This window comes from Aquarana catesbeiana, linkage group LG01, assembly GCF_042186555.1.
Source record: "Aquarana catesbeiana isolate 2022-GZ linkage group LG01, ASM4218655v1, whole genome shotgun sequence".
Taxonomy (NCBI): domain Eukaryota; kingdom Metazoa; phylum Chordata; class Amphibia; order Anura; family Ranidae; genus Aquarana; species Aquarana catesbeiana.
In genome coordinates this window covers 351,411,327-351,555,505 of record NC_133324.1, presented here as the reverse complement: position 1 = coordinate 351,555,505, position 144,179 = coordinate 351,411,327, and the positions used below count along the sequence as shown (strand labels likewise).

Here is a 144,179-nt window from a genome sequence, read left to right as displayed (position 1 = left end):
AAAAAAAGTCCTGCTAGCAGCATCTTCAGAGCGGTGCTTTGCGGTAGTTTTTAACCCTTTCTCGGCTGCTAGCGGGGGGTAAAACCTCCCAGCTAGCGGCCGAATACCGACAGTAAAGCGCCGCTTACAATAGCGACGCTTTACCGCCGACGCCGCCCCCGCCCCAGTGTGAAAGGGGCCTTAGAAATCCTGAAGGTGGTGCTTGGTTTTCGGCAGGGGCGGGGCCAGGTGGGTGATTGGGTGTGCTTAAGCCTCCCCAAAAATTATTTAAGCACCCCCATAGCACCCCCAAAATCCACATGGTAGTATTTGCAGATGTTATTGTTTTTTGTTTGTTTTTTCCTTGCCTGCGTGTTCTCTATTGCTGCCTGGAAGCTGGGGACTCTTTTTTTGTTGTGGAAGGATACAATAGCTGCGGCCGCAGGCAAGACCCGGTGTTCTGCCGAGAAAGTTCCGCTCGCGGATAAGGACCCCCCTCTTCTGCGCAGGCGCTGCGCCTGTGCAGTAGGATCCGGCAGAAACAGCCGAAGGTGAATAGCTGAAAATCAGCTGTACACGGCGCCTGTAAGAGGGCCCCTCGCGGGCTCGCTTCGCTCACCACGCTTCGCTCGCCACGCTTCGGGCACGGCCTCGCTTCGCTCGGTTCTTTTTGATTCCCCCTCTAGGTCCACTTGGATGGTGGGGAAGGAACCTGGACCTAGGGCGCAGGCGCCGTGTACAGCTGATTGAAGAGTTTGAGCTTCGGCTATCTTCAGCAACTGACAGTAGTTCGTACTGCGCAGGCACTGCGCCTGCGCAGTACAGGGGGGTCCTTATCCGCCGAGGGAACTTTCTCGGCAAGACACCGGCACAGACTAATTTTAGAGGCGGATGGATATCCACCTCTCTGCTGCCTCCTCAGCCAATGGTAAAGACTGTACCCGCCCCCTTCCCCCAGCCCGCCTTTTATGGTTTCTGAGAAGAGGAGATTCGGCAGCTGGAGAGAAAGAGGGGAGAGGACACAGCCTGCTATGGGGGACACATTCTTCAGCCCAGCACTGAGAAACAGTGAGTTGTGTTTGTCTGCACTGCTGCCAGCATGGAGAGAACAGTGTGGGAAGGTTAGCAGAGGAGAGCAAGATGGTTTATCTACCTATCCTGTATTCTGGCACCTGCATTCCTCTCTGCAAGCACAAGTCACATGGATCTTACAAAAACTGACAAGTAGAAAATGCAGGATTTCCTAGTTATACATCTATCCATCCATTCACTCATCCATTCACTCATCCATTCACTCATCTATCCATTCATCTATCCATCCATTCATCTATCCTTTCATTTACTTATCCATCCATGCATCTGTCCATTCATTCACTCATCCATCCATCTATTTATTCATCCATCCATTCATCTATCCATTCATTCACTCACTCATCCATCTATTTATTCATCCATTCATTCATCTATCAGACCACCCATTCCTCATTGCTGGTGTCACAATACAAGAAGAATAGATTGACAAATTAAAGATATTCTGATGGCATTATACTAACCCTATATTTCCCACATTTTAGTAACAGACCGGAGCTCTTGTACATAGCGCACTCCTGATCTCCGCATTGTGTGCTTAGCACATGCTTGATCCCCGCATTGTTTCCGTATCACACTCCTGATCCCCGCATTGTGTACATAGCGCACTCCTGATCCCCGCATTGTGTACATAGCGCACTCCTGATCCCCGCATTGTGTACATAGCACACTCCTGATCCCCGCATTGTGTACATAGCGCACTCCTGATCCCCGCATTGTGTACATAGCGCACTCCTGATCTCCGCATTGTGTACATAGCGCACTCCTGATTCCTGCATCGTGTGCGTAGTGCACTCCTGATCCCTGCATTGTGTATGTAATGCACTCCTGATCTCTGCATTGTGTATGTAAGGCACTCCTGATCCCCGCATTGTGTATATAAGGCACTCCTGATCCCTGCATTGTGTATATAAGGCACTCCTGATCTCTACATTGTGTATGTAGGGCACTCCTGATCTCTGCATTGTGTATGTAGTGCACTCCTGATCTCTGCATTGTGTATGTAAGGCACTCCTGATCCCCGCATTGTGTATATAAGGCACTCCTGATCTCTGCATTGTGTATGTAAGGCAATCCTGATCCCCGCATTGTGTATATAAGGCACTCCTGATCTCTGCATTGTGTATGTAAGGCACTCCTGATCTCTGCATTGTGTATGTAAAGCACTCCTGATCCCCGCATTGTGTATATAAGGCACTCCTGATCTCTGCATTGTGTATGTAGTGCACTCCTGATCTCTGCATTGTGCATGTAAGGCACTCCTGATCCCCGCATTGTGTATATAAGGCACTCCTGATCTCTGCATTGTGTATGTAAGGCACTCCTGATCTCTGCATTGTGTATGTAAGGCACTCCTGATCCCCGCATTGTGTATGTAAGGCACTCCTGATCCCCGCATTGTGTATGTAAGACACTCCTGATCCCCGCATTGTGTATGTAAGGCACTCCTGATCCCCGCATTGTGTATGTAGTGCACTCCTGATCCCCGCATTGTGTATGTAGTGCACTCATGATCCCCGCATTGTGTATATAAGGCACTCCTGATCCCCGCATTGTGTATGTAAGGCACTCCTGATCCCCGCATTCTGTATGTAAGGCACTCCTGATCCCCGCATTGTGTATGTAAGGCACTCCTGATCCCTGCATTGTGTATGTAAGGCACTCCTGATCCCCGCATTGTGTATGTAAGGCACTCCTGATCCCCGCATTGTGTATGTAAGGCACTCCTGATCCCCGTATTGTATATGTAAGGCACTCCTGATCTCTGCATTGTGTATATAGTGCACTCCTGATCACTGCATTGTGTACATAAGGCACTCCTGATCTCTGCATTGTGTATGTAGTGCACTCCTGATCTCTGCATTGTGTATGTAAGGCACTCCTGTAAGGCACACCTGATCTCTGCATTGTGTATGTAGTGCACTCCTGATCCCCGCATTGTGTATGTAGTGCACTCCTGATCCCCGCATTGTGTATGTAAGGCACTCCTGATCTCTGCATTGTGTATGTAAGGCACTCTTGATCTCTGCATTGTGTATGTAAGGCACTCCTGATCTCTGCATTGTGTATGTAAGACACTCCTGATCTCTGCATTGTGTATGTAAGGCACTCCTGATCCCCGCATTGTGTATGGAAGGCACTCCTGATCTCTGCATTGTGTATGTAAGGCACTCCTGTTTCCCGCATTGTGTATGTAAGGCACTCCTGATCCCCGCATTGTGTATGTAAGGCACTCCTGATCCCCGCATTTTGTATGTAAGGCACTCCTAATCTCTGCATTGTGTGCATAGCGCACTCCTGAACTCTACATTGCATAGGTGGCACACTGCTGATCTCTGCATTGCATACGCAGTGCACTCCTGATCTCTGCGCTATGTACGCATCTCTTTCCTGAACCCTGCATTGTGTGCGTAGCGCACTCCTGAACCCTGCATTGTGTGTAGCGCACTCCTGAACCCTGCACTTTGTGAGTAGCACAAGCCTGAATCTTGCACTTTGTAAATGTATGTAAATAACGCACCCCTCCGCTGTGCACTCTTAACGTGGCACACTCCATGCATCCCCATACACCCCCTATGATCGCTGCACACTCCATGCATTTCCCACACACTCCCTATGCTTGCTGCACAGTCCATGCATTCCCCACACACCTCCTATGCTCGCTGCACATTCCATGCATTTCCCATACACCTCCTATGCTCGCTGCACACTCCATGCATCTCCCATACACCTCCTATGCTCGCTGCACACTCCATGCATTTCCCATACACCTCCTATGCCCGCTGCACACTCCATGCATTTCCCATACACCTCCTATGCCCGCTGCACACTCCATGCGTTTTCCATACACCTATACTCGCAGCATACTCCAAAAATGATTTTCAATGCCAGAGCAAGAAGAAGCCAAAATGACCCCTTAGCTCTTAAACACCCACGTGAGCCTTTTTTTTTTCTGTACATTGCTTCAGGGAGGGGAGAACCAAATTCTGCAATAGCCTGGACGGTCACAGCTCCTTGGTTTAGTGTAGGCAGTGAAGGAAACAGAGGAAAGCATTCCCTATATGCTGTATGTTATGTATATTTACACACCGGGAGGCTGTTGTTACAAAATGCTCAGGGGCGTTGTCAGAGGGAACACAGACACCTAGTATTCCTTTCTCCCAGAAGAAATCATGTTTACTATAGAGCCCAGGTCGGCAACCCATGGACCACGATTTACCAGTCGATCGCATCCAGGTCCTGGGCTTACCGACCTTCTGGCACAGATTGTTGATGAAGGCCGCGGCCAGCCACAGAACAAGAAAAGTAGGGCAGGAGGGAGCAGGCGGCCGCGGGGGCATCAAGCCTGCCTCATGAGCCAATGCCTTGTCCATAGTTCCAGCTGCAATGTGGAGTGGAGTGATACCAATAGCAGTCCACCTCTCATTCTTGGTAACGGGATCCACAGCAGCTGGAAGTTCTGCAAGAAGTTAAGGTCAGTGGGCATGATAGGGCACAGTAAAAGCTATGTGGGTACAATAGCAGCTATATAGGCGCAATAGCATAAAGATGCTATTGAGCCCATAAAGATACTATTGACCCCATACAGATGCACAATATCAGCTATATTGGCACAACATGGCATGTGTACACCTTTGGCTGCTACCTCTGAAGCTAAAGGGAGTAGGGATTGGGGAAGGTAAAAGTGTGACTCAACCACAGGGTTTTACCAACCCCAGTCTCACGTACCACCGTCAAATGCAGCTAAGGGCTGTGTTACAGCTGGAACAGGCACCACTGTTCCTCTAAAAAGTGATCTAAGCATGTTTGACAGGTTGTGAAAAGGCTGATTCAATTGCCTAACCGCTAGTGCAAATGAGCCCCAACATTGCTGGTGTGGTGTCACAGTATATCTCATTATAACAAAAGTGAACTTTCCCTCTGAACACTCTCCCTCATGTCACCATTAAAAAAAAAAAATCTAACCTGATAAATATATATTCCACCAATCAATGTAACTTACATTTGAGGAGGAGGTGGTAGATTTTCTTCAACTGTAGTGGAGATCAGTAAGGTCACAACCCGATTTTGCTCTCTGGCAGGGGTACCTGGATCATAAGGCTGGCTGAACAGTATTAGAAATTGTTTGGCAGCTCTTGTATTTTTATATGTACAATTGCCGGCCTGGCTGCTGTGAGTTATTGTGGGAACAAACCCTGATGCAGGTAATGCTGGAGGAAGATTAACTATCTGAGGTCCGGTTGGTGGTATGCTGATTGCCCGTGGGACATGACCATGCATTGTTGGGCCTGCTATCTATGGCCTTAAAGCGGGGGTTCACCCACACCGCCAAAAAAAAAAAATATTAAAAGCCAGCAGCTACAAATACTGCAGCTGCTGACTTTTAATACATGGCCACTTACCTGTCCCGGGGTCCAGCGATGTCGGCAGGGGACGCCGAGAACCCGCTCGGTTCTCGGCAGCTGCCGCCGCCATCCTAGGTGTGGGAATCAGGAAGTGAAGCGTTGCGGCTTCACTTCCTGGTTCCCTACTGCGCATGCGCGAGTCGCGGTGCGCGTCCCAAGTGGTCCCCGCTCTCTGCTGGGAGCTGTGTGTTCCCAGCAGACAGCACGGTGGGGACGGGAAGAGGCATAAACTCCCATGGGAGTCTATGCCGGAAGTGGGTGCAAATACCTGTCTTAGACAGGTATCTGCACCCCCCTCCCCCCTGAAAGGTGCCAAATGTGACACCGGGGGGGGGAGGATTCCGAAAAGCGGAAGTTCCATTTCTGTGTGGAACTCCGCTTTAACCTCTAGTAAGCAGGCTGAACTCTCACCCAGTGGGTTATGGTGGTAGCTGCTAATAGGTTGCAAAGGATTCACTCTGCTTGCAGACAATTCTACTGAACTTTGCTGATGTGAAATTCTAATAGGGGTCACTTGTGTTGCACGTCGCACTTTAGATGTATGCACAGATTCAATTTTTATTGTTTTTATCACATATTTAATTTATATATTATTGATATTTTTTATGCTTTTACTGCTTTCTTTGAATTACTGTGGTATACATTGTGGTGATAATTACCTTTAGCACATTTTGTTTTTTTTTGGAGTATGGGGCAATGTGCCTGTTTTTAGATGGTTCCCTGGCTTCTTTGTGGCTGTAGACTTTTTATACTTAACTACCCCACTGACTTGAGGTTATTGCTGGCCCTGACATATGCTGGGGGCTATAATTGTTGGCCTCAATGGAACTTATTTTACTTCACAATCTCTTCAGTGTACCTCCAGGCTCTTTTTAGCCTATACAAAGAGGGAAAGGTGGCACACTACAAGCTATAGATCGGGAAAAATCACTCACATTTGGCCACACACATTCTAGCCACACCCACCCTTTGGCCACGCCCACACATGCAAATTTTGCGGCGCGTGCCACATCAGCACCCTCGCTTTTTCTTCCAGCACCTGCACAGCACCCCCAAAAAATTTGGTCTGGAGCCGCCCCTGGTTTTCGGGGCCCCATACGCTGCTAGGCTCCCAAAAAGTCCCACACATGCGGTATCCCCGTACTCAGGAGAAGCAGAAGAATGTATTTTGGGGTGTAATTCCACATATGCCCATGGCATGTGTGAGCAATATATCATTTAATGACAACTTTGTGCAAAAAAAAAAAAAAGTTTGTCATTTTCCCGCAACTTGTGGCAAAATATAAAATATTCCATGGACGCAACATGCCTCTCAGAAAATAGCTTGGGGTGTCTACTTTCCAAAATGAGGTAATTTGGGGGGGTTTGTGCCATCTTGGCATTTTATAGCTGTGATAGGTAGTGAGGTGTGAAATCAAAAATTTACACCCTTAGAAATCCTGAAGGCGGTGATTGGTTTTCGGGGCCCCGTATGAGGCTAGGCTCCCAAAAAGTCCCACACTTGTGGTATCCCCATACTCAGGAGAAGCAGCAGAATTTATGTTGGGGTAATTTATTTTGGGGTGTAATTCCACATATGCCCATGGCATGTGTGAGAAATACATCATTTACTGACAACTTTGCAAAAAAAAAAAAAGTTGGTAATTTTCCTGCAACTTGTGGCAAAATATAAAATATTCCATGGACTCAACATGCCTCTCAGCAATAGCTTCCAAAATGGGGTCATTTGGGGGGTTTTGTGCCATCTTGTCATTTAATGGCCTTCAAAACTGTGATAGGTAGTGAGGAGTGAAATCAAAAATCTACGCCCTTAGAAATCCTGAAGGCGGTGATTGGTTTTCGGGGCCCCGTACTCGGCTAGGCTCCCAAAAAGTCCCACACATGTATTATCCCTGTACTCGGGAAAAGCAGCAGAATTTATTTTGGGCAACCATGGGAAAGATCCTGCGAGCCACACAAAACTTAGTAAAACACTACTCAGCTGCGTGTATTAAACACGTCTCATACGCGTGCAAATGACAAATGTAAAAAAGATTACACTGCGCTAGAGTGTGTTACTAAATTATAGCATGATAGAACAACTGCGTCTAAATAAACGCATGTGGATGTGGGAAACACAATACCTCTACAAGGTAAGCGGACCTAATAATAGATGAATACTATGAATACAAATGTGAAATATGACAAATACATATAAATGCATCAAAGTATAAATGCAAATTCAAATGTGAATTATGACAGCTTAACGCATCAAAGTGCACAAGTACCAATAAGCATAACTGAATCACAGCATTACTAGTGCAATGAATAAATTAATATAAACGCATCAATGTGCAAATGTGCCAATATGCATAACTAAATGACAATATTACTCAAATGTGCAAAATATAAACGCATAAAGTGCAAATATGCAAATAAACATACTTATTACAATATAAATATATATATGAGCATGTAAAAAGTGCTGAGTGCAAAAAACACAAAACAAAAAGTAATTTGGTGTCACACAGTTCATGTGTAAAAAAGTCCTCAATGGAACAAAAAAAAAATATAGTTCACTATGAAGTCCTACAAAAGGTATAAAGGTGCCTAAACGTGATGTCCACTGGTGATACAATCAAACTTGCTAGTAACTAGTGCCACAGACCATGCAATGGTGCGATTCGGTGACCCCAAAGATAATGCGCTCATCTCAGAGTGTGTGACCAAGTCGCTAGACAAAGTCAAACCACGCTTGTGAACCACCCCGTGTTCTAAGTAGATCACAGGATCCCAGGCTCCAATGCAGTAAAGAGTATATAGATGGGAAGAAAAAACTACATAGTATAATACCGTTTTAAAATTTATTAAAAGATATAGATACTCTCCCCAAAAGGGGTACTCACAATATATAGGTGCGTCAGTGCACTGCTCTAAACATGGCAAGTATGATATTTTTCGTGATGGTATGGTGTGCGTCTCCTCAATAGGCAGCTCAGCTGTCTCTCGCTCCGTCCTGGCCCCTTCGACACAGGGACCACGTGTCATCATCGGGGGGATGATGACACGTGATTTTGGGGTGTAATTCCACATATGCCCATGGCATGTGTGAGCAATATATCATTTAGTGAAAACTTTTTGTAAAATTTTTTTTTTTTTTGTCATTATTCAATCATTTGGGACAAAAAAATTAAATATTCAATGGGCTCAACATGCCTCTTAGAAATTTCCTTAGGGTGTCTACTTTCCAAAATTGGGTCATTTGGGGGGGTTTTGTACTGCCCTACCATTTTAGCACCTCAAAAAATGAGATAGGCAGTCATAAACTAAAAGCTGCTTAAATTCCAGAAAATGTACCCTAGTTTGTAGACGCTATAACTTTTGCGCAAACCAATAAATATACGCTTATTGACATTTTTTTTTTTTACCAAAGACATGTGGCTGAATACATTTTGGCCTAAGGGAGCGGGATGTGCGTCGGAGGTAAAGCGCCGCTATTATTAGTGGCGCTTTACCGTCGTTTTAGCGGCGGTATTCGGCCGCTGGTGGGGCAGTTTTACCCCCCCGCTAGCGGCCGAGAAAGGGTTAAAAACCACCGCAAAGCACCTCTGCAGAGGCGCTTTGCCGGCGGTATAGCCGCACTGCCCCATTGCTCCGAAGATGCTGCTAGCAGGACTTTTTCTCCCATCCTGTTAGCGCACCGGGCTTTCACACTGGAGACACAGCAGCGGCTGTTTTGGGTCGGTTTGCAGGCACTATTTTTAGCACACCGGGCTTTCACACTGGAGACACAGCAGCGGCTGTTTTGGGTCGGTTTGCAGGCACTATTTTTAGCGCAATAGCGCCTGCAAACCGCCCCAGTGTGAAAAGGGTCTTAATGTATTACTAAAATTGAGTTTATTGGATTTTTCTTATAACAAAAAATAGAAAATATTATTTTTTTTCAAAATTTTCGGTCTTTTTCCGTTATATTGCACAAAATAAAAATCACAGAGGCAATCAAATACCATCAAAAGGAAGCAAATTTCGTTTGGGTACAACATTGCATGACCGCGCAATTACCAGTTAAAGCAGCGCAGTACCAAATTGTAAAAAGTCCTCTGGTCTTTGGCCAGCCAAATGGTCTGGGGCTGAAGTGGTTAAACTTTTTTTTTCTTTACTTTTGTGAGTTTATCTTACAAAAAGAGCAAGCAGATTTTTAAAGTGTCAGTGTCTGTAGTCTTTCCAGTTTTAAGCAATTATATTATTAGATTGTAAACTCTTATAAGCAGGGCCCTCTTAACCCTTATGTTTTTTTTTCCATTATATTGTAACCGTACTGTCTCACTTTAGATTGTAAATCACTGTGATTGTTAGCACTATATAAATCCTGTATAATATTAATAATTACATATATCTGCTGTTTGTAGGCTGTGTTAACATCTTCCCTTCTGTATGTATGCACAACCTAGTATCTTTGAGAGCCGGTTTACACTGGTGCGACGCCAGACATCGTGCCACATTGCTGTGCAGATTACATGCGATGTCTGTGCGATGCGATTTCAGCCATACAAACTGTATGGCTGAAATCACATCGCATTCACACCAAAATGGTGCAGGACCCTTTTTATGGTCTGCACTGGAATCAGATTGCACAGGTGTTAACACCTATGTGATCCGATTCCTGCACCATTTCACAGTTTGCACTGCGATCTGCGAACCGATCTGGGGGTGTCATTAACTTTACATTGACACCTCCAGTGGTTCACAGATCTCAGTGTGAACCACTGTGCAATTTAGGTGCGATGCGGGGACCGGAACTGAATCGCAGGGTTTCCCACATCACACCAGTGTGAACTGAACCTAAAAGGATTGTTGCTTGTGTACACCTGGCATTTTTTTTCTTTGATTCAGGTTTATGAGCATATCAAAAGAGTACAATAGGGAATATGAGGGTGTAACATTATTAAAACAATGGTAAATATATTGTGGTGATCATTTTCTATATGTGGCGCTTAAATCAGAATCAGGCCCAGGCTTCTTTGGTCTTGGATACTCCGTCAGTGAAATCTCCATGTGTAAGTTTTCAAATGAGTTCACTGCCCACTGGCCCTGCCTTCTGCCCACCCTTATTCTCATTGTAGCCCTTTTTGGGGGGTTATGAGAAATGGTCTACCCAAAGAAGGTGTTGCGCTAAACCCGTCAGTAAATAAGAGAACCAGAACCTTCGCTATGTGGAAGTGTGGGTTTGATAATAAAATCGGCAGTGGCTGTACCCAGGACAGGGCCTCTGTGACCAGTAAATGGTGGTGTCAGGAAATGTTTGCCAGTAAAAAATATAACTGTGATGCTCGGCTCGGAACTACATATGCGCAGTTCTGGTCCAAAGCTGGCCGAGACCATCCAAGTGCCGAGACCATTCAAGCTCCTGGGGGGTGGATCTGGCAGAGGAGGTGCCTGAGGGTGTCGTGTGATGTCAGGGTGCAAGGGAGCAGAGCTGAACAGCTCATGCGGGACAGGTCTGCGGGACAGGAGCAAGGCAAGCCAGGAGCAGGGCTGTCACTGCTGTTTGGACTGGAGTGGACTGAAGGGACCACCTGACATGCAGAGAAACAGTCACTGTGATTTAGGAGAGGACGTTTCGTGTCGGTGATCTGTGCTGCTGCACACTGCTGTCAGTGTCACTGTGAGAGTCAATATCATGTATGTGTGCTGCCCATTCTAACTTCTTGCCCTCCTTACTCCTATCCCTGAGCTACTTACTTACTATATAGAAAATAAAATAAGAAATGTTTTCTGCCTTATTGTCTAACTTACATCTTTTGCTAATTGCATATTGTACTTGTTTGTAGCCTAAATACTGAAATTTGCACTTAAAAAACTGTAAATTTGTAACTTTTGGAAATGCCAGTAAAACCTTGGCTGTGCCAGTAAATTTTGTGTGTCGCGTTGGTAAATTTCAATCTGGTAGGTTGACCTAGTAGATTTTAATCTGTCATGCAATCGGACCTATAACTACCAAGTGGCAATCGGAGGCCTAACCTGGCTCTACCTATGCTGGTTATTGAGCCCTGAGCTAAAACTAGCTTTAGAATTACAGAACAGAAGGGGCAGTGTTAACCAAAATAACAGAAGCTGTATATAGACTCCATTGCAATAAACAGGTTTACCTACTAATATACTGAAAGGTGACCACTACACGCATACAATAGCACAGACCTATCTGGCACTGTGCATGTGAGATAATAACAATAGGATAGAGATGCGACTGTCACAGGAATACTTGCCTAGAAGTCTCTGCTTCTGACCAGTGTGAAATACAGCAGTTCTTGTGTGCATTAAGTCATGTGGCTCCATTCTGTTTCTAGTTCTTGGAAACTCCCTTTTATAAAGATATCACAGTCCTCCAATCAGGATTTCTGACCCAGCTAGCAGGGACAGGAAGAGGAAGTGCCAATCTATAGCTAACCAACTCTGTGGTAATAGCAGCTAGGTTATTTACAAACACAAACAGTAGAGGGCAGCAAATCCCTTCACTAGCAATGGTGGCAACCACACCTGTTGGTGTTAGTAGTAACCACCACTGACCTGTGTGAGGTATTAGAAGAAACAAATATTTGAATCTAATCTATTATCTGCATATGTTTACTGCTAATTACTCTGATATGTTACTGAGGATATATTTTATCTTATGTATCTGTCTTATGTCTGTAGCAACCACCATCAGCAAGTAGAACACAGGACAGAACCACTCCAATGAGTTCCAGTCAGGGTAAGATTGTATTGGGTCTTTTGAAAGCCAAGCTTCATTGGCGCTGTTTATCTACATTTTACAAAATGGCAGGGTTGGCCACCAAATCAGCATCTCCTATTCCTGAAGTGTAAACAAACCCTTTTATTTTAGGCCCCCAACCACATGAACACTATATTCTATAATGCAGAAGTGGATTTTTGTAGCATGTTGCCATGGTAACTTGGTGGAATTGTTTTTACATCACTTCACTTCCTGCTGTGAGTGTGGAAACCTTGCCATAGCAAGCAAGAGCTGAGATTTCTCTTACTTTAGCACTGCTGTAATTTATTGCTGTCTGGCTAGTGATGGACATTGAACAGATTCCAATGACTCTCAAATTTATGTTAAAGGGTACTTTTAAGTCTCATGATTTAGTCCAATTATTTGGCATTGTACCATCATATGGCTGTAAATACAGACATTAAAATAGACACAAAATAAAGACAATAAGCAAGTAAAAAGAAAAGAACAGAAATTGATTTGCTTTTTTAAAACCTTTTATTTTTAGGTTCTCCTATGTCTGGTCACAGCATGTCCTACAGGTAAGTGACTATTTAAAAACAAACTGAAAGCTAAACTACTTTGTTTATTTAAAGTGTTGCTACATCCAGGACCCTGCATTCACTATATCTGGTCTCCCACAGAACACAGAATATGATAATGCAATTATTTTAGTAACTATAAACTGCTAAATACCCTTTCTCATCAGTAGTATATAGCAGTCTTGTGACTTCTATCAGTGTCTGGTTAAAGCTTGCAGGAGTTTTCATTCTACTCTGACTGTCCTATGAGGCTGCATGACCCCTGACCTTGTGTCTGGACAGTGCTGATTGGCCCTGTGCTCATCACATGCACCCTCCCCCCAAAAAAACTTTCTAGCAATATACATCAAACTGAGCATGTGCAGAGTGTCCCCAAAGCTTTGTACTGTCAGGAGATGGATTGGGGACTGTGGAAGAAGAGGCAGATCAGAGAAGACAGGATCAAACAGCCTTTTTACACAATTCGGAGGATTACCCCAAAGGTTCCACAGTGAGTATAACAAGCATGCTTTATTTTTTTTAATTTCAGGTACTTATACAACGCTTTACTGCGTATATAGACTGATTTTACTCTTGTGGGTTTAGTAACACTTTCATTTTTTTCTGGCATTCATTAATGGTGATAACAGTTTAAATGATATGAGTACGGATGAATGGAAGAAAGAGAGCAGTTTAAAAAAAAAATTAAATTACTACTTCTCTCCCTCTTATGTATGGGAAGTAAAGGCCGTTATTTTTATTTACTTATTTATTTGTTATTTTTATCATTTTTATGTGTTTTGCCGGTTTTAGCATGGTCCACTTTTAGACACAATAAGGCCCTAGCCACACTTTTGCAGTCTGATGCAGTGCGTTAATGTTGTGAAGTAACATTACCTCAAAGCATACTGTATATGTGAAGTAGGCCTTAGAGTTTTATTGCACATGCAATAAAGACCTAAAATAAGTGTATATGTGTTAAAAAGTATGCAAAAATAATGCTCAAAATTTAACACATATGGAATTATTTTTAAAATACAGTGTATTTTTAGGGTATTGGCTCTAACAATCTCAGGTATTTGCATGAAAGTATATGTATAGCCAAAGCTTTTTTTAGTTTTGGACAGAGTAGGGAAGGGTTAGAATCCCTGTCGGTTTATTTATTTATTTTTTTGCTGTTTGCATCCCATTCTCATTTAGGTGATTTTCCATCACTTCCTGTCCTGGAAAAGCAACAGGAAGTAAGAGGAAATATTTTACTTTTCTAGAGATGCAATAGGAAGTAAGAGGAATTTTTTAGGAGGGTGAATCTGTTTAGCTGGACTGAGTGTTATCATCCCTGCCCAGTTATCTTTTGCTTAACTACTCAAACCCTCCCACTTTACTGTTCTGTACAGCACAGAGTTTCACTGATCTGTGGTCAAAAATAAGAATTGGAAGGACTAATTAGACTACTTGAAACAACACAGGAGGTGTAGAGAAGACAGCCATAAATTACTAATGATGATGATTAACAGTTTTTTTTTTTAGGGGGGGGGGGGGGGGTCCACTTATCAAACAGATATTACAATTGTTTAAATGTTTTTTTCTTTTTTTAAACAGACCAAAAGCGAGCAGAAAATAGATGTTCACTGTTAGGGTTTACACAGTAATAGGCAGGGTATTTTTTCAGCGGGAACGCGGGGGAATGCAGTTCCGGCACCTGCAGCACTGAATGTATGTAATGGCAAGGGGTGCTGGGGTGGGCTGGAGGGTCTATTGTTGCTGGAGCGGATCTATTTTTGAGTGGCGGTCTTTTGTTGCTGGTGGGTCAATTATTGCTGGAAGAGATCTACTATTGTTGCTGGCTGCTGGATAGTCTATTGATACTGGCTGCTGGGAGATCTGTTGTTGCTGCTGGGTGGTATTTTGTTGTGGGGGTCCATTATTGCTAGGGGGATCTATTGTTTCCGAGTGAATCTATTGCTGCTGGGGGGGTCTATTGCTGCTGGTTGTGGGGAATCTATTTTACTACTTTTCTTGCTATTATTAACAAATGTTATACAAATTACTTAGCACCTCACAATTATACTTGGCTCTATACTCTCTAAAAGCGGCAGTACTGAGAGGTGGGTAGGGGATGAAACCAAGGAACGGTGCTCAGAGGTGGGTAGGGGGCGGAGATTAGAAGTGACAGTTCCTATGCCTATTCTCTGAGAAAAAAAGCCTTGGTAATAGGTACAAGCTTTTGTTTATTATAGATAGAAATGAAGATAAAATTGACACAATGCATTATCTGCAGAGCTAAATAACTTTGTATAAAAAATAGAGGTGTCATCCTAGAACACAAAAATTTATTCAAACTACCTTGGTAATATATTTAACCACTTGAGGATTTTAGATGTAGGAGATATGCCCTAAAAAAACTTCAGCAAAGTTTCTGTCTTTCATCCTGCTCCTTTCCCCTGCCATGCTTACCTACAATTACCAGATGTCAAAATGTGTTACATAGCAGAAGCAGCTGTCAAAACTCACCTGCTTCCGTCTAAAGTGATGTGCAGATAGTCTTGTCAATGTATTGCTGTATTTACTGTTTGATTCACATATAGAATGTAGATCAAAGCTGTGGCCTTTCTTTTGCAAATCTCACCAGTTAAAGGAACTTTTCAAGTAAAAAAAAAAAAAAAAATGTTTTTGTTCAATAAAACATTTTCCTATTTATTCTATTGTTAACCTTAATTGGCCTGATTTGACTCCTTCCTCCCCTTCTCTCCTTAGCCATTTTTTGTTTGCTGATTCTTTTTTTTTTATATCATTTCTATTTTTTAGCAATAATGTTTAAATATTAAAACAAACAACTTTGGCATGCTCTGTAATGTTATTTTCGTGTAACTTTAAATGGGTCACATTAAAATATTATATATTTAAACTTTTTTTTCCATAAAACTACTTATTTTGATAATGAGCACTGGTTAAAATAGAAAAAAAAACAATTTAAGATTTTTTTTCTAAGAATTACAAAGAAAAGAAAATAATTTTTGCAGGACACTATTGACCACAGAGAGTACATTTATAAGTTTGTTATCTTAAGTAAGGACAAAGTATTCACAAAATAAACATGGCCATAGTGAAAATGTAAAAAGTGCTTTGGTCCATAATGGTGTATAAAGGTACAAGAGCTAAAGGTAGGAGTGAGTTTACTTAGATATTCTGGCTCAGAAAAAAAGCCAATTGCCTCATGCAGGCAGGCAGTGTGCTTTCAAGGAAAAATGGCTTGTACTTGGCATGCATTCGAGATGCATTTACTATATGCTTACATTGAGTTCTTACTTATACATATAAATTGATCCATAGCAAAAGCAAGAGTAGGCATAAATGAATGCTGCTCCATTCTAATTCAAAATTCAAAGACTACAGTCCATATTATTTAGGAATGCCTTATAAATGCGTATACATTACTATAAGGCAGGCTAGGCTTTTTTTTTGTTTATTTTTATTCCTTCTTTGCACTTTTGTACATGTACTGTGTATCATAGAGTAAAGAATGTCAGCACCTTAACCACTTCAGCCCCGGAAGGTTTTACCCCCTTCCTGACCAGAGCACTTTTTACAATTCGGCACTGCGTCGCTTTAACTGCTAATTGCGCGGTCATGCAATGCTGTACCCAAACGAAATTTGCGTCCTTTTCTTCCCACAAATAGAGCTTTCTTTTGATAGTATTTGATCACCTCTGCCGTTTTTATTTTTTGCGCTATACACGGAAAAAGACCGAAAATTTTGAAAAAAAATGATATTTTCTACTTTTTGTTCTAAAAAAAATCCAATAAACTCAATTTTAGTCATACATTTAGGCCAAAATGTATTCGGCCACATGTCTTTGGTAAAAAAAATGTCAATAAGTGTATATTTATTGGTTTGCGCAAAAGTTATAGCGTCTACAAACTAGGGTACATTTTCTGGAATTTACACAGCCTTTAATTTATGACTGCCTATGTCGTTTCTTGAGGTGCTAAAATGGCAGGGCAGTACAAAACCCCCACAAATGACCCCATTTTGGAAAGTAGACACCCCAAGGAATTTGCTGAGAGGCATGTTGAGCCCATTGAATATTCATTTTTTTTGTCCCAAGTGATTGAACAATGACAAAAAAAAAAAAAAAAAAAAAAAAATTACAAAAAGTTGTCACTAAATGATATATTGCTCACACAGGCCATGGGCATATGTGGAATTGCACCCCAAAATACATTTAGCTGCTTCTCCTGAGTATGGGGATACCACATGTGTGGGACTTTTTGGGAGCCTAGCCGCGTACGGGGCCCCGAAAACCAATCTCTGCCTTCAGGATTTCTAAGGGCGTACATTTTTGATTTTACTCCTCACTACCTATCACAGTTTTGAAGGCCATAAAATGCCCAGATGACATAAAACCCCCCCAAATGACCCCATTTTGGAAAGTAGACACCCCAAGCTATTTGCTTTGAGGCATGTTGAGTCCATGGAATGTTTTATATTTTGACACAAGTTGCGGGAAAGTGACAAATTTTTTTTTTTTTTTTTTTTGCACAAAGTTGTCACTAAATGATATATTGCTCATACAGGCCATGGGCATATGTGGAATTGCACCCCAAAATACATTTAGCTGCTTCTCCTGAGTATGGGGATACCACATGTGTGGGACTTTTTGGGAGCCTAGCCGCGTACGGGGCCCCGAAAACCAAGCACTGCCTTCAGGATTTCTAAGGGCGTACATTTTTGATTTTACTCCTCACTGCCTATCACAGTTTCGGAGGCCATGGAATGCCCAGGTGGCACAAACCCCCCCCAAATGACCCCATTTTGGAAAGTAGACACCCCAAGCTATTTGCTGAGAGGCATGGTGAGTATTTTGCAGCTCTCATTTGTTTTTGAAAATAAAGAAAGACGAGAAAAAAAATTTTTTTTTTTCTTTTTTCAATTTTCAAAACTTTGTGACAAAAAGTGAGGTCTGCAAAATACTCATTATACCTCTCATCAAATAGCTTGGGGTGTCTACTTTCCAAAATGGGGTCATTTGGGGTTTTTTTTTGCCACCTGGGCATTCCATGGCCTCCGAAACTGTGATAGGCAGTGAAGAGTGAAATCAAAAATTTACGGCCTTAGAAATCCTGAAGGCGGTGATTGGTTTTCGGGGTCCCGTACGCGGCTAGGCTCCCAAAAAGTCTCACACATGTGGTTTCCCCATACTCAGGAGAAGCAGCAGAATGTATTTTGGGGTGTAATTTCACATATTCCCATGGCATGTTTGAGCAATATATCATTTAGTGACAACTTTGCGCAAAAAAAAATAAAAAAAATAAAAAATTGTCTCTTTCCCGCAACTTGTGTCACAATATAAATTATTCCATGGACTCAACATGACTCTCAGCAAATAGCTTGGGGTGTCTACTTTCCAAAATGGGGTCATTTGGGGGGGGGTTTTGAACTGTCCTGGCATTTTATGCACAACATCTAGAAGCTTATGTCACACATCACCCACACTTCTAACCACTTGAAGACAAAGCCCTTTCTGACACTTATTGTTTACATAAAAAAATAATTTTTTTTTGCAAGAAAATTACTTTGAACCCCCAAACATTATATATTTTTTTTAAAGCAAATGCCCTACAGATTAAAATGGTGGGTGTTTCATTTTTTTTTTTCACACAGTATTTGCGCAGCGATTTTTCAAACGCATTTTTTGGGGAAAAAACACACTTTTTTACATTTTAATGCACTAAAACACACTATATTGCCCAAATGTTTGATGAAATAAAAAAGATGATCTTAGGCCGAGTACATGGATACCAAACATGACATGCTTTAAAATTGCGCACAAACGTGCAGTGGCGACAAACTAAATACATTTTTAAAAGCCTTTAAAAGCCTTTACAGGTTACCACTTTAGATTTACAGAGGAGGTCTACTGCTAAACTTACTGCCCTCGATCTGACCTTCGCGGCGATACCTCACATGCATGGTGCAATTGCTGTTTACATTTGACGCCAGACCGACGCTTGCGTTCGCCTTAGCGCGAGAGCAGGGGGGACAGGGGTGCTTTTTTTTTTTTTTTTTTTTTTTTTTTCTTTATTATTATTATTTTTTTATCTTATTTTTAAACTGTTCCTTTCATTTTTTTTTTTTTAATCATTTTTATTGTTATCTCAGGGAATGTAAATATCCCCTATCATAGCAATAGGTAGTGACAGGTACTCTTTTTTGCAAAAATTGGGGTCTATTAGACCCTAGATTTCTCCTCTGCCCTCAAAGCATCTGACCACACCAAGATCGGTGTGATAAAATGCTTTCCCAATTTCCCAATGGCGCTGTTTACATCCGGCGAAATCTAAGTCATAAAATGCTCGTAGCTTCCGGTTTCTTAGGCCATAGAGATGTTTGGAGCCACTCTGGTCTCTGATCAGCTCTATGGTCAGCTGGCTGAATCACCGGCTGCATTTTCAGGTTCCCTGTTGAGACAGGAGAGCCAGAGAAAAACACGGAAGACGTTGGGGGGGAGGGGCATTCCCTCCCACTGCTTGTAAAAGCAGTCTAGAGGCTAATTAGCCGCTAGGATTGCTTTTACATGAAAGCCGACCGCTGGCTGAAAAGAATGATACCAAGATGATACCTAAACCTGCAGGCATCATTCTGGTATAACCACTCAAAGTCGTGAATGGCGTACCTGAAGACAAAAAAATGGTTAACAATAAAGCACAGTAAACGGTAAGGTATAAAAAATTGCATACCTGAAAAGCAAACATGATAAAACATAATAACAATAAAACATTGCAGAATAGAATACAGTAAAAAAGAGCAGAACAATAGAGAGAGAATAGAGAGAGAGAGAACAATAAAACGACAACTATTTTTTTTTATTTTATATTTTTGTATGTGTTTTTTTTTTTTTTTTTTTTTTTTTTACACTTTTTTTTGTAACTAACTTTTATAACTGTAACCGGTTCCAGGTTCGGGTCTCTCAAAATGCGATGGCATCTTGGGAGACCCTGTGAAAGTGTGCCTAGTCTGTGCAATGCTGTACCCTACACTAATACTCAACTAGTGAATGGTAGCGTTCAAAACATTCACCAATGCAAAGACCAGGATTGTCAGGACAGGAGGGACAATAATAGCGGGTGTCACGCCTATATCCGCGCTTGCTGCAGACACGACATCTTTTTTGGGGGTTCGTTGGGTAGGGGTACTCGGGAGGACATAAAGAAAATGCCTCTCATGCAGCCGACTGCATTTGGTTGGGGATGTGAATGGGGGAAGTACGGGCGCTGCAGAAGCGGTGGGTTCCCAATTAGGATTGGCGAATGCAGCAGGAAGGGCACTATGGGCACGACGGGCCTGTGTTTGTCTTTTTGGTGGCAGCGGGACACTACTTGTGCTTGTCACCTCACCAGCTTGAACTGCACTTATGGGACTCGCCACGTCACCAAGTGTTACTGCAGTGCTGGTTTGACTACGACCGGGGTGTACTAGGCCGCTGGTGCTTGCCAGTTCACCAAAACGCTACCAAAAAAACTGTTAGCGATCGCAAGGATCAGGCCTGACTCTGCGAACGCTGCAGTTATGCGTTTAGTGTTTTGTAAGTGTCAGTGATCGATCGATACTGCACTTGGGTGGGCTGGGCTGGGCCGGGCGGAGGGGCAAAACGCAGGTGCTAGCAGGTATCTGGGCTGATCCCGCTAACACTGCATTTGTGGGAACCCTAAACTGCTGGGGACGCTAGTATAGATCTGATCGGATCAGATATTGATCCGATCAGATACTATACCACTAAGGGAGGCGTATGCTGCGTGCGTGGGTGTTAGCGGTACTGGCGCTAACCTGACACTGCTTGGGGCTGGTGCTTGCCAGTTCACCAAAACGCTACCAAAAAAACTGTTAGCGATCGCAGGGATCAGGCCTGACTCTGCGAACGCTGCAGTTATGCGTTTAGTGCCTTGTAAGTGACAGTGATCGATCGATACTGCACTTGGGTGGGCCGGGCAGAGGGGCAAAACGCAGGTGCTAGCGGGTATCTGGGCTGATCCCGCTAACACTGCGTTTTTGGGAACCCTAAACTGCTGGGGACGCTAGTATAGATCTGATCGGATCAGATATTGATCCGTACAGATACTATACCACTAAGGGAGGCGTATGCTGCGTGCGTGGGTGTTAGCGGTACTGGCGCTAATCTGACGCTGCCTGGGGCGACGCATATTACCGCCGGGCGATCAGGGGGCTAAACTTTTATTCGGTAATAAACGGCGGGTGCCCTGACACTATAAAAAATAAACGAACTAACCAGCGTCACCCGTAACAGTTATACGGTGATCAGTGGTGAAAGGGTTAACTAGGGGGCAATCAAGGGGTTAAAACATTTATTAGGTAGTATATGGGGGTCCCTGTCGCTATAAAACGCTGACGGCAAACCTAAATATTTACCTCACTAACTAGCGTCACCAGCGACACCAATACAGCGATCAGAAAAATGATCGCTTAGTGACACTGGTGACAGGGGGTGATCAAGGGGTTAAAACTTTATTAGGGGGGGTTAGGGGGGTATCCTAGACCTAAAGGGGGCCTAACACTCACTGCCCTAACACTGTAACTGTCACAAACTGACACTATGCAGTAATCAGAAAAAAAAAAAAAAAAAAAAATACTGCTAATGTCAGTTTGTGACAGGGGGGGGGGTGATTGGGGGGCGATCGGGGGGGGGGGATCGGGGGTGTAAGGTATGCCTGGCATGTTCTACTGTGTGTGTTTGTGTTGTGTGCACTTACATGTCTTCTCTCCTCGGCGCTGGACGGAAACTGCCAGACCGAGGAGAGATGACATCACATCCTCTGCCTGTGTGAAACTACACACAGGCAGAGGAGGATTCCCATTGGCTGGGAGCGATCGCGAGGGGGGGGCCACGATCGGATGGTCTCCCCCTCGCCTCCCGACGCTCCCAGTCAGATGCCGACCGCCGCTGGCACCGGGGGGGGGGTCCGTTTGGACCCCCCGCCCGCGGGAGGCAGATCACGTATATATACGTGATTCTGCCTGCCCGTGCCACTCTGCCGACGTATATCTACGTTAGGCGGTCGGCAAGTGGTTAAGGACTGTTGTTCATTGGAGTAACACTGTGAGAAAGAACTTCTCTACGTTATTTTCCACATCATTAGATGCCATACAGAAGATGTAGTACAGGGATAGGCAATTAGCGGACCTCCAGCTGTTGCAAAACTGCAAGTCCCATCATGCCTCTGCCTCTGGGTGGCATGCTTTTGGCTGTCAGAGTCTTGCTATGCCTCATGGGACTTGTAGTTCTGCAACAGTTGGAGGTCCGCTAATTGCATATCCCTGATGTAGTAGATAAACATCCCCATGCCCATCTAACTTTAACTGGGGATTCTGTTTCATAATACATTGCTTTCACACAATACAAAGAAAATTGAGTACTGTCTGTGATACTTTTTTTTATTTGCACTAACATACAATTTTTCAGGACAAGCTTTTGGGGTATGTTCCCTTCTTCAAGGTCCAAGCAGTACTGATTCACAAATTTTTAAGCAGCATGTTAAAGAAGAAAAAAAAAAAAGGAGAAAACCAAAGACATACAAATCAATGGTAAAAAAGATAGCAGCAGAGTTAGTGAGATAAGACAGAGGGAGAGCTATAGAATGCAGGGGGAGATACTAGTCACAGAGGGGTCGTAAAACTTTAGCATAATGTAGAAGGAAACCAATATATAAAATCAACACAATACAAACAATAAAAAATGCCTGAACTTTCCTTTGAGCACTGTTCCAATTAACAGTACTGCTAAGGGAGTCAGCACACCATTGATTAGAGCAGCGTGGAGGGGGGGTCAGTTTGGACTACTGGAGAGATGGGTTGTTGCATTACAGAATATGTGTTGCTGTATATGCAGACTGTATGCATTATAACAATAATTCAAGAGGATTAGGTTGGGGTTTAAAGAAGTACCCCACTAAGCATTTACAGTTACAATGTACACATAACATAATGACAATGTAATATCCTAAAACAACCTTTACTAGTTAACTACTTTACTTTTTACAACTTTACAATTGGAGTAATATGAGGAAGAATTCAGAAAAATTAGGAATTAGTTGTCAAAAGTTTCTAGGGAAAATGTACAGACAAGAAATTACTATTGGTATTTGGTTGAGGAAATCAGCGCTTTTGCATTTTAGCAGCCATTAAAGCTTTAGAAACAGAAACAAAATAGGTTATATTTTAGGATCCAAAACAACATGGCTGTTAGACCACATTTGATAAAACTGGTCACCTGCACTTAATTTGTCAGCATAGTGGATATTTCTTGATCGTACAGTACAGAACACAGGTAGGCAGTACAGGTATATTCTTAGACAACTGGGTTATTTGTCGTTACCTTCAGGTGATTGGACCCTGGCAAACAGAATGGTAGGAACCCCCTAGGTGATGGATGTTCCTTTTTTCCTGTACTGATTTTTTTTAATTTTTGCACCAACTTGGCTACATACCAACCCTTCTGGCTTCTTATACAGCTTCCAGATCGTTACCGTAGGCACACCACTGGGACAGCACCCAGACCCTGTCAAAATGATGGAAGATACAGGGTGGACCTGTGTATTCAGGTGTATATCTTCTGAAGCAAGTGAAGCAGGGGGTGCCGCACTGGCCCTTAAATCTACATGTTTTATATATATATATATATATATATATATATATATATATATATATATATATATATATATAGTGGGGACGGAAAGTATTCAGACCCCCTTAAATTTTTCACTCTTTGTTATATTGCAGCCATTTGCTAAAATCATTTAAGTTCATTTTTTTCCTCATTAATGTACACACAGCATCCCATATTGACAGAAAAACACAGAATTGTTGACATTTTTGCAGATTTATTAAAAAAGAAAAACTGAAATATCACATGGTCCTAAGTATTCAGACCCTTTGCTCAGTATTCAGTAGAAGCACCCTTTTGATCTAATATAGCCATGAATCTTTTTGGGAAAGATGCAACAAGTTTTTCACACCTGGATTTGGGGATCCTCTGCCATTCCTCCTTGCAGATCCTCTCCAGTTCTGTCAGGTTGGATGGTAAACGTTGGTGGACAGCCATTTTTAGGTCTCTCCAGAGATGCTCAATTGGGTTTAAGTCAGGGCTGTGGCTGGGCCATTCAAGAACAGTCATGGAGTTGTTGTGAAGCCACTCCTTCGTTATTTTAGCTGTGTGCTTAGGGTCATTGTCTTATTGGAAGGTAAACTTTCGGCCCAGTCTGAGGTCCTAAGCACTCTGGAGAAGGTTTTCGTCAGGGATATCCCTGTACTTGGCCGCATTCATCTTTCCCTCGATTGCAACCAGTCGCCCTGTCCCTGCAGCTGAAAAACACCCCCACAGCATGATGCTGCCAGCACCATGCTTCACTGTTGGGACTGTATTTGACAGGTGATGAGCAGTGCCTGGTTTTCTCCACACATACCGCTTAGAATTAAGGCCAAAAAGTTCTATCTTGGTCTCATCAGACCAGAGAATCTTATTTCTCACCATCTTGGAGTCCTTCAGGTGTTTTTTTTAGCAAACTCCATGCGGGCTTTCATGTGTCTTGCACTTAGGAGAGGCTTCCGTCGGGTCACTCTGCCATAAAGCCCCGACTGGTGGAGGGCTGCAGTGACGGTTGACTTTCTACAACTTTCTCCCATCTCCCGACTGCATCTCTGGAGCTCAGCCACAGTGATCTTTGTGTTCTTCTTTACCTCTCTCACCAAGGCTCTTCTCCCCCGATAGCTCAGTTTGGCCGGACAGCCAGCTCTAGGAAGGGTTCTGGTCACCCCAAACGTCTTCCATTTAAGGATTATGGAGGCCACTGTGCTCTTAGGAACCTTAAGTGCAGCAGAATTTTTTTGTAACCTTGGCCAGATCTGTGCCTTGCCACAATTCTGTCTCTGAGCTCTTCAGGCAGTTCCTTTGACCTCATGCTTTTCATTTGCTCTGACATGCACTGTGAGCTGTAAGGTCTTATATAGACAGGTGTGTGGCTTTCCTAATCAAGTCCAATCAGTATAATCAAACACAGCTGGACTCAAATGAAGGTGTAGAACCATCTCAAGGATGATCAGAAGAAATGGACAGCACCTGAGTTAAATATATGAGTGTCACAGCAAAGGGTCTGAATACTTAGGACCATGTGATATTTCAGTTTCTCTTTTTAAATAAATCTGCAAACATGTCAACAATTCTGTGTTTTTCTGTCAATATGGGGTGCTGTGTGTACATTAATGAGGAAAAAAATGAACTTAAATGATTTTAGCAAATGGCTGCAATATAATAATTTAAGGGGGTCTGAATACTTTCTGTCCCCACTGTGTGTGTATATATATAAATATATATATATATATATATACATATATATATATATATATATATATATATATATATATATATATATATATATATATATATATATATATATATATATATATATATATATATATACAGTATCTCACAAAAGTGAGTACACCCCTCACATTTTTGTAAATGTTTTATTATACCTTTTCATGTGACAACACTGAAGAAATGACACTTTGCTACAATGTAAAGTAGTAAATTTAAAGTTTGTATAACAGTGTACATTTGCTGCCCCCTCAAAATAACTCAACACACAGCCATTAATGTCTAAACAGCTGGCAACAAAAGTGAGTACACCCCTAGGTGTACTCACCTTTGTGTGGCCACCATTATTTTCCAGCACTGTATGGAGTTTATCAGACCTTCACAGGTTGCCACTGGAGTCCTCTTCCACTTCTCCATGAGAACATCACAGAGCTGGTGGATGTTAGAGACCTTGTGCTCTTCTACCTTCCGTTTGAGGATGCCCCACAGATGCTCAATAGGGTTTAGGTCTGGAAACATGCTTGGTCAGTCCATCACCTTTACCCTCAGCTTCTTTAACAAGGCAGTGGTCGTCTTGGAGGTGTGTGTTTTGAGGTTATCATGTTGTAATACTGCTCTGCGGCCCAGTTTCCATTTTGCAGATGTGTAAGGCTGGCACATGGTCCTCTGTTCACACTTTTGCTAAGTATTACCAGGTAGATGTTCAAGCCTCTACTGATGCTGACTTTAGCCATAAGGTGCTATAAGCAGCTGCTTAGATGGGGTCTTATAGCCTTGTTTGTTTTGTGTGTGGGCTTGTGGGCAGAAAATGTGCTGTGTTGCACTCTTTTTTCCCATTGCTTTTGGATGTTCCCATTGCCTAAGAATATGCCAGTGTCCTGTACTGTATGGTCAAGAAAAAAAGGATTACTTGTAAAATCTGTTTCTTGGAGTACAGTACAGGACCCCCCCCCGTCTCTGGTTATCATTATTGCTTGATGAGAACTGTCACTGGCAGGGGTTATATGGAAGTCTTTACAGTTCTATTGCCAGTGTCCAATTACTTGAAGGTAGCAACATATAACCCAGTTGGCTAGGAATATGCCTGTGTCCTGTATTGTACTCCAAGAAATGGATTTTACAGGTAAGTCAAAATCCTTTTTTCCCAAGGTCCATTGTTACAGTCATCTGATCAATCCTAGTGGCAAAACACATATACTGGTATCACTAATGATGGTGCTTGCATAACAAAACACTATTTAGATGTAATAATTAGCAGAGTTTTGCTACAATATATTGTGGTGCATTGTAGGAACACTGTTCCATTCTTTCACAGCCTACCAGCACAAACAACATCTGCATCAAATTTCTCCTATAATGGCCAGAGGTCTGATATATCTGGAAGCACCCTACTTACACCTACAGACAGAACTTTTCGATTAAGCACAGGTAAAGTAAATAGATAAGCAGTCTGTGTTTTTTTCTGTATATTGACAAAAAGAAACATTTACTATGTTTACATCTAGCCAAAACCCTGTCAAGTTTTTTCTTTGCTGCCAGTATCCTCTGTGGAAGATTTCCCTTCATTTCCTGCCCTGGAAAGTAAAACAAGAAGTGAGAAGAAATCTCTCCAAGCGAGATACACACACACACAGGTTGATTCTGCCCCCTGCTTAACCCCCACAAAGTTATCTATGAATTTGACTCCAACCCTAGTGAGGGTGTTCCAGAAGTAGACACTCCTACTCCAGGTGGGCTCATGTGATGTCATGAAGGTAATCAGATAAGGTAAATTAAGGTAAGTATTGATAATCAATTTACTGTTTTTCCTTACAACTCCATGGCATCACACATGGGATATAACTACCTGAAACTAAGAGGAATGCAAACAAAAAATTTGAATCTTTTAATGAGCAATAGACAATATGTTTTGATCAAAACCACTGTAGTGAATGTAAAACAAATTATTAATATTTATTGGAAGCAGCAGAACATGCTCTTTGTTCTAATTTGACTGTGGTGAGTGCAACCAAATCTACCTGGTGGTGAGATGGGAATGGATATGGCGATGACCAGGTCGATGCCTTGCAGGTAGTCTGGATTGACATCATGCATGACATTACCTGAAAAGTGGACATACTAGGCATTGAGTGAGCAGTCATCCCTTCTGGTACCAGAATAGAGCTAACAATATAGGTCTGGTTGAGGACCTTGCTAATCCACACTAAAAGCATTCTCGCGGAATCCTCCTTTCCCCTTTCTTGTAGGCATCAAAAACTGTGGTTCTGACTTTCTTTACTCCGATGTAGCCTGGAGATAAGCTTTTAGGACTCAATTGGATGAACTGACACAAGGAGAACTACGGTTGTTTGGGCAAAAATGGTAGTACTGGGATTTTTGTCAGTGACTCCTGTGCTAACCTGTTCAGGAACTTTTGAAATAGATGAACTGGGGGAAAGGCATAGGCTTGTAAACCGGCCAAGATGCTGTCAAATCATTGATCACTACGGCCTAAGTCACCTTGGCATTCTGGTTGGCTGCAAATAAGACCATTTAAACTGATCCCACTTATGCACTGCAAGTTGAAAACTTGAGGTAATAGGTATCATTCGTTCTTGTCCACTCTATTACCCAAAGTGTATCGGGCAATACGTTTTTCTGAAATGTACACTGCTGAAATCTTACTCATGCTGAATCATGCCTACTTCATAATTGGGTCACTTTGTATGGTAAAGTCTTGCTTTACCGCTCTACCACTGTCCATGTTGTCGACATTCTGGTGGAATGGGGTGAGAAATGAAGATCTGGTAGTTCACAAATCTGCTGCACCACCATTGCAGGAATCACTTTTGAAAGGGTGGGGCCTGCCAGTGAGTCTATTTGATCACAGGGATCATACAATTCAGTGTTCCAGTGACTTTGAGGCATCGTAACGCAGAGTGTTAGCTAATAAGATTATCTTCACTCATAGTGGTATATTCGGATACCTTGTTCCATTAATAGTGCTATGACTGCCATAAAAACGAAAGTCCATGTCAAAGTGGAGAGGCCTAAAGCCAGGCATGCAAATGTTTTGTGGAGATCTCCCTCCACAAAGTGCAGATAAGACTAAAAGGTATCATTTATGGGGACATGAAAATATGTATTCTTTAAGTCGATAGACTGTATCCAATATTTGAGAAGTACAGAGCGTGATTTCATCTAGAATTGGTATCTGGAGATATCTTTGTTGAGTATTTCTAGGTTGATTACCAATCCCCAATCCCCAGTTTTCTTCTGTACCAGGAAGATTGGAGAACACACCCCGTTGAATCTTTGAAACTTAGACACTGGAACAAAAGCTCCATCTGAGGGAAAGTTGCAGATGTACTGGAACAGGACATTTTTCTTGTCTCACTGTTCTGGAGTTTTTGCGCAAATGAGGGACTCTTGAGCTTTGCTGGACACATCAGTGTCCCCGACTTTCTGTCTGCAGGAGCCAAACATTTGTAAAATTTTAGATCAAGACCCAGTGAAATCATTACAGCCAAGCTCCCAACGTACAGGGTTGCATGGATGTGTTTTCAAAAAGAGTTCGCTTCACTCTGCATCAAATTCTTCTTAGTTCCCATGGGGAAATATGACTGTGATTCGTGCTAGAATCCTATGAATGTTCTCCCTATTCTTTAAACATTTACTTCTCCTGAGCGTTTTGTGAGCATCTGGCATGGTTGGAATCTTCTTTGAGGAGATGCCTGTCCTGAGGTGTGTGCCCCAACTTTCCAATGGTCGCTATGGTAATGCCTTTATCAAGTTTGGTTACTGAACAGTGACTGATCTTCATATGGTATTCTGCACCAACTTTGCTTGGATGAGGGGTCGCCCACCCATGGGCGAATCCACAGTGCCCTCTTGTGCGTAACTGTATGTAGCATGGATCTTGCAGAGGCCCTGCTTAAGTCTATTGCTGCCTCGTGTAGTTGGAGGAGAGCTTTAATTCCTCTTGCACAAAGATTATGCTCTTTTTGGCCTGGTCAGCCTGCACTGCAGCTTCCACACTCTCAAACCATACATTAAAAGCCTTTGCCACTGCTGTCAGAGGTATTGATGGACGTCAGGCTGCACCTAAATTTAGGTAGATCGTCTTAAAATACAAGTGAATGCCCATGTCCAGCACACCCCAAATACTGTATCATCAAGCAGAAATGTTACATGTCTGACCAAACAAATAGGTGAAGCATCAACCAACAGAGCAGTATCGAGGTGCTTCACCTCAGACTCTGTAGATAGAGTTTGCATAGGTGATTGTGGAAGGATTGCTTCCAATACACTTCTCTTCACTTCTACACTAGTCCTTTAATCTCATCTAAAAATGGGAACGCGATTGCCTCTATTTTGATGGGTTTGTAAAACTTCTTCCACTACTTAAAGTCAAAGCCTCCAATGGCTACATTTTCAAACTCCTCTCCAGACAAACTGCATGATGAAGCTCTTACTTGTCTAGGTCAGTGGTTTTCAACCTCAGTCCTCAAATACCCCTAACTGCCCATGTTTGCAGGTTTTCTTTTATGTTGCACAGGTGCTTTAAATCAGAGTCAATGGCTTGGTATTTTGGACAGTTATTTTATCTAAGAGAAATTCACAAAACATGGCCTATAGGGGGTACTTGAGGACTGAGGTTGAGAACCACTGCTCTAGCTGGTTGAGCTGGTAAAATAGATGCCTGTGAAGCTGTTGACTCCATTGCAGGAGGTTTGTCTGATGGTTCTGGTGCAAAGAACTCCTTTGTTCTCCACACAAGTGCACAACTATTTCTTGGTTATCTGCCTCTTTCTCTCTAGAAGGTCCTATGAGGCCTGATTCACACAGGGTTTTACTCTGCAGCATTATGTTAAGGCAGGCCCAGGAACCTCCTTGATGAAAAGCAAGACTTTCTACGGTGGCCCTAAAAATGCTCTCTACCCGATAACCTACTAGTGTCACTTCCAGACTGATGGTGGGAGCTGCAGCCAAACCTAGAATGGCTAAAGGAGACCAGCATTTGAATAGACTTGCATTACCAGAAGATGTGTCGACCTTGACCATGTTCACCTTGATCGCTGATCTACCCTCTCTGTTCAGGCTGGTTTTCTAGGGGAGAGATCGCTCCACAGCAAATATACAGGCAGACATTTATCCATAATGCCATACCATTAAATACAGCCAATGTAATTAAGAACTATCTTCAGCATAAAGGACAAGGTGCCCTGGAAGTGATGATTTGGCCCCCACAGAGTTCTGATCTCAACATCATCGAGTCTGCCTGGTATTACATGAAGAGACAGAAGGATTTGTGGCAGCCTACATCCACAGAAGATTTGTGGTTCATTCCCCAACCTATAGTGGTAAAAATAATTATTTTATCCCCTGCAGATTTTGTAAGTTTGCCCACTTACAAAGAAATTAGGGATCTATAATTTTTATTATAGGTATATTTTAAATGATAGAGACAGAATATCAACCAAAAATCCTGAAAAAACACATGATACAAATATTATAAATTGAGTTGTAGTTTAGTGAGTAAAATAAGTATTTGATCTGCAAGCAAAACATGACTTAGTACCTGGTGGAGAAACCCTTGTGAGCAAGCACAGAGGTAGGACGCTTCTTGTATTTGGTTACCAGGTTTTGCACACATCTCAGGAGGGATTTTGGTCCACTCTTTTTTTCAGATCTTCTCTAAATCCTTAAGGTTTCTTGGCTGACGCTTGGCAACTCGAAGTTTCAGCTCCCTCCGTAAATTTTCTATAGGATTAAAGGGTTGTAAACCCCTTTAAAAATTTCCTAAAAAAAAACCTGCAAGACAAAGGCAAAATGAGTTAGTATGCATAGCATACTAGCTCATTATGAATTACTTACCTGAGATCTAAGCCCCCACAGCGGTCCTCGTTTACCGCTCCAGCGGCCGACATCTCTCCGGGGGGTTACTTCCGGGTATCGCGGCTTCGGCGCTGTGGTTGGCCGGAACCACAATGATGTCACCCCCACGCATTTAGGGTCATTGTCATGCTGGAGGACCCATCCATTACCTATCTTCAGTGTTCTGGCTGAGAGAAGAAGGTTCTCATCCAAGATTTTTCAATACATGGCCCTGTCCATTGGCCCCTCAATGCGGCAAAGTTGGCCTGTACCTTTAGCAGAGAAACAGCCACAGAGCATAATGTTTCCAACTCTGTGCTTGACTGTAGGAATGGTGTTCTCGGGGTCATAGTCAGCAAGTCCCCCTTCTCAGGACGGCACATGTACAGTCATGCCACTGAACATCTAAATGATTCAGAGAAGGATTGGGAGAAAGTGCTCTGGTCAGATGAGACCAAAATTTTCTTCTTTGGAATTAAATCGACTCGCTGTGTTTGGAAGAAGAAAAATGCTGACTATGGACCCTAAGAACACCATCCGACAGTCAAGCATGGAGGTGGAAACATGATGTTTTGGGCCTGTTTCCCTGCTAAAGGTACAGGCCAACTTTGCCTCATTGAGGAGCCAATGGACGGAGCCATGTATTGTAAATCTTGGATGAGAACCTTCTTCCCTCAGCCAGGTTTTCCAGCATGACAATGACCCAAAAACATACTGCTAAGGCAACAAAGGAGTGGCTGAAGAAGAAGCACATTAAGGTCATAGAGTGGCCTAGGCAGTCCCCAGACCTTAATCCTACAGAAACTTTATGGAGGGAGCTGAAACTTTGAGTTGCCAAGAGACAGCCAAGAAACCTTAAGGATTTAGAGAAGATCTGTAAAGAAGAGTAGACCTTCCTGAGATGTGTGCAAACCTGGTAACCAGTTCCAAGAAACGTCTTACCTCTATACTTGCCAACAAGGGCTTCTCCATCAAGTACTAAGTCATGTTTTGCTTGGGGATCTATTCCTTTTTTTACTCACTGAACTGCAACCTAATGTATAGAATTTGTATTATGTGTTTTTTTTTCTGGATTTTTGGTTGATATTCTTTCTCTATCATTGAAAATACACCTATGATAAAAAAGTATAGACCCTTCATTTTTTGTGGACAAACTTACAAAATCTGCAGGAGATCAAAAAATTATTTTCCCCACTGTACCTGCTGAGTTCCTTCCAAAACTGTGTGCATGTGTACCTAGAAGAATTGATGTTGGTTTAAAGTCAAAGGGTAGTCAGATCAAACATTGATTTAGATTTTTCTTCTGTTTGCTCACTTTGCATTTTATAAATTGATCAAAATAAACAATTTTGGACCGGGGGCAGGACCAGCACTGCGTGGAGTGAGGCAGCTGCCTGAATAAACTTTTCACTTTAACCAGGTGGTGATTGGCTGCTAGGAGGTGGTCCTAGCAACCAATCACCAGCTTGCTAATATGAAAAGTTACCCGGCAGCTCCAACGCCCCAGTGCTGCTGTGCCTCTGCCTTCAGTTCAGGATTGTCCCACCTCCTGCTCTCCGCTCTGTGAAAGGTACGAGAGTGAAGGGAGGAAACGACATGGCTGTGAACTTGTGAAGGATGGGGAGCAGGGGTCATGTACTGTGTGTGGGAGGGGGTTATGTAAAAGGGAGCAATACTGTGAGGGGATGCAAAAGGGGCAGTGCTGTGGGGATGACATGTTAAGGGGGCAGCGCTGTGTGTGGGAGGGATGGGTGATGTGAAGGGGGACAGTGCTAGGGGTGCGGAATGTGAAAGGGGCAGTACTGTGAGGGTTGTGTAAAAGAGGCAGTGCTGTGGGGGGGGGGGGGAGGGGGACAGTGCTGTGGGGGTTGGGAAGGGGGACATTGCTTTGGGTGTGATATGTGAAGGGGGACAGTGCCGTGGGGGGTGAAGGGGGACAGTGCTGTGGGGGGGGGGGGGTGAAGGGGGACAGTGCTGTGGGGGATGTGAAAGGGGGACAGTGCTGTGGGGTGGATGTGAAGGGGGACAGTGCTGTGTGGGTGATGTCAAGTGGGCAGTGCTGTGGGGGGGGCTGTGAAGGGGGACAGTGCTGTGAGGGGATGTGAAGGGGGCAGTGCTGTGGGGGAGATGTGAAGGGGGACAGTGCTGTGGGGGAATGTGAAGGGGGAAAGTGCTGTGGGGGGATGTGAAGGGGGACAGTGCTGTGGGGAGGATGTGAAGGGGGACAGTGCTGTGGGGAGGATGTGAAGGGGGACAGTGCTGTGGGGAGGATGTGAAGGGGGACAGTGCTGTGGGGAGGATGTGAAGGGGACAGTGCTGTGGGGAGGATGTGAAGGGGGACAGTGCTGTGGGGGGATGAGAAGGGGGACAGTGCTGTGAGGGGATGTGAAGGGGGCAGTGCTGTGGGGTGGATGTGAAGGGGGCAGTGCTGTGGGGGGATGTCAAGGGGACAGTGCTGTGGGGGGGCTGTGAAGGGGGACAGTGCTGTGAGAGGATGTGAAGGGGGCAGTGCTGTGGGGGAGATGTGAAGGGGGACAGTGCTGTTGGGGGATGTGAAGGGGAACAGTGCTGTGGGGGGATGTGAAGGGGAACAGTGCTGTGGGGGGATGTGAAGGGGGACAGTGCTGTGGGGGGATGTGAAGGGGGACAGTGCTGTGGGGGGATGTGAAGGGGGACAGTGCTGTGGGGGGATGTGAAGGGGGACAGTGCTGTGCGGGGATGTGAAGGGGGCAGTGCTGTGGGGGGGATGTGAGGGGGGACAGTGCTGTGGGGGGGATGTGAAGGGGGCAGTTCTGTGTGTGTGTGGGGGAGGAGGTGCACACAAAATGAGGTGCTGTACAGAAAACGTGCAGGGGTACCAATGACTCTTAAATGCACTGAAATACAAGGTGCAGTTTCCCGCACATGGAAATATCATGGTGCAAATGCACCATGCAGTTTCCATGCGCCTGCATTTTTAAAAAGGTGCCAGGACCTTTTCACAGTAGAAAACGCAGGCACAGCAGCCCATTCAAATGAACCCTGGGCTGTGATGTAAAGAATCAACGCACAAAAATGTGATTCGGACCTCTGCTGGAAGAAAACGTTACTAATCGAACCTCCATGAATTTTAATTCAATACCTCAGCATTGACGTTACTAATCGAACCTCCATGAATTTTAATTCAATACCTCTGGTATATACGGTATATTTAATGCAGACAGTGTAAATACCTGAATTTTACTGCAATAAGCGTTTTCTGAAATCTTTAGGTGGTGCAAGAGAAGCCTGTGTTACCCCATGTAACAACACTGACCGTCTTAGGGCCCTTCAGGTATGTGTTATTCGTTATGAAATTTGGCATAACACCACTGTTGGTTCTTGTTTCTCTCACACTTTAGTTGTTGAAGCCCAACACAATTTGTGTCTTGTCTTTTTATGTACAGGCCTCATTTGAAACTGTTAAGATGTGCTTCTATTAAATACTTTTATTGTATACTTATTGCTATGGTAGACAACAATAAACATGTAGCTTGTAGGTAAATTGCCTTAGGCTTTCTTTTGCCCGTGAAATCTTGAAATGTAACGTGTTCACAACCCAATCTTTATTTAAAAAAAAGTTGCTATTCAATACACTGTTGGACAATCTTATTCAGAAACTAGACTAGTGTGGTAATTATCCTTTCAATGTCAGGCAGGAATGAATGTTAATGGCCTAAGCTCAATATGCCACACCAAATGGTAGGGAACAAAGCAGACTGATAAGGTGGCTCATTCGTGTACATCCTGTTTTTAAACCCCTGCAGTCTCCCATGAAGCATGGCTTGCCCGGGCAAGGTATTATACTATATTAGATCTGTATGTTCCCAGTACTTCTGAGGAAGCAGACTTATTCTGGGAAATGCGTTAAAAAAAATTACCATCCTCCTACTATCTTTTGACCATCAGCATATTCTGAAAGAAGTATTGCTGTCCTCAGAATACAATACCTGGATAGAAGAGTGTTTGAGTGTAGAGCTATATGGGAGTAGAGCTATATGGGAGTAGAGCTATATGGGAGTTCACATCACCCTCATACCTGGAAACACAGAATATTTTCCAGTGACTGTGATAGGAGTAGTTGAAGGATACACTGCTAAGGTGAGTATATGTGGGCCGGGGAGTAGGCTTTAAAGAAACTCTGTCACTTTGCTCTGAATTGGCAAAGTGGAGCATTCTCTTTAAGATTAACTACAAAGCAGTAAAGTGTAAATACAGAAGGGAAACCCATTCAAATTTGGACCAGGGTTGCTACCATATTAGCTCTATGCCACAGATCAGAATGTAAGAAACACATTTTCTCAACATTATGATTTACAGTGCCTTGAAAAAGTATTCATACCCCTTAAAATTTTCCACATTTTGTCATGTTACAACCAAAACGTAAATGTATTTTATTGGGATTTTATGTGATAGACCAACACAAAGTGGCACATAATTGTGAAGTAGAAGGAAAATGATAAATGGTTTTTAAAAATGTTTTACAAATAAATATCTGAAAAGTGTGGCATACATTTGTATTCAGTCTCCTTTACTCTGATACCCCGAACTAGAATCTAGTGAAACCAGACTAGAACCTTAGTGAACAAAGAGCATCATGAAGGCCAAGGAACACACCAGACAGCTCAGGGATAAAGTTGTGGAGAATTTTAAAGCAGGGTAAGGTTATAAACAAATAGCCCAAACTTTGAACATCTCACGGAGAAGTTTGAGCCAACATCCATTGGAAAAAAAATGGATTTTGTTGTCGGAATGTGCGATCGTGTGTATCGTGCGTACAGCAGCACATGAGTGGCGGAAAACTAACACTGCACACTACCCTGAAAACACCATTCCCACCGTGAAACGTGGTGGTGGCAGGATCATGTTGTGGGGATGCTTTACCTCAGCAGGGACAGAGAAGCTGGTCAGAGTTGATGGGAAGATGGATGAAGCCAAATACAGGGCAATCTTAGAAGAAAACCTATTAGAGTCGGCAAAAGACTTGAGACTGGGGTGGAGGTTCACCTTCCAGCAGGACAACGACCCTAAACATACAGCCAGAGCTACAATGGAATGGTTTAGATCAAAGCATGTTCATGTGTTAGAATGGCCCAGTCCAGACCTAAATTCAATTGAGAATCTGTGGCAAGACTTGAAAATTGTTGTTCACAGACACTCTCCATCCAATCGGACAGAGCTTAAGCTATTTTGCAAAGAAAAACGGGCAAAAATGTCATTCTCTAGATGTGCAAAGCTAGTAGAAACATACCCAAAAAGATTTGCAGCTGTAATTGCAGTAAAAGGTGGTTCCACAAAGTATTGACTCAGGGGGGGGCTGAATACAAATTCACGCCACACTTTTCACATATTTGTTTGTGAAAAATTTTGAAAACAATTTATAATTTTCCTTCCACTTCACAATTATGTGCCACTTTGTGTTGGTCTATCAGATAAAATCCCAATAAAATACATTTGTGTTTTTGGTTGTAACATGACAAACTGGACAATTTCAAGGGGTATGAATACTTTTTCAAGGCACTGTAGCTTCAAATTAGAAAAAACATTCATTTAGTAATGCTGTTGTGATATTGTATGTCAGCCCGTGTAATAAAAGCAGAAATAGTAAAGCTGGTGAAATTGTTTTTGCAGCTAAGATTTACCCCCAGGACGCCAGGACCCCACAGCTCAAGAATGTAAGCGTTTGGCTGTACAGCCATACAGTATATGGTTGTGTGCAACTTGAATATATTTGCAAACATACATGAAAACCACATGCTATGTCTAAAAACCTATGTAAAGTGGGATCCTATTCTAATTTATGGGAGTACCAAACTTGGTTGTGCTCATAAGTTTACATTTATGATTTCTTGGCCATTTTTCAGACAATATGAATGATAACACAAAAACATTTCTTTCACTCATGGTTAGTGTTTGGCTGAAGCCTTTTATTATCAATCAACTGTGTTTACTCTTTTTAAATCATAATAGCAATAGAAACTACCCAAATTACCCTGATCAAAAGTTTACATACCCTGGTGATTTTGGCCTGATAACATGCACACAAGTTGACACAAAGGGGTTTGAATGGCTATTAAAGATTACAATCCTCACCTGTGATTAGTGTGTGTGTATAAAAGGTCAATGAGTTTCTGGACTTCTGACAAACCCTTGCATCTTTCATCCAGTGCTGCACTGACTTTTCTGGATTCTGAGTTATGAGGAAATCAAAAGAATTGTCAAAGGATCTGCGGGAAAAGGTAGTTGAACTGTATAAAACAGGAAAGGGATATAAAAAGATATCCAAGGAATTGAGAATGCCAATCAGCAGTGTTCAAACTCTAATCAAGAAGTGGAAAATGAGGGGTTCTGTTGAAACCAAACCATGGCCAGGTAGACCAACTAAAACTTCAGCCACAACTGCCAGGAAAATTGTTCGGGAAGCAAAGAAAAACCCACAAATAACTTCAGGTGAAATACGGGACTCTCTGAAAACATGTGGTGTGGCTGTTTCAAGATGCACAATAAGGAGACACTTGAAGAAAGATGGGCTGCATGGTCAAGTCACCAAAAGAAAGCTGTTACTACGCAAATGCCACAAAGTATCCTGCTTACAATACACCAAACAGCACAGAGACAAGCCTCAAACCTTCAGGCGCAAAGTCATTTGGAGTGATGAGACCAAAATTGAGCTTTTTGGCCACAACCATAAACGCTACATTTTGAGAGGCCTATAATGAAAGATAAATCATTCCTACTGTGAAATACGGAGGTGGATCGCTGATGTTTTGGGGATGTGTGAGCTACAAAGGCACAGGAAATTTGGTCAAAATTGATGGCAAGATGAATGCAGTATGTTATCAAAAAAATACTGGAGGAACATTTGCATTCATCAGCCAAGAAGCTGCGCATGGGACGTACTTAGACATTCCAACATGACAATGATCCAAAACACAAGGCCAAGTCGTCCTGTCATTGGCTACAGCAGAATAAAGTGAAGGTTTTGGAGTGGCCATCTCAGTCTCCTGACCGAAATATCATTGAGCCACTCTGGGGAGATCTCAAATGTGCAACTCATGCAAGACAGCCCAAGAATTTACAGGAACTGGAGGCTTTTTGCCAAGAGGAATGGGCAGCTTTACCATCTGAGAAGATAAAGAACCACATCAACAAATACCACAAAAGACTTCAAGCTGTCATTGATGTTAAAGAGGGCAATACACGTTATTAAGATTACTGGGGTATTACTGGTGTATGTAAACTTTTGATCAGGGTCATTTGGGTAATTTCTGTTGCCATTATGATTTAAAAAGAGTAAACACAGTTGATTGATAATAAATGGCTTCAGTCAAACACTAACCATGAGTGAAAGAAAAGTTTTTGTGTTATCATTCATATTTTCTGAAAAATAACCAAGAAATCATAAATTCTGCCAGGGTATGTAAACTTATGAGCACAACTGTATATAACACTGATTAAATTGAGAGCATGCCAACTTAGTGGCTGGATGCCCTGTTGCGTCTTATGGTACAATACATGAGTGACCCAGACTAGCACAAGGCAGCTGATGACCTCTCATGTGTAAACATAAGAAAAGGTTTTATATTATCGCTGCTAACATTTTATAGAGTTCAGAAAAGTTTTAGGAGCTTGAAAGCTGCAGGCCTTCTAATTAACATCCAAAAGGCTGCTTTTGTTTTACAGACCTTCTTGCAAAGTTTCTCAAGTTTCAGACGGTCATATGGGCCTTTGTTTCCTTGGAGGATGGCCTGACCTTTCAATATTCTTATACTCTCTTGTATTCTTTTCTGTAACAGAAGTGATATACAGGTAACAGCCGGTATAAAGGGGGTGGATATTTGTCTGCTGAGGGGGGCAGATCACATCCCAGAAAATATCCTGGAACAAAGAGACACATAATATATTCAGTTACAAAAAAAAAGCTTAGCCCCTTAACGCCAACGTAACACAAATATGTGGCCCCACTGCATGTAGGGCCGCATGTTTGCGTATCTCCCTTTGTGCTGGGAGTGCGTGTTAACGATCGGGACTTGGAAGAAAATAAAGAAAAAATACCTAAATCAAGGTTTGATCTAGGTCAGTGCAAGAGTTAGTGTTCGGATCAAGTAAGCATCAGGGTCAGTATATTTTGGGCAGGATTTTTTTTGGATGTCAGTATGTTTTAGATAGAATAAAAAACATTTTTAAAAATGCGCACTATTGTTTTTGGGCTATCCTACGGGTACAAACAACAAATAACGTACACATATGTGGTATTGCTGCGATCGTCAGGAGCAGGAGAATTTATTTTAGGTTGTTTTTGGTGGTAGGTTATGGTAATACCAAAAAATATACAGGTAAATTAAAAAAAGTTTTTTGTTTTACTATTTTGTGCCACTTTTCCTTTGATAATAAAAAAAAAAATCAGAAGATATCCATAACCATTTACCACCAAATGAAAGCCTAATTTGTCCTGAAAAAAAACAAGGTATAATTCACCTGGATATACAAAGGAGTTGTGATGATATGTATGGTTTTACTAACACGTCAAAGTTGCAAAATTGTGCTTAGGCATTAAGATTTGTTTTACCCTTAGGCATGAAGGGGTTAATCCCTCCATATTAGATACAGATCAGGAGGTGAAAGTTATTGGTATAAATTTCAAAAAGCATAGCTTACATTTTTTCCTTACTCATTATTTATCAATCAGACTTTTTTTAATTCACTGAACTTTTCATTTTGCATTTGCTAGTTTTATTTTCCTTTTTTTTTTGTTTATTTGCATTTTATTCCATGATCCAGTCCATGATCCATGTATGTTTTTTTCTTCTAAAAAAATCAATTGTTTCTGCCTATTGTTTAATGTGTTATATAAAGAGTCTATTAACTCTTGACATAAAATACTGATTTGTGGGGTCGTGGTCTGGACATGGCCGAGTAGAGACGTGTGCTTGCAGAGCTCCTGACCGTCTCCTATCTACCCCAGCTTATCTAGCTCCAATTACTACATTATGCTCCCATCTAAGAAGAGCACAGCTAAGCGGAACACGAAGGGCACAAAACCGACTCCCGTTGCTCCATCCCCGGGTGAGATCCAGCAGTTCTTCCAGCTCCCCCAGTCGGGCTCCCTGGAGTTTAAGATGGCGACACACTCTGAAGGCCTCAACCCTTTAAGAGCTATGGGCGGAAGGGACGTTTTGATGTTGCTTCCACCCTGCAATGATATGGAGACGGGTGGGGGCCATCTTCCCCTCACTCATCTCTATGTCACACAAGGGACAACATCCAATCCCCTCCGCCGCTGCCGACTGGTCCGGTAAGCGGCGGAGGGCACCAGAGCGCGGCGGGGGCCTCTCTCCTGCCGCCGATAAAAGTGATCTTGCGGCAAATCCGCAGCAGAGACCGATTTTAACTTGAAGCGGACCACCCGCTAAAGAAGAGGATACCGGGGTTATGGCAGCTAGCTGCTGCCATAACAACTATACTCCTCTTCAAAATGCCAACGTATAACGACAGTGGGCGGTCCGGAAGCGGTTAAAGATCCCAATGGAGGTTTTGTGTTCCTTAAGGGACTTATAGGTGAAGTGCAAATTACCATAGCAACGCTTTATGCCCCCAATGACCATCAGGAATTCCTTCCTCCAACACACCCAGGAAAAACTCCTGGAGTTCACGGAGGGCCAGCTGATACTGGGTGGAGACTTTAATGTCCCACTGATCCCCTCGCCAGACACCTCCTCAGGTTTTTCCTCAATCCCCCCAGCTTCCAGGAAATGGATAGATAACTCCCTACATAAAGCTCAGCTGATTGATGTATGGGGCCTACATCATTCAGGTGAACGAGATTATACGTTCTACTCCTCCCCGCAAGATCTATACCAGGATAGACAATTTCTTGATCCCTCATGGCCAGCTACATTCAGTGTCCAATTCTTCAATCAGGCACATAACGTGGTCAGATCATGCTCCTATCTCCCTGGTATACACACTCTCCGAAATCTCTTCCTCTAGATCCCGCTTTTGGCGTCTAAACGAGAGCCTTCTGTAGGTCCCAGAGGTGCTGGCAGAAGTATCTAAGGAGTTGACTTTGTACTTCCAAACAAACGACTGCCCGGGCTGTGATCCAGGTACCCTCTGGGAAGCTTATAAAACAGTTCTCAGAGGGATATTCATCAAACATGGCGTGCAAATTAAAAGGGAACGGAATGAACAACTCAACCGACTCCTTTCCAAACTATCCTCCACTGAATCTCGTCACAAACATGCCCCCTCTCACGCATTGCAGACGGAGCTTGGGTTGATACGCAAACAGATCACAGATTTACTACACTAAAAGGCCAAGACAGCATTACAATTCTGTCATAGAATGAGCTACGAGGCAGGGGACAAATGTGGGAAGGCGTTGGCTAGAATGGTCAGGGAACACAAGCTTTCCGCTTACATTCCCCAAAATATGAGCTCCACTCGTCAGAAAGCTACACTACTACTACTACTACAAATTTCACAGGAGTTCAGAGATTTCTACTCCACTCTTTACAACCTACTGAACAGAACACCTCCCCAAGCTGACATTGAGGCCTTTATAAAGACTTCTCAACTCCCCTCCCTTTCCATAGAGGTTCAGGAAGAACTAGACTCCCCTATTACTCTAGAGGAACTCCAGCTAGCTGTTGGAGCCATGAAACCAGGTAAAGCCCCGGGCCCGGATAGCTATACTATACAATATTATAAAACCCTCCTCCCGCTAATAGGCCCGCGTATGGTAGCGTTTTTTTAAATGCAGTTGGATCCAATGCCATTTTCCCTAGAGACACTTTGAGGGCTCATGTTTCGCTAATCCACAAAGAGGGTAAGGACCCTACCTCGTGCGGGAGCTACAGGCCCATTTCGCTTTTAAATATCGACTTGAAACTGTTCTCTAACATTTTGGCTACCCGGTTGGCAGCATCTCCAGAAATTGGTCCATCTTGACCAGGTGGGCTTTATCCTCACTAGGGAGGCAAGAGATAACACCACCAAAGCACTCAACCTCCTCCATATAGCAACCTCTAAGGGCGCCCCTTGTGTTTTCTTAAGCACCGATGCCAAAAAGGCATTTGACTGAGTGAATTGGAACTTTATGTTTTCAGTGCTCGCCACATTGGTCTCGGGGAGAGTATGCTCAGCTGGACAGGCAAGATCTACTCCAACCCGACAGCTCAAGTGAAAGCGAATGGCCTGCTCTCTGACCCCTTCCCCATTGGTAATGGGACAAGGCAAGGGTGCCCTCTATCACCCCTTCTCTTTGCTCTATCTCTAGAGCCGTTCCTCTGTAAAATCAGACTTAATCCAGACATACATTGACTATCGGTGGGTGGTACTCAGTGTAAAATATCAACCTATGCGGATGACCTACTCTTCTCTTTGACAAACCCTACGATATCGCTGCTAAACCTTCAGGAATTTTATATATACGGTACTCTTTCAAACTTGAAAATCTATTTTTCTAAATCTGAGGCCATGGGAGTCGCAATTCCCCCCCACACCCTTTCAACTATGCGATCCAACTACTATTTCAAATGGACAGACTCTGCCTTAAAGTATTTAGGTACATACATCCCGTCCAACCTTTCACATACATACAATCTCAACTTCCCACCTCTATTAGTTAAATCCCATATTCTACTAGAGAACTGGCATAAAGGACTACACTCCTGGTTTGGCAGATGCAACCTTATAAAAATGTGCATTCTACCAAATTAACTCTATCTGTTCCAGGCATTGCCCATACAGATACCACTTTCTTTTTTTAAGCGAGTACAAGCCCTCTTCACCCGCTTTGTTTGGGCTCACAAAAAACACTGCCTTCTTTGGACCCAAATGTCTCTACCAAAACAAAATGGGGAGCTGGCATTGCCAAAAATCTGGAAGTATTACCAGGCTATCCATCTGCACTCTATCCCTGATCCTCAGAGCTTCTCTCGTCAACTGACAACCTTTGAAGAGTATTGTTCTGGGACTGAGCCTCTACCCCAAGTTCTCTCCAAAACGTATTCCTTTTTGAACACACCCTTGGAACAACCACATCTACCCTGCCTGGAGAGATGGGAGAAGAATCTCAACCGCAAGTTCTCTGCGATACAAAAACAGTACATCAACAGATTTGCCCTTAAATCATCCCTGTGTACCAAAATACAGGAAACTAATTTCAAAATATTGACCAGATGGTAAGTCACGCCCTGTAGACTATGCAGGTGTTACCCTGCCACTTCAGACTGTCGTTGGCATTGTCGGGGGTATGAGGGGTCACTGCTACACATCTTCTGGTCTTGCCCTAGATTGGGGAATTTCTGGGGAGATCTCCATTGTATTATGCAGAAATTCACAGAATACAAGATACCAGACGATGCAGCATTTTTCCTATTACACCTCTCGAAAATCCCTGCTAATACCTACAAAAAAATCTATTGTATGGCACTTGCTAAACGCCGCTAAATCCTGTCTTTCTTTACTGGAAACAGCAATGCCCACCGACAACCGCGAGTTGGCTGCGGAAAGTGGAGGATATAAACAGGATGAAGGACTTGGCCCTTACTGCACAACATAATCGTGAGAAATACACAAAGACCTGGAACCTTTAGAACATGTTTATTCTCTCTGATGAGGGGAAAACCCTCCTTGGATCATAGATCACTCATGAGCTGCTACTATGATCCTTAGCCATAGTAATCCCCTTACCTGCTTCCCTTCCCTCTCCCCCCTTCTCCCCCATTCTGCTCTTTCTGCTCTATTTCTGACTATATTTTATTTTCTGTTAATATTTAAGAAAGAAGGGAAAAAGAGATTGGGGAGACCCCATTATCCCTTTGCACTTGCATGATAGTCATATTACGCTAGTTACCACTGAGCAAGCTAATCGCAATCTCTGTCTTGTTTTGTACCAATGAGTGATATGATAATGTAATATGTTCATTGATGTATTACATACTGAACTACATGTTTACAATCTCAATTACCTTTATATTAATTTAGTAATAATGGGGTCTCGCCTTTATTGGTGTTCAATAAAAATTATATTTGAAAAAAATAAAAAAAAAATACTGATTTGTGAGAAGTAGAAGCCTTATCAAGTCACATGTTCATTTTAAGTGTAAAATAGTCATTCTACATCAATGTGATGTTTATTTTTGTGATCTGAACATTTTATGTGAAATCTATTGTTTAAAAAAAACAACAAAGGCATGTAAAATATGTGGCTTTGTGAATTGATACTATTGCGATATGCTCAGCAGTATAGGGTATTGCAAATGATGCACAAATGTATATGCATGTTGATCTGCTGTTGTATTTTAGCATACTGTAAGTAGTAGCAGAATGTGTGAAACCAATACAATCATTTTTTTTTCAGTTAGGTTTTACCACCAGAGCACCAGGGGGAGCACACAGCTCCACAAAGTAAGTGTGTGATTTTTTTCAGTAATAATTCCATGTAAAAAGTTAGTATTGTCTTATTTGTTGAGCAAACATGAGCCAGCTCTCCCATTTATACAATCAGAAGTTCAGAGTTCAGTTCAAATACTAAAGTGGATGGCCATAGTACTTTCTCCTTCTTTCAAAGATATTTCGCAATGAGACCCACCTTATACTTATCATACACTTTGCAATTTTTAGATATTTCAAATGTAATTTGAAATGTATAAAGCTAAGCTTGAAGCTAATAACTGATATAAATCACTAAACAGTAAATATATATCAAAAGGCAGCCCTACATATACAAAAAATGTTAACTCATAAACCAATTAAAGTGCAATAAACGCTCTCCGTGGTAGGGCAAGTTGATTTAATAAAAATGATCCGGGACCAGCAGCTCCTATACATATTCCATAACTCCCCGATATGGATTTCCCAAAAATGGTTCAGGAGCATGGACTCACAATTTAGGGACCTTATATGGAAGAAACAAAGAGCTTGCATTAGTCTGGTCACTTTACAATATGGTAAGGAGGAGGTCTGGCGGTCCCAAAAATGTATTTTCTGACTTTCCGGTTACAGCAGCTAGCTGGTTGGCGGTAATTGAAACAGTGCAGATCCAGGCGCTCGAATGGTCATTACCTCCAATCCAGACTTGACAGCTGTCTCACACCTAGAGATGAACCTGCCGAGTCTTCCCTCCTCCAACCCTATGGTCAATCTTCTCTGGATAGCATGGAGGACCTTAAAGGAGGCATTGTCCATCGGTGGCCCCCTGGAATTAACTCCTCTGTGGCATAATCCTAACTATCCTGAAATTTGTAAACTGCAAGGATTCTCCACTTGGAAACAAAGGGGTATTTGCTATATTTCCCAATTATTTAACGTTGCAACCCTCAAGACATATGGTCAACTATGTTCTCAGTTTCTACTGTCCTCTAAACAATTCTATCAATATCTTCAACTTAGGCATGCACTGCAAGCCCAAAAACATTGAAATGCCCCGTCAGATTTTCGCCGTCGGAAAATGTTCGATGGGAGCTTTTTGCCGTAAATTCTGACCGTGTGTAGGCTCCATTGCACATTTTCCATCGGAATTTCCGTTGCACAAAATATGAGATCTGGATCTCAAGTTTTCTGACAACAAAATCCATTGTCGTAAATTCCGATCGTGTGTACACAATTCCGACGCACAAAGTGCCACACATGCTCAGAATAAATTACGAGATGGAATCGCTCGGCCTGGTAAAACTAGTGTTTGTAATGGAGATAGCACATTCGTCATGCTGCAATTTATAAAATAGTTTAATAGAGCACATTCTCTTCTTCTTTATAATGCTAGAATAATGAAGTTGTTTTGCTGCTCATATTCACACAGAGTTCTGACAAACTGATTTCTTTATTATTTCTTGTGATCTTCTGAATAATATTATTTATTTTTTTCGTCAGATCTCCATAATAATGTTTGTAATTTTTGTTTATATATTTTTATTTGTTTTGTTTTTTTATCAAGATCTCCAATTTTTTTTGTTTTTTCTAGTGATCTCCATAATATTTTTTTTCATTTTGTGCGTCAAGTTACCACAACACCATTATTATCTTGTATTTTTAAATCTCAAGGAGGTTGTTTGGTGTTGGTGTCCCTTGTTAATTAGACATTGTATTTTTGAAATGTACCTGCCTACTCACAAACAAACTGTCCTTTTTGAAGTAAAACACATAGGCAAGTATTTCAGAAAAAAAATATCCATTTATTCTGGGTCATAACAAAATAAATAGGAAGGCAACGCCGGAGAAACTGGTGAAATTTGGTGGCCTGAGGAGTCTTTATAATAGTGAGCACAATCCGGTCCAGGACTACAGGAGATCAGGAACAGCAGCAGATGACATATATGTCCCCAAGCTGTGGTCATACAACAGCCTGCATCTTTTGTCAGACCAGACTGAACCCAGGTCATCACTTTCTTGTCTTCCTTACACACTTCCTTCCAGGCATCCTTTCAGGCTGTGGCTCTGGTTTTGTAGTTGTGGCAGGAGATGGAGGAGGAGGAGGTGGAGGTCCATAGTTGAACTCACAAATGTGGCTTTGGTTTGTGAGTTCACCCCCCAACCCCTTATTTAGTGCGTGTATGATCAGATACTCACATAAGAGGCATTAGCCCTCCTCCATTTCCTGCATTTTGCAGGCTGCCATGTAGGCATATTCCTCTTGATTATCGTGGGGGGTTCAGAGGACCGCAGTAGCCTTCTGAAATAGGCCAATTGCAGCCTCCTTCAGGTTACTCCTCTTCCTGGTACTTTTTGTTGGAATGCGGAAGAGGGACCTGGGATTTGGGCAGGCTACTGGGCCTGGCCACCTCCTGGCTGCCACTTTCCACTGCCTGGCTGAGACATTCCTGTGTATGAAAAGGGGACAGCAATCACACACAATTTTCAGCTCATGACTGTTGCAAATTGAATGTTAATAAATAGAAATGACTATCATTCTGACCCCAGCATTTTTCATTCTTGTCACAATCATTTTTGTCTACTACTGTCTATTGATATGTAAAACACTTTATGAAATCATAAATTAGTGATCAAAAATAACAGCTATTTAACATCATTAATTTGACAACCAGAAATATTTTTAAGAATGCTATGCCTGACTCAAGCTGGGCTCCTCCACATGTTGCTGCCTGGAAGGCCCAGGTTGGTCGTTCGGAAGCCTCAGCTGGGGGGAAGGAAGCCTTGAAGGAAGACTGGAGAGTGCTGGCCTGGGTTTACTCTGGTCTGACAGAAAATGCAGTCTGTCATAGTACCACAGCCTGGGGACATAAATGTCATCTGCTGTAGCTCCTGATCTCAGGGAATCCTGGGCCTTCTTGAGCTCCCCAAGATAAGTACTCCTCATGCCACCAATTTTGGACTTTAAATACTTGATGTCTGCCATGGGGATCACCGGCTTCACAAATTCAAGCAGTTTCCCCAGCGCTGCCTGCCTCTTTGTTTTGTTATAAAAAAATAAAAAAAATCAGGTGGTTCACCTGCCACAGACAGGGCAGCTCCCTGAACATATCAATGAATATTGATAGAAATTCCAAATCAATGAAGGGATCCATTTTCTCTGCAAGACACAACACAAGACAAACCCTAATTTCAGGTGAAACTCTCATAAACTTGACCCACTATAGGCCTCAATCTATAAGCAGTATAGGCCACTGATGCACCAAGTTAAAATTGCACCTTCATTATAGCGATCGGCGCTTCCGATACTCCTTCCTCCTCTCACAGATCATACCTACAACGCGCGCGTGTTACAATTTATATACACTGTGCATGCATGAAACTCCGCCCGCCCCTGATGTTCTTTCTAGTCTATTCCCCTCCCCTTGTCTTTCGGCGCAGTGGGAGAGCACATGGCGGAGAAAGAGCAACTGCATGCAGAGGAGAGCAGCAACGACGAAAGCCCAGAGCCACGAACGTCCAGATCCCGGAGGAGATTTTGGTCCTCAAATGTGTCCTTTATAGAGATGGTGGACATTTTGAAGAGGGCTGACTATGATGGGAATTATGGACCGTACCTAAGCCCAAATGTGAGAAAGGCCAAGATCATGACTAACGTTGTGAAGAGTCTGCGCCAGAATTTTGGGGTACGACGATCCAAGGATCAATTGAGAAAATGCTGGTCAGACCTGAAATTGAGGGAGCAGGATCAGTACAGAAGAATCAAGAGAGTTTTTCAAAAAAGTAAGTAATTGTCGTGTGTTCCTATTATTATTACTTGCATGCTGCTCCATGTGCTTTTCTGTACTGTTGTACAGTTTAAAATGGCAACTTTCACGTTCATGGGCACAGTAATAGGTCATAGGAAACATTGTTTGTTTCGCCCACTTATAATATGTTTTTGGCCGATACAGGTTAACTACATTTGTTCATGCCTATTTGTATTAAAAGAAGTTTATCTAGATGGGTTTGTAACTAGAATGAAATGTAAACTTGATTCAGTGTTAGGAGAGGACACTCAGCAGCTGTTTACACATCTGGATGCAGGAGCACTAGTGCGGGACACCAGAACAACCTTTTTAGGGTGTCCCACACAGGTGCTCCAGTGGATACTAGGGGTGTCTCCATGTGTGAAAATTGGACAAAAAAGGTAAGCATTCCAGCTTTAGAAAGGAAATAAAAATGTCTTCAGCTTGGAACTCTGCCAAAACAGACAGTTGTATGACACTTCCAAGCGATGTTTCATATTCCTATTTCTGCCCTCAAATATCTGTGTGCCAAGTATACCTTTTTTTATTCACATAGGGGAGAAAAGACTCAGGACATCAGAGGTCACCAGGGACCCCCACCTCCGAAAGAAGGGGACATCCCAAAACCACAAGCAGAGGATGACCACAGCTTCAGGTAATAGATGTATGCCTGCATATTTATAATACATGGTGTGTTTTTTTATTTATTTTTAGGTGATGTGGATGTTGTGGAAGAAGAATCATATTTCACAAGTGAAAGTGCCCAGATCCTCATCGAGGAGATAATGGGGTGCAATCGTGGTTTAGAAAATATAAAAGGAAAACATCAATGATGTTCAATAAGAAATGAAGAACATCATTTATGTTTTAGGCAGAATATAAACCCCCCAAAAAAGTATCGTTTTGTCGTGTATTTTTTATTAAAAAAGTTTAAGTTTTAACGTATTTTAAAAGCCAAATTTTGAAGATGCACACGGTGTGTCAACATGTGCTATCTGCCATCACGGGATATCAATGTACATGTTTTGTGGGTGCAACCCCTTCCTCGCAACTCAATGAGGTGAGAGGAAGGGGTTGCACCCCCAAAACACGTCCCCACGATGGGAGCTAGCACATGTTGACATTAGGCATGGGATCAGGAGGGAAATTCCCAGTTTGAATCACAATTTGTGTGCATCTTCAAAATTCAGCTCTTACAGGGGTGACATGACCCCATCTGATGAAGGCAAGATCAACACAGTTTGGATATACTAATGTCTGATATTGCCTTCACTTATCAAAGTTGAACTTTGTAAGTTCCTGAGTTGTGAATGTTATGGTTTGAAACATGCCTGTTTAACCAAAAAAAGGATATTTCTAATGTGAAAAAAAATGTTATACACCAAAGATGTTGGTTCAAAAACCCTTTTCTAATGCACATGTGAATGTGCTTTAAGTAAAATGTTTTCTACTCAACAATGTGTGGGTTCTTATTTCAATGCTCAATAGCAATTTTTGTAGTAAGTTGGTGTTTACAGTGACAATGGGGGTTATTTACTAAAAGCAAATCCACTTTGCACTATAAGTGCACTTTCAGTGCAGTTTCAAGTGCATTTTTGCAGTGCACTTGGAGTGCAAAGTGGAATTTCCTTTAGTAAATAACACCCACAGTGCTTTATAATTTGCCACAATCACGCCATTTTCGTGACTCCACAACTTTCAGTCATGGTGCTGAAAATGATGTATATTTTTATCAGTAATGCATTACATACATTAATAACAAAAACAAGTTGTGTGTGTGTAGCAGACCCACAACATAAGAGTTCGCTGAAGAAGAGATTGTCGCCTCATGTATCAAAAAAATTACGTTTGCACTATTGAACAAAAAGGCAAAAAACAAAAGACCATTGGATAACCTAGGAGTAAGCTAAAAGAAACACAAGCAGTAACTCAAAGTAAATATTATTTAGGTATAAAGAAAAAAGTAGTTTTAACAGGTTTGTTAACCATTTTGTGGCATATCAATGGCCCCATTACCCGCAAAGTACTCTAGATACTTTTCACGAACTTCACGGGAGCATTGGGGGGGCAAGCCAGGACGGCCAGCTTCAAGAGCCGTCAGGGTTGTATCCGGTAATAAGCCGGCCTCAGTCCCAACTCAGGCCACGTAGTTCAAAGCATTTTTTCGTAAAAAGTTATGCAATATGCAGCATGCCAAACCTATATGATTGAGTTTATATTCCGCCATGTTGATCGCTGTGAGGAATAGGCAGAACCGGCTGGCCATTATTCCAAAGGCATTTTCCACCACTCTTCTGGCTCTGGCCAGCCGGTAGTTAAAAACCCTCTGCTCCGGGGTGAGGGTCCTCATTGGGAACGGCCGCAGCAGGTGTTCACCCAGACCAAATGCTTCATCAGTGACAAAGGCAAACAGGAGTCGTTCCACGTTCTCTTCAGCAGGTGGCAATCCCAAGCAACCATTCTACCACCGCCAATATCACAATACTATTAAACCCCTTATAGTTATAATAGTATGACCGTGAGTTGGGGGGTGGGACGATGTGGATGTGCTTCCCATCTATTGCACTCCGCACTTGGGAAAGTCCCACCGCTGGGCAAACTGGGAGGCCACAGTCTTCTATTCCTGTGGCGTTGAAGGAAACTGTGGAGGCAAACAAGAAAACAAAAATTAGTCATTTTGCACATAAACATTGCAAGCAGATTAGACACAAACATTCTTGGCCAAAATCAGTATTAACATTTATTTGAAGGAGTATTTAAAGACAAAAAGAGAAGGTCCACTTATCAGATGCCTCACCCCCTCTGATGGCCCATTGTAAAAATTTTAGGGGGGAGATGTTTTGGACAGATAACCCTCTCCACTTCATTGAGAGCTGAATGCATAAATAATGTGTGTTACTTTGGCCAGCCCCTCCTTACTTACACTATTGGCAGCCCACTGGACAGGTAAGAAGTGTCATAATACAAAAATATGAATACACAGTGTACAAATTGAAGCACTTTTTTACATTCTGCAATTACCTATCAAGATAATAGGAGAACAAAACTTGAAACAGTACCATTCGAAAGTATTGAGGCAGGCCCCTTCACTACATGCTTTGGTGAATTCATAGAGAAATCTAACCACAAAAGAGGTATGTATGGTGTGTATTGGTTTGGCAAGGTCAGCAGATAGAGGATTGGTATCGGTTGACTTAGTGGTTGGGGGAGGGAGGGTTCTTAATGATTTTGGGAACCCAAAAAAAGCATCTGGCACTATGCATGAATTTAAGGACACAAATAACATTTGTACACATTTTAGGGGGTGTTTAGGGTAAAGTACTACTATAGAGCTGACAAAATACATTAAGTGACTAGACTGGGGAGGTTTACCTTGGCAAATATGCATGAAGGACAAAAAAAGGAAGTTTAAAAGCTTCCAGCATGCATGAGAACAAAAGGGGATATTCACAGCATATTACAATCATGGTAATTAGGGAATGATCAAAGAAATACAATACATTATCAAACATTAAATACATATAATGTGATGTTAAAGTAGAAAACTTACCCTAATATAGTCCTTCTGCAGAACCTGAATGATGGCAGAACAGGTCTCTGGAATAATGATCCCCGGAGCCTGGGGGGAGATGCCTGTCGAGAACTTGATGTCCTGCAGACTTCTCGCCGTCGCCAAGTACCGCAACATGGAGACTAGCCTCTGTTCAGGAGTGATGGCTTGCCGCATGCAGGTGTCCTGCCTGCTAATATAAGGGGACAGCAAAGCCAACAAACGGTGAAAAACGGGTTCCCTCATCCGGAGATGATTCCTGAAATCATCAGGATTATTCTCATGGATCTCCCGCAACAAAGGCATATGACAGAATTGGTCACGCTGGAGCAACCAATTCTTGGCCCATGAACTCCTCCCTGTCATGTTCATGGACTGGGCTTGGGTCAAAGCAAGAACCCCAACACAAAGCCCCTGCACAGCACGAACTCTACGACGAGTATGTAACCGCAACATGGCTTCAAAACCGTTGGCTGGTCAGAACGAACTAACAGAACGCACTGAAAAACAGAAAGGCCTGAGAAGAGCGAGCTGAAAATCTAGCTGAGAAGAACGCACTGAAAATCAAATACGTACTATAATAATAATAATAATAATAATACACACTGACAAACAAATGTGAACTGACTACACACACTGAAGAACAGATATGAACCCACTAGCACAAACTGAAGAGCAGTAATAACGATCTGAAAAGCACGAGTCTGAAAAGCGCAAATCGTCTCTCACTAAACTTCCACTAACACGAGATTAGCAGAAGGAGCCCAAAGGGTGGCACACTTAGTATTGAACTTCCCTTTTCTAGTGCTGTCGTACGTGTTGTACGTCACGCGTTCTTGACGTCCGCAATTTCCGACCAACTTTGTGTGACCGTGTGTATGCAAGACAAGTTTGAGCCAACATCCGTCGGAAAAAAACATGGATTTTGTTGTCGGAATGTGCGATCGTGTGTAGACTGCATAAGTATAACTAGCTATCCACTAGTAACGGAGGTCATCCATGCTGATGTCTGCAAAGGCATAATATCCAGTATTTTTATGGTGCTCTTATCCTCTATACAAGATCATGCATTGTTGTAATGTAGGACACATTGGAGATTATTTACGAAAGGCAAATCCACTTTGCACTACAAGTGCAAACTACAAGTGCAAAGTGCACTTGAAATTGCACTGAAAGTGCACTTGGAAGTGCAGTCGCTGTAAATCTGAGGGGTAGATCTGAAATGAGGGGAAGCTCTGCTGATTTTACCTAATCTAATCATGTGCAAGCTAAAATGCTGTTTTTTATTTTCCTTGCATGTCCCCCTCGGATCTACAGCGACTGCAACTGCACTTCCAAGTGCACTTTCAGTGCAATTTCAAGTGCACTTTGCACTTGTAGTTTGCGCTTATAGTGCAGAGTGGATTTTCCTTTAGTAAATAACCCCCATTGGGTTGCTGATCTTGGGGAAATAGATGGTGATCAGTGGGACATGACCTTAGAATCAATTCCCATGTCTTCTTTGTGAGCCCCACACAAACTCTCAACTGTTTATTCTTAATAGGGCTTATCACACGCCTGCTATACTATTTGATTGAGGTAGGAGTTATACGCCCATCTGCCCTAAATATAACAAAGGGTTGACATTATACATATGATTTGGTGCTGCCCAAAGCTTGCACATTACTGGACTGAGGTCCTGAGCAGTATTTCTGCATTTGTTCAAGTTCCTATTTCCGCCAATCCATTGGTGTGCTTGCTTGGAGCACTTGATCCTGAATTGTACCAACCAGGTACTTACATTATGATTATCCGTTTACTATACTTTGCTAGAAAGCTAATTGCTAGGCACTGGACGTCACCTACTATACCTACAAAAAAACAGTGGATTGAGTAGGTCAACTCCCTCCTGCTGTGAGAGAGCAACTTGCTTATCGCCATAGAAATGTAATGGGCAAGTTCCATCTTATATGGCAGTACTTGTTGGGTACCCCTGGTTTGGCCCCTCCACAGCTGGTGATGGATAGACTTCTACAACTATAAGCACAGATAATCCCCTGTTGCTGGGATTTATGTCTCCTTGTACCCACCAAATGGTTATGTTGTTCTGTTGTAATGTATGCAAGAAAAGAAAGATAACACATTCTTTGCATAAACAGAAAAAGAGCTGCTGTCTGTTTGCTTTGACAATGCTTTTTGTTGGTATCTGTGGAATGGTTCTACTTTACCCAATTTATTTTGTAAATCTTATTTGATGTGTATGGATGTATCTTTCACTCTGCTTTTTGATATTAATAAAGAGTTTGGATTAAAAAAAAAATAGTGCAATAAAGTTAATACAACAAATTAGGGATGCACTGATATCGATGTCAGTATCAGTGCCGACACTAAGCATTTGCACAAGTACTTGTACTCGTGCAAATGCTCAAATACCTAAAACCAATTTCTTTGTGGTGCAATTTGAGCCCATACAAAATGAATGGGCTCAAATCACACTGCAAAGAATTGCATGTGATTTGAACAGGAATGCAGTGCGATTCCTGTCTGAATCGCATGCAGTTTCCTGCACCATTCATAGTCATAGTGACTTCAGTCTAGGTTCAGACACTGGAGCGGTCTGGTAAACCACATGTGATTTGGGCAGGAATCGCATTGCATTCCTGCTCAAATCACATGCGATTCTTTGCAGTGCAATTTGAGTCCATTCATTTTATATAGGCTCAAATCGCATCACACCACAGTAATCAGTAATTGAGTACTTAATCAGTTCGGTATCAGTAATTGAGTACTTGAGGACAAGTATCTGTACTTGTACCTGCTCTTCAAAAACAAGAATCTGTGCATCCCTACAACAAATTAAGAAAGTACAAGTACAAAGTTAATAAATTAATTCAAAAAAATCATAATTAGTAGTGGTTCTTAAGTGAAAGTCCATGCATTTGAGTAAAAGTGTCCTCACACTTCCTGTTAGAATTAAAAGGGCTTCCACCACTGTGTCACCACTCGGGGAGGCCTCTTATCAGATCCAATGGACCATTATACAGTATTATAAAATACAGAAAGCGCTCAAGTAAATTGCATCACCTGGTGCCATGATCTGCAACTCGTCTTCCACTGGGATCCTCTGATCCACCATGCAATGTCACCACCAAAATAAAAATGGTTACATACCATCATGAAGTAAAAAAAACTCTTGTTTTATTAAAAGAATGCACCATCGTACCAAAATGAATAGCATAAAGCATAAAACATCCTTTTGATATATTTGCTGTAACGATTTGTATCACAATTGTTTGGTGTTTGCTTCATTTTGTGAAATCTTGATCTTTTGCTGGGATTTCTTTTTAATAGATTTCTTTTTTCGATTTTTTAGCTTGCATATCTGTGGCTTTAGCGAGTCTAGCAGTGGACTGCGACTCCGTGATAAGTGGGGGCAGTTGATCCTCAAAGTCACTGATCAGACTTCAGCTGCAGTTGTCCTCTCCCTGACTTTCTGTAGGTCTTATCTGATCAGGGCCACTGTCTCCTTCAACCCCCTGAACTGTTCCTTCAGAGTGTCCACAGAAGCAGTACATTTATTCACTGCCTTCAGAATGTCAGCTAGAGTCAGTTGTTCTTGCTCTTCTCCCCCAACCCTCCCGCCCCCCATGTCTGTGGGCTGCATGTCCATGCCGTCTATAATGGCCGCCGATGCTCCATGCCCTCTGTCTCCTACTGCTCTGTCTGATGCCCTTGGGAGGAATTCAGATCTCCTCATCTCCCCTTCGCTCTCCTGGCCTGGATAATTTCTGACTATAAAAGCACTGCTGATCCTTAGAGGCCGACTTAGGAGGTTTAAGCTGCTCACTTACTAAGTCCTTCATGTTCGTCCTGCGCAAGCTCCCCCTGCATGAGGGCCGCAGCACCATGTTGGGCCTCAGGGTGCGATGCATCTTTTTTGTTTTTGCGGGTCAGCATGTTGTGGTTTGAAGCGGTTTCCCCTCCTCAAACCTCCTTCCTAGCCTACTGTATATTCCCCCACCCTCTACCCAGGTCTCCAATGCAAATTACCCCCTCCCTTCAACACACAGATGCGGCAGATGGTTGTGTGATTTCCTTCTTCCTAGGTTCCTCCTCATTTTGACATCACAGTTGAGGAAGAGCCTAGGGCAAGCAACCAGCAAGCGAAAATGCCACTGCTGCAGAGGTACGGCTCAGGAACACCACTGACTCAGATCCGGACTTTACAGCGTTTTCTTACCTGCTTGTTGGCTTTGCTGGGAGGAGATTGGGGCAGGTAAGCAAACCCTGCACTGTCCCGATCTGACAGTCCAGATGCAGGAGTGCTGCATTGGCAGGAGGACCTGGAGGTGAGCGAGAGCAGAGCCTGCACCTCCTCCTGGCTCTCTTCTGCTCTCCCAATTTTGCTGATCACTTCCTGCAGTAAGCTGACAGTAGAATTGATGCTGCGGTCATTACTCCTGTCAGCTTTTAGAGGCAGGGACTCCCCACCCCTCTACCCCTCCCTCATATACCATAGCTCCCAGGGCAGCTGCTGCTCCTGACCACCCCCCTCCTGTCCTGGCTTAGCTCTCAACTTTTTTTGTGATAGTAATGCAGTACTGATTGACTCCTAATACACAGAAACTGCACTGCCAACACATAGATTAATCAAACATTTAGATATTTTTTTTATATGCATATGCAAACTCATCATACTAGAGTTATAAGTAAGCTATAAACATTGTAGTGTCAGTACTGGTACTGGGCAATTGGCCAAATGTTCATCAATTATGACACTGATAATAGAACCTTATAGTAAATGGAGCCTTAAATTGCCATTAGTTGACATCATTAGAAGATGCTGTTTGATTTGGTTGAGGGACTGGTCTGTCAGACTTAAATAAACTGAAAGCGCAACTCCAGGTAAAAGAAAAAAAATTGGCATTTTTAATTTTGTTTGCCACATATGTATACTTTTTTTTTCATTCAGCCTGGGGCTGAACAGAAGAATTGGAACAGCTTCCTGCATGAATCTCCTGCTGCAGGCTATTGTATTCTGACAGCCAGAGGTGTCGGCTGTCAGAATACCAGAACAGTGACTGCACCTGAGTGGATGCAGATATTGTTTGGTTGACAATTTTTTCACTCACTCCTTAAACAAAACAAGGGTAGAGTTCCAGTCTAAAACCCAACTCCAAGGATAGAAGCAATTTCCCATCCCTTCCTCACCCACCTACTTCTAAACTGCTGGTATGAAAAAAAAAAAAAAAACAAACATATATCCAAATGCTCGATTTACTCACCTGAAGCCATGGACACAGAAAAATTCTTCTCTTTTGTTTACTTCTTGGGGTCCTTCTTTGGGTGTCCACTCTCTCATGGGCTCCAGAGGCAGAAGTCAGGGGGCAGTGAGGGAACCAGTAACCAAGAAGATAAGGAGCAGGACAAAATGCCTGGGCCCCAGGACAGGAAATTAGCTTTTTCCACAGGGAGAAAACTGTGACATTGATCTATACTGTTGGTTGGCTTAGAAAGAGTTGTTTGAGTAAGGCAATTAATGCACAATGCACTATTTAATTTAATTTCTGCCTGGAATTGGGTTTTACGCTATCCTCATTCATAACATTCTGATTGAGTGGTTTGACAAATGTTTCATATCGAATCTAATAAATAAATAAAATTATATGTGGGATTTCTTTCAGTCACCAGCCGTCAGTTCTTTTTAAGTTGATTCTGAAAAGTTTTTATTGGGTTTACAGTGTGTATGGTGTAATCAGACATATTTATTTTGTATTTTAGAACACTGAAAAAGGATGCAATGAAAATCTACACAAAGAAACTTTTTGTAAAACGAAAGCTTTCCTGATAGCTTTGTTTTTTTTTAACTTATCTAAAGAAAATATTCCCAAATACAAATGAACTTTTGGACTGATTCACCAAAGCGTGTGTGCCCAGCTTTAAAATATATATTTAAAATAAACATTTACAAATTTTACCCATCTGTGTTAAAAATTGCACACACAAGACCTTTTAAAAAGGTGTTTATAGCAAGAGAGGAACTATGTAATATAACTTAAAAAAAATACTAATTGTATAAATAATGTCACTATCTTGAATATGGTTTGTCATTGCTTGTTTTATTTCGCAGACTACAAATTACTATATTGTATTGATATTTTCCAAAATCAGAACTTTGCTATAGTCATTTAGGGTATTTAAAAAGAAAACATATACTGTATATACATACATGTATACCAGTAGCCTAAAACCGTGCAGCCATCTGTATAACAGAATAGCAGCTGTAATTTGGAGCCTTGTGCATGAACCTCTAGTCAAGGTTAGAGTATTGATCTACTTCCACATCACACAATTATTAGGCTTGCAGCATAGCTCATTGCTAGCTGAGATCAAGCTAAAAAAAACAAACACAGAACATTACACCTGAAATTCAGTATTAGAGATAATAATGGCAATATAACATAAAAGAATAAGGTTTGCCCATAAATGATTGTTTCATTGCATATAACCTACAAGGAGTAACAGGCTCCCCATTCACACCTGAGACCTTGTGACACCAGGAAGGTAAAATGGCTAATTGGGCCCAATTTGGACATTTTCACTTAGGGGTGCACTCACTTTTGTTGCCAGCGGTTTAGACATTAATGGTTGTGTGTTGAGTTATTTTGAGGGGACAGCAAATTTACACTTTGTACACTCACTACTTTACATTGTAGCAGAGTGTAATTTGAGGGGTGTACTCACTTTTTTGAGATACTGTGTGTGTGCGCGCGCGCGCAAGTGTGTGTGTGATAGATAGATATCTATCTATCATCTGTAAAGGGAAACCGTCTCTTTAAGGCCTTAGAAAAGAAGGGCTTTCTTTCAGGTTCTCTCTTAATAGCCTCTACTAGGACCTCATGAACAGGAAAATTCCTCTTTTCCCGTTCCCCTAGGCCCTCATACATCTGATTGTGCAATGATAATGGTTTCTTCTCAGTTGATATATCTAGTGTGGTATAAATGGCCCCTAAAAGGTGATCCACCTCTTCTAATGAGAGCTTGTATCGGGATGGCTTCCTGGAATCCCCATCCAGAGCTTCCCCCTCAGAATCTTGGGAGCCAGAAGTTGCACTGTCAGGTTCCTTTTCCACCTCCTCTCTAGAGGCTACTGAAGGACCTGCACTAGTGGAGGGTATTGCCTCTGCTTGCGGTACCGTTGCCGGAGGAGCAGTCTGAAACTGTGGCTTCTGAAACCCCTCAAAAAAGTTTTAAGGATTCGAACGTACTGGACAATTCTTTAACAGATGCCGCTAGTTCACCCTACTCTGAAGAATGTTCCTGTACTAGTTTGCTAATACAATCCTTACATAATGGTTTTTCCCAAGAATCTCTAAGGGTAATTTTACAGGAAGGGTACCTTTTTGAAACATGAGGGGCCCTGGTTTTCTCTGTTTTCTGAAAAGACATAAGAAAAAACCCCCAACCATTAATACACAGTACCCTTGCCTGCATAATTGCAGGAGTGCAACACTTTCATACGGGCTAGCCTTACCAGGGGCCCTATGAATCCACCCTCTGACACCTGAGGGTCTTTAACCTGCCCCCCCCCCCCTGCATCTGTCCCACACTAATGATAGGGGGGGTGGTTCAGGCCAGGGGAGCTCCACCCTAGGTTCCCTTTACCTTAACATGGCTGGAGCTGGTCTCTGCTGGAGCAGTGCGGTCCACGTCCGCCATCATTGTGTCACCTCTGGAGCCTCTGCTGTCTCTACAGCTTGTACAGCTCCTCTCCTCCCCATGCCTGGCTCCTTTTCAGTGTTCGCGTCCGGAATGCGCAAACCCGGAAGTGCATGCCCCTTCTGGCCGAAATATGACGTCACCCGCCACAGGCCGCACAGTCCCAGTACCCGGCGTGTTACTATTCTACACGCTGCTGGGGGCACGAGACTGCAGGAGCTGCGCTCTGCCGCGCTCAGTGATGAAAAGGGAGCCCCCAAACCTCAACCTGCACTCAGGGATGCGGGGGTGGCAATACACAGAAAAACATTTTCCTGACCAGGTTAGTGACATGAACGCTGTGGGTCTGTACACCAACATCTTCCCTGGTCTGTCCTAGGAGTCTCTACTCCTCTTTCAGGACATGCTGCCTGAGCCTCCCTGGCTCTCCTGGCTGGTTCCTGTGGTGTCTCCCCTCTGGAGGAAACACAAATAACTGAGGAGCCAGCAGGGGAGGAGGAAATTTATAGAAGCTGGCGCAGGTGTTTCCAACAGAGGGGAGGAGCCAAGCTCTCAGGTGGCTGTCCTGAAAGACGATTAAGGGAAAAAACAGCATTTTAGCTTGCACGATTAGATGATAAAAACAGCAGAGCTTCCCCTCATTTCAGATCTACCCCTCAGATTTAGAGTGACTGCACTTCCAAGTGCACTTTGCACTTGTAGTGCAAAGTGGATTTGCCTTTCGTAAATAACCCCCAATGTCTTTTTCAGGGAAGGCCTGGCATTTTTCAGCACAATGCTAAACCACATACTGCATCTATGACAACAGCATGGCTTTGTAGTAGAAGAGTCCAGACATTTCACCAATTGAAAATATGTGGCGCATCTTGAAACAAACAATACGACAAAGAAGACCGAAGACTGTTGAGCAGTTAGAATCCTATATCAGGCAATAAATCGAACAACATTTCTCTCCCAAAACCCCAGCGACTAGTCTTAATTCCCAGACGTTTAAAGAGTGTTAAGGAGGAGATGCTACACTGCCCCAGGTTTGAGATGTGTTGCTGCCATCAAAATTACCTTTTTTTAAAAATGGTACATTTTCTCAGTTTAAACATTTTATGCGTTTTCTATTTTACACAGCATCCCACCTTTTTTGGAATCTAAATCTCACTCAGTAGCAGAATTCAGACTGAGGTAAACTGCAGAACAAGGAACTAAATCAGTTCTGCTAACAATGAGCATACTGCTAGGAGGGATCAGAGTGACAAGCTAGGGGGTAGGGGCAAGTGCTAGTTGTATTACGTAACGGCAAAAAAAAAAAAAAAAAAAAAAAAAAGGTATGCTGTATAACATGTTACACCCTAAATGCATGTTACAAAAGGCGAATTTATCCTTTAAGCCACAAAATTATACGCATGTGAATGGAGATTAGAGCCTTTTTGGAAATTTGAGGCAAAAGTACAAAAAGTTATTGCTCAGTTAATGCATGGTCATGGAACACAGGATCATGTTTGTTCATTGTTCTAGTCCAGTTAGCTGTAGTCTACAACAGTGGTTCTTAACCTCAATCCTCAAGTACCCCCAAGGCCATGTTGTGGGAATTTCTCTTAGATAAAATAGCTGTCCAAAATACCAAGCCATTGACTGATTTAAAGCACCTGTGCAAGATGAAGGAAAACCTGCAAACATGGCCTGTTGGGGGTACTTGAGAACCACTGGTCTACAAGTTGCAGTGCTAACTGGTTGTAGCTGGGCCTGCAAGTGTAAAGAGCCTTTACGAGCATCTCAAAACTTCCAATCTGGCGAATATTTGAATGAATGAACATCTTCAGTTAGTACAGTGAAATGTTTGAGACTGAGATGGCAATCATCAGCACAGACTACTTTTTGGATAGACCTGGTCTGATTTTCAGAGGAGTGAAAATCTTTCTGGGTGGACCCAATCGTCAGATTTGCCCATTGTGTTGGTTTATAAACTGGGAAGGTCTTTTCAGATTTGATAGGTCTTTTTGCAAGTCTACAGGAGCCTGGAGTTTTGGAACCCTGCACAGAGATGGCTGCAAAAAAGCAGTTAGTTGTTTGAGAAAATGTGACATGGCTGCAGAGACATCTTCCTTTGTCAGTTAGGCTGTTTGTTGCTTATTGTTCATAGGACTAGCGTAGGATGCAGAAACTGGTGTGAAGATCAGATCCTGATGCAATAGAAGGGACTCATCACTTGAGGTTAAAGTGATTGTAAAGGGGGGGGGGATGCAAATAAATGGGCAGCTGAACCCAAAGCACTGCATACATTCAGGTAAGTACAATGCACCAAGACCTTGTGTCTACTTTTAGGGAAACAAACTGGTGTTCTTTTTAAAACCCATTTTTTATTCAGCATTTCGTTATTAGGAACCTCCTTTGACTACCGCAGGTATACATTACCTGAAAAAAATGAAAACTCTTGTAGCCACCGAATGTCACAAAGAGCAAGAGCTATCATGTATGAGAACAGATCATTTGCATCAGTAGTCGCCCCCCCCCCCCATATCTCCAGAAGACTAGATAAAATGCTTTATTTTGTGCTTACAAAAAACGGAATCAACATGTTTGCTTCATCTGGAGAAGTTTTTAGTATCCAGCTTTAAAATTATAAAATATAATAACTGTCTACAGTAAAAAATACAGGGACACACATTGAAAACTAAAACAATTTATTGAACAAGTTTTAGTGTTTAAATTTTACACACTTCAGAGTCAGATTAAAATAGACATACAATATACAGCTTCATCTTGTTTTATAAGATAACAGTAGCCAGCTTATTAATTACTTCCATACATTTCATGTATTTAACAAAGGGATGTGTGTAACATAGGTGAACTAATAGAACAAATTAAAAAAAAGGTAGGCACTATAAGTTGCCAGTATTTAACACAACTGTTTCAAGTAGTCCTCTGCAGCACCCTACATACGATATGCCATTTTCTATTTTCACAAACAATAGGCACACCCCTAGCCTCCTCAGCAACACTCCAGCCTGTTGATAGAATGAACAGGTATGAGGCCTTACAGTATGGGATCAGGAGCATGCCTATCCCGCACTACCAGGAAGTGGTAATTTGCAACATATATTTGGGAAGCCCCCATGGTGCGCCCAAGTGCCTTTTTGAAACCCTTATAAGTACTTCAACATTATGCTGCCTGGATTTAACACATTTCAAGCTTGTCTCCCCCCCCCCAATTCCTTAAAATTAGTTTTGGTATACAATGTCAGAGAACAGCAAACAAATGTCAAATTTATAGGGAAGACTGCTGAGATAATACTATAGTAAGAACGGCTTGGGTTCAGGTAATCCGAATACCCTAACTTACCAGAACTGTCCCAGAGATGCTTCCAACATGCAGAAAGTCTCTTAACTAGAGACAAAGCTTCTGTAGGCATCTATAGTTACAGGTAAGTACAGTTGAGTAGGCATATAAAAAAGGCAAGTGGAGAAAACCTGTAACATTTTACACATTCCAGCTTGCACGAGTTGTGAAGTTCATGGAAGCAGACATAAAACATAATTAAAAGAACACGTACCAGCAATTACATGCGGTCTCAAAATAAGTTAATTACGGAGTGGGGTAAAAATGATTTCAGAAAACTATATAGCATTCTGCCTTTAAAAAACAATTTACAAAATGTCTTCTGCACCAGTGTCCTTTAGGCCTTGTACACAAGGATTGCAGCTTATACAAGGGCATTTACAATCTGCTTTTGGAAGCCTTCAAAAGAAAAGGTTTCCCAGTTTGGCAAGATTTACAGAAAACGTTCACCTAAAAAAAAAAAAAAAAAAAAAAAAAAAAAAAAAAATTGCACATTTATTTGCAGGTTAAAAAAAAATGAGCTTTTTTTCCCCTAAAGAGTTTGTAGAGCTCCGCACACCCAGGCCATTTTCAAATTGTGACAGCAGGGAGAGGATCCCCCACCCGCTGTCACAGGGAGGGGGGGGGATCGAGGAGGGAGAGACTGCAGATGCTGGAACATATTCCAAAGGTGCACTTATCCTTTAAACACATATTAATCAGAATGGGGAATGTTGGCTGCCACTTCAACACTCTGAACAAGTATTGCCGCAGTTTACTGGAACCTAGTGTCAGCCAGCACTCCCTATAAAAATCCATCCAAGAAATCACCAAAAACTTAACTTGAAGGGTGCTTTAGAGGCATTAGGAAAGCTTACATCTTACCATACTTTGCAAAAATCATGCCGTACAGGTTGCTTTTCATTAAGCCATTGTGTAGTGGGGCCCCCCACACCAAGTCTAGGGGTAATGTCCCATTAGCCACTCTTGAAGGCTCCCTCCCATCAGTGCGATTATCCCTCCAAAGCCTCCTTGTTAAGGTGGTCCTTGCCATTGGCACACAAATTACTGCTTTAGTACAATGGAGGCCAATTAAGCCAGCCCTGTTTGTAATGGCACTGAGGGACCACCCAAAGAATGGAGTGTCGGGGAAAAAAAAGCAAGAGTGCTGGAACGGGGGAATACAATAAGCAATACCACCCAAGCCTCTATCCCCCAAAGTTAATGTGTTGAGGGGGGGGGGTGGATGGTTGTAGGCTTCATGCTAACACCTTGGCTGGCTGGGAAAAAAAAAAGTGTTTTTTTTTAAATTCTTGTGTTGAACTTTTTTCCGTCCAAGTTGAAGAGCTCATGGATTTATTTTTCAGACCAGGTATATGTAGTGTATATGCTCTCAAGAAACCTTGTGATAATACAATGACTTGAAAACTCACCCAAATTACACACAATCACTTCTACAAAAAAATCTTATACCGTTAACTACAACCCTAAATCAATTATGACAGTTCACTTTGCCCACACTCCTTGCTGCTGCCCAGCTGAACCTGCCACGAAGAGCTATTGATTTCAAACATAGCACCAGCAGTCTTTTGCTTTTCCAGCAGCAGCAAGCAGGAGGAAGAACTTGGTGGGTTTGGTTAGATTTCTGGTTCCAAAAAATAAATTATAGTGTAAAATAATTTACACAAGTTTGTCACTAGTTTCCCTAGGGAACAAATTGTTCTGGTAGGTACACTGAAACATTAAGACGTATGCAGGTTTAAATTGAAAGGAGTATTACCATAAAGAGCAAACATGTTCTACCTAATACGGTTTCCTGCTAGACATATTAGACACAATCATTAATTGAATAGTTTTTAGGATAGCTTTAGTGACAAAATTATAGATTCCAAATGCAGCCAGTATACGACAAATGTACCAGTATATATATTGTGGCGGGGGAACTGGTGAACTGGTCATTTGAAATGGATTTTTACCAGACACATAGCATTGTTTCTATGCAAGCCTGATACCTGTGGTGTCTCCATGAAAAAAAAATAAAATACATTGTGCATGTTATAAAAGAAAGAATTTTTGGCTGCCAGATCTTCTGCCATTTTTTCTACAGCTAGTATTCACTGCCTTGAGGTGAAGCACAAATGGAGTTTTGAGGGGGTTTTTTTCCCTTGAATTAACCACTCAACTCTAGCAAGCTTTCTTGGCAGCTTTGATGTATTCAATAAACTTGAAAAAAATAAAATAAAAAAAGAATTATCCACAGCAACCAGATATATTAGCTCTCTGCACAAGTTTATCTGTAACTGGATGCTAAAAAGTGTCTGCAAATTATTATTAAAAGGAAACCCTTGGTGTAAACCCACATATACCCAGTGAAGCGAACAGCCTCAGATGATCCACAGAGATGAAACAAATCCTCCTACATAAGTTTTATTTGTATATCTGCTGTCTTCAGCTTTATATACCATTTATAAAAGTGCACCTCCTGTTAGAATTTTCTCTTCCCGATTCACCTGTGAGTATGGATTCTTGCTATACACTGAGAAAAAGGAGGAAAGGCACACAACCCCTTCTCCACAGAAAAAGGAAGAAACGATGCAGAGCTGTGCTGTGAATAGACCAGCTTTCTGCTAATCTATAGCACCCACCCTGACAAAATTCAGCATGGTTTTATTACAGTTGACAGAGAACTTATCAGAAGTTATGCTGCTAACAGAAGAACGGAGCAGGAGAAAGCCATGGGAATCAGGGCTTTGAAGAGAGATAAGAAAACACTGCAGATATATGTGCCCAGCTCAAAATTTCAGGTATGGGATTTACATCCACTTTAACTAAAAGTAGTAACAGGAGTTGCCATTGCGGACCCAATACTGTAAAATTATAATCCACTCTAGGCTCCCACTTCACACTGACCTTGGATACAGGGAACTCCCTCAGCCCATCTCACACCTTCCTTATTGAATAGGGCTTAGGAATTATCAGGTGCTAAAGCAACAGCCGGGTGGAACTGGAAACATCACAGATCAAATGTATATATTTGCCACACACCACTGATCAAATAGCGGGCAAAATCTTTATTGCAGAACAATCACATTACATGCCTGATGAAGGGGTCCTGCGATGCTCTGAAATGTTGCACTATGTCCTTTGTGATGTCATCATTCTGCAATAAAGATTTTGGACGCTATTCAATGATCTGTGGGGTGCTGGAAAATATGTACATTTGACCTTCTTTACTGAAATGAAGGCTGCACAGAGAACTCCCACAGTAAGTACTTTATCCTCTCAGCATCCTCACCATCTGCCATGCTTCCTACCTCTGACACACGGCGCTTGAAAAAAAAAAAAAAAAAAAAATCACTTTTTACTAAGCTCTAGGTAATTAGAGGAGTTTATGCACAGCATCTCTGGATCACTAGCAACTAGTAAACATCAGGCACCTCTCAGCAACTCACACACCTCTAGAGTGGCATCCACAGCGCCTTATCACTGCAATCACAATAGTGGATCTGGCAGGGCTGCATGCTTAATCTACCAGCTGAGGGACCACAAAGCCCAACCAGCCCTAACAGATGCACCTCTTTTGTGGGCGCTTCCACCTGCTTTACTGATTGACAATGCTGATCTACAACGTGCTGCTGTTGCTGCCAAAGACCAACGCTGTCATAACATCCCAATTTTATATTCGCTTCCTTGTTAGCAGTGTGGTGAGACAACTGGGTTGGGGTAGCACAAGCTATCCAACCACAGCACAGTTTTTTTTACCTTGTGGCAGGATAGAGAATATAAAATTATACATATATATTAATTTTTTTTAAAATACCAATACGTCAGTGAACATAGACACTATTATTTGGAATATAAGTTTATGAAAATAAAAAATAAGAATATTCCAAACTAACAGTGTCTGCGTCACATTCGATGAAAAATAGTCCAATTTAAAAAGGGGATTCAAATAAAGTCCTTCTAAAGGTTTTAGAAGGATGTTACAGAGATGCAATATCAGGATTTTGTTTGTAAACATCTTTAAAGCGATGGGTGTATAAAGAACCCTCCTTACCCCACAAATCTATAAAACAGCTAATTTAAGATTCAGAACTCCTGATCTATGCACTCGTTATAGGGAGCTATGCATGGTGAATGTTTACAAAGCTTGTTCATTAATCACTTCCCATCCCGTGTATAGTAACATGATGGCCGCAAGGCGGCTCTCGTCCTGGACGGCCGTCATATGTCGTCCTAGGCCTTCCAGGCCCGCTGCGTCACTCGGGAGGCACCCGTGATTGCTTGTCACAGAGCAGGGACATGGATCTGTGTGTTTAAACACACAGATCCACGTCCTGTCAGGAGAGAGGAGACAGGTCGTGTGCGCCTTGTATATAGGAACACCGATTGGTCACCTCCCCCAGTCAGACCCCTCCCTCCACAGTTAGAATCACTCCCTAGGTAACACAATTAAACCCTTGATTACCCCCTAGTGTTAACCCCTTCCCTGTTAGTGACATATACAGTAAGCAGTGCATATTTTTAGCACGGATTGTCAATGGTTCCAAAACAGTGTCAAAAGTGTCCAATTTGTCCGCTGCAATATCACAGTCCTGAAAAACGAAAAACAAAAAAACAAACAATATTCGCAGATCGCGGCCATCACTAGTAAAATTAAAAAATAAAAACAAATCTATCCCGTATTTTGTAGGCGCTATAACTTTTGTGCAAACCAATCAATATTACGCTTATTGCGATTTTTTTTACCAAAAATATGTAGAACACATATCGGCCTAAACTGAGGAAGAAATGTGTTTTTGCTTTTTTTTTTTCCGATCTGGGGGTCCGACGTCTCTAGCTGCATACTTGATCCAGATAAGCGACTAAAAGTAGTTTAGGAAAAGACTTTCAGGTCACAATCAAATTCAGATCAGCAACTGCAGCACACATTTTAGTTCTGGTTTTATTGGCGCTAAAATAGCAGATATTTATTAAGCTAACACTAATATACCGGCACCCAAACTGAATTTCCAATGTTACAGAGCTCAGTATATACCTGCACATCAGTGGCAGAACTAAGCAGATCTGCAGCTTAGCTGTGTGCCTCCAGTGTACTTAAAACTTCTGCTGCACCCTTTATATCTCCAATGACCAGAAGAGGGCTGTTGGGGAAAAACAAGCTTCATTTCTGACCTGCCAGTGTTCATTTCTGACACAGCCATTTCTACAAAGGATTGATTTCCTATTTAATCCTAATGTGCATTATAAATGTAATGATTTAAAATAGTCCAATAAGTCTATCAAAAAGAATGCCTTTTGATATACAAGCCCAATTCCAAAAATAAGTTGGGTCTCTAAAAAAAATTACATTACAAATAGAATGCAATGATTTGCAAATCTCATACCTAGATTTTATGCACAGTACCATTTTTATAAAGAATTAAAAAAAAAAAAAATAATCATTGTCTGAACACAATTCACCGTGACATCCAAAAATGCAAGGAGGAAGCCATATCTGAAGATGATCCAGAACACTGTCTTCTCTGGGCTAAAGCGCATTTAAAATGGTCTGTTGCTGAGTAGGAAACTGTTCCGTGGTCAGAGAAATTTTACAATCTTTTTGGAAACAATAGGCCTGTATCCTGAGATAAAGAGGAAACATCCTGGCTTATCAACGCTCAGTTCAAAAGCCTGCATCTCTGATGGTATGGGGGTGCATTAGTGCTTATGGAAAGGGCAGCTTGCACATCTGGAAAGGCACCATCAATGCTGAAAGATATCTAGGTTTTAGAGCAGCAGATGTTCCCATCCAGATTACTTCTTTCAGGAAAGGCTTAGTTCAGCGGGACAATGCTAAACAGCATACTGTATCTGACAACAGCATGGCTTTGTAGTAGAAGAGTCCAGGTGCTCAAATGAACTGCCTACAGTCCAGATCTTTCAAATATTTTCATTTGGTGATCTTGAAACGAAAAATATGACAAAGATGAACCAGGACTGTTGGGGCAGTTAGAATCCTATATCAGTCAGGAATAGGACAACATTCCTTTTGCAAAGTTCCAGCAACTGGTCTCAGTTCTCAGGCATTTACAGAGTGTTAAAAGGTGGAGGGGATGCTACACTGTGGTAAATTGTCCCTGTCACAACTCTGAGACATGTTGCTGCCAATAACGTCAAAATGACCTCATTTTATTCTTAAAATTATACCATTTCTCAGATTATACATTTGATGTTTCTATTGTGAATAAAATATTGGTTTAAGAGCAGTGGCGGCCCCCCAGAATATAAAGAACCAGCCGCTACCGTTTGAGATTTGCAAATTAATGAATTCTGTTTTTAAGTAGATTTTATACAGCGTCCAAACTTTTGGGGAATTAGGGCTGTAAGTAAAATATTATAAAGAGATGTACAGTAGGTTCAATACCTTAATATTCTTCAAAGCAATACCATTAAAGAGACTTGATAAATTATCTGGGAGAGAAGTAACATTTGAACATCAAGTCCCTGTCAAGTCTCTACAGCTGTTGCCCATTGTGAAGATTTCTCGGTTATGTTTTGTCTGACAGCTGCCAGACAAAAAAGGGAGCAGAAATCCCCCTTAATGGGGACAAAGACCCAATAAAACTTCTTGTTCTCACAGAGTAGTGAACGGTTTGTACTGGTCAGGTTTCATTGTTGTCTGTGTCCCCACTGGGGAAATTTCCCCTCAATCTATTTTGAGATGACAATTTTCAGATAGAACAAATCCTTACTCTTGTACCCTATCAAAAATATTGTGAAAGAAAAAAGGTTGGACAGGAGCTAGGCTTCAAATTGTACATTCCCATGAAAGAACAAATAAAGTGGAAGTAAACGCTAATATAATTTAGCTTAAAAATGTTGCTTTTTACTCCTCATGCCCATACTGCCTAATGTTTGTAAATGTCCTGTGTTATTTGTATCTTTTTAATCTGCTTCAGTGTGGCTGTGTGACCTGTAACCTCTAGCTCCCCTGTGTCAGTGCAGTAGATGAGGGAGCACCAACAATGGGGAGCCAGCAGGTAATGTCACAGGGAATTTGCTTTATTTATAAACAGTATGAGGAGGGTGGCAATTTTATTTTAACCAGACTTTTGCTAGCCTTCATTTCCTCTTTAAACCAGTGGACAGACTTCTATTACACCTAACAGTATGGAGAATTCACGTTCTTTTGTGGAATGAAACCGTTTTTTTTACTTCACCTTATTCACTAAGTTAAGTGAAAATTCACTGCAAAAGTACCAATGTGCAAGGTAAATTAAACAAAAATTTCCTGCACACGATTGGATGGTATAAGTCAGCAGAGCTTCCTTGCGTCACAAGAATGTACATTCCTACAAAATAAAAAGAAGATTTGATGTTAACGTGTTGCTTTTTAAGCCTAAAACAATCTTCTGATATGGTTTAAGTTATAGGTCACCGGCTGACATAGATCTGCTTTGAGGTAAGGAAGTTGACCTCTGCATCAACTGATGCATTTGTCAGCTACTAAGCATGCCAGTTTTATGGTTTCAAGAGCCACAAAAAAAAAATCTTCAATTAACCACTTCAAAACTGGCCATTGTATATAGAAACGTCCTCACTTTGGGGGGGGGAGGGGAGAGAGATATCTGAATGATGCTTATAGCTACAGACATCATTCAGATATTCTTTTCAGCCAGCGATTCTGTGCACGATAATAACAATCATAGCGGCAGTTCCGCCGCTTGATCGTTCTTATAGGTGGCGACTCGCTCCCCCCCCCCCCGCTGCTTCTCCGGGCTCTCCCGTGCCATTGGGGGCCTGAAGAAAGAATCGCCGGATGAGGACGATAGAGATGTCTGGTGACCAGATGGTCACCAGTCATCTCTATGACTGGAGGCCCTGGCCCAACGTCACACCCGGGTACCCGAAAAATAAACGAAGCTGCGATCGCGGCTGTCAGCATGAGATCGGTGAATTTTTTTTTTTTTTTCCCGATCTCATGCTTTCCAGACTGGAGGAGAGATGTGGGGTCTTATTGACCCCACATCTCTCCATAAAAAGGACCTGTCACATAGATTCCTATTATAAGGGATGTTTACATTTCTTGTAATAGCAATAAGTGATTAAAAAAAAAAAAGTGTAAAAATAAAAAAAAATTAAAAATTTAAAACGCCCCTGTCCCCGGTAGCTTGCGCTCAGAAGCAAACGCACACGCAAGTCCGACCCACATATGTAAGCGCCGCTCAAACCACACATGTGAGGTATCGCCACGTGCGTAAAAGAGTGTGCAGCAGTTCTAGCACTAGACCTCCTCTAACGCTAAACTGGTAACCTGTAAAAAATTTTAAAGCGTCGCCTGTGGAGATTTTTAAGTTATGAAGTTTGGTGCCATTCCATGATTGTGCGCAATTTTAAAGCGTGACACGTTAGGTATCTATTTACTCAGCGTAACATCTTTCACATTATACAAAAAAATTGGGCTAACTTTACTGTTTTGTTATTTTTTTAATTCATGAAACTGAAAAACTGCGCAAATACCATGCGAGATAAAAAGTTGCAATGACCGCCATTTTATTCCCTAGGATGTCTGCAAAAAAAAAAAAAAAAAAAATAATAATACTTTTTGGGGGTTCTGAGTAATTTTCTAGCAAAAAAATGATGATTTTGTAGGAGAGAAGTGCCAAAATAGGCCTGGTATTGAGGTGGTTAAGCTTCAGTTACTGATAAAAACATCCTGACATTCCTTTAGGGTCTATTCACACCAGTTGCAGTAGCACAGTTATACTGCAAGACAAAGCAAAATGCCTTGCCTCCTACCTGCCACTTCACACCACCCAATTGCAGTGATGTGCGCTAAAAAAAAAAGGCCGTACTTTTTCTAGCGCAGTGCGAGGCACTCCATTGCTTGGCAGCTGATAGAACTGTGACAATAAAGCTTGTTAAAAAAAAAATTAAAATAATGAACAGTGCGATGCACCACTTCACCACTGCAGTGATTCCACTGCATTGCACATGAGCCACTGTTTTAAACGCAGCAGCTGATATGAATAGACCTTAAACTACTGACCAACTATAGTCCATATAAAAAAAAAAAAAAAAAAATACTGGTATATGGGCAGGTTTAAAAAAGCAATAGAGCCATCTACAAATTATCAGACATACAGCTACCTCCTAGAACTATTCACCTAAACCTTCAGCATATATGTGCTTCTCAGGGTCTACCCATGCAACCAATAAAATGACAAAGGAATAGCCATTTTTCATGGCCCACTGTAGGAAAACCTAAAGCAGTACATTGTCTATAGCACTGAACATCTAAAAAGGGCAGAAAACAAGATCCAGCACCACTGCCCAATGAGGAACAGTACTAGTGCAAGGCATAGAGAAAATAGTGGAAACTCTTCACAGTAGTTTTGCAAACCAACATAACATACTGAATATAATTCCATCACCAATTTGCTGCACACACCAGCTAAAAGAACTTTTAGTGAAAAAATAAATATAAATGTTTAATTTTATACTGTGTGAGCTCTAACAACAAATAGTTTTATTGCATATGGATTTTTTTTTGTATTCAGTCTATTGCTAATTAGATACCTGTACTGAATATTAAATTTCCACATCACTGGTTAAAGTAGTTCAACACTAGTCCTGAATAATAACATCATCATCCTCCTCCTCCTCATCTTCAACGACACAGATTTCAACCTCATCTGGATCCTTTGATTTATAAGAAAACCAGTGCAGTACTTGCTGATGGCTTAAGCCAGATGCTGTAACTAATTCCCCCAAGTCCTGCTCATTGAACTGATCATGTACACAAAGGTAGTTTTCCAAAATATCATATTTTTTTTGAAGGGAGGATGAAATAGGGCGTTGAGGAGTCTTAGATTTTGAACAATTTTTTACACGAAGTTTAAAATTGGATACTTTTTGCACAAGTTTTGATTTTCCAGAAAAAGATGGTTCATCATCAGAAATGTCCTCACTTACTACAGTGTTTCCTGAATGTTGACTAGATGATGCCATCACATCATCATTAGGCACCTCTACAGCAGAAGACATTGCTGGTGACCCATCACTTAGCCTTCCATTAACATTACCAAAATGCTGTGGTTCATCTAACCAGGTGGGACGCTCTTGCATACTGTTACGGAACCACCTCAGCTGGCCATGTTTAAGGGCGTAGCGTGTATCCCCAAACCATTGTATAATATCTGCTCTTGGTAGTCCACTAATTTCCTCAAGCCTCATGTAGTCTTCACGTGTAGCCCACTGGCACTTCAAAAAAAAAGATTTGAGAATTTGCAACTGTTGCTTACTTTTTCGTTGGCGCCTCATACCTGGCACATTATCCTCTCTCCTAAGGTTTCCATTGTGATCAATATAACCTGACACTTGCACTTCTTCGCCATTGCTCATATTCCAAGAAGAAGACATTTGTTCTTCCTCAGAGGGATAATATGAAACTGACGAGTTCAGGTCTCTTCCATCCACTCCCAAAACCATGGCAGTACCAGATGGTTTAGCTAGATTATCAGGACCCTGCCTTTTCTTTGGACGAACATTTGACATGGGAGAATGGCATTTAGAATCACCTGTAATGTCCCTGCTGGAGCGTTTTATTCCTTGTAAAGGAGTACTTTCATTTACTATAACAGGTTCTTTGTCTGGACGTTTACAGCTTAATCTCATCTTCTTAGGTTCTGGGGTATTATAATCTGGTGATGAACAAGTATGAGAGGCCACGGCTTGCCTTGCTCTTGCTTTTAGAGCAGGAATTGAAAACTCATCCGATCGGAGAACATTAGACTTTTTGGCTAGGGCGATCAATGGCCTGAAATGCAATTGCTCTTGATTATAATTGAGCCGTGCCCGTGTCTCTTCAATTTCTTCTGGAGACCAGCTGATTCCGCAACGAATTCTCTGTACCATGAACCAGTTTTTCACTTTTTCCATTTGTAAACCGTACCGTAATGATAGTAAAGCAATTTCTGGCATGCTTGGGTATGGAAAGAAGCTAAAGGTACTGATGAGCTGAGGGTGATCATCCAACTCCTCAGTCAGCTCTGCCCGAGACCAAATCACTTGAAGATCATCAGAAACGGGAGGCAGGCACAGGAATCCAGAAATGTCTTCCGGATACAGAACAGGTGCTTTGGTAGAAGTGGGAGGCATTATCCAAATAGTACTGTCAACGTCAGGTTGTGATTTTCATCAGTGAGCAGTTTATCTGAAAAAAGGACCAAAATTCTTATTTCCAGCAGGACCAGAAAACTGCAAAGACAAAACAGTGTAAACGTCATAACATTTTCATGCAATTTAATATGTTTAGTATGAAAAGCACTAACACCTATACGAAACATGTTTAACCCCTTCAATACCGGGTCAATTCTAACACTTCCCACATGTAAAAATCTACATTTTGTGATAGAATGTTACTTGAAACCCCCAAACTTTTTTTTTTTTTTTTTTTTTAAAGCCAAGGCTCTATAAAATAAAATGATGGGTGTTGCAATTTTTTACCCCAGTGAACGCCCCAGTCCATGCTCACACGGCTTTCCTGCTCCAGGAGGTAACCCTAGTTAAAAAGGGGTTGTAAAGCTTCAATTTTTTTTTTTTTATAAAAACCATACAGGTTTATACTTGCCTGCTCTGTGCAATAGTTTTGCACAGAGCAGCACTGATCCTCCTTCTGGGGTCCCCCCGCCAGCGCTCCAGGCCCCTCTTCATTGGGTGCTCCCACGGAAAGCCGCTTTCTGTAGAGGCACCCATGCAGGCTCGCTCCCGAGTCCTGCTGCTGCACCCATTGACACAGACAGCGGGACTCGCTCCCGGGTCACAGCATTTGCTTGACAGCAGCGGGAGCCAATGGCTCCTGCTGCTATCAATCTGTCCAATGAGGAGAGCGACATCGTTGGATCGGATAAGGGAAAAAAAATGAGGGGGGGGGGGTGCAGCACAGGTGGTTTTCACCTTAGTGCATTCAAAACATTAGGGTGAAAATCCTTGAGACCTTACAACCACTTTAAGCTTCAGTTCAGGATGTGCTTGGCAATTGGCAGCTCAGACAATACATGCTCACGCATATTTAGAAGCACTTTGAGCAACAGAGCAAGATCAGCAACAAACCATGAAGGAGCACAGATCAGAGAGCATAACTTTCTGGGAAAATAGGCCATCAGTAGACATTGCCACTTTGTCTTGGACAGGCAAAGTGAAAGTGTCTTTTAGTGGGGCACAACAGGAGCGGGGGTAAATGTTACATTTTACTTGTCCTGCAATCCCAAAAGTCTTAATTTAACCACTTCCCGACTGGTGCACGCCAATGTACGTCGGCAGAATGGCATGGTGGGGCAAATGGGCGTACCTGTAAGTTCCAGTGAATTCCCCGCTGTGCCATTCGACGCGCGCGCCGGCAGCTCCGCGAGTCGGGTCGCAGGTCCCGCGGACTCGATCGCCGCGGGGAAACCTGCGATCGCCTCACTGAGAGGACAAACGGTGAGATGCTGATGTAAACAAGCATCTTCCCCATTCTGCCTAGGTACAGTGTCACTGATCTCTGCTCCCTGTCATCGGGAGCAGAGATTAGTGACGTGTCACAGCTAGCGCATCCCCCCTACAGTTAGAAAACACTTCCTAGGACTGACTTAACACCTCCCTGCCCCTAGTAGTTAACCCCTTCACTGCCAGTGTTATTAACACTGTGTCCGCCATAATGTCGCAGTCACAAAAAAAAAAAAAAAAAATTTACTAAAAATGCCATAAAACTATCCCCTATTTTGTAAACGCTATAACTTTTGCGCAAACCCATCAATAAACGCTTATTGCGATTTTTTTTAACCAAAAATATGTAGAAGAATACGTATCGGCCTAAACCGAGGAAAAAAAAAAGTTTAAATTTTTTTGGGGATATTTTTATAGCAAAAAGTAAAAAATAAATGCATTTTTTTCAAAATTGTCGCATTTTTGGTTTATAGCGCAAAAAATAAAAACCGCAGGGGTGATCAAATACCACCAAAAGAAAGCTCTATTTGTGGGGGAAAAAAATAAAAAAAATAAAGGACGTCAATTTTGTTTGGGAGCCACGTCGCACAATTGTCAGTTAAAGCGACGCAATGCCGAATCGCAAAAAGTGCTCTGGTCAGGAAGGGGGCAAATGCTTCCAGGGCTGAAGTGGTTAAGGACTTCCAAGTGCCAAAGCAGCCAATAACACAGTCATGTGCCAAAAACACAGGACATTTTAGGTAAACATTGCTGGACCAGGTGAGGGGTGCTCAGATAGGAGTGAATTCCCAGTATTTTTCTACCTACTTATTCAGCGGCAAATACATCTATACAGTGCTACTACCATTAGCTAGATTTTTAAACAAAATCAATGAAGAACATTCTTATCACACTTCAATAATTCAAGAACTGCAAAGTTTTAAGTGACCTGTTATATTGCAGACTATTCATAGCAATACTACAGTGTGCAAGATGCCAACCAGTTTGAAATGAACATATATAGGCTGCTGATCGTGCAACACAACATGTTTCTTGGCAAGCAATCACCAAAGTGCTGTATTAACTCTCAACTGAGATTATAGATACTTCTAAGGAGAGGGAAGGATGGAGGAGCAGCAGCAGAAAGCAGCATTAGCTTAGCGCATGCATCTCAAACTGGCAGCCCTCCAGCTGTTGCAGAACTACAAGTCCCATCATTACTCTGTCTTTGGGAGTCTTGCTTTTAATGGTCAGCCTGGCAATGCCTCATGGGACTTGTAGTTTCGCAACAGCTGCAGGGGCACCAGTATGAGACCCCTGGCTTAGCGGGAGGAATAAGGTAGCCCATAAATAAGTAATTTGTTTGTTCAACCAGCAGGTGGAAGGAAAAAAAAGCAAACACACATGACTTGGTTCCCCATCCACACCACATGTGGATGAGGGAATACTCCCTGCTGCGTTATTGTATTCTGATAGCGGGAAGACTTCCCTGCCATCAGAATATAACCAGCGATGTTGATCAAGTGGGGAAAATCTGATGGGGCAGTTCAGTAGATCATCTTCTGTACAATCTCCCTGCCCATACATGGCTTGAAATTTGGACGGTCCCTGCTGAACAGGACAAATTTAAATCTACGCATTGGCTTAAAGCAGTATTAAAATAAACATATTGCAGCTTACCAAAGCTTTTTAGGCTTTTTTTAGGCTATTTTCATCTGGGGATCTGGCCAGTAGGTCTGTTTTTCAAAAGAACAAGATCTTTTCCAGTTGTATCAGTTTATAGGGTTGAGACAAACCATTTAACACTGGCAAGGGTGCTTACAAATTATCAGCTTTTATTTATTCATGTAAAACCTTTATCCCAGAAGGAAAAAAAAAAAAAAATAATAGAGCTGCATGATTAATCGTTAATAGTTATTGCGATTTTCCCCGATTCTATGCAGAGAATTCTCTCTGCTCCAGTAGACAGCTGTCAAAAGAAAGGGAAAAAAACAAAAAAATAAATAAATAAAAAACTGGCAGTCTGCCAAGAATCACAACTTTTTTTTTTATTCTTTATTTTTAAAAAATTTTCATATCAAAACACAAGGTAAAAGGACATCACACCAGGGGAATACAAAACAAAACTTCTCCCTTCCCCATAATTAACCCCTCCCTCTTTTCCCTTCCCTTCCCCCTAGACCCTTAGACCTTTGCATCACTATATTCTTTAGTCAGTTTGAACAATTTCTATTTTTTCCCCATCTTTTAGGAACCCCTCTCTCCCTCCTTCCTCTGAGAATGTAAGATTTTCCAACCTGTAGACTTCATCAATTCTCTCGAGCCACTCACTTATTTTTGGGCCATCTACCATCTTCCATTTTTTTGGGATCAGACTCTTCGCTGCATCTAGTAGATGTATCAGGATCGAGTTCCTATATTCCTTCACTGGAGTTTCTACTCCATGGAATAGACATACCCAAGGATCTTCAGGTAACTCGACACTGGTAATCCTGATGCATCTCAAAATTTCCCTCCAAAATATTTTGATCTTAGGGCAACTCCACCAAATATGGGCCAAAGATCCCATCTGTTTGCAGCCACTCCAGCATTCTGTTTGCCCCATTTGATATTTTGCTTTTATGTCTGGGGTCCTATACCATCTCACTAAACATTTATAGTTCGTTTCAATTATATTTATTATTAACAGGAGGATCCATGCACCAGTTTTAAGATCTTTCCTATATCTTGATTCTCTCCCCTTTGACCAATTTCTCCCATTTTGTTTATAAACTTCGGGACTTCCAACTCCCTACCCCCTACTAATATTTTATAGATCTGTGAAATGCCACCCTTTACTGTGTCTCATAACCTCTCTAATGGTGTCAGATCCCCCCCCCTCTCAATGGGTGTGGCAACGCCATTACAAAAGGTTTAAGCTGTAAATACCGCCATTCATTCATAACTAACCAATCTTTTTTCATTTTTATATCATGCAGTGAACTAATTTTCCTTTTTTGTGTTACATGTCGAAGTTGCAAATTCTCTTTTTAATCCAATTTCCACCAATCGAACTCTTCCCTGGAGTGAAATAGTTATTTTCTTTAAGTGACATTAGTGGTGAATTATATTCCCATTTTGTATTAACCCCGAGTGCTCTATGTTGTGGAGGTGTCCAAATATTTTTCCCCTAGATTTGTGTGCGCCATATTTTCTATTTTAACCCATCTTTTCTCACTTCTTCCCTCAGTCCATTCTACCAGACGAGTCAAGACCACGGCTTCATAATATTTTTTGAAATTTGGTACACTTAACCCCCCTTTGTCTTTCCCTCTCCGTAGGATTGATGGGGAGATCCTGGGGTTTTTATTCTGCCAGATCAGTTTTGATACTAAACTTTTGAGCACCCTAAAATATCCTGGAGGTACATAGATGGGTAACATCTGAAATTTTTTATAATATTTTGGGTAAAATTATCATTTTTAAACACATTCATCCGGCCAATCCAGGACAGGGGTCGTAATGCTATTCTCTTTACCTCTGCTTTTACTTCATCTAACAAGGGTATATAGTTAGCCTGGTAGATTTCCCCCAATGATGCTGTAAGTTTTATCCCCAAGTATTTTATTCCTTCTTCCTCCAGGGAAAGTGAAATTCCTGTTGGAGGCTAAATTCTTCTTTTGAACTTATATTTAGAATCTCTGATTTATTTGAATTGATCTTGAAGTTCGATAGCTCTCCATACTCCTTTAGGACCTTTAATAAATTTGGTAGCGATATACGAGTTCTGGAGATATAGAACAGCACATCGTGTGCAAATGCAGCCAACTTATGCGTCTCCTCTCCTATCTCCACACCCCCTACATCAACATTTCCCCTTACTGTCGACAAGAGTGGTTCCAGTGCCAACACGAACAGGGGACAACCCTGTCTCGTGCCATTGTACATCCTAAAGGGGGCCGACAAAATTCTGTTTACCCTTATGGACGCCGTAGGGCTCTTCTACAGCGCCTGTATCCACTCTCATATCCTTGGGCCTATCCCCATACCCTCCAATACTCCTATCATGAACCCCCAGTCTAACCGATCGAACGCTTTTTCAGCATCAATCTATAAGAGTAGACTAGGGGTTCTCCCCTCTTATTTTCTGAAGTAGCAGTAAGGTTCTAACCCTGTTGTCCTTACCCTCCCTTCCTGGAACAAAGCCTACCTGATCAGGGTGGACCAATTTAGACATCAGATCTCTCATCCTTAAAGCCAACACTTTTGCAAACACTTTTGTGTCAGTGTTCAGCAACGATATGGGCCTATAGCTTGAACACAATGTGGAGTCTTTACCTTCTTTCCAAATAGCAGTTATAGTGGCCATTGAGGCTTCCTTACTCAGTCCAAACCTCTCTCCCAACCCATTAAAGAACAAAGCCTCTGAGATAAAATTTCCCTAAATTTTTTAAGGTAATCCATCGTAAAAACCATCCGGCCCTGGACTCCCTTTAGATGACAACATTCTTTAGCAGTGGAACTCAAGTATAAACATTGTAATGATTTGTCCTTTAGATCAAAGAAATACACTTTGGTGTGTAAATGAGGGAAGTTTAACCACTTAAACACTAAACCTTTTTCTGACATTTGTTGGTTTCAAGTTAAAATCATTATTTTTTTTGCTAGAAAATTACTTAGAAACCCCAAATATATATGTATGTTTTTTAGCAGAGACCCTAGAGAATGGCAGCTGTTGCAATATTTTATGTCCCACTGTATTTGCACAGCAGTCTTTCAAATGCAATTTTTGTGGGAAAAAATACACTTCAATGGAGAAAAAAAAAAACACTTAAACAGTAAAGTTAGCCCAATTTTTTTGTATAATGTGGAAGATGAGGATACGCCGAGAGAATCGTGATCTTTATTCTAAGCAAAAAAATATTGTGATTCTCATTTTAGCCAGAATCATGCAGCAGTAAATAACCCTTTTTTTGTTCTACTCTCTCCCTCCCTCCAATCTTTTGGGACGCATCACAGGTCCCAGAAGATTGCCTGGCCACTGAGAAGGTGCAGTGCGCACCCTGCTGTGAAGCCACAAGCTGTCCGGGTGCCAACACTTGCAATGACTGCACCGAGGCGAGGGAGAGGAGTGAGGCTCTAGGCAACCGCATCGCTGGATAGTGGAACTGGTGAGTGTCTGTATACCCCTTCAGATCCGTGCTATAGCCGTCATTCGTATTGATATTTTTTTGCTTAGAATAAAAGATCACGATTCTCTTGACATAACATCTTTCATATTATACAAAAAAATGGGCTAACTTTACTGTTAAGTTTTTTTTTCCATTGAAGTGTATTTTTCCCAAAAAAATTGCATTTGAAAGACTGCTGTGCAAATACAGTGACATAAAGTATTGCAACAGCCGCCATTTTATTCTCTAGGGTCTCTGCTAAAAAAATATATACTGTTTTGGAGTCCTAAGTAATTTTTTTAGCAGAAAATACGGATTTTAACTTGTAAGCAACAAATGTCAGAAAAAAGGCTTAAAGTGGATGTAAACCCGAATTTTTTTTTTTTTTTAATCATACTGTAGAGTATAAGATTTCCTATCATTTGCCCAGTCTTGCCACACAGAGTTAATCCATCTCTGAGCAATCCTCTTATTGTTCAGTGAGAGAAATCTTGACAAACTGAGAAAAAAACTTTGTCAAATACTTCCCCTTGCTGTGAATGACAGCCTAAGACACATGCATTATTTTTTAATTCCCTCCCCCACTCCTTTCTTCAGCAGCTCTGCAAGGATTGACTGTTCCACACCTCAACATGATTTGGCATGCTGAAGTCATGTGGTTACTTTCCTGTCTTTTCACTGGATGTTAGAGATCATAGCAGAAGTTCAGTGTAAGAAATACACAGGAGAAAATGCATATTGACAAGGGGAGTGTAGAGGTGGGCGGGGAGTCTACTGACATCACGACTCCACCCACCGAGCTCCAGACAACAGACCCACCCACAGGATATGCAGTTTTTTGGGTCTCATAACAGACAGAGGGGAGACAGTTGACAGGTAAAGATACATGCAGGAGGCATGTATATCCTTATAGATAACCCCTATGGCAGTAGTTTAGAAAGGATGACATTGGGTTTACATCCACTTTAAGTGGTTAAACTGACCTCATTTGCAGACAGAAGTTCTTCCCTTTGATCTAAAAGAACGAAATGTTACAATGTTTCTCTTCATCTCCCAACGCTAAGGCCCCTTTCACACTGGAGCGGTTTTCAGGCGGTATTGCGCTAAAAATACCGCCTGAAAACCGCCCCTAAACAGCCTCCGCTGTTTGTTCAGTGTGAAAGCCAGAGGGTTTTCACACTGAAGTGGTGCGCTCGCAGGACGGTAAAAAAGTCCTGCGAGCCGCTTCTTTGGAGCGGGGAAGGAGCGGTGTATTCACCGCTCCTAAACCGCTCCTGCCCATTGAAATCAATGGGACAGCGCGGTAATACCGCGGCTATAGCCGCGCTGTACGAGCGGATTTAACCCTTTTTCGGCCGCCAGCGGGGGTTAAAACCAAACCGCTAGCAGCAGAATACCGCTGCAAGGACGGTACAGCAACGCTAAAAATAGCGCTGTTGTACCGCCGACGCCCCCACCGCCCCAGTGTGAAAGGGGCTTAAGGAATGTTGATAAACATTTGCTGGCTTTTTAGGACAGCTCTGCACGCTTTACATAGAATCGTGAAATGTCGGACTAAGATCGTGAGGGGGCTTGAATCAAGATCGCAATTTAACGATTTATCGTGCAGTTCTATGCGGCACCAAAAAAAAACCTGAATACTGGTCTGAGCGCACGCACACACCCCAACATAAAATATCATATAAATCTCTTAAGTGAAGGGAGTGTAAAACCGTCCAGTTCAACAAAAATGTTTTTCTAAGTGGTAAATCATGCTCGGTGATGAACAAGGACAAATCAGCACCAACTTGATCAGAAGGTGCTACCCACACAGATATTGACACCTCTTACCAGACAGGGTTGATCTTCAATTATAAAACAGGGTTTTCCACAGAGCAGCCTTGATCCTCTTCTCCTGGAGTCCCTTGCTCTCTGCTCACAGGGATTGATTGACAGCAGCAGGAGCCAATGACTCCTGCTGCTGGTGAGCCTCCTGTGAGGTGAGAGGAGAGAGAAGAGCAGCGCTCTTGCAGAGGTGCGCACAACACTGCATCAAGATCAGGTATGTATTTCAGGGGGCTGACATGGGAAGGTTTTTTTTTTTTTATGCAAAGAAATTATAAAAAGGTAAAAAAAACAAAAAAACAAAAAAAAAAAACAAAAAAAAAAAAAAAACCTTTTACCTTTACAACCACTTTAAATATGCACTTTGAAAAGAGGATATACTTTCCCTCTGAAGTGTTACTGAAGCTTTTCAGTCTTGCTCTTTTCTCTTAGATGGTACAAGGATGGTCCCTCTGAATGTGGCAAAAGCAAAGGTGGGGTCAGCAAATGCAAAAGAACTACATAGAATAACAGCCAATTTGCAAACAAATGAGCGAAAAGAGCAGACACTGATCATCAGTCAGTCCCCTGGAGTAACGCGTTAAGCTGGGTAGGCAATAGTAGAATTTCGAACTAAAATTTGTACAATTCTCAGAACATTCGAATGCCATTCAAATGTAGTTCAAGATTGTTTGTTTTTAACAATCATGTTTGAAATGAATGGGCTTTACCACATACACGATTATAGAAATTTGTATATTTGAAAAAAAAAAAAAAAATCCATACTGCTCCTTCAAATGTTCTCATCACTGGTCGAAAACCAACATCGTTTTGACCCCACTAATGATTAGAAAAAAAAAAAAAAAAAAAAAAAATGAACTTACCACGTTCTTACAACAAGAGATGTTCAGCGAATTCTACTTTTGTATGCCTAGCTTTACAATGCTTCACTAAAAACATTTTATTTATAGTGCCAAGGCAGAACTTGGTTCAAAAAAAATAATCAGCTTTTGTACGGTGGAATGATTTTGTGCAATGGCAGCTATTCATTGATGAGTCTTTTATATGCATTAGAATCCTACCAAATACAGATTGGGGCTCCCACAAAATGTCATAATGGCCAGTTAACACTAGGAATTGCACAGGCATGCACTGCGCATTCCAATGCGATTCACATGTGGTTCAATGTGAGCACTGCACCAAAAGTAGTGCATGCACTACTTTTGAAAAATCACTGCAACCGGGTTGCATGGTACTTGTGTCCCTTCTGGCTCTGTCAGCACCACCTGATTCTACAAACATTGATCAGAAATCGAAGGAGCCAGACAGAAAATTCTGGGCTGAATAGTGACTACATCCTATTAGATGCAGTGATGGATAGGGGAATCCTTCCCGCTGCACTATTGTAGTCTGATAGCGGGGTAATTTCTTCCCTGTCAGAATACACTAATCAGTGCTGCAGCAGCTGATTGGAAAACCTGCATTCAACAGAATCCGATCGAACGAAATGCAATCACAAAAAATAAATAAAAAAAAAAATTAAAAAAAAAAAAAAAAACTATTAAGTAAAGCCCAATTCAAATTACTTTTTCCAAAATATGTACTGACTAAAATTATACTAAAGTTTGCATTTAAAAGTAGAACTATAGGCAAAAACTTTTTTTCCCATGTTGGACAGAGCAAGGGAGGGTTAGAACCTCTGTACCATTGTAGAGATTTCCCTTAACTTCCTGTCCCATAGCCAAAGAGGAAGCGTGAGGAAACTTATGCAAATTAAGGGAATCTCTTGGGGACCCCCAGGTCATCAGAACCAGTATTCCCATTTGAAGATTCCCCTCTATTACTTCTTTTTTCTTCCCACTTTCAAAGATAAAATGGTAAACAGGACGAATAAAGAGTAAATTTCTCTTAAAACGGAGTTCCACCCATTTTTTTTAAACTTTGTGCTGCATGTTCTTAGCTCATACTTTTCACAATGGGCATTTATTTTATTTTTTGCTCGTAAATAACTTTTTTTTTCTCCATGACTTCCCTCCTTTCCCCTGCCTAGACGATTACGTCAATAGGCTATTCGCACGGGTTCCAGGGATAGCAGTGTCATGTATCCCAGGAGTCCTTGCGAATCGCCTACTGCCGATATCTCACGTTATTTGTAGCTAAGAAATGACGAACGGGAGTAAGCCCAGCTGAGTGCATGCTGGGAGCTGTAGTCTCCTCCCTGCTGATTACAATGTGGCCGCAGTTCTTCTGGGACTAAATGTCCCATGATGCTTCTGTAGTAACTGCCCCTCCACTGTGAGCAATGGGGAGGGAAAAAGCTGGCAGGAAGCTGGGCGGCAAACCTAATGAGAGCCACTCTCTTCTCTGCTGACATGACAGGAGAACGGGAGGAAGGAGGCGAGAGGGGGAAACAACAACCCCCCCCGTCAAACCACCATTGCCTAAGTTCAGCAAATCGCTGCTGTCACCACTTTTCAGCAACACCACGGTACACAGTACACCCGGCGGCAGCTGGAGAGACTTGTTACCTTCCTCTCCTGTCTTCTGATTGACAGGTTGCTATTGCAATGGGGCGGGAACTTACGCTGAGGTTGCGATAGCAAACTGTCAGGAAGGACAGCCTCGCTAAGGCAATAATGTGCGGGATCTAGAGGTGCATGCTAGGTAGTCAGCTGCACAAAAATCCAGGAAACACAGGAGGGCTTCAGATGCCCACAATTAAAATGGAACCTGCGTGCTTCCAAGATCAGTAACAAAACTATTTTTAAAGAAAGTAAAAGTGCAAAAAATATGACATGTTGGAAACGTTCATCTACATGTTAGGACAATTCGGTTTTAAAAAAAAAATTATATATAATGTTTGGGGGGGACTGCAACACTTTAACCTCTTCCTGTCCGCACTATAGCTGAAAGACGGCTGCAGCGCAGACCTACTTTGCCAGGAGGGCGTTCATTGACGTGCTCTGTGATCAGCAAATCTATGAGACTTGGCTGATCACAGATCAGAGTAAGGCGTTGATCCAGAGCCCTTACCACGTGATCAGCTGTCAGCCAATGACAGCTGATCATGTGATGTAAACAGAGCCGGTAATCGGCTATTTTTTTCCCTTCACGCTGGTAGCGCGAGGAGAAAAAAAAAAAAAAAAAAAAAAAAAAAAAAAAAAAAAAAGATCACTGGCGGCTGAGGGAGGGACATCAGTCCCGATCGTGGAGAGCCTCTGCAGAGGCTTCTGTGCCGCCTACCAGTGCCACCCCTTCAGCGAATATCAAATGAAGGAGAAAAATGACCCCTTTTCAACATTTTATAACAAACTATGAAACATTTTTTTTTTTTTTTTATAAATTTCCGTCTTTTTGTCTTTATGTCCGTTTAGCAAAAAATAAAAATTACGATTAAATACCACCAAAAGAAAGCTCCATTTGTGTGGAAAAAAAAATTATAAAAATTAAATTTGAGTACAGTGTAGCATGAAGTGTGACAGCATTTAATTTGGGTACAGCATTGAATTACCGCGCAATTGTCAAAGTGTGACAGCGGTGAAAGCTAAAAAAAATGTACCTGGGCAGGAAGGTGGTAAAAGTGCCCGGTATTGAGGTGGTTAAAGCAAAAATTCTGCCCTATGATAGAAGATAAGATTATATAAATACATATGGCTCAATGAAGGTGAGCAAAATGAGTGCCATCATTTTTATTTATTTCAGGTACTTATATAGCGCCGTCAATTTACGCAGCGCTTTACATATACATTCCAACTCACATTCCATACTAGGGACAATTTAGACAGGATCCAATTAACCTACCAGCATGTCTTTGGAGTGTGAGAGGAAACCGGAGTACCCGGAGGAAACCCACGCAGGTACAGGGCATACAGCCTCTTAGGTGGTGATAAAAATACTGAAAGCGTCCATATGCTTTTATTGCCAGAAGCTAAAGATTTTCTGTTCAAATTTCCAAACCGAATTTTAATAAATCTAGCATGCAATTTCACATGAAACATGCCCTAAAATTGCAGTAATTAGATGTCCCTATAGTGGAACAAAGGAGGCAGTACCAAAAAAAAAAAAAAAATCTGCACACACAAGAATTCATGTGTCCGCTGCAAGCCTAATAGAACAAAAGGCTAACGTCCACCCAGCTTGTCTGTCTTTGTTTCCTGACCTCTTCCCTCCACTGAATTTGCAGAATGACTGATCTTCCTAGAAAACCCAACACCCCCTCCCCTCCATCTTACTTATACCTAGAGATGCTTACAACATAAAAGCTGGCAAAAGCACCAAGGATATACATGCAAATGGCGGTCAAACACAAAGCAGAAGTGCCAAAATACACACTTTGCAAACACCTTTTTGAAAACTTGGAAATTACAAAATAGATTGTCAAAAGTTTTAAATTGGAATATGAAAAAAAAAAAAAAAAAAATTGATTAATTAATAATTTTACTTTGTATAGAGGGATGAGCTATAGATCACTTCCTTCGGGGGAGAGAGGGAGGGAGGGAGAATTCAAAACAGCCACACTTGGCGAATTGAATACTTTTAAGTGCAAAGGAGGGATTTGGGGACTTAAATAGTTTAAATAGGTTTACACCGATACTAGGCATTTTCGCGAGTATCGGTACTGGCAAAAATGCTCCGATACCCAAAGTCGATACCAGAAGCAGGGTGGATAAAAATCGTTAAAAAAAAATAAAAAAAATGAATAATTCTGTGTAAGCACAGAGGGATGGGGCGCTTAAAGATTTTTTTTTTTTACACTGTACCTTTGACAAAAAAAAAAAAAATTCTGATCACTTTTGCTGTCAGAATTCCAATAAAATGCTTTTGGAGTAAAAATCTAAAGATAGTTTTCTATTTAAGATACAATAATATAGTTTATTCAGCATGAAATGGAGCTTCGGTATGTACCCTGAGGCTGTATACTCTGCAATATTTACATTTTTGGTAAACCCATTCAATGAATCCAAGCTCTGCAAGCTGAGATAACATGCACTGCATTGATGCATTCACACAATTTCACAGTAACCACGAGATAAAAAAAAAGTTCAGGAATATTCCTTTATCCCATTGTTTTGCAAATCTACGTACACCACAAACTGTATGATTGTTTGAAGAGAAATGCATCTGTACCAGGCTATAAGTGTGAGGAGGAAAGGTAAGCAGCTTATAAACCTTGTGATCTTTCCGCACATAACTTGAAGTGCTTTATTCCTCCCTTGAGGAGCAAAATGGCAGCAGGCCGTAAAAGAGACAGTTTGGTAATATTTTAATGAAGTTCCTCTACCTATGGGTAAAGCAGGTAATAATGATATTGTTTTAATTAAATAAAAAGAATTTGGAGTTGTTCAACTATGTGTGATTAACCTAAAAATGGTCCGGATATGGCTGTTTTTCTAACCTGACAGCTTATTCTAAATAGGAAACATTCATTTTGTTTGCAAATTAAAAGATTTTAACTACCAGCAAGAATGAGTCCTTACATTTAAAAAGCACCTGTCATATCAGATCCATCATGGCAGCGCCTGTAAGCGGGCACCCACTAACCTGCTGCTGCCACGTCCCTCACCTTGTAGTGTCACTGCCGCATCGCCAGCCAAAAGCGGGTCGGAGGAGGAGCCACTGTGGGACAAAGATGACAGCTGCTTTTTAAATATTATGATTTAAATAGAGTTGATTTAAATCAAATCCACCCTGGTTTTAACTCATCAGTATAGGCTTCATGTAAGAAGGCATTTGATTAGAGAACTGTCCATCTCAACAAAGTACTTACCTTTCCTATACTAGCTACATCAGAGAACAATCTCAATGGCTGACAGGGTCAAACAGTTCTATAAAGCTAAAGCTTTTTTTTTTTTTTTTTTTCTGCTTTAAAATTTAAAGCAGAGCCCCAGTCATTTTTGTGTTTATTAAAGGTCAGCAGCTACAAAAAAGTGTAGCTGCTGACTTGACACTCGCATTGTCCCAGGATCCAGCAAAGTGGTCACCCGAACTGTCGCTTGTCTCCCTCTCCTCAGCATTTCTACCGTAGGCACCCGGGTGTGACAGCTTGTGACTTCAGATGGTTGCACTGCGCCTGTTGAATGGTCCGGCAGTCTTCTGAGATGCGTCACAGAAGACTACATGGAAGAAGAGGGAAAGGGAAACTTCCGCTTGGATCGCCTAAGCAATACAAGCGGGAGCAGGCACTTGTCAAAACTACATACCCCCGCATAAAAATTACATGCCAGGTGGGCGTGGTCTGACATGGCAGTGTAAAGACGGGTCTTCTGTGAGCTCCGGGTTTCCCCTGCCTATCCTGACACATTGCCCACATCAATTATTTGCTACACCGGCATGCTAGCTGCGAGAAAATACAGGACCAGATCGTCAGCTCGAGCAGCCTGTTACTGCACCTCCCAGGGGGAAATACAGCATTTGCAGACCGCACCTCTCCAGGTGCCATAGTGGCGTGAGCCAGGCCTGAGCACCCAGAACATGCCATCTCCTACCTCCTCCTCCATTTCGGACTCCTCACCAGAGGCCCCTGCACTCTTTCGTCCGGACTTAGAGACAGCCAACTCCTCACTACAGGGGGACTCGTGCCACCTGGACGGGGATATCTGGGCACACCTGCAGGCCCTAACCACGAGGCAGGACACGAGGCCTTGATCCTCTGAGTAGAGGAGAGACACCGCTGGGACATCCAGACCATGAGAGCGGATGTCCACTTGCTCTCGGAGAGGGTGGATACAGGGGAGATATCGATATCCTCCCTGGAACTTCTTGTGGCGGCCCTGGAACATTCCCGCATCTCTCAGGCGGACACAGCAATTGACCTTCAACTCCATCTGGAGGGCCTAGAAGTCAGAAACCGCATAAATAACTTGCAGCTGCGGGGATTACCAGAGGCTACAGGCAACGAGGATCTTCCAGCCACGGTGAGTGCCATCTTTCAAAAAGTCCTCAAATCCCCTCAGCTCACAGTGGAGTTGGATAGGGTCCATAGGGCCTTGGGCCCCAAATTTAACGACCCCGAGATGTGGTGTGCCGCTTCCATCGATATCCACAGAAAGAACGAACTGGGAGGCCGGTGAAATAGAGTTTGATGGTGCCCCCATCAAAATTCTCCCAGATCTGTCTAGGACAACACTTGAGTGCAGGGCCTGCCTGCGCCCTGTCCTTGACCTAGCTAGAGACTAGGGCTGCACCTACAGATGGGGCTATCCGCTACCCCAGAGAGCCTCTACTTTTACCCTGCGCACACCTGCTGACCTACCAGAATTATTTGCCTTCCTCAATGTGGAACCCATCCAGATCCCGAATGAGCTCCATATTATCCCGCGCCAGGTGGGTCGTACCGGCCCTCCAAGGCCCCAGAGTTTCCCGCCAGCAGAGAGCACGGTGGAGATCCCGTGCCCCCTCTGGAGAACAGTCACGAGAATCCTAGGGGGCACCTCTTCTACTCCAGCTACAGTGAGGTACGCGACTACGGGACCAACGGCAGACAGTCTTAGCAGTCCCGCCACTCACACAGCTGGGGTGGCTTGCTCTCTCTTTTAAATGCACTTTAGAGGTCCCCCCTTGAAATTTTACAGGTGCATATCCTTATACCGATCACAAGCTGGGATACATGTCCCAATATGGCTGCAAAGTCTGTGTCTCAATTTTTTCATCTGCTACACTATCCCCAACTAGCAGTGCACTCAGACTTCCTACCTAATTTATCAACAAGGTCTTAGAGCCTTCACGTTTCCCTGCTAAAGGACTATTTTTTTTTTTTCATGCCTGTGCAGCCCTCCAGTTTTCCCCTTGCTCTGCCTAATGTTTTTTATTACATCATGGTTATGCCTGCTCACTCAGGAGTATATGTTGCTTAATATGTGCTGAGCTGGGGCTGGGGGGGGGGGGGGCGTCATTGCATGTATTTTAATTTGACTACATTCGTAATTTGCATTTTCCTGCCTGTTGTTATCCTAGACTTCTCTTCCTAGGTCTGCTGATGAGGGGCTGTAGTTTTTTTTACGAATGTGGATATGCGTATCAAGTGTCCTTTATGCGAGACCGCATCCAGCTCAGCTAATGGGGCGAGATATATATGTCAGCCATCAATGTTGCTCAGAATTCCTACATGGCACGTTCTCTTTTCTGACCATTGCTATTTGCACCTCACCATACCTGTGCCTGACGTGTAACCCCCTCCTCTTGGTATGAGATATGTGTCCCGTATGCTATGGCCCAACCCTCTAAAGGCCCCCAATCCCTATCCCACTCCCCCCCCCACACCCTTCCTCCTCCATTCTATCACTTTCCTTCCCTCACTCAATCTTGTGATGGGCCTTCCTACACGCCTCTAAGACACTGTTGTGTCTGCTGTAATTGGGAGGGAGCTAGTCATCTGTGCCTTTGGGTGGATGGGGGTTTCAGCCTCCCTTTCGGGGGAGGGAAGACTCTCCTACACGCAGACTCTTGGAGGACTGGTATGCCTCGAGCCCCTGTGTACATCAGGTTACATACTGGGGATGACCCTACCGCCTGTTAAAGTCATTAGAAGTGTTTACCACATTTGTTTTGCTTTTTTTTTTTTTTTTCCTTCTTTATGTGTGGCTCTTTGTAATGCTGTTGCATATCGTTTGTGCATGTTGAAGTATACACATCAGATATTCGGCTCTACTGTTTTCATTATTTATCAAGGTCAGGGTGGGTAGGGGCGGCCGGGGCTCCTTTCCCGGTTATGTCTATGCAAACCCCTCAGTCTCCAGTCTTGGACTGGTGAGCGTATTAGCAATAGTTTGCAACCATATTAGTGATGCATTTTCTTCTGCTCAGCTACTACTCTTTTCCTAGCTTTTTCTATTCTTCTACTCCCCCCACCCCCCATCCCATCTCATGAAGGTTATTAATGTGATTTCGCTCAATGCTAAGGGACCTAATGTTCCAGAGAAGAGGCGGATGCTTCTGCAAGACTTACATTGTTTTAAATCAGATGTAGCTTTTGTACAGGAGACCCATTTTAGAGACACGTTACCCATACTCAAGAATCGGTCCTTCCTGATGATTTACCATTCCACCAATCCAACGGCAAAGTCTATTATTTTTTCGAGCAGAGTGCCGTGGTCCTGCCTAGAGTCCATTGCAGACCCTGGAGGCCGCTTCCTCTTTTTAAAATGGTATGATTGGTGGTGTCAAGGTAACCCTGGCGAACCTCTACATCCCTAATGACCACCAAGATGTCTGCCCGAGTAAGACGCTAGCTCTCTTTCTGGACAGGGGCAACTGACTGTGGGTGGAGACCCAAGCATCCCCCTGATCCCATCTGAGGATACTTCCTCAGGTATGTCCTCCATCTCCCCTGGCTCTCGTAAACACATTGCCCACTCTTTACATAGGAACCAATTAGTTGACGTGTGGCGCCTTTAACATCCCACAGAAAGGGATTTCACCTTCTATTCTCTGCCTCACAAAAAAGGTATACTCACGCATTGACTATTTTTTAGTACTTCGCGCTCAACTACACGCAGTACGCGCCTCCACCATAGGCTCCATTACATGGTCCAACCATTCCCCTGTGTTCCTATCCTACATTCTGACTCCGTGACATCCAGGACTAAGAGCTGGAGGCTAAAGGAAAGCCTCCTGCAAGACAACGAGGTGCTTGCAGATGTCAACAGGGAACTAGATTTTTATTTCAGAACCAACGACACGTCAGACTGCGACCCCAGTATTGTTTGAGAAGCACATAAAGCGGTCATTCGCAGTGTGCTTATCAAGTATGGGTCAAGGCTCAAAAGACAACATACTAAACAGTTAACATCTTTGGAGGACTTGAAGGTCTTAGAAGCCCCTCATTAACATGCACCGTCTCCTTCCCTAGAGAAAGACCTCCTCACCCACCATACACAAAAATTACAGATCTCCTGCAATTCAAAGCCAAAGCAGCACTGCAGATCTGTCGGAAAATATTATACGAGTCCGGAAATAAATGTGGCAGGATGCTAGCAAGATCCCTGAGAGAACAGAAATTGGCGACGTATGTACCATATCTTATACCGCCATGCGGGCCCAAAGTTACAATGCAGCACAGAAGTTCTAGAAGTTTTAGAACTCCCTATACAACCTGGAAAATAGATCCCCACCTCAGGAACAAATTCTTACCTGTCGTTCTGCCAAAATGCCACAACTATCGAGTGCAGACAGGGAAGCCTTGCAAGACTCCACCATTGAGGAACTCCAGGGGGCATAGGGGCCACTAAGCCGGGGAAGGCGCCATGCCTAGGCGGCCTTACTATCCAATATTATAGGGCCTTACTACCTTCTCTTGTCCTATTCATGGTCAAACTGTTTAACGCGATAGGATCTACCACATCATTTGCTGTAGACACTTTACAGGCCCATATATCAGTGATCCCTAAGGAGTGCAAAGGCCCAACCTCCTGTGGGAGCCATTGGCCGATCTCGTTGCTTAATCTAGACCTCAAACTCTTCACAAAAATCTTAGCAAATAGGATTCAACACCATCTTCCAAACCTAGCCCACTTGGATCAAGTAGGCTTCGTCCCCACCCGAGAAGCTAGATACCACCAAGGTCTTTTACTGCATGTAGCCACCAAATCCGTATCCAATGTTTGTTCCTTCGTACCAACGCGGAAAAGGCCTTTGACAGGGTTAGTGGAGCTTTATGCTTTCAGTTTTAAAGTATGCTGGCTTTGGCACAAATATGCTTCAGTGGATTTCCACCATTTACTCCCACCCCTCAGCTCGAGCCAATGTGGTCTTGTCGGAACCTTTTAAAATTACAAATGGAAAACGACAGGTATGCCCATTGTCACCCCTCCTCTTCGCCCTGTCACTGGAAACCTTTTTATGTACCATACATCTGAACCTGGACGTTACTGGCATAACAGTTGGGGATACTCAAAAGGGTCTCAGCCTATGCTGACATCATGTTATTTTCCCTTACGAACCCCTTGATCTCACTCCCGAATCTGATGAAGGAATTTGAGAGATATGGAGCCCTCTCCAATCTCCAGATCAATTTTACCAAATCAGAAGCAACGGGAACTAGTCCTCCTGCAGCCGACACGCTCACAACTCCAGAGCAACTTTAAATTAAAAAGGAATAGCACGGCGCTGACATACTTAGGCACGCTTATCCCATCCAACATAGCCAAGATTTGAATTAAACTTTTCCCCACTTCTGAAAAAGTCCAAGCTCTTCTGGACAAATGGAACACCAGACTCCACTTGTGGTTTGGCCGCTGCAACATTCTCAAAATGACTAAGTTCCTATATCTCCTACAGGCCCTACCAATTTATATACAGTGCCTTGCAAAAGTATTCACCCACTCTGCTTTTTACCCATTTTGTTACATTACAGACTTTAGTTCAATGTTTTTTTAATCTGAATTATATGTGAAGGATCAGAACACAATAGTCAAAGTTGGTGAAGTAAAATTAGAAAAATATATACATAAAACTATTCAGAAATAAAAATAAATAAATATAATGATAATTGGCATGTGGGTATGTATTCACCCCCTTTGTAATGAAGCCCATAAAAAAGCTCTGGTGCAACCAATTACCTTCAGAAGTCACATAATTAGTGAAATGTCCACTTGTGCGCAATCTAAGTGTCACATGATCTGTCATTACACACACACCCACAATGAAAGGCCCCAGAGGTTGCAACACCTAAGCAAGAGGCACCACTAACCAAACACTGCCATGAAGACCAAGGAACTCTCCAAACAAGTAAGGGACAATGTTGTTGAGAAGTACAAGTCAGAGTTAGGTTATAAAAAAAAAAATCTCCAAATCTTTGATGATCCCTAGGAGCACCATAAAATCACAACCAAATGGAAAAAACATGGCACAACAGCAAACCTGCCAAGAGAAGGTACACACCAAAACTCACGGACCGGGCAAGGAGGGCATCAGAGAGGCAGCACAGAGACCTAAGGTAACCCTGGAGGCGCTGCAGCGTTCCACAGCAGAGACTGGAGTATCTGTACACAAGACGACAATAAGCCGTACGCTCCATAGGAGTTGGGCTTAATGGCGGAGTTGCCAGAATAAAGCAATTACTTTGAGTAAAACACAAAATGGCACATTTTGAGTTTGCGAAAAGGCATGTGGGAGACTCCCAAAATGTATGGAGGAAGGTGCTCTGGTCTGACAAGATTAAAATGGAACTTTTTGGCCATCAAAGAAAAACGCTATGTCTGGCGCAAACCCAACACATCACCCAAAGAACACCATCACCACAGTGAAACATGGTGGTGGCAGCATCATGCTGTGGGGATGTTTTTCCAGCAGTCAGGACTGGGAAACTGGTCAGGGTTGAGGGAAAGATGGATGGTGCTAAATACAGGGATATTCTTGAGCAAAAATTGTACCTGTGTGCAATTTGAGGCTATGACAAAGGTCCACCTTCCAGCATGAAAATTACCCCAAACACACTGCTAAAGCAACACTTGAGTGGTTTAAGGGGAAACATGTAAATGTTTTGGAATGGCCTAGTCAAAGCCCAGACCTCAATCCAATAGAAAATATGTGGTCAGACTTAAAGATTGCTGTTCACAAGCGCAAACCATCCAACCTGAAGGAGCTGGAGCAGTTTTGCAAAGAGGAATGGGCAAAAACCCCAGTGGTAAGATGTGGCAAGCTCATAGAGACGTATCCAAAGTGATTTGGAGCTGTGATAGCCGTAAAAGGTGGCTCTACAAAGTATTGACTTTAGGGGGGTGAATAGTTATGCACATTGACCTTCTGTTATTTTGTCCTATTTGTTGTTTGCTTCACAATTAAAAAAAAAAAAAAAATAATAATATATATAAACCACACCATCTTCAAAGTTGTGGCCATGTTCTGTAAGTTGTGGGCATGTTCTTTAAATTAAATAATGCAAATCCTCAAACAATCCATGTTAAATCTAGGTTGTGAGGCAACGAAACATGAAAATTGCCAAGGGGGGTGAATACTTTTGCAAGACACTGTATCATCTAGCTATTTCAAAACAGGTCCAGGGGATATTTTTTACATTCATATGGACCCATAAGTGCCCACGATTGAAACTAGGCCAACTCACACTACCGAAACAATATGGGGGACAGGCAGTGCCAGACATAAGATATCACCAGGCTGTACATCTAAGTAGACTCCTTGATTGGAATAGGCATGGTGACCTCAAAGTATGGGTTCGGGTAGAAGAAGCTCAAAGTGCCATACCCCTCCGTACAGCACCTTGGTGCTATGTCTCTTTGCTGAGAGAAGTGAAAAACCATCCCGATTGGCCAGACCGCAAAACTCTGTTAGTCTTTGCTTACGCAAACTCCTCTCTCCTCCCCGACCTCGCCATTATTCCCAATATTGGGAAATCCACTTTTTACCCCGGGATACCAAGATCCAACCTTTCGGAACTTAACGAGGTCTGGAAGTTCGCAGGCCTCTCACTTCTTAACCACTTGTCGACCGCCGCAGGCAGATTTACGTCGGCAGAATGGCACAGGTGTGCAAAAGGGCAAAAAATGCTCTGGTCAGGAAGGGGGTAAATCCTTTAGAAACTGAAGTGGTTAATTAAGGGGCGCTGGCAGTCAATCTCAGCTCTCGCCAATGCGGCTGGTTCCTTCTGTTTGGGATTTTGGAGGGCTCAACTCATTCATTTTCTCAGATCCCTCCCACCCCCGAGGAACTTCAGTAGACCCCCACACAATGAGGAATACTGCTCGGGTTCGGAAGTAATGCCTCACACTCTCACAACTAACTATAAACCTAGTAATCACACCTCCGGAACCTTACTCCCTAAACTGCCTCCACGAGTGGGAGCGAGATCTTGGTAACTCGTTCAGTCCACAACAGACAACATATCCTCTGATTTATGTACAAATCCTCCATCTGCACGAAGGTGCAAGAAACTAACTTTAAAATTTTAACCAGATGGTATAGAACACCGGTGAGGTCGCAAAAAAATTTCCTGCAACTTCTGATTATTGCTGGAGATGCCAGGAAGAACGGGGCACAAGCCTCCATATTTTTTGGACTTGTCCCAAACTAGAACATTTTTGAAAGGAGGTCAAATGCATTGCCCAAAAATTCACTGAGCACCTGATAACGGACGACTCCGCCTTTTTTGAGAGAGAGAGAGAGAGAGAGAGAGAGAGAGAGAGAGAGAGAGAGAGAGAGAGAGAGAGAGAGAGAGAGATCTCATTCGCCATCTCCTTGACGCCGCCAAGGCATGCATTCCGCTTGAATGGAAATCCCCAGTCTCCGACCATCGGGATGTGGTTTAAGAAAGTAGAGGAAATAAGATGGAGGACCTCATTCTCTCGGCACACCACCAACACGAATGCTACTCCAAAACTTGGTCACTCTGGAACACGTTTGTCATCTCTGATGAAGGTAGAACCCTACTTGAACGTGACTCTGCCGACTAAGTCTACCTTATTAGGATCCCGACTACGCTTATCCACTTAAGGACCAGCCTCGTTTTGGAATTTAGGTGTTTACACGTTTAAAACAGGTTTTTTGCTAGAAAATTACTTAGGAAAAAAAATCAATATACAATGTTTGGGGGTTCTAACACCCTAGAGAATAAAATGGCGGTCATTGCAATACTTTTTTTTTCACACCGTATTTGCGCAGCAGTCTTACAAGTGCGCTTTTTTGGAAAAAAATTCATTTTTTTCGAATAAAAAAATAAAACAGTAAAGTTAGCGCAATTTTTTTTTTTATATTGAGAAAGATAATGCTACGCCGAGTAAATTGATACCCAACATGTCAAGCTTCAAAATTGCGCCCGCTCGTGGAATGGCGTCAGACTTTTACCCTCAATAGGGTAAGTCTCCATAGGCGACATTTAAAAAAAAAAAAAAAAAAAAAATTCTACAGGTTGCATTACAGAGGTCTAGGGCTAGAATTATTGCTCTCGCTCTAACGATTGCTGCGATACCTCACATGTGGTTTGACCACCGTTTTCATATGTGGGCGCTACTCACGTATGTGTTCGCTTCTCCGTGCGAGCTCGTCGGGACAGGGGGTTTTTTAAAAATTATTATTTATTTTTTTTTTTAATTTTCATTATTTTACATTTTATTTTTACACTGATACATATTTTCACTTTTATTCCTATTAGAAGGAATGTAAACATCCCTTGTAACAGAAAAAAGCATGACCGGACCTCTTAAATATGAGATCTGGGGTCAAAAAGACCTCAGATCTCATATTTACACTAAAATGCAATAAAAAAAAAAAATTTAAAAAAAATTTGTCATTTGAAAAAAGGACATTGAAAAAAAAAAATGTGCCTTTAAGACATATGGGAGGAAGTGACGTTTTGACGTCGCTTCCGCCCAGCAGTGTCATGGAGACGAGTGGGTGCCATCTTAGTCTCACTCGTCTCCAGGCACAGCACAGGACGCGATCGCCTCTGCCGCTACCGATGGCTCCGGATAGCAGCGGGAGGGGGGGCCCCTCCCCCGCCACCAATAAAAGTGATCCCGCGGCAAATCCGCCGCAGAGACCACTTTTATATGAAAGCCGACCACCACACGAAAACGGGGATACCAGGGTTATGGCAGCTAGCTGCTGCCATAACAACGGTATCCACCAGCAAACTTTGGACGTACATCGGCGGTCGGCAAGTGGTTATTTTAGAAATACCAAACCTGAATCTCGACTGCCATCAATGTGGCTCGCGACCTCACATTTCATATCTCTCCATCCCTTCTTCAATCCCTCTCCCCCCTCCCCATTTCCCCCCTTCCTATCCTCTCAATTATGCTCTTTTCTTCTCCTTTTATATTTTATTACTCCTTCATGGAGTCTCTCTGTGGTTCCATGTTACCTTTATTATAGACAAAACTGAAAAGCGGAGTTAGACTCCTTTTCTGAGAGTCTTCCAGGACAGCCCATGAGACCTTGGGCTCCTCCTACCAGGACAGGAAACACGTCACCCCCACCAGATAAAAGGGCGGTCCTCCAGGCCCATGTCAGTCTTCTCAAGAACCGTAGGACCCTGCAAAACATATGCTTAATACACATAACTTCAGACAGAACTGGGTGGGAATCCGGCTGTCCTGGAAGACTCTCAGAAAAGGAGTTACCGGTAAGTCTAACTCACCTTTTCTCAAAGCGTCTTCCAGGACAGCCCATGAGACGATGAGCCAGAACTTACCAGTCTAGGGAGGGACAACTGCCTGAAGGACCTTACGACCAAATGCCTGCTCCTGAGCATGTTTAACGAAGGTCAAGTAACTGGACCATGTGGCAGCCCTGCAAATTTGTTCCAGTGAGGCACCAGCCCTCTCAGCACAGGACGTAGACAAGGCTCTAGTTGAGTGCGCAGTAACAAAAATGGTAGGAACCTCCCTATTTTTGTAAGCTTCAGAGATGGCTTGCTTTAGCCATCTAGCCAATGTGGCTTTAGATGCACTATTCCCTTTGTGAACTCCAGAAAAGAGGACAAATAAGGCATCAGTTTTCCTAAAGGTCTTGGTGACCTCAAGATAGACTAAGAGAATCCTTCTTACATCTAGAAAACTAAATTTTCTTTCTAGGTCACCCTGTGGCGAACTACAAAAGGTTGGCAGTACAATGTCCTGAGATCGGTGGAATGTACTTGCCACCTTGGGCAAAAAACCTGGATCGGTTCGTAAAACAACTCAATCCTCAAAAATCGTGAGGAAGGGCTCCCTTACCGATAGGGCCTGCAACTCACTTACCCTACAAGCTGAGGTAACAGCTATAAAAGGAACACAGTCTTTAATGTAAGTAACTTAACTGAAATACTTCCCAGAGGCTCAAACGGAAATTCCACCAGAGTTTGAAGTACTAGGGACAGGTCCCAAGTTGGACAACTTCTCACCACTACTGGTCTGGGAGAGAGAGAGATAGATTTGAAAAATCTGGCTATAGTGGTAATTTCCAGGAGAGAAAACTGGAGGAACACACTAATAGCTGCCGCCTGTACCTTTAAAGGGGTTGTAAAGTTATTTTTTTTTTTTTTTTAAATAACAAACATGTTATACTTACCTTCACTGTGCAGCTCGTTCTGCACAGAGTGGCCCCGAACCTGGTCTTCTGGGGTCCCTCGGCGGCTGTTTCAGCTCCTCCCCGCAAGCATTTACCACCTTCATGCGAGCTCCCTCGCACGGTGGTGAGTGCTTGCGGGCGCGCTCCCGTGATACAGCCGGCGGCTATAGCCGCTCGCTGTATCACTCGGCCCCGCCCCCCGGCGCGCCGCGTCATCGGATGTGATTGACAGCAGCGCGAGCCAATGGCTGCGCTGCTTTCAATCCATCCACTGCAGCCAATCAGCGACCAGGCTGAGCTGCAATGAAGATGACGAGCACGAGCAGCGAAGATTCGAGGTGTCAGGTAAGTAAAAACGGGGGGGCTGGGGGCGGCGGTACTGTCAAAAGTTTTTTCACCTTAATGCATAGAATGCATTAAGGTGAAAAAATTTTTACCTTTACAACCCCTTTAAAAAGGTACTAACTGAAAGACCTTTGTCGACACCCTCTTGGAAAAATTCCAAAATAGACAGAATATCATGGGTTAATCTTTCATTTTCAGATAACCATGAGTTAGGCTGGATTCACACCTATGCATTTTTAGTGCATTTTGCAAATTTGCACTACAGAAAAAGTGTTCCATAGGAAACCATGTTAAATGGACTGTAGTGCAAATCTGCAAAATGCAAAAAGCACTAAAAATGCATAGGTGTGAATCCAGCCCTAAACCTTTTCCAAACTTTGGAATATATGGCTCTAGTAACCAGCTTCCTGCAATTAACGAGAGTCTTTACTACCTTGTCAGAGAACCCCTGGGCGCTCAGTATCTTTTCTTCAGATACCAGGCCATCAAGTTTAAGGAAACCACCTGAGGGTGCGATACTGGTCCCTGCAATAAGTCTTCCCTTTTCGGAAGACTCCGTGGAGGCTCTGAAACCAGAGACTGTAGCAGGGAAAACTATGGCCTCTTGGGCCAAAATGGGGCAATTAGAATGAGATCCGTCTCCTATAGCAGAAACTTCCGGAGGACTTCTGGAATCAGTCTGATTGGCGGGAAGACATAGCATAGGCCTGAAGGCCACAGGTTTGCCAGAGCATTGATCCCCAAGGCTTGGTCTGCCGGGTTCATGGAAAAGAATATCTCCGTCTTGAGTTTTTTTTCCGTTTACGAACAAATCCGCTATGGGATAACCCCATCCCCTGCTGGTGAGGTCTGCAAAGACTTCGGGATGAAGAGACCAGTTGTCTCGGTCTATCCTGTGACGGCTGAGATAATCTGCCAGGCAATTGTTTGTCCCCTTCAGGTGTACAGCCGAAGTTGAAGCTAGATTCCCCTCTGCCCATGAAAGGATCTCGTGGGCAATGGACTGAAGCATCCGGCTTCTCATGCCTCCCTGCTTGTTGATATACACGACATTGTCTGACAGAATTTGGAGGTTGTGACCTTTGAGCTACATCTGAAAAGACTGCAGGACTGCTAGCAGCTCTCTTTGATTTGATGAGGCCCTTGCCTCCCTCGAGGACCACTCTCCCTGTACTACTGAATTGCTGAGGTGGGCCCCCCATCCCCAGGAACTTGCATCTGTGGTAATTCTTCGGGATATGGAAAAGGACCCTGGGAGACCTCCTGCTAGGTGCTGGCCAGTTCTCCACCACCACAGGCTTCTTTTTATCCTGGCGGGAAGCCGAATCCTTGACTCCAGGGACCTTACGTCCCCGTCCCAGTTTCTTAATAGAAACATTTGTAACGGACGCTGACGGAGCCTCGCCCATGGTACCGCTGGAAGACATAAGGTCATAAGACCCACTGCCCTCGACACCGGTCTCAGAGAGACCGACTGGTTGGTCTGCAATGCTGACATAGACTGGAACACTTTGGTAATCTTCTCCTGAGAAAGAAAAACTCTTTGGTTCACTGAGCAAAAACCCAGATAAGTTACTTTCTGGGCTGGGATCAAGGATGATTTTTCTTTATCAGCCAGCCTAGGGACTGTAAGAATTCCTGTACAGCCTGGAGATCCTCCAACAGCCTCTGGTATGATTTTGCCATTATCAGGAGGTCGTCCAAGTAAGGGATCACAGTTATCGCCTTTAACCTTAGTGGAGCCAGCGCTTCCCCCAACACCTTCGTAAAGATGCGTGGGGCTGAGGAAAGACCGAAAGGGAGGGCTTGAAATTGAAAATGTTGGGTTCCCATACTCGTCTTCACTGCCAATCTCAAAAACTTTTGGAAGGCTGGATGGATAGGGATATGAAGATAGGCATCCCTTAAGTCCAATGTGGCCATAAAGCAGTTTGGGTATAGTAGGTTTTTGATTGTAAAAACCGTCTCCATACGGAAATGCTTGTATCTGATGGACTTGTTTAAGGTCAGGAGATTCAGGATAAGTCGAAACTTTCATGACGGCTTTTTGACTACAAATACATGGGAATAGAATCCCTTGCCCTGCTCTGACTGTGAAACAGGAATCAGGACTTTTTGATCCAATAAGTATCCGATCTGGAGACCCAGAGCCCTCACTTTCTCTCAATCTTGTGGAGGAAAGGTGACCAACAATTGTTCTGATGGTTGGTGAACAAACTCCAGCCTGTACCCGTTGGTCACTAGGTCCAGGATGAAGGGGCTCGAAGTGACTGCTGCCCACTGTGGGATGAAGGCCCTCAATCTTCCTCCCACCGGGAAACACAAGTCACTGTGGCTTGGCGGGCTGTTGAGGAGGGTTAAACAGCACTCCCCCTTTGCCTCTGCCTTTGTGCCCAGTCCAATGTTTTTTCGGCCTGCTGTCCTTTTCTCTAGGACTCTGTTGCCTGCCTTAGCCACGAAAAAATTTTCTGGCTGTCGGGATTCTCTTTTTCTCTGGAAACGCCTTTTTCTTATCAGCCGTGCGTTCCAGTGCCTCCTACAGTCCTGGGCCAAACAAATGATCGCCTGTTAAGGGAAGCCCAGGATCGCCTGTTAAGGGAAGGCGTAATTTGGAGGCTGGGTCCCCTGACCAGGTTTTAAGCCAGATGCTTCTCCTGGCCGAGTTCACTAAAGCTGAAGTCCTGGCGACATTCTTACTGACTCTGCGGAAGAATCTGCCAAAAAACCTACAGCTTGAAAAAGAGGAGAGGAAAGGACTTCAAAATCTGCTCTCTCGAGGTACCTGCTGACAGGTGTGACTGAATCTGAGTCAACCAAACCTCCAGATTCCTGGCCACACAAGTGAAGGCTAGAGCTGGTTTCAGATTCCCAACCGCTGAGTCCCAGGCTCTGTGGAGAAGGATATCCCCCCCAGTTGTCCATCGGATCCTTAACCTCCCTGGCGGTATGATTATTTCGGATTTTAGGTGCTGAAAGCGGTACAATTATTTTGCATGGAAATTTGGCATTTTATATTGTAGGTCTGTAATTCTTAACACTAACACACTTAAATCTGTCCAAACAAGAGTCTAGTAGATATCCCGGGTATGATAAAGTTTGAAACACAAAAACATAAATTATAATATAATAAAAAAAAAAAAAAATAATTAAAAAAAATAAAAATAAATAGTAATAAAATTAATTTCCACACGATTCACTATCGCTCAATTCTGCAAGTGTTCTAATTTACTATCGCTGTTTTCTAGCTGGTCTAAAGCCATTTTTGACGTAAAGGGACACTTTTTGGTTGCTATGGACAATCTCCAGTTTCCAGGCAGAAAGAACAGTATATGCAATATAAAACTGCATGCAGGGCATGGGCCAAAGCACTGGGGACAAAGGGGATGTGAAATCATTTCATACAGTACTGTAATCTGTAAGATTACAGTACTGTATGTGTTATGTTTTTACACTTTTTTGAATTTGCCGCCAGGCTCCGCCCCCGTGCGTCGCGCCGCTCGCAGGGAACGGAGCCTGGCACGGAGAGGCTTCGGAGGAGGACGGAGCCCACGGACACTGCAGGGGACATCGCAGGATCCCGGGGACAAGGTAAGTAAGGAGGCACCAGGATCCTGTGATGTAATCCCGAGTGTGGCTCGGGGTTACCGCTAATGGTCCTGAATTTTAATCCCGAGCCACACTCGGGAAAACCGCCAGGGAGGTTAAGCGTGCCCATATCATCAAACGGTAGGTCCGAATTTTTTGAAACCTTTGAAAGAGGCGAGTCCAGCTTCGTTTTTTTCGTCCATGGCTGCGCAGTGTCCTCATCAAAAGGGAACCTTCTTTTTAGGTTACTAGAGAAGAATGGTTTTCTCTCTGGGTTATCCCATTCCAATTTAACAGTATCAACCAATGAACTATGGACTGGAAAAACTCTAGGTTTTTTCTTATGCAATCCCTTATACATAAGATTGTGTTTGGATAACTGAACCTCCTCCTCTTTCAATTCAAGAGTGTTATAGATAGCCTTTAACAAGTCATCCACATCCTCTACAGATAATTTAAATCTCGAGGCTCGAGTGGATTCTCTATCCCTGGGCTCTATATCTGACCCTGAATCTTCAGGGGAAGAACGGGTAGATCTGACCTCAGAGAGTCTTCACTCTCTGCCTGCTGCGGAGTGCTGACTGAAGCTCTCTGTGTGGACGGACCCTCTACTGGGGTCTGGAGCTTGTCAATAAGTGTTCTAAAAGAACTAAAGGTGGACGCAAGCTCGTCCCTAACAGAGGTTAGCATTTTCTGACAAGAGGTAACCGGGTCATCCTTTACAAGGTCATCTATACAGCTGCGACAAACGGCTTTGCTCCACGAGGAGCTCAATTTGTTTGCGCACACCGCACATTTCTTTTTAGGTGACTGCGCTTGAGTTGTCTTGGTCTGCAAGACAAAAAGAGAAGTGACCCCTAATGAGACTCACAGCCACCCCGCCACTCCAAACCACCATGTACAGGAGGGAGGAAATGTGTCCCCTTAACCCACTGCTACAGAGAGGGGAGGGGGAGGGAACGCTCACAGGGAGAGCAAGATAGTGACATAACACTTCAGGCTTACCTGTGAGGGGCTGCTGTTGGGCGCATCTACTGCCTGTGTAGGAACTGCAGATTGATCCATCTTGCCCCTTTCTGGCTTTCCACAGCCTGGCTGCTTTCACCAGAAGACACCAGCAGCCAGTGTCTCCTGTTCGCGCCGTTTAAGGAGACCGGAACCAGCGTCTCCGCAGCCCGGCGATGATGTCATATGCCCCGGAAGTGACCTGCTCTCAGTACTTCCTGTGGGCCAGCTTGGAGCGCAGAAGCCCCGCCCCTACTCTAGCACCGCAGCTTCCTGCTTCTCCTCTCACAACTAGCCACGCTGCCTGTGAGGAGAGGAACCGCTGCTTTCCTAAGAACAGCGCTATGGGAGCTGACACCATGCCAGTCCTGGCCCTCTCCAGGCACTGAGACACAGGAGACCACAGCACAGCCAACCTCTCCAGCGGAGTGCTGCTACTGGCAGAGGAGAGGTTAGTGAAATGCCCCAAATAGCCCTATAGAGCCCCTGCTCATGAGACCTAGGGACCAGGTTCCAGGAACATGTTACCCCCTGTCCGGAGGAAACACAAATAACTGGCATGGGCCTGGAGGACCGCCCTTTTATCTGGTGGGGGTGACGGGTTTCCTGTCCTGGTAGGAGCAGCCCAAGGTCTTATGGGCTATCCTGGAAGACGCTTGGAGAAAAATGATTTGGGCTGGTTCCGTGGCCCCACCCTTTTAAAACACTTTAGAGTTTTGGCTATGACTTACCTTAACCATGCCCGGCCCGAGGTTCTATCTTCCTTACATCTAGTCTGGCATATATGAGACACCTCGGGTAGTCAGACATAATCTCATCCTGGGTTTACAACGTTTCATAATGAATATCTATTATGCAGTATTATATGTCAAAACTGTTCATATTACATTGTGTGTTCTTGAACCAAATCGGTTTATTTGACTAAATAAAAGATTTGAAAAAAAAAAAAAAAAATAATAATTACATGCCAAATGTGGCATGTGGAGGAGGGAAATAGGAGCACTTAAGCAGAACTTCCCCTTTTGGGTGGAGCTCCGCTTAACGCTGGGAAGAGTTAGAATCCGTCAGGTTTTCGCTAACGTTTTCCTCTGGTAACAAATGCAGGAGGTAAGAAAAAAAATACATTCAACACAGGTTCTAACCCTTACCCACTCCGGGAAACCTTTGGCTGAAATTCATCTAGCTGTATGTCTGACACCAGCAGACAGCCCCAGCCAAACTATATTAAGAAGCCACTTACTAAAATATTATGCTAATGTATTCAGAGGGAATATGAAATATCTTAAAATCTGCAGCTTTTGTTAAAATAATACCTGGTGATGCTGCCTTGAAGAGTCTTGTTAAGGTATTTATTATAGAGCAACCATGCTGTGTTCTTATCTCTCATGTGTTCATGCTCTCCCACCCTGGCTTCTGATGAAGTCTACAACTTCATTTTAGCACACATTATGTAGGCATGGTCCACAGTTATCAGGCAACCCAACCCAAGAAACGCCATGCAGCTATCACTGGAGTGCATGCATGCAGACACGAAGTGGTTGCAAAGATCCAGAAGATGATTAGCAGCACTGAGATTCAACAAGGGAAGAATACAAAGGGTGAAAAACAAGTGCACACAGTGTATTAGCAAACTAAAGGGTTGATTTACTAAAGGCAAATAGACTGTGCAAAGTGCAGTTGCTCCAGAGCTTAGCAAATGAGGTTAAGCTGCACTTTGCAAACAATACCCAATCACATGCAAGGGAAAAAAAACAAAACAAAAAACACAGCATTTTTGCTTACACGTGATTGAACGATGGAAGTCAGCAGAGCTTCTGCTCATTTACTAAGCTCTGGAGCAACTGCTCTTGCAAAGTGCACAGTCGAGTTGCCTTTAGTAAATTAACCCCTAAATGTCTTACGATTTAGAGATTACTTCATTTACTTTAAAATTTACACAGGTTTGGAAACGTATCCAATTGCTGCTTCGCTGAGAAAAGCTAGTAACAGAACCGTCTGCAAGTGCTTTACTGCTCCTCCTCTCTCCACAGGCATAAATACAAGTGCTTGCTCAAGCTTTCAAGCTTATGTACAAGTCTTGCCAGAAGGCAGTTGTATCATGCCGGCACATTCAAATGACCTCAAGTGTATGGGCACTCTTTAATATAGAAGGTCCTCTATACCTTATTTACATAATGGCTTTAAAACGTCTCCTGTTGATAGCTCTTGTCTAATAAAAATAAGCCAACCTCAGAATAGAGATCCTTACAGTCAAAATGTTGCACAGAGGTTCTAGGTTCATTGACGTGCAACAATCAATACACAGAGAAAATGTCCGCAGCTGATCCCAACAGTGCACTGTAACCTCTTTCGTGTGGGTTTTGGCCCATTCGCTATTGTTCTCTGCTGACAGAGCAGAGATAAGCTGGAGCTGGTCATCACCGCCCACGTGGTCATTTAAATGAGATACACAGAGTGGATGTTCCGAAGCAAGAAAAGAAAAAAAACCTTTGAAGGTCTGATTGTTCGTACTGAACACAATCCCTGGTGCATATATTTTACAAATATCCTGATTTAACTTTTTTTTTTTTGTTTTAATGAGACATCTGGTAGTATTAGGGTACCATGATTAATGAGCACACCCAAGGGACAAAGTCAGTCACTTGAGTATTTTCAGTCTTCTGAACAGTACAGAATATAAACCAGGGAATTTTATAATGCAACACAATGGGTTTGATCTAATCAAGGAACACAGGTTGTTGACTTAGCAAACTGAGTGTTGACTTTGAAAAGTGAAAGACAGCACATAATGTGAATCTAAGTTTTGATGTAAATACCCAGCCACTTGTAACGTGTTAGACTACGATTGGTTGACTGAAGTAAGCTCAATAAACATTTACTTTGGCAAGTAAGGCAGGCCATACATGGTTCGAACAGTGTATGGGCAGGCTGAATGTACCAAGTTGATTGATCAACTTGGGTACAACCAGCATGCTGGGTTTTACTTGCGATTACTGCTAGTGGCTGGTATGGCCGCTAGCAATAATCACTGTCTTCCCCTGGTGGGGACAGCTTCCCCCCCCCGGGAGAAGACAATGGCCCAGGAGGAGGGATTCCCGCATCAACACTGTGTTGGGAAAATCTAGCAAATTTCAATCTGTATGACTGGCCTTAGTCTATTCATTTAGTAGACCAACCTAATGTGGTAACTGTGTGCAAACCATTCAGAAAACGTTTAAGTGGTTGTAAACCTTTAACCTGGAAAACGAACAAAGCATATCCTTCTATAGTGTGTACATGATTCAATCCAAAGCAGTGAGATTGATTTCCACCCAGAGTCTGATTCCTCTGCCATCTGAGCCATTAGCGACTGGAGGGAGTAGGGAGCTCCAGTACACAGCCTGATTGCTAGCCACAGCTGTGCATGTTTTCCCTACGAGATTGTGTATAGGCGGTATGTCCCTTCCCTCCACTCAGGCTTATTCTCTAAGCTGTGCAACACATCTGATTCCTACCTCTGCTTCTGGAAGTTCATAATCGCTGGGTATACTCTGGACTTTAAACAGGTGTAGAGAAGAGATGGCTGCAGATAAACAGGTACCACATATGTAGGAGGATTGGTTTAATCTCTATCACCTGAGGCCATTCACTTCACTGCATATATGAAAGGGTTTACAACCACTTTAAGAACATTTGTGAAGTAACAACCCTCTGTCAGAACACAATAGCACAGTGAGGAAGATCGCTGTACTAACATCACATGTGTTAGTACATCAATCTGTCTTTTTCATTCAGCCAGCTGGGGTGAATGAAAAAAATAAAATAAAATGTGTACAAGGCTTTAGTGTCATTTCTGTTTGCCGCTTCATCTGCAACCAGCAGGACTCACTGCTGACAAGTTTTTCTGAAACCAAGAAGAGAAAAATGGTGACATTGGGAAGAGGGGCTTTAGCTGATTGACAGCCTCAGCTCTGCTCCTGTGTGCTATGTGAAGGTAGTGTGTCTCTTCCCTCCAGTCAGCTGTCAGAGCTCTCCCCACTGAGCTATGCAGAGTGTAATTTCAGCTCTCTGCCCCCTTTTTTCTGAATTTTCACACAAGCTTTATAAATTCAGCACCTTGAACGAATGTAAGAGAAGAAAAGACTGCAGATAAACGGTTACAACTTATGTAGGAGGATTTGGAGGCCATAGCAGCCCCTTCCCTTTCTGTATGTGAAGATGAAGAGCAGGAAATGCCATAATCGCAGTTGATTGGGCGGCAGTGACAGCTTTCTTTTGGGTTTGGACCAAATTCAAGTTCAGACCAAACCCAAATACAATCTTATTTAAATTGCTTCACACTGGTGTGTTCTGGTGGTGGTGGTGGTGGTGGGTAAAGAGAGTTCCTCAGTTTTATGGGGTTTTTTTCCCCCCATTCAGCCCACTAGGTTGAACGAAAAAGAAAAAAAAAAAAAACACAACTATTTCTGCAAATCTTGCATCTACACCAATAAATATACTAATATTGGTGTTAAAGTGATATCGGTGCAACCCTGAGTACCGATAATGATTTGTAAGTACTCGCCGATACCAATTACCGATATCCATCACGTAGGTAGGGGGGTGGTTGTTAGGGAGTTGGGTGAGGCTGCAGTGAGGGCAGGGTAGTTGAGGGTGGGGTGAAATAGGGATTGCGGGGTGGGAGAGTTGAGAAGAAAGGCCATGATTGGGGGGAGAGGAAAGAGGCTGCAGTACCAGGGCGTTAGGTACAGACCACTCTGTACACTGACACAGTACTGTACATTATATACAGACTGGGGTGTGTATAACATATAAAGTAGAGTGTCAGTGGACAGACTGGTCTGTATGGTGTATAATACCGGTCTGTACCCTGCTGACACTGTACTGTACATACTACACTAACCTGCTTGCAGGACTTGCTCCCCTCAATACTTGGTTCTGCTTCCACAGCTACCTCACACTATAGAAGCACACGTGCCGATGTTGTCCAGGACCTTGCCCTTGGCAACCCACTGTCATTGGGTAGCAACCAGCCAGCCATCCAGCTCTCTCTCTGTGCAGGAACAGAAAGGGAGGAGTTATGGCATCACCCACCCTCTTGTTTACAGAGGCAGGAGAGGATCGCGGCGGTGCTGCATAATGATAAAAGACAGCCGGGAGCAGGAGTTTCAGCGTGGCCAGCTGTCAGACTGTTCACACTGTGCTGAGGAGTTTCCCGCCCCTGTCCTGGCTGCTTCTCCTCTTCTCCGGCAGTAGGGTTTGGAGGCGTCCCGCCCCTAGCTGACGTCACTTCCAGTATCGGAGCATTTTCACGAGTACCAATACTCGCAAAAATACCTAGTATCTGCTCTGATACCTGTATCGGTGCATCACTATTAATACTTTATTATGGTGTTGAACCGATTCATGACACCATTAGCTTCCTTACGGTCTTCTTTCAAAACTTGTGTTTCATTCAGAATCATTCTTGCCCATCATGAAAAAGGGGGCCAGACATTACAATTCACGGGTGATGCAATAGTGGTATGGATTTATGGAAACCAGGATTTGTTTGGGAATGTCTGATTGAACTCCTGAAGATTTCTACACTAAACATGATTCTGCAGCTGAAACCTTCCACCATTTACAAAAAAAAAAAAAAAAATTGGCTTTTTTTTTTTTTTTAAATCACGCCGTGTTCTAGGTGCCATTGAAAATAATGGCACCTAAACCTGCAATAGTAGTGAGCTTTGAGATCATGGGCAAAATTTCAGTGATTCTGACTCGATCTCAGAAGTCTCAAGTGTGAATGGGGCCTCAGTGCATATGTGCAAGGGACTGGTAACCTGGAAGTAAAATACTTTACCAAAACAAATGTACAATCCAAAAATTAACAATTATTCATCTACACACCCCAAAAAAAAAAAAAAAATAAATAAAAAATCAATCTAGCAGGACACATAGTAACGAAGTGGCAAAGAAAGATATTTCCATAATGAACGCTCGTTTCCCCACACAAAGCGGAAATACGCGTAAGGGAGGTGGAAAGATCAAATATTTTGTGTCACTTCCTATCCATGTGAACGGAATGATAAACAGATTAACTTATGTCCATTGAATGGTTTAAAGTGGTTCTAAAGGCTTTTTTTTTTATCTTCTATGCATAAATGAAGAAAAAAAAAACAAACAAACACACAAACCCCTGTGTGCAGCAGCCACCCCAACCCAGCGATGTTAATTGCCACGGCTGTTCCAGGACTTTCCCTCCTCATTGGCTGAGACAGCAGCAGGGCTCCCACTGCTGTCAATCACAGCCAATGAGGAGAGAGCGGGGCTGAGCAGCAGCTCTGTGTGACTTATGGACGCATAGAGCAGCGACTCGGGAGCGAGCACTCAACAGTTCCCCCTGGGGCAAGCAGCTTACGCTGGGGGGCACCGCTCAAGGGGAGGAGCCAGGAGGGCAGGTGGGGGACCTGAAGAGGAATCTGAGCTGCTCTGTGTAAAACTACTGCAGGTAAGTATAACCTGTTAAAAAAAAAAAAAAAAAAAAAAAGGGAGAGCTTTAATACCACTTTTAAAATTTGGTCACTACACGATGATAGTATTGTGAGCTCTGCTGAACGATTTTTTGTTTAACAAAAGTGATCTTTCATATAGCGAATGGCTAGCATTACACATCTAACTGCCTCCAAGGATTTTCTGTTTTCGTGATCAAAAGATCCTTTTTAGCCTCCTTGATGAACCTTTTTAGCCTCCCTGATGATCCTGTGTGAATCCTGGAAACAGAAAAGCATGGATCTGCTATGCAAACAAGTTCAGCAACAGTAAAAATAAAACTCAGCACTAAACAAGTAAACCCCCCCAAAAAAAAAAACCCACAATAAAAGACAAAATGTAATCCAAGGAAAAAGGAGAAGCCAGGCCTCGGTGCAGGGAAGTAGAAGCAGCTGAATAAGCAGGGGGGAGTCCAGAGGCTGGGATGGAGAAAGCCGGGGGAGCAGGACTGCACGTGCACCGGCAGAAGAAAGCGGAGATTGTAAATAAACAGAGGCAGCAAATGTAAGGAAGAAATGTGTATGAAGAGGAGGAGCCAGCGCCGCTCCAGCAGGCTAACCAACTTCTTCCACACTCACTTCACACAGGTGCCCTGAAGCTTCGTATTGTGTGTGTGCTGCCCACCGGGACTCCCTTGCTGCCCACGGGGACTCCCTTCCTCCCCACCGGGACTCTCTTCCTGCCCACCTACAGCTCCGACAACGGCACTCACTCACCTGTCCGCTTCTCTCTCCAGCTTCCCCCCGCAGCTCTCCAAAAGGCTACTGGCCGGAACGCCTTCTTGTTGTGGCTTCGAGACGCGAGGAGGCTCGGGCCGGGAGGCTAGCAGGCGTCGTTGGGCGGCCACAGATTGGTGTAAACACAGGAAGGGAGGGATCTGGGCGATGTCTGTGATTGGGAGAGAGGCGGCGGTGGGCTGAGGGAGGAGTGGGCGGCACGCGCTTGTTGGCGGCGTGTCCTCCCTGGAAGGGGCGGGGCTTTCCCCTGTACTGCACAGCCACAATGGAAGTTCCCTCAGCCTGTTATTGGCAGGAGTCATTGGAATGCCCCGGGTCGGATTTTCCTACGGAAAATGTTAGCTAGGAGCTTGTTGTCGGAAATTCCGACCCTGTGTAGGCTCCATCACACATTTTCCATAGGAATTGCCGTCACACAAAAATAGAGATCTGGATCTCAAATTTTCCGACAACAAAATCTGTTGTTGGAAATTCCGATCGTGTGTACACAATTCTGACTAGAGTTGCCACCTCATCCCTTTAAACCCGAACACATTAATTACACAGGTTCTGTGGCTGATTAAGGTGGTAATTAACTCAGTTGGTGCCTTATCTGCATTTAATTAGCCTCAGAACCCGTGTAATTCATATGTGTTTGGGTTTAAAGGGATGAGGTGGCAACTCTAATTCTGACGCACAAAGTTCCACGCATGCTCGGAATCAAGCAGAAGAGCAGCACTGGCTATTGAACTTCATTTTTCTCGGCTCGTCATACGTGTTGTACGTCACGGCATTCTTGACATTCAGAATTTCCGACCAACTTTGTGTGACCGTGTGTATGCAAGACAAGTTTGAGCCAACAACCGTCGGAAAAAATCTTTGGATTTTGTTGTCGGAAAATCCTATCATGTGTACAGGGTAGAAGTGTGTGGCAGAGGGCTGGGTTGGTGGGAAGCTGTGTTCCTGCTCCAGCCTCAGGGGGAACTTCCCAGCTATTTGAAATAGCATTAGCTGGGCTAATGGGTTTAGTAAACACCAGAAGATAGCTGATCAATGCTAACCTGTGCTTTTATTTCATAAGGGCAGAGCTTTTCATACAGACATACCCCACTTTTAAAGCTGAGTTCCGCCAAATACTGCAGCTGCTGACTCTTAAAATATGGACACTTACCTGTCCAGGGCACCCGCGGTGTCCTCACCCGAAGACGACCTGTCCCTCAGCTCTGAGTGGAGGTGCCGGCATCTTCAGTAAGGGAATCAGGAAGTGAAGCCTTGCAGCTTCACAGCCTGGTTCCCTACTAGGGTTGCCACCTCATCTCTTTAAACCCGAATACATATGAATTACATGGGTTCTGTGGCTAATTTAATGCAGATAAGGCACCAAGTGAGATTAATTACCACCTTAATCAGCCACAGAACCTGTGTAATTAATATGTGTTCAGGTTTAAAGGGATGAGGTGGCAACTCTTCCTCACTGGTCCCTCCTGTCTTCTGGCACCTGTGTGTCTCCCAGAAGACAGTGTGGGGGGGCGGAGGAGGGGCCGGACCTGTATTAGATGGGTATCTGCCCCCTCTCCGCCCTGAAAGGTGCCAAATGTGACACCGGAGGGGGGGAGGAACCAGATAAGCGGAAGTTCCATTTTTGGGTGGAACTCCGCTTTAAGTACACAATAGGACCAGGGCATGTATGTAAAACGTAAATGTATTTAAAGAGGAACTGCAATCTGCTCACATAATTTGTAATAAAAACATCTGTGCCATTCTGAACTTGCCAAATATGCTGCAGAAATCTCCCTCCACTAAGTCTGGCTGCATCCATTTTAACTGTGGGCAGCTGAAGTTGCTGCCTGTTCACGTCCTGGATTTATACAGAGGCACACATCCAGCTCTGCAGCTCTTATTGGCCCTCTTATGACCCACCCCTCTCCCTTCCTGGCAAACTTTCACAAGGGTGAGAGAGAGAGACGCTCATGATGTCATATAAGCCTAGGCTTTTTACCAGACAAGAAATGGAATTGGGCTTTATAAGGTATTTACTGGCAGAAAAAAAAGGTTTTACTGTGCAAAGGTAAACAACAAGGGCAGAAGATTTAATAGATGAAAAAATTACTGAAGTTCCACTTTAAAGTAAAGTAGTATCTTTTTTCACTTCTCAATGCATGTACTGCATTGCAATAGTCATTTACAGGCATAACAGATTACCTAGGCAAGCTGGCCGACCCCAAAATTGGATAAACCAGGAGCAGTGCCATGTCAAGCTGACAAAGATTTCCCATAGATGCCAATGTGTCCAAGTGTACGTAAAGTGAGGGTACGTAAAGCCTGTACCTCTTATCCAAGCTGCAAACTTCATAGGGGGGAATTTATCAAAACTCGAGCAGACAGAATCTGGACTGCAATGCATGGAAACTAGGGTTGCCACCTCATCCCTTTAAACTCCAACACCTATCATTTACACACGTTCTAAGGCTGATTAAGGTGGTAATCATTGCTTTTTTTTGGCGGAACAATATTCTGGCACCTCTGCCAGAGACATTGTGGGAGGCGAATTGGAAGCCAAGTGCTCTAGGTCCCTATACACTCTCAGGGCAGCCGTAGAGTGATTATACGGCCGCAGCCTGAGAGAGTGGAAGGCAGATTGATCTGCACTTTGCTCCACTGCAGATCAACCAGATCAATGCAGATCAACCAGAATCTCATTTTGGCACCATCCAACTCACTGTGTAAGAGGTGCGGATAATCGATCGCGTGGGTAGCTAGCCTGTCCTCCTCCTCAACCTTCTGACTGTTAACTGTCCTTGCTGTGGTGTAATGTCTCTTTGCTAGATTGTGCTGTCTCTTTGCTGGACTGGGCTGTCCTTTTACTGGATGAGGATGTCTCTTTTCTGGATGTGGGGATGTCTCTGGGCTGTCTCATTGCTGGATATGGGGATGTCTCTTTACTGGATATGGGGATGTCTCTTTGCTGGATATGGGGATGTCTCTTTTCTGGATATGGGGGACGTCCCTTTTCTGGATATGGGGGACGTCTCTTTGCTGGATATGGGGGTGTCCCTTTGATGGCTATGGGGGATGTCTCTTTGATGGGTATGGGGAATGTGTCTTTGGATATGGGGGATTCTCTTGCTGGATATGGAGGATGTCCCTTTGCTCGATTTGGGAATGTTGCTTTGCTGGATTGGGCTATCTCTTTGCTGGATGTGGGGGATGTCTCTTTGCTGGATTGGGATGTATTTTTTTAGAATGGGATGTCTCTTTGCTGGATTGGGATGTATCTTTTCTGGATTGGGATGTCTCTTTGATGGGTATGGAAAATGTCTCTTTGATGGATATGTGGGATTCTATTGCTGGATATGGAGGATGTCCCTTTGCTGTATTTGGGGATGTTGCTTTGCTGGATTAGGCTATCTCTTTGCTGGATATGGGGGATGTATCTTTCCTGGATTGGGATTTATCTTTTTTTGGATTGGGATGTCTCTTTGCTGGATGTGGGGATGTCTCTTTGCTGAATTGGCTGTCTCTTTGCTGGATATGAGGGATGTCTCTTTGCTGGATATGGGGCATGTCTCCTTGCTGGATATGGGGGATGTCTCTTTGCTGGATATGGGGGATGTCTCCTTGCTGGATATGGGGATGTCTCTTTGCTGGATATGGGGGATGTCTCTTTGCTGGATTGGGATGTATTTTTTCTGGATTGGGATGTCTCTTTGCTGAATATGGGGATTTCTGTTTGCTGAATTGGCTGTCTCTTTGCTGGATTTGAGGGGTGTCTCTTTGCTGGATATGAGTGATGTCTCTTTGCTGGATTTGGGGATGTCTCTGATGTGAGAAGCACAATTTTGATACGTTTCCCTCATTATGTCTCCTTCAAGAAATGATTCTCAACTCTTTGTGTTAAGGAGCAATGCATGCATTTCCAAGCACCCTATTAAGCAACATTATATAAAAAATAAAAGCCAATATAAGGGCTCATTCAACCTGGCTGTTTTGATCTGCATAGATCAACACAGACATGTACATGGTGGGTGGGTTAGACTCAAGAAAATGAGGGGTTAACTATTCACTGACTCACCAAGATTGGTGTGGTCTATGCCAAAACAAGGAACCAATAAAAAGATAGAGGACAGCTGTAGAGTACAGACTGTGAAAGTAGGCAAAAAGGTGACCAAACAATAGAAAAAGTTTTATTAAAAAAATATTTTTAAAATGTTTGGAATAATATCCATTTTGACATATCGAAACCTTCCAAAATTGGGAAAGACACAAAACATACACACATGCAATGATAAAAGCAAACCCGGTGTTTATAGGGTAGTAAAAATTCCCAAAGAGAAAGAAATCATCTGATGATATACAGTAGTTGTAAAATTGATTCTGGTATCCAATGCAGTTATAACAGCTAATTCCTGAATGGACTGCTAAATGACGCAGTATAACCTTGATTGATTGCTGTCATACACTGGATTTTCAGTGCAGTCACAGTAGATTCAAGATAAGTGATTCCAAATGAAAGGATAGATGTTGAACATGTATCTCTACTGATGATGGTGATTAATATGAAAAAGGCTATGGGTAGCAATTTCAATACTAAGTGTCTATCAGGAATCACATCATAGTGCTGCTCAAACTCAGAATGTTAATCCAAAAAAAATCATTGTAGATAGATGAAAAGAGGTGGAATATGATGTAGGAGTGGTCTTCTGTAGCCTAGGGCGATGAACAGAGCTGAAACTGGTGAATGGCAATAAATGCTAGTTGGTAATGAGAGGCAATGACGTAGATATGCATAAATAGCACGATGATAAATATTGATGTTACCTCTATGAGGTGTGACTCTGTGTGACTCAGACTTCCTTACATATAATTCATGTCTCCGATGTCTCTCATAAGGAATTTTCAAGAAGGGAGAAGGCCAATTATAGAGAAAGTTGTAATACTGTAATGCCACGTACACACGATCGGACATTCCGACAACAAAATCCAAGGATTTTTTCCGACGGATGTTGGCTAAAAAACTTGTCTTGCATACACACGGTCACACAAATCTTGTCGGAAATTCCGAGCGTCAAGAACGCGGTGACGTACAACATGTACGACGAGCCGAGAAAAATGAAGTTCAATAGCCGGTGTGGCTCTTCTGCTTAATTCCAAGCATGCGTGGAACTTTGTGCATCGGAATTGCGTACACACGATCGGAATTTACGACAACGGATTTTGTTGTCGGAAAATTTGAGATCCAGATCTCAAATTTTGTGTGACGGAAATTCCGATGGAAAATGTTCGATGGAGCCTACACACGGTTGGAATTTCCCACAACAAGCTCCCATCGAACATTTTCTGGCGGAAAATCCGACCGCGTGTACGGGGCATAAGTGTTGGTATCAAAGTTGAATGATAAAATTTGACTTACTGCTCTACCTCCTCCAGACGATTTCGATTGCCAGTCCCTTTTGAGCAATAGGCTCAATGGTTGAAAGCTCTGCTTATGCCAGAGTTGAATAGCTCAGGTAATCTCCCCTCTTTGGTCCCATTAGCTGATATATCCTCACAATTCGCAGATAACAGCAGAAGCCGGCCGGCTATGTAATTAACTGTTAGCGTGTGTGTATCAGCATGGCATGGGGACACCCTGGTTACACATCCGGGCAGTGGCGGCCTGTGCATTGAGGGAGCATGGGAGATGCTCCCCTGTCCCTGCTGCCGCTCCCTATCCAATGCGCTCGGTCCCTTTTAGGACGCCGGGTGCTTGGATTCCTATGGTGGGAGTGTTTTTTTTTAAGCACCTGATTAGAGCCAGAGGCTCTAACAGGTTTCAAAAAAGGGTGGGCTCGGGGAGTCGCCTGTGTACCCTCAATGCATGGTCCGCCACTGCCCGGATGTGTAACCAGGGTGTCACCATACCACGCTGATACACATATGCTAACAGTTAATTACATAGCCAGCCGGCTTCTGCTGTTATCTGCAAATTGTGAGGATATATATCGGCTAATGGGACCAAAGGGGGAGAGTACCTGAGCTATTCAACACTGGCGTAAGCAGAGCTTTTAACCATTGAGCCTACTGCTCAAAAGGGACTGGCAATCGGAATCGTCTGGAGAAGGTAGAGGAGTAAGTCAAATTCAATCCCACCCAATTGTGTGACCATAGTGAATTCATTTTTGCTATTTTCTTTTTTTGACTCTTATTTATTCAAGAGACATGTTCCATAACATCAGAATGATACAGGTACAGGTTAAAGATAGCATCATGTAAGAACTACAAATAACAAACAATAGTAACATATAGATCTAGAATTCATTCTGCACAAGGTATTCTAGGTGATTGTATGTTGAGTATCATACAGTGGTGGTGTGTCCATTGGGGGCGTTCAGTCGCCGCCCCCTCTCTCCAGCCACCCCCTCTGTGTACTATGAATAGATTCATGCACTGCATGAATCTATCCATGGCCACTGTAGCCACCCCCATTCAGGCGTCCAGCCCCTTTTTGGGCACCGGGCGCCTGAATAACAACGGCGGGGGGGGGGGGGTGTTTTTGAAGCACCTGATTAGAGCCATAGGCTCTAATAGGCCTAAAAAATGGTGCACTGCAAGCGCAAAACATTGCGATCGCAGTGCACCCAGGTGTGTTAGCAAAGCAAATGAATATTTGCTTTGCTATCACAGAACCGCCTCTCAGCCAATCAGGAGGCCCGGATGTAATACAATTGGATGCAATTGGTGGTGCAACTGCTTCTCACACTTCAGCCCCTGCGTATGTGACTGAAGATACATTCTCCTCTGCCCTGTTGGGCTTAGAAGGAAGATTAACGGCTTTAATTGCATTCTCCATCTAAGAGGATAGGAAGCATGCAAAACCCCCCTCCCCCACCTCAAACCCCTTTTTCCAAGGGAACAGTGGGCACAGGGTGAGGTGTTATCCTCAGGTGATCACGGGGAAAAACAAGCCAAATTTTCCTCTGCGGAGGAAACAACAGTTGAACCTTATGCAACCTCACAATCTGACAGATTGATGGTACAAACTCTTATGCCGCGTACACACGAGCGGACTTTCCGGCATACTTGGTCCGGCGGACCAGAGTCCGCCGGACAATCCGACCGTGTGTAGGCTCCGGCGGACTTTTCCGGCAGACTTTTTCCCAAAAGCCCGCCGGAATTAGATTTGAAACATGTTTTAAATCTTTCCGTCGGACTCAGTTTCTGGCGGAAAGTCCGCTCGTCTATGTGCTGGTCCGACGGAAAGCCTGCTCGTCTGTATGCTGGTCCAACGCCCAGATACGACGCAAGGGCAGGGTATTGCATTTCGCGCTCGCTGCAATAGGAAAAACAAATTTTCCTATTGCGGCGAGCGCGGGGCATACCAGGCCCTTAGGTCTGGTATGGATTATAAAGGGAAACCCCTACGCTGAAAAAACGGCGTGGGGCCCCCCCTAAAATCCATTCCAAGCACGCAGCCCGGCCGGTCAGGAAAGGGGGTGGGGACAAGCGAGCCCCCCCTCCTGAACCGTACCAGGCCGCATGCCCCACCAGGCCGCATGCCCACCTTGTGGGGCCCCCCCCACCCCAAAGCACCTTGTCCCCATGTTGATGAGGACAAAGGCCTCTTCCCGACAACCCTGGCCGTTGGTTGTCGGTGTCTGCGGGCGGGGGGCTTATCGGAATCCGGGAGCCCCCTATAATAAGAGGGCCCCCAGATCCCGGCCCCCCACCCTATGTGAATGAGTATGGGGTACATGGTACCCATTCACCTAGGGAAAAAGCGTCAATAATAAAACACACTACACAGGTTTTTAAAATAATTTATTCGGGGGTCCCTCTGGTTCCTCTTCTCACGGCCTTCGGTTGGTTCTTCTCCGCTCACCGGGTGATGTTGACCACGCCCCCTAAAACGTCCCAGCATGCCCAGGGACTGTGACATCATAAGGGGGTGGGGTCTCCGCCTATATAAGTCACAACGGCCCTCAGAGAGCAGTCCAGCCGGAGAGAGCGTCGTGTCAACATCTGGAGAAGAGAAGAGGGAAGAAGACAAGAAGCCCAGAAGTCCGGACCTCCGCTGGCAAAAGAGCGGCCTGAAGATAGCGGAGGAGCCGGCCGAAGAACTGGAACACCGGGAGAAGAGGCCGGAGAGAGCGGAGAAGAACCAACCGGACGGCGAGAGAAGAGGAACCGGAGGGACCCCCGAAGCCGGAAGAAGCCCCCCGAAGCCGGAGGAAGACCCTCCCCCCCGGAGCTGTTTAATAAATTATTTTAAAAACCTGTATAGTGTGTTTTATTATTGACACCTTTTCCCTAGGTGAATGGGTAGGGGTACCATGTACCCCATACTCATTCACATAGGGTGGGGGGCCGGGATCTGGGGGCCCTCTTATTATAGGGGGCTCCCGGATTCCGATAAGCCCCCCCGCCCGCAGACCCCGACAACCAACGGCCAGGGTTGTCGGGAAGAGGTCCTTGTCCTCATCAACATGGGGACAAGGTGCTTTGGGGTGAGGGGGCCCCGCAGGGTGCCCCCTCCCCCAAAGCACCCACCCCCCATGTTGAGGGCATGCAGCCTGGTACGGTTCAGGAGGGGGGGGCGCTCGCTCGTCCCCACCACCTTTCCTGACCGGCCGGGCTGCGTGCTCGGATCGGGGTCTGGTATGGATTTTAGGGGGGACCCCACGCCGTTTTTTCGGCGTAGGGGGCTTCCCTTTATAATCCATACTAGACCTAAGGGCCTGGTATGACCCGCGACGGGGCTCGCAAGGTGTCAATCTCGCCAATAAAAGCGGCAAGATTGACTTCCTTTTCTAGCCCCGTCGCACCTGAGTCACATTCAAAATGAACGGACTTGTCCATGTGTGGGCAAGTCTGTTCATTCTGAAAGTCCGCCGTAACTCCGGCGAAAGACGGGCGGACTTAGCCCGCCGGAAAGTCCGGTCGTGTGTGGGCAAGTCCGTCCGTTTTAAAGTCCGGCGCACCTGGCGGACAAAGTCCGTCGGAAAGTGTGCTGGACCAAGTATGCCAGAAAGCCCGATCGTGTGTACGCGGCATTACAGAGATGGTTCATTCCACTTTTTATACTACTCCTAACAGAGTAAGCTGAAAGTCCAGGTCCCTTCTTTGTTTTTTTTTCTAAAAAAAAAAAAAAAATCCTTTACAGCGCTTATTTATGCTGAATGGGATCACCTGGATAAGCATTTTTTTCTCTCCAAAGAGTTTCTCAGTTCTCTATCATGGAGGAAAAATTCACAAAGGTTGGAAAGTACCAGCAGTAGACGCTGCGATTTCCAGCATCAATAAAGATGCATAATTGCTTAAGCATCCAACAGATAAGGAGTTGGAATTTTTTTGTTAAAATCCTCCTACCAATGGCCCTATGTTTTGCCATAGATGCCATAAAAGACCCTATCCACCAGGCGTCTCGCCTTGCGCTTCTGCTAAAACACATGCTTAGGACCCTGTGGTTAAAAGGGTTGGTCAGTCGAAGCATCTTGCAAAAAAGGGTGTCTGACTAGTTTCCCTTTTCATTGGGGAAGGTTTGGTGAAATACATCCAAATGATTTTTAGCAGTAAAGCTCTTTTGTCCAGTAGAAGGTATAAATGTCCTTTTATTTAAAGTAAAGCTATAACAGCTCACAGGTTAAGTACTCTGATGGCCAGTGCAGCCATGGGAGACTTCCTTAGACATGGGTTCAGATCCACATGTCGGCATTCACTAGTGAAGGAGCCACTCCTCACAGGTTAACTACTCTGATGGCCAGCATAGCCATGGGAGGCTTCCTGAAAGACGTGGGACCTCGTCCTCACGTTGGCTCCTTGTGACCTTAGACAAGTCACTTAAACTGATTCCTTCCCCTGCGCAGGGGCAGCTGCCTCTAGGCAGTGGTGACGGCCTCCACCTTCAGACTCTCGGGCATGATTTCCAAGAAATACTGTTCAGATCTGTGCGACTTCAAGGTAGTCTCTGCACTACTTTGGTACCACTTTGATGCGACTTGAGGTCCATAAACCTCTAGAATACACAGGCATTGTTTCCTGTCGCATCAAAATCGCGCCCCGACGTATTCTCAGTGGCAAAGGATCACAGTAAAATCACGCAACTTTGGGGTTGCAATAGTGGAAACTGAGCCTAAGAGGAGAAAATATTCAGCCCCTGTATACATAATTGAAGATGCGTTTTTCCTCCTCCCTGCAGGGCCTAGAAGGAAAATTAGCGACTTTAATCACATCCGCTATCCAAGGATGAGAAGCGCGTTAGATCCCCCTCCCCCACCTGAGATCCCTTATCAAGGGAACAGTGGGTAGAGGATGAAGGATTACGCTCAGGTAATCGGGAAGAAAGGCAAACCGAGTACTCCTCTGCAGAGGAGACAACTAGAGTTGAACTTTTTTTCAGCCTTGCAATCTGAGAAATTGCTGGTACAAACCTCTTACAGAGATGATTTGTGCCTCTTTCAAGCTACCTCTAGTAGAGTCAGCTGATAATTCTGTTTTTTCTTAGGTTCCTTGGAACCTTCACTGCCTTTTTCATGCGTTTCCTGTACATGTACAAAGCCACGCAGAAATTCAACAGATCCATTCTAGATCTAAAAGAATCTAAATCAGTTCCTGAAGATCCGCTCCTTTCTATGGAGTCGATCAAGTCAGTAGTTTCTATCCTGCAAGGAGGAAAACTTCTGGCGCCTATCGGCATCAGGGATGCATATCTGCATGCCCATATATTTCCCGCTCACCAAAGGTTTCTGCGGTTCGAAGTAGAACAGCAGCATTTCAGTTTATAGCCTTGCTCTTCGGGCTAGCTACAGCACCTCGAGTGTTCACAAAGGTGCTAGCCCCACGTGTAGCCAGGTCAAGGGCACAGGGCTTAAACAGTCTTGGCATACCTAGACAATCTATTGCTAATAGACCAATTGCTGTTCGGAGTAAGGTGTACACATTACAACCAGTTACCTGGAAAGGTCTGGTTTGCATTCACAACCTAGTAAAGTCTCCATTAAAATCGCTAAAAAAGGGCTGCAGTATTTGGGTCTGATCATAGATACAGCCCAGAAAAAGGGTCTTCTTGCCGAGAAAAAAAAAAACACCACTCTATAAAAGAGTTGGTGCGGATGGTCAGGTCAAAAGGAGGTCCCTCCATTCACCTTTGCATGAGGTTGTTAGAAAGGATGGTGGCTTCATTCGAAGCAGTTCCCTTTGCCCAGTTCCATTCGAGACTGTTGCAAAACAGTATTCTATTTTCTTGGAACAAAACGATCCAAGCTTTGGACTTGCCAATGCGGCTGTCCCCAAGGGTGTCCCAAAGTCTCAATTGGTGGTTACTAAAAAATGTCCTAAAGGGTAAATACTTCAAACCACTTTTCTGGAAAGTGGTAATGAGAAGACAACTGTCCAAGGACAGTGTTCAAGAACCGAAAGAGGCTTGCCCATCAACATCCTAGAGATTCGGGCAGTGCGTCTGGCTCTAAAAGCCTGGACTTCCAGGTTAAGGGATTGTCCCGACAGGATCCAATCCGTCAATGCCACGGCTGTGGCCTATATTAATCACCAAAAGGGGCACCAAGAATCTCTCAGTGCAGAGAGAAGTGAACTAGATTCTAACTTGGGCAGAAAGAAATATTCCGTGCCCATCGGCAGTCTTCATTCCGGGAATAGAGAATTGGCACCACGCGCACTACATGTGCCGCCAGCAGATTATTCCCAGGGGAATGGTCTATTCACTCCGACATGTTTCGGGCTGTTTGTCAAGGATGGGGTACTCCGGATGTAGATCTTCTAGCATCCAGTGCAACATACAGTTAGTCAACTTTGTGTCCACAACAAAGGATCCATTCGCATGCAAAACAGATGCGTTGATGATACTGTGGGATCAGCTTTTACTGATCTATGCATTTCCCCCTATTCAGTTGCTGCCTTGACTTCTTTGCAGGATCAAGCTGGAAAGAAAACCAGTAATTCTGGCAGCACCAGCATGGCCCAGAAGGTCATGGTATGCAGAGGTTGTAAAGATGGCAGTGGAGGATCTGTGGTCCCTTCCACTAAGGCCAGACCTGCTCTCACAAGGGCCGATATTCCATCCTACTTTACGAATGCTAAATTTAACGGCCTGGCTATTGAGAACCACATTCTGAAAAGACGTGGGCTTTCCAGGGCAGTTATTTCTACTTTAATTAATGCTAGGAAGCCAGCTTCTAGAGCTATATATTATAGAGTCTGGAAAGCTTATGTTTTCTGGTGTGAATCCAAGGGTTGGCACCCTCGGAGATATATTAGAGGCAGAATTCTTGCCTTTCTACAAGTAGGCGTAGAGATGAAGTTGGCCCTGAGTACTATTAAGGGCCAAGTCTCAGCCTTATAAATTTTATTTCAAAGATCACTTGCTACGCATTCTTTAGTCCATGGTTTCATGCAAGGAGTGATGCGGATTAATCCGCCAGTTAAATCACCCTTAAGCCCTTGGAACTTGAATTTAGATTTGTCAGTGTTACAAAAACTGCCATTCGAACCATTACAGCATGTTCCCTTAGTCCTTCTGACTAGGAAGCTGATATTTTTGGTTGCTATATCCTCAGCAAGGAGGGTTTCAGAATTGGCTGCTCTTTCCTGTAAAGAGCCATGTTTGATTATTCATGAGGACAGAGTGGTGTTACGCCCTCGTCCAGGCTTTTTGCCAAAAGTGGTTTCAGGCTTTTATCTGAATGAAGATATTGTCCTGCCATTGTTTTTTCCAACACCATGTTCCAAGGAAGAAAAGTCACTACATTGTCTTGATGGGAGAGCAGTGAAGATCTATTTAAAGAAAACTGCTCAGATCCGTAAGACTGACGTCTTATTTATTCTGCCAGAGGGTCCTAAAAAAGGACAGGCAGCGTCAAAATCCACTGTGGCTAAGTGGATTCGGCAAGTTATATTTTGAACTTATGATTTAAAGGGAAAGATTAACCCTTTTCAAGTTAAGGCGCACGCTACCAGAGCGGTTGGTGTTTCTTGGGCAGTGCGTCACCAGGCTTCCATGTCTCAGATCTGCAAGGCCGCAACTTGGTGCATACATTTACAAAATTTTATCAAGTAGATGTAAAATGGAATGAGGATATCCAGTGGCGTAGCATGGGGGGTGCAGGGGGTGCCGTGGCCCCGGGCGCGACATTTAGGGGGGCGCCAGTATGTGTCACTGGCTGCCTCCTCCTCCCGTGTCCCCGGGCTCCGGCCGCCATGTTAAGTGTCCGGCGCCCTGTGATTGGGCGTATGGGGGTCATGTGAGGCGTAGGGCTGGCCTGTCCTCGATCGCTCCTGAAGTTCCGCCTCCGCACATGACCCCCCATAGCCCAATCACAGGGCGCTGGACACTGAACATGGCAGCAAGCAGAGCGCAGGGGAGAGAAGCATGTGAGCCACCACTGTGTTCTCCTCCTCATCCGGATCGACGCAGGCCAGGATAAGAAGGTTAGTGAGACTCCCTCGTGAGAGTCTTGTTACTGGTCACGGGGGGGGGCGAGAGAGAGACTGTAGGCAGGACAGTATAGTGTAGTGGTTAGTATAGTGGTCATTATAGCGTAGTTTAGTATGGAGGTCAGTGTAGTGTAGTGGTCAGTATGGGGAGCAGTGTAGTGGACAGTGTAGTATAGTGGACAGTGTAGTATGGTGGTCAGTATAGCGTAGTATAGTGGACAGTATAGTGGTTAGTGTAGTCTAGTATAGTGGTTAGCATAGTGGTCAGTATAGTGTAGTTTAGTATGGAGGTCAGTGTAGTGTAGTATAGTGGTTAGTATGGTGGTTAGTGTAGTGGACAGTATAGTGTAGTGTAGTATGGTGGTCAGTGTAGTGTAGTATAGTGGTCAGTATAGTGTAGTGTAGTATGGTGGTCAGTGTAGTGTAGTATAGTGGTCAGTATGGTTGTCAGTGTAGTGTAGTATAGTGGTCAGTATGGTGGTCAGTGTAGTGTAGTATAGTGGTCAGTATAGTGGTCAGTGTAGTGTAGTATAGTGGTCAGTGTAGTGTAGTATGGTGGTCAGTATAGTGGACAGTGTAGTGTAGTATAGTGGTCAGTATAGTGGTTAGTGTAGTATAGTATAGTGTAGTTTAGTATGGAGGTCAGTGTAGTGTAGAGGACAGTGTAGTATGGTGGTCAGTGTAATGTAGTATAGTGGACAGTGTAGTATGGTGGTCAGTATAGTGTTGTATGGTAATCAGTGTAATGTAGTATAGTTGACAGTGTAGTATGGTGGTCAGTATAGTGTAGTATAGTGGTCAGTATAATGTAGTATGGTGGACAGTGTAGTATAGTGGTCAGTGTAGTGTAGTATAGTGGTCAGTATAGTGGTTAGTATAGTGTAGTTTAGTATGGAGGTCAGTGTAGTGTAGTGGACAGTGTAGTATAGTGGTCAGTATAGTGTAGTATAGTGGTCAGTGTAGTATGGTGGTTAGTATAGTGGTCAGTGTAGTGTAGTATAGTGGACAGTGTAGTATGGTGGTCAGTATACTGTAGTATAGTGGTCAGTGTAGTGTAGTATAGTGGACAGTGTAGTATAGTGGTTAGTATAGTGGTCAGTGTAGTGTAGTATAGTGGACAGTGTAGTATAGTGGTTAGTATAGTTGTCAGTGTAGTGTAGTATAGTGGTCAGTGTAGTATGGTGGTCAGTGTAGTGTAGTATAGTGGACAGTGTAGTATGGTGGACAGTGTAGTATGGTGGTCAGTATAGTGGTCAGTGTAGTATAGTGGACAGTGTAGTATGGTGGTCAGTATAGTGTAGTATAGTGGTCAGTGTAGTATAGTGGACAGTATAGTGGTCAGTGTAGTGTAGTATAGTGGTCAGTATAGTGTAGTATAGTGGATAGTGTAGTATGGTGGTCAGTATAGTGTAGTATAGTGGTCAGTGTAGTATAGTGGACAGTGTAGTGTAGTATAGTGGTCAGTGTAGTGTAGTATAGTGGACAATGTAGTGTAGTATAGTGGACAGTGTAGTATGGTGGTCAGTATAGTGTAGTATAGTGGTCAGTGTAGTATAGTGGACAGCGTAGTGGACAGTATAGTGGTCAGTATAGTGGTCAGTGTAATATAGTGGACAGTATAGTATAGTGGTCAGTATAGTGGTCAGTGTAGTATAGTGGACAGTATAGTATAGTGGTCCGTGTAGTGGACAATGTAGTGTAGTGGACAGTGTAGTATAGTGGTCAGTGTAGTGGTCAGTGTAGTATAGTGGACAGTATAGTATAGTGGTCCGTGTAGTGGACAATGTAGTGTAGTGGACAGTATAGTGGTCAGTGTAGTAGACAATGTAGTGTAGTGGACAGTGTAGTTCTCAGTGTAGTGGTCAGTATAGGAATCAGGTAGGTCAGTACTATTGTATTTGAAGGGACTCAGGGACAGCTAAAAGTCCGCAGGTTAGGGGGCGCAAATTACTTGCCTTGCCCCGGGTGCTGACAACCCACGCTACGCCACTGAGGATATTGCCTTCGGGTGCAGTGTGCTGCAAGCAGCAGTATAATTCCTCAAGATCTGGGGCTGCCCTACGGGTTGTGTCTTCCTCCCCTCAAGTAGCATTGCTGTGGGACATCCCACCAAGTAATTACTTGAGGCTCTGTGTCCTATTATGTACAATAAAGAAAATAGGATTTTTAAAACAGCTTACCTGTAAAATCCTTTTCTTAGAGTACATCATAGGACACAGAGCTCCCGCCCCTCTGTTTTATGGGGTGAGAGTATATTGCTTATATTGCTTGGCTACAAAACTGAGGACTCCTGGAAGGAGGAGGGGTTATATAGGGAAGTCAACTTCCTGTATTGGTTATACCAGTGTCAACACCTGAAGGTAGGCCCATAACCCACCAAGTAATTACTTGAAGCTCTGTGTGCTATGATGTACTCCAAGAAAAGGATTTTACAGGTAAGCTGTTTTAAAAATCCTATTTTTCCAGATTTTCGCCGCCGAGGTTCGCGCCGCCGGCCGCTAGAGGTCTGCGGCCGGTGGAGACGATGTATCCGCCGGCCGCCATTTTCAAGGAGACCGTAGGCTGGCTAGATGGCTACAGTAGAGATTGAGCTGCAGCGCCGCCCACCCCCCGGCCCGCTTCGTCCCGCTGCCAGTCTCTGTGACCTGTTATGGAAAGGGGCGGGGGATGGGTGGTGCCGCAGCTCAATCTCTACTGTAACCATGCGGCTCTGCTTGACCAACTTTGGGGCCGTATAGCCTGGATGTCACGGGGGGAGGGCCGGTCTGGATGTCACAGGGGGGCTGGTCTGGATGTCACAGGGGGGGCCAGTCTGGATGTCATGGGGGGGCGGTCTGGGTGTCACAGGGGGGCCGGTCTGGATGTCACAGGGGGGGCTGGTCTGGATGTCACAGAGGGGGCCAGTCTGGATGTCACGGGGGGGGGCCGGTCTGGATGTCACAGGGGGGTCTGGTCTGGATGTCACGGGGGGGCTGGTCTGGGTGTCACAGGGGGGGCTGGTCTGGATGTCACAGGGGGGCTGTATAGTCTGGATGTCCCAGGGGAGGCCAGTCTGGATGTCACAGGGAGGGGCCAGTCTGGATGTCACGGGGGGGCAGTCTGGATGTCACAGGGGGGGCTGGTCTGGATGTCACGGGGGGCTGGTCTGGATGTCATGGGGGGGCCAGTCTGGATGTCAAGGGGGGGGCCAGTCTGAATGTCACAGGGGGCGTATAGTCTGGATGTCACGGGGGGGCAGTCTGGATGTCACAGGGGGGGTCGTATAGTCTGGGTGTCACGGGGGGGCTGTATAGTCTGGATGTCACAGGGGGGGCCAGTCTGGATGTCACAGGGGGGGGGGCGTATAGTCTGGATGTCACGGGGGCTGTATAGTCTGGATGTCACAGGGGGGGGGCCGTATAGTCTGGATGTCACAGAGGGGGTGCCGTATAGTCTGGATGTCACGGGGGGGTGCCGTATAGTCTGGATGTCACGGGGGGGCTGTATAGTCTGGATGTCACGGGGTGGGGCTGTATAGTCTGGATGTCACGGGGGGGTGTATAGTCTGGATGTCACGGGGGTCCGTATAGTCTGGATGTCACAGGGTGGGGCTGTATAGTCTGGATGTCACGGGGTGGGGCTGTATAGTCTGAATGTCACGGGGGGGCGTAAAGTCTGGATGTCACAGGGGGGGCTGTATAGTCTGGATGTCACGGGGGGCTGTATAGTCTAGATGTCACGGGGGGGCCGTATAGTCTGGATGTCACGGGGGGGCCGTATAGTCTGGATGTCACGGGGGGGGGGGCGTATAGTCTGGATGTCACGGGGGGGCCGTATAGTCTGGATGTCACAGGGGGGGCCAGTCTGGATGTCACAGGGGGACACCAGATGTAAGGAGGACTGATGGGGACACAGATGTAAAGAGGACTCTGCTGATGGGGACACAGATGTAAGGAGGACTGATGGGGACACAGATGTAAGGAGGACTGATGGGGACACAGATGTAAGGAGGACTGATGGGGACACAGATGTAAGGAGGACTCTGCTGATGGGGACACAGATGTGAGGAAGGCTCCGCTGGAGACACCTGATGGCATCTGGTGGCAGGCAACGTGGCAGGTGACACGCTCAGGTCTCCCACTGATTCTGCATTATGGTGAGTTGAATGATTTAATTTTATATTACAATGTAATAATAGAAATAATGCGCTTCAGTCATCCTGACACCATAACAATCATGGTGCCGGGATGATTAAAGTGCTAACACCAGGTGTTTGGAGTATCTTTATCTGCTGATTGTTAAACTCTGGAATACACATTTCTATTGTGGTGTAGGATCTGGGGCTGCTGTCCCTCCATCCCTGTCCCCCCTCCCTGTCCCCCCCTTTCCCCCTTTTCCTCTCCATCCCTCATTCATCTCAGACTCTAACCACACCCCATTTGAGCCACGCCCATTTAAGCTATGCCCACTTTCCCACGTAAACCATGCCCATTTGTCGCCGTGCCGCATTTTTCATTTCAACTATGTCACGCCCACAAATGCATGCCCCGCCCCTAATTATAATGCGACTTCGCCTACAGCCAAAAAAGTGTCCCTAAAAATATTTTTACAATGTTGGCAACTATGTGATAGGCACAGTGGCTGCATATGATGGGCAGATTGGCTGCATATGATGGGCAGAGTGGCTGCATATGATGGGCACATTAGCTGCAATTGATGTTTTTTGTTTCAGTATTTTTCAGTTCGTTTGCACCTCCCCAAAAATTTTAAAACCAGCCACCACTGGTATCATATCATGATATCTTGTCAAGTGCAAAGAGAAACCAACATTGAACCTGTTCATGGCACTCCTCTGGAACTGTCTCAGGAGAATTTTCCTTTTTCCAGAATAAAAAGAAAGGTAAAAAGGTGAAAACATAAGGGTAAAGCAAAAGATAGAAGAAAAGGGAGAAAGGGAAAGCCAATGTGAGATGAGAGAAAGAGGGAGAAAAGGGTGGGGGTGGGGTGGGGGGCAAATGGAGGGAAAGAAGGGGGGGGGGGGGGGTAGAAAGAGTGTGGAGTCTCAGAGTGCGAGGATATCATGCAGGACATATAATCAGTATTGTCCAATTTCAGACATCTCACAATAAAATGCTGAGAAAGGTTCAGTCCATGGTATCATGGATGACGAGTGCTTGACCCTCATCCGAGAAGACAAACATATTCCACAAGGTACAGGTTTTGGTGTATCTTTCATGTTGGTGTCGTGCCGAGAGGATAAGATCCTCCATTTTGAAAAATATGGAACGCTTCACGAATTTATGCGTCATCCTTGCGCAGGGGCCATGCTAATCTTCTCTGTATCGTTCCAATTTTAGTATATGTTCTGTCAAAGTGAGGACATGAATTTTTGCTATTTTCAGACTAAAGTTCCTCCCGGCCAATCAGGAGGCAGGTCAGTGAGACCTGTTTCCCGATTGGCCAAAGCGCCAGGTGATCCTATAGCGCTTTTGGCGGAAGAGGAGGAACAGAACGGAGGAAGCATGAGGAGCGGACACCTCTGCCTGCTGCCCGCACTGGAGGAAACACAGGAGGAGAGGACACCACAGCCGGACCTCCTGCGGGGGGGGGGGGCCTGGGGGTGCTGTCAGTGCTGCGAGCCCTGCGCCGGTGGGGGGCATTGCTGTCAGTGCTATATACCCTATCTGTAATGCTGACCTATAGACCCTATCTGTAATGCTGACCTATATACCTTATCTGTAATGCTGACCTATATACCCTATCTGTAATGCTGACCTATATACCCTATCTGTAATGCTGACCTATATACCCTATCTGTAATGCTGACCTATATACCCTATCTGTAATGCTGACCTATATACCCTATCTGTAATGCTGACCTATATACCCTATCTGTAATGGTGACCTATATGCCCTATCTGTAATGCTGACCTATATACCCTATCTATAATGCTGACCTATATACCTTATCTGTAATGCTGACCTATATACTCTATCTGTAATGCTGACCTATATACCCTATCTGTGAGGCTGAGCTATATACTCTGTCCTGTGATGCTGAGCTGTACACTCTGTCCTGTGATTCTAGGGCTGTATACTCTGTCCTGTGATTCTAGGGCTGTATACTCTGTCCTGTAATGCTGAGCTGTATGCTCCTGACACTATGGGTGGAAGCAAGTGGAATACAGGGGACGGAGTGGCTGGATTTTATAAGGGGTGGGCTTATGAAAAGTGGGAGGGGTCAAAAAGGAGGGATGGGGTCTGGCGCCCCCATCCTAAAACTTTACCAGCCGTCACTGCATCCGGGTGTGATGACATCACTCCATTGACGCTTGCGTTTCATCTGCCAATCCACGGACTTCTTCAGAAAGATAGATCAACACAGACTCAACACCGGGGCATGTAGAAAACAATTTTTGTTGTACCCTGTACCCTGTTCGTAGCACAACCCTGTGTTGAGGTGGGTTGTGGTGTATTGTGCAAAAATGCAGATGTGTTGCATTTTTACACAGCATGTTGCTGCAGTGCATAGATTTGAATGAAGTTTCATTTGGTGACACATTAAGGCTAGGTTCACACTTGCCCATATGTGAGCGGGTGGTTGCACCTGTTCCCATACCTGCACCACCTGCAGCAAAATGGCGCTGCTCTAAAAATAGGCGCAGGGCTGCCATTCAATCTTAATGACTTTCTTACACATCTCAACCCGCAGTGCGCTTGCAGGTGCCGGAACTGCAGGGAAATCTCATGGTCAAAATCACCATGCGATTTCCCGCGGCTGCATTTTTAAAAAAGGGGGGGGTTTTTGCCGCAAAACACAGGCACGATAGCCCTTTCAGATGAATGGGCTGCTGTGCCCACACAAACGCACAAGTGTGAACCAGGGCTAAGGCTAGGTTTGAGCTCGAGCTTTCCAGGTGTTTTTGGCACTCGCCTTAGGAAGGTCTGTACACGTTTTTAAGCCCTGAGTGTTTTTTTTTTAGCAAATGGAAAGCTAGTCACTAGGCAAGAAATCATGAGAAAAGAGATTATGCGCATTTTCAAGTGTTTTCCATGCCCTCCCTGTGAAGTCTTTAAGGAGCAAAAACATGCGATTCCACTCCAAAGAAGCTCATGTCCTTTTTCAAGCTTCGAGCATCAAGCACAATGCTCAAGTGTGAATGGGTACTATAGGAGATACATTAGGATTTCCCATGTCCAGCATTTAAGCGCTTTTAGAAAAGCACACCATATCGCTCAGGTATGAACCAGGGCAAATTAAAAACAGGAAGAATTAGGTAAGGCATTGTAACAATGCAAAACCTCAGAAGTCTAAAAAGTTTTCCTGCAAAAAGAAACTAAGTATTGCCTTGCCTGAACACTGCTTTGATGCATTGAAGTTGACCCTTAGTGCTGGTTCACACAGGGGGGGCTTCAAAGTCGCCCCGACTCTCGCCTGACTCTGAAGCTGCCCTGTTCAGCGAGACTTGAGCGTGGCTTGCAAAACAACTTCTGTATAGAAGTCAACGCAAGCTGCTCCAAAGTCGCCCCCAAAAAGTATAAGAACCTTTTTCTAAGTCGGAGCGACTTGAGTTGCTCCTATTAGAATGGTTCCATTGCAATGCATGGAGCGCAACTTGTCAGGCGGCTAAGTCGCCTGACAGGTCGCCCCTGTGTGAACCGGCACTTAAAAGGGTTGTAAACCCTTGTGTTTTTCACCTTAATGCATCCTATGCATTAAGGTGAAAAAACCTGTGTCACTCAGCAGCCCCTCCGTTTTACTCACCTGAGCCCGTTCATTCCCCCGCCAGAGACGCGCTCTTCCTCTCTGCCCAGGGTTCTCGGCTCTTGATTGGATAGATTGATAGCAGCGCAGCCATTGGCTCCCGCTGCTGTCAATAAAATCCAATGATGCGGGTGCTGGGGGGGCGGGGCAGAGTCCGGCATTCTGTCTATGGACGCAAATGCTGGACTCGGGAGCCCACCCGCAAGGTAACCCCCTGGGAGAGCGCTTCTCCTAGGGCAGTGATGGTGAACCTTGGCGCTCCAGATGTTTTGGATCTACTCATGCACTCTGCAGTGTAGTGGAGCATCATGGGAAATGTAGTTCCAAAACATCTGGGGTGCCAAGGTTCGCCATCACTGTCCTAGAGAGTTTCTAGATGCCAGGAGGAGCCGCGAGCGCCGCCGGGGGACCCCAGAAGATGAGGTTCTGGGCCACTCTGTACAAAACAAAGTGCATGGTGGAGGTAAGTATAATATGTTTGTTATTTAAAAAAAAAAGAAATCAAGGGTTTAGTAACCCTTTAAAGTCTCTGCAGATACTGACACTTCCTGGAATGTCGATCTTCTGTGTTCCCCGCTGCACTCAGTAGTTCCTCACACTGATCTCCACATCACTTCTGTGACCTGTAGTCATGTAGGGGTTGGCAGGAGAACCCACAGAGGTCAGCAGGGGACACAAGTAGATCGATGCTACCAAAAGTGTTGGTTTCTGCATTGGCTTTAGGGGATGATTCTCTACTTTGAAGTGTGCACAGGAAGCAGGAAAGGTAAGTATTTAATTTCTATTTTGCATGGAAACCTTTTATTCTGGTATTTATTTTTGTGGCAGTCACTTTAAAGTTACACATTTTAACCTGATATTCAAAGAATTATGACCCTTTTACTTTCCTGTGTGCCAACGTGTCCTTTACTGTGAAAAAGAACTGTCACTCCTGACGCTTTTGGAAACCCATAAACTTAATCTTGACACCAATTAAATTCCTATTTTTATTTATCAAATTTCTCAGTAAGGACCCAGTTACACCTCATTACACTGTGTAACAACGTACATGTTTATGTGTGTTGAGATGTGTTGCAGCGCACGGAGCTAGGTAGCTCACCACAACACACAAAAAAAAATGGGGGGATTTATCAAGACTGGAGCAGACAGAATCTGGAGCAGCTGTGCTTAGCAACCAATCGGGCTTCAGCTTGTTCAGTTAAAGTGTTTGTAAACCTCAGACATGAAATATGAACAAAGCATATTATGTGTACTTGTTGCATTAAATGTAATTTCTGTCTGTTACTTTGTTCCTCTGTTATTAGCATGAATCACTTCTGACAAGTTTTGCTGACACAAAGATAAAAAAGGTAACAGGGGAGGGATCTCCAGATGATTGACAGCCAGAGCTCTGCTCTTTTGTGCTGAAGAGGGGTGTGTCCTTTCCCTCCAATCAGCTGTCAAAGCTCTCCTCACTGAGTTCTGCAGAATGTAACTTTAGCTCTCCTCTACTTTTTTTCTGACAGCTCACAAGCTGTATAAATTCAGCACTTTGAATGGATGTAGAGAAGAGTGTAGATAAACAGGTACAATTTATGTAGGAGGATTTGTTTTGTCTCTGTGTATTGCCTGAGGCCTGTCAGTTCACTGGGTATATGTGAGGGTTTAGGGAAAAAATTAAAGTTCACAGCGCCAATGATAGTATTTGAGACTGAAACCTAAAATTATCTGGTGTTAAAGAAAAATACAAACCGCTGCTGCTCTGATTTTGATCCACTATCAAAAACAGTGCTAAAAAAACGAAAAAAGGAGAGCAGCGCTGGCCAAAAACTAATCTCTTAGATAACTACCTACTAAAGTATTGATAATGTGATAAAACCATTTGTGTTGGGAAACATATCCATAAAATAGTGACTACTAGAATTGATACTGCAAACACAAAAATATAATAGCAACAATATAGCAATATACTTATATCATAATGTGCAATATTTATATGCAAAAATAAAGTGCCAGTGCAGTGCAAAAATGATACAGCATAACTCACAATGAAGTAACAAAAATATTTTAAAAAGTTCATAAAGTGAAAAATCAAACACAGTCCTCAGTGATTAAAAGAAAAAGTCCCATACAAAACCCAAAAATATGTAATGAATCTTGTTTAGAAGTGCTGTATTCCAAACAATATATGTGACACCCAGTGAGATCCTTCACCAATCAACCTAAATTAACTCACCAGAGTTAATGGCTGGTCTTATAGAACCAGCTACTGCGCTTATTACTGATCCCTTCAGTATAGATAACTCCAAGGTGCTGGCTCTCATTGCGATCCCAATCAGACATGGATGTCATAAATCCGTAAAATGCACAGGCTTTTATAAAAACAGATTAAAAACACATTTGCATAGTGTCAGCCCAACACTAGGGAAGCAACACTTGATTGTATTACCATTCGTCCTCAGCCAAAGATTCGAGCCGTTGGTACGATCTTGTGAGTGCGATGACGTCAGCGTCCCTGCCCCCTACGCGTTTTGTCATCCGTCTTCTCTGAGCCAGCGCTGCTCTACTTTTTTATGTTTTTTAGCATATGTGAGGGTTTACAACCACTTTAACTAGTTACAGACCACCCGCCACAGTTGCACTGTGGCAAATTGGCTCCCCTGCGCAAATCGCCGCCATTGTACGTCGGGCGCGTGCACGGCGATTTGTGGGCACGCACATGCGCCCATTCACTAGGTGGAGAGCCAACCAGCGGGCCCGGCTCGATATCCGCCGACCTCCCGTAATTGCTTCAGAGACAGGCAGAATGGTGATCTGTCAGTGTAAACAAACAGATCCCCGTTCTGTCAGGGGAGGAGAGAGAGAGATCGTCTGTTCCTAGTGATTAGGAACAGTGATCTCTCTCCTCCTCCAGTCAGCCCAGCCCCCATACAGTTAGCAACACCTCCCAGAGAACACACTTAACCCCTTGTTAATGGTCCCAAAAAAGTGTCAAAAGTGTCCGTTTTTTTTTTTCAAACTTGTCGCTCTTTTTTTTGTTTATAGAGAAAAAAATAAAAACCACAGCGATGATCAAATACCACCTAAAGAAAGCTCTATTTGTGGGAAAAAAAGGACATCAATTTCGTTTGGGTACAACATCGCACAACCGCGCAATTGTCAGTTAAAGTGATGCAGTGCCGTATCGCAAAAAATGGCCTGGTCATTAAGGGGGCAAATTTTCCGGTCCTTAAGTGGTTAAGCTTTAAAAATGAGAGATAGATGTTGGTTGGTTGCCATGCACAGCTGCTCTAGATTCTGGCTGCTACAGTTTTGATAGATTCTCCTCCATGTCTTGCTGCATTTATTTGTACCCCAACACACATTCCCAACACACATTGTGAGTTAGGATGTGGTGCAATGCTCTCTGCCTAAATCTTTCATTAAAATAATAACTGGTGATCCTGCCATGAGGCTACAGTAGGAGTCCGGTGCATCTCCATTCACCATTTCAGGTCTGATTTCAGCCTGAGTTTTGGGCTGAATTCGGACCTGAAACAGACAAATAGATGCACAGGACTCCTGTGCAATTTGCAACAGAGCAGCTGCGGCGATGTATCAACCGGCTCCTGGTCACAATCTCCTGCTATGTAAATTCTCTGCATCCAATTCGCAATAGTGTGAACCCAGCCTTAAGGTCATAGTTCAAGAAAAATAGGAAAAAAAATGCCCCGGGGATTGTACGGGTGAGGGTTATTGAATGTAACGTGAGTACAAAACCAATAGAAAAACATCAAATTTTATTCAAAATACATTAATACATCAACTAAATATAGACATTTCACTAATCAAGTTGAACACATCATATACAGTGAGGGGAAAAAGTATTTGATCCCCTGTTGATTTTGTATGTTTGCCCACTGACAAAGAAATGCTCAGTCTATAATTTTAATGGTAGGTTTATTTTAACAGTGAGAGACAGAATAACAACAAAAATATCCAGAAAAACACATTTTAAAAAAAGTTATAAATTGATTTGCATTTTATTGAGGGAAATAAGTGTTCCCTCACTTCGCAAAACATGACTTAGTACTTGGTGGAAAAACCCCTGTTGGCAATCACAGAGGTCAGACGTTTCTTGTAGTTGGCATCCACATTTGCACACATCTCAGGAGGGATTTTGTCCTACTCCTCTTTGCAGATCCTCATTAAGGTTTCGAGGCTGACGTTTGGTAACTCGAAACTCCATATATTTTCTATGAGATTAAGGCTAGGCCACTCCAGGACCTTAATGCGCTTCTTCTTGAGCCACTCCTTTGTTGCCTCCTTGACTGTGTGTTTTGGGTCATTGTCACGCTGGAATACCCATCCACGACCCATTTTCATTGTCCTGGCTGAGGGAAGGAGGTTCTCACCCAAGATTTAACGGTACATGGACCCGTCCATCATCCCTTTGATGCGGTGAATTTGTCCTGTCCCCTTAGCAGAAAAACACCCCCAAAGCATAATGTTTCCACCTCCATGTTTGACGGTGGGGATGGTGTTCTTGGGGTCATAGGCAGCATTCCTCCTCCTCCAAACATGGCGAGTTGAGTTGATGCCAAAGAGCTTTCACCCAGTTCTCCTCTGAATCATTCAGATGTTCATTAGCAAACTTTAGACAAGCCTGTACATGTGCTTTCTTGAGCAGGGGGGCCTTGTGGGTGCTGTAGAATTTCAGTCCTTCATGGTATAGTGTGTTACCAATTGTTTTCTTGGCGACTTTGGTCCCAGCTGCCTTGAGATCATTGACAAGATTCTCCTGTGTAGTTCTGGGCTGATTCCTCGTCATTCTCTTGATCATTGGAACTCCGCAAGGTGAGATCTTGCATGGAGCCCCAGACCGAGGGAGATTGACAAATATTTTGTGCTTCTTCCATTTGAGAATAATCGTACCAACTATTGTCAACCTCTCACCAAGCTGCTTGGCGATGGTCTTGTAGCCCATTCCAGTCTTGTGTAGGTCTATAATCTTGTCCCTGACATCCTTGGACAGCTCTTTGGTCTTGGCCATGGTGGAGAGATTGGAATCTGATTGACTGATTGCTTCTGTGGACAGGTGTCTTTTATACAGGTAACAAGCTGAGATTAGGAGCACTCCCTTTAAGAGAGTGCTCCTAATCTCAGCTCTTTAGCTGTATAGAAGACATCTGGGAGTCAGAAATCTTGCTGATTGATAGATGATCAAATATTTATTTCACTTATTAAAATGCAAATCAATTTCTAACTTTTTTAAAATGCGTTTTTCTGGATATTTTTGTTGTTATTCTGTTACTCACTGGTAAAATAAACCTACCATTACAATTATAGACTGATAGTTTCTTTCTCAATGACCAAACATACAAAATCAGCAGGGGGTCAAATACTTTTTTCCCTCACTGTACTTTCAAAAAGGGCTTGTTTCCACATTAGATATACTTTGCAAAATGGGAAGAGAATTTATTGTAGCACAACCAGGATGGGCGTAAGTTATGATTCTGCAGTATCCAACAGGATAAAGAGTGAATATCTCATTAAACTACATGGCTGAGCTGCATTTTTACTGACCCACTAACTGTTCCCTCTTCAGCTGCAAAGGCAGCAGCCGGGGGCATACACATGCCAAGGGGGCACTACCCCCTCACGAACATAATCCATTCAAGTGAATGGGGCTGCGATGCAAGCTGTCTGCAGCTGTGTGCGATGCAATTGGTTGCGTCACGGTGCTGTGGCATTTGGGGGGTTGAAAATGGCAGTGCAGAGGTGACATATCACCTCCTCACCACCTGTCAAATACCTCTGAAAAGCAATCTTACACAGATTTTTCAGAGAAGCATACCTCACATGTGTGGTTTGAACACTGTTTACATATGCGGGCGCGACTTCCGTATGCGTTTTCTTCGCTGCGCGAGCTCGCGGGGACAGGGGCACTTTAAACATTTTTTTTTTTTTTTATTTATTTTTGTACTTTATAAATTGTGTTTAAAATTTTTTTTTTTTTTTTACTTTTATTGCTGTCACAAGCAATGTAAACATCCCTTGTGACAGTAATATGTGGTGACAGGTACTCTTTATGGAGGGATGGGGGGTCTAAAAGACCCCCCATCCCTCCTTTACACTTCAAAGTATTCAGATCGCCGAAAACGGCGATTCTGAATACTGTGTACTTTTTTAAATTCGGCGCCATTGGCAGCCGAGTAAACGGGAAGTGACGTCATGACGTCGCTTCCGCGTTTACAACAAGAAGGCTGGAACGAAGCCGCTCGCAGCTTCGTTCCAGTCCGCCCCCAGCCGCCGAAGGCAGCCGAACGAACACCGGGCCTCCCGATCGCACGGGAGGCCCGGTAACAGCAGCGGGAGGTGGCGGGAGGGGGGGATGTCCCCTCCCGCTCCTCCGGTATAACAACCGAGCGGCTTTTAGCCGCATCGGTTGTTATACACGGGTAGCCGATTGCCCGCTGTAAACAACGGTACCGGGATAATGCCTGCAGCTGCGGGCATCATCCCGGTATAACCCCGGAAAGCCGAGTACGCATATCTGCGTACGGTCGGCGGGAAGGGGTTAAACTGGAATAGTTGGCAAGTATGAGTCAGCTGCTTTGGGCCCCACAATAATGACAGGGTCCACGGCAGCTGCCCCTTTTGACCTGCCTTAAAGAAAGCCCTGTATACACTGATAATGTTTACACAAGTATCACACTCCTAAAGTGTTTGTATGGTAAAAACAAAAAAAAAACTTTGCTTGTGACACAATCCAATGTAGTCAAGAAGGTCTGCTAAAAAATGCTATTCTAAAAATGAATATCATACCCCAGATACTCTACCATTTCTAAACCTTCCAAGTCCTAATACCATCCTCCTTGCTAAAATCTCTCTGCCAAAAATTCCTAAGGCCTCATGCACAATGGGCATAAGAAATGCCACTTTTAGTGCTCGTTCATGTGAGTTGATTATGAAGAATGAAGCAATGCTCATTAACACGCCTATAGCATTTATGATGTGTTATTGTTGTGTTTATGAAGTGGTAAAAAAGCTTCAAGAATGCTTGATAAATGCCCATGAAAGTGTTGCTTTTCTAGTGGGAAGTGCTTAAATTAGAAGTGATGTAGAGAAATGATCTGCTTTGAGGTGTGGTTAGGTTGTGGTGTGATAGCAGGCATTTTTGCAAGATGGATTTATATACTTTGATCTCTTTGACACCTAGCTTGGTCCAGCTCAACTTTGCTAAGAAAAAGAGAAAAACACCAAACAGCCAATTAAATAAATTAACAGCCAAATGCCTGATGCGCCTAAATGCAGCAAAAGGCATTTGCAAAAGGCGGTTGACGCAACTGTCGATCAAATTGTGTACAATAAGCATGTCGGGTTTTTCCCAGACGATCAGCCATAGCAGGTAGTACAGATCATTGTGTTCAATTAATGCAATAGCTCAGTGGGAGTGATTCCCCTATCCACAACCAGTGATAATTTTGATGTCAAATTTCAATGTAATTTTAGTCATAGTCTTTTGACTAAAATGCCATTTTATTTTTAGTCATAGTTTAGTCTTCTGAGTTGTTTTCATTTTAGTCGTATTTTAGTCGGCTTAAATCTGCAGTACATTTTTTTTGTATAATGTGAAAGATGATGCTACACCAAACTTTGGTACTTAAAAATCTCCATAGGTGACATTTAAAATTTTTTTACAGGTTAACTTTTTAGAGTTACAGAGGAGGTCTTGGGCTAGAACTGTTGCTCTTGCTCTAACAATCACGGCAATACTTCACATGTGTGGTTTGAATGCCGTTTACATATGTGGGTGCGACGTACATATGCGTTCACTTCTGCGTGCGAGCACGCGGGGACAGGGGCGCTTTAAATACATTTTTTTATTGTTTATTTTATTTTTATTTAATTTTTTTTACATTATGATCACTTTTATTCCTATTACAAGGAATGTAAACATCTCTTGTAATAGGAATATTGTATGACAGGTCCTCTTTATGGAGAGATGTGGGGTCTATTAGACCCCACATCTCTCCTCTAGGCTGGAAAGACTGAGATAAAAAAAAAAAAGAAGCAATCTCAGCCTTTTTAGCCAAGTACACGGCAGTGATGGAGATGGACATGGGGTCATAACATCGTGCCTGACATCTGAAGGTCAAAGAGACTGCCGGGGACCATCTGGTCTGCGGTATTCTCTATGGTAAACTTCCGCCGGCGGCGGATTCCTTCTCCGGCTCGATGATCGCAGGGTCAAGCTGGTAGAACCCCCAGAGGGTGGCAAGAGGAGGGGGGGGATTTCCATAGGTGATACTTTAATTGTTTTTATAGGTTACCCGTTTAGAGTTACAGAGGAGGTCTTGGGCTAGAACTGTTGCTCTTGCTCTAATGTTCGCGGTGATACTTCACATGTGTGGTTTGAACCCCGTTTACATATGTGGGTGCGACGTACGTATGCGTTCGCTTCTGCGTGCGAGGATGGGGGCGCTTTAAATTTTAAAAAAAATTTTATTGTTTATTTTATTTTTTTTACACTTTCCCTTTATTTATTTATTTTTTTAATCACTTTTATTCCTATTACAAGGGATGTAAACATCCCTTGTAATAGGAATATTGCATGACAGGTCCTCTTTATGGAGAGATGTGGGGTCTATTAGACCTCTGTTATTCCCTCCCTTTAGAATGTAAGCTCTACGAGTAGGGCCCTCCTGTACCTTTTGTATTGAACTGTACTGTAATTGTGTTGTCCCTCCTATACATTGTAAAGTGCTGCGTAAACTGTTGGCGCTATATAAATCGCATATAATAATAATAAAAGAGAGAGGGAAAGAGAGAAGAAGAGAGAGAAAGAGAAGAAGAGAGAGAAAGAGAGAGAGGGAAAAAGAGGAGAGAAAAAGAGAGAGAAAAAAAAGAAAGGTAGGGAAAGAAAACAAAAGAAAGACTTCAATGATGCCTTGCCCTGAGGATGAATGGATTGTGTGTGCACAATCTTATGCCCTTTATGGTCCATTGGTAGCCTTCTCCTACAGATATATGGTTCCAAAGCACAAAAAATGCAGAAATACCAGTCAAAAAAAGAAAATTCATACAGCACTGGTAAAAAAAAAGCAGATATGCATTTTAATATTGTTAATGAGCTTAAAACAGTTACATTTATTTCAAAGTGAATATTGGGTCGATTAACTAATGCATGCTGTATATTAACTACCATATATGACCAATTTTTAAAAATGAAAGTAGTTTTCAATAAAAGATTTTTTTTTCCCCACAAATCAGCTGGATATACTACAAGCTTGTTATATTATTAATTTTTGTTATGTTTTGTATGTATTGGTCATTTTACAAAAATTGGTGTTAATTATGATATTCTATTGAAAAAAAAAACAGATTTACAAGAATTTGTTTTATGTGAAAAAAAAGTAAAAAGCATTTAGCTCACAACAATTTTAGGGAGATTTAGGATTTATGAAGTATTTATGCTTGTGAACCTAATGTTTTGATGTTAAAATAGTGAACAGCTTAGTGAACTGACCCTCAGGGCAAATGCTATAATAGGATCTAGGGTCTTCAGAGGGATGTGTTGGGGGTTGGAGTCAGAACAATAGTACAAGGTAGGGTGAATAGGGCATTCCTGCCCACATTTCCTAAAGCAGTGCTGGGGATCATCTGAGCATCTGTCTCTCTGTCTCTCTGTCTCTCTGTACTGACTGAGTGACAGATGTTTATCAATAAACTTTTCAACTGAATTACAAATGGTATTTGTCTAAATTGAGACAAAAGTGAATCGCTGGATGTGTAGGAACAATCTAACTGTATCACAATGACTTTTGGCCCAACTTTGGCCTTAAACAGGATTGCTAGGCCTGCACAAGTATTATGTATAGGCTATGCATAAGGGAGGGGGGAAGGTGTGGTTTGCATTCTTCAGACAGTCCTGGCACCAGCTTATCATGGCGACAATAGCATTCAGTCAAACTTTTTTAACCTGTCCAGCCCCTGGTACTCCCGAGATATCCATAAGCACAGTCTGAAATTGCACATAGATTTGAGATAAAAAATGACCCAATTTGAAGTGTGTCATATTGGGGTGGATTTACTAAAGGCAAATAGACTGTGCACTTTGAAAGTTCAGTTGCACTAATTTTCCCCAGAGCTTAGTGAATGCAGTGAAGCATCACTTTGTAAAGAATACCCAATCAGGTGCAAGGAAAATAGAAAAAACAGCATTTTTGCTTGCACAGGATTGGATGATGGAAATCAGCAGAGCTTTCCCTCAATTAAGCTCATGGGAAAATGAGTGCAAATGCACTTACAAAGTGCACAGTTTATTTGCCTTTAGTAAATCCACCCCATTGCGTCTATGGATGACTTTAAGCCTGCCACTGACACGCAGGCACAAACTGCTTATGCTATTCAGGAAATCCTGCATCTAGGCTTAAAGATGGACTTCAGTGCCTCTAATGCTGCCCCCCACCAGGGCTGACATCTCTAAAATCAGGTACATGCGCAGATGTGCTGAAGGTTTCTGCTCAGCCTTCAGGGGCATGGCAGAGACCTGTGGCACATCTGTGCACACGCCCAGTTTCCGTACACATGTACAGACAACATGAGATCTGGGACCTCCATAATTGCAAAGATGTTTCAAAGGTCTCTGCTGGGTCCCAGAGGCCAGGCAGAGCCTTTGACACATGGGTGTATACGTGAAACCATTCTTGCATAGGCAAGAAAGGAGGAAGTGCTGTGCACTAGCACAGAAAAATAAAAAAATGTTGCAGAGGGGACTGGTGCCGTGGACAAATAACTTTTTTGGGGTGAAGGTCCACTTGAAGTCAGAAGGTCAATTCAATCTAACTTAACATGGCTTTGGTTAAAAACATTAATGCAACCCAATTTAGTAAACTTCACAAAAGACTTTTGGACGTGAATGCAGCCTCTATGTTGCACTACAAAATGTGTAGGAAAGGCTGCGGTGCAGCACTCACAAAGCTAACACACCAGGATATAGACCTCTATTTAAAAAAAAAAAAAAAAAAGGTGAAAGTTATTTTTAACACAAGTATGGAAATGAAAAATGTCAGCACTAGGTGAACAGGAGCTTCAAGTCTATTAAAGTCAATAGAAACAATCATGTGTAGCATACTTCTTCCACTCTCATAACAGAAAAAGTTTGTCTTTGAGAAACTCTGCAATGCATAGACCTTGCTGTACTCTTCAGATAGGGGAGATCCTTAGACTAGCTGAAACAAAGACAATATGAGCGGGCGCACCAGCCTAGTGCATTACCATAAAAATTATCTATTAAAGAAAAAAAATGCAACTGCAATATACTCACAAAAGTGTGAAACTTCAGGTATATAAAATCAATCCAGTACATATACTAAAACAATGCCAATCCGCAAGGGTTAGGCTTACACGTTTTAAGGGCAGTTTCCTCTTCATCAGCTCTGATACCCTTAAAACACGTAAGCCACGCACTCGTGGATGGGTATTGTTTGAGTATCTGTACTGGATTGATTTTATATGCCTGAAGTTTCACACTTGTGTGTGTATTGGAATTGCAATTTTTTGTTTTAATAAATCATTTTTATGGCAATGCACTAGGCTGGGGTGTCCTCAATTTTTGTCTTTGTTTTAGCTATACAGGTATTTTTAAAGCAGAATTAAAGTGGTAGAAAAGACTGTATTTTGATTTAGTAATCAAATTTAGTAAAAACCTACAGGTAAAATAAAGCTTACCTGTAAGTTAAATGAATAT

The 144,179-nt window shown here is 43.4% G+C and overlaps 2 protein-coding genes and 1 non-coding gene across 6 annotated transcripts in view; 1 reads left to right on the top strand and 2 right to left on the bottom strand.

Moving 5' to 3' along the window:
* Positions 1 to 36,688, top strand: part of RNF212B (ring finger protein 212B) — a 136,662-nt gene extending 99,974 nt beyond the window's left edge. The window contains exons 9-13 of the mRNA XM_073610941.1: positions 12,147 to 12,204; positions 12,734 to 12,767; positions 26,451 to 26,563; positions 34,243 to 34,304; positions 36,641 to 36,688. Of these exons, the coding sequence (XP_073467042.1) occupies positions 12,147 to 12,204; positions 12,734 to 12,767; positions 26,451 to 26,563; positions 34,243 to 34,304; positions 36,641 to 36,688 (315 nt within the window). The remainder of the gene's footprint in view (positions 1 to 12,146; positions 12,205 to 12,733; positions 12,768 to 26,450; positions 26,564 to 34,242; positions 34,305 to 36,640) is intronic.
* Positions 36,689 to 62,077: 25,389 nt separating this feature from the next.
* HOMEZ (homeobox and leucine zipper encoding) lies at positions 62,078 to 111,459 on the bottom strand. 4 transcript variants are annotated; one of them, XM_073632688.1, is made up of 3 exons: positions 111,298 to 111,459; positions 82,492 to 82,605; positions 62,078 to 73,970 (listed from the first exon to the last, which is right to left on the bottom strand). In XM_073632688.1, exon 3 carries the CDS (start codon positions 73,869 to 73,871, stop codon positions 72,339 to 72,341), a length of 1,533 nt encoding a protein of 510 aa, XP_073488789.1. In that variant the 5' UTR covers positions 73,872 to 73,970; positions 82,492 to 82,605; positions 111,298 to 111,459; the 3' UTR covers positions 62,078 to 72,338. The 4 variants fall into 4 exon arrangements, with proteins under 4 accessions (XP_073488789.1, XP_073488794.1, XP_073488787.1 ...); XM_073632693.1 differs by having other exon boundaries at positions 62,078 to 73,926; XM_073632686.1 differs by lacking the exon at positions 82,492 to 82,605.
* An 18,516-nt stretch (positions 111,460 to 129,975) lies between these two features.
* Positions 129,976 to 130,082, bottom strand: LOC141124996 (U6 spliceosomal RNA). Its single transcript, XR_012241307.1, has one exon. It is a non-coding gene; the product is annotated as a U6 spliceosomal RNA (small nuclear RNA).
* Between the last annotated feature and the right edge of the window lie 14,097 nt (positions 130,083 to 144,179).

What these genes read in the sequence shown, in the direction of transcription:
- HOMEZ (XM_073632688.1), bottom strand. Translation starts at nt 73,871, where the DNA reads ATGCCTCCCACTTCTACCAAAGCACCTGTTCTGTATCCGGAAGACATT.